The sequence below is a fragment of the Cryptomeria japonica genome, chromosome 6, assembly GCF_030272615.1.
Source record: "Cryptomeria japonica chromosome 6, Sugi_1.0, whole genome shotgun sequence".
NCBI classification, from domain to species: Eukaryota; Viridiplantae; Streptophyta; class Pinopsida; order Cupressales; family Cupressaceae; genus Cryptomeria; species Cryptomeria japonica.
Genome location: NC_081410.1, coordinates 37,827,256 through 37,971,434, shown reverse-complemented (window position 1 = coordinate 37,971,434; position 144,179 = coordinate 37,827,256). Strand labels below are relative to the sequence as shown.

The 144,179-nt window shown below is 35.3% G+C and overlaps 1 protein-coding gene across 1 annotated transcript; it reads right to left on the bottom strand.

Moving 5' to 3' along the window:
* Window positions 1-28,721: 28,721 nt before the first annotated feature.
* Window positions 28,722-139,550, bottom strand: LOC131027715 (uncharacterized). The gene is made up of 5 exons (XM_057957801.2): window positions 139,331-139,550; window positions 137,698-137,784; window positions 100,761-100,836; window positions 30,758-30,841; window positions 28,722-29,197 (listed from the first exon to the last, which is right to left on the bottom strand). Coding segments are annotated over exons 1-5 (468 nt in total). The 3' UTR covers window positions 28,722-29,196.
* Between the last annotated feature and the right edge of the window lie 4,629 nt (window positions 139,551-144,179).

Sequence of the window (144,179 nt, the reverse complement as noted above, 5' to 3'; positions counted from 1 at the left end):
TGTGACCAAAGGCTTTAGTCATAGGGTCTATCTCCAAAAGTCTTCCCAAAGAGTTATTAATAGCCTCATAGGCTTCATCAGACAAAAAATAAAAAAGAAGATAAGACAACCTTACCCGCACTACCCTAATATTAGTAGAATCATTCAAAGGGTTGAAAGAAGGAACCCATGGACGCATGAAGAGGGAATGAGAATCCCTTTTATGAATCCCTTCATTAAGTATAACTTGTCCATCATCCTTTGAACCAAAGAAAACCACAAAAAAACCTCTAGTAGAAGGGTATATCTCTATTTTACCCTCAACTGAAGGAGACCAAACCTCTTGAACCCAAAAATACAAATCTAGAAGAGAGCGCCATAAATAAAAAACCTACAGATTAGGCCATGCTTAGAAAAATATTCCTCACAATCTAGCATGCTTTTACCTAGAAGAATCATGGGGGTAGCAGCAACACAAGGTACTGGAAAATAATAGCCCTTCTTGCTAGTTGTGTAATAATAAGAAATGACATTTTGAAAATATTATTGGTTTTAAGAATACTAAATAATTGTTTAAATGATATATTTTTTGGGGGAAAGTATGAAAAAGGAATTAGAGATACCATTGAACCAAGTGTGAGGCTAAAGAATGATGACTTTGGATATTTTAGAATTGGATATAATATAAATGATATTATAGATAATATCAATAGTTGTCAAACAAGTCAATTTACGAAATTTAGTGTTTCCACAAAAAAAAATGTTGGAACAAAGAGTAGAAAAAACAACTAATGAAAGATTGCATGCAAATGAATTTTTGATAGATTAGAGTATATAATTTACAAAAGGTGACAAATATGTTCAAAATAAGGTGTAAACTTATATATTTACACATAAAACAAAATAGCAATCAAGGAAGGTTTGAATATGTTTAGCTGGGTGACTAATGATTTTTTTATGACTGGAAGGAAGTGTTTATCTTGTTATATATGTTATAAACAAGGAAAGTATATGGATATGAAGTATTCTTCATCAAAGAACTAATTAAAAAATGGAGAATCTACTTGGATTTTTTTATATCAAATATCAATTGGTAGACATTCACAAAGATATTAGCAAAGAAGAAATTTGAACATCTAATCTAAAAGTTGGAATGCTAAAGCAACTAGTTGTTGAAATGAAGGGAGGATTGAAATAAATTATATTAATTTCTCCCACCACCGATAAAATGATTGCCATTATAGTTAAATAAAGAGGGTCATATTGAGTTATTTGGACACTTGAACTTACTAGAGAGGATTGCATTTGATATTTGATATTTCTATAAAGTTGCAAGAATTTCAAAATACTATCTAGATTTTTTTCTACGGGGGAGTTTGTAATATGAAGTATTCATGATTGGCTTTATCTTAACCCGAAGGAGCTATGAAGATTGGCAAAATTAGTTTTATATATATATAGACAACATTGATCACTAACAACAATCTAAAAAATTGCAGCACTAATCACAAAGATAATTGTTAAATCTATGAAGTTTTTGATTGTACAAATTATTGCAAATGGTAAAATATTAACTAAATGTACTGACAAATCCCAAGATATTTTTTCGTATAAAATATATTATCATGTCTAATATAAGAAACACACCTATCCACATATGTTTTCTATTTAAAAATATTTAGATCCATACATTTCACAATCAAAAAATCTATTCAGAATTCTCTAATTTCATCCACAACTACCAAACTCCTATCTACATTTAGATAGAATACAATTCAAATCCATCTTTCATGCTCTACCTTAAATGGAAAAGCTACTATCTATGTATCATTACATAGTAAACTTTACCATGGACTTTTCTTCTACTACTTAGATCGACATTGTAATCACAACTTGAAATGTCTATTACATTTCATCTCAGATATATATTTGTAGAGTCCTAAAATTGCGACACTTGCAATTTCGACTGCATTTGGGTCTTCACGATGGCGATGCAACACGGAACCTGAATGGAGACCCCGAAACTTGTTCATGACATCAAAAACTGCATTTCTCAGCACCCTGGCCTGATCCTCCTTGCACCCCGTTGTCCCTGGAGGTGGGACCATGGTGCCCAGCGCCCTGGTCCTTCAGGACTAGGGCGCCCAACGCCCTGGTCCCCCAGGACCATGGCGCCCAGCGCCCTGGTCCCTGGCCCTATTTTTGGGCCCGGTCTCTTTTGGGTCTCGGGTCTTTATGTTTGCAAATTGGAAAATAACATTTCCTAGTCGGCCTAAGGTCGGGAAAATCAGTCTTTTAACCCTAATTGGCAAGTATATAAACTACATTTCCTCTCTCAAAAAGAGAGGAGGACATATGTGAGCAAGGCGCGAAAGCAATATTCAAGCATTCAAACATTCAAGCATTCAAGTATTCCTTCAAGCAATTGAGCATTCTAATTCTCCATTCAAGGCTAAGTGTTGCATTCAAGACAAGGATTCAAACATTGAAGAGGAGATCACTTACAACACATTACATACAACAACATTTACACCTTCGCATGTAAGAATACAAACATTCTTACAACAAGGTATCAGTACTTGTTTACAATACAAACATTTACATTTACAACATTCTCATTTCTTGGTTAATTCCAAAACCGGGGTTTGACCTAAAGGCAAACCCCTCATCCCTAACCCCCCAATCATCCTCTCCTTTCTGTGTGTAGGTTGCAGGTACGCGGCTGTAATTGAAGATCTGGAATCCTTGTGCAAAGACGAACAGATCCCCCTTCGTTTCGCGGATTTTTCGGAGGACCGTGTGCACGTCGGGCGCCATCGGCCCGTCAACTTTCGCTCAAATTTTCAAAACAGCACCGTCTCGACATTTTACTGCTAATTCCAGGTCCTCAGCTTCATATCATATCCCTATCTCTGTTTATAAGCGAATATTTCCCACTTTACATGCATTCCTAGTTCAATCTTTCTATCTACATTTCTTTACAAAAGAGGGTATCCTTGATGTCTTAACCCTTGAAACTCATATAGAATCCAATCTTGCATTGCGTGGGATTGGATCTTGTGGGTTTCAACCCCTCTTTTGAATGTAAAGTCTCCCCTAAGTGAAAACCATCAACCCTAGTGACTCTCCCTTCTCTCTCCTCGGAGTTGGGGGAGGGGAGAACGACTAGGGTTCGATTTTTCCGCTTTACATTTTGGTGAACCCGACGTGAACATCCTCATTCTGATTATTCATGGTTAGATCTGAAAATTTTGCTTCCCTAATTACATTTCCATGTTTGATCTTTTGCAAATTTTAGAGGCTAATTGCACAAAAACCCTAAAATTTTCTTTTTAGTAATTAAACTTGTGAAATGTTTAATTGTTAATGCTTGTTTCAGATCTACCCTTCTATTGCAAATTGTCAATTCATATTTGTGCTTTAATTCTGAAAATTAAGTGGTTAAGTGTCAAAACCCTAATTTTTAGAACCCTCTTGATTCAACCTTTGACTGATAATTTCACTAATCAAAACACCTCCAAATCGGCTGTAACTTTGGATTCCGCAATAAAATCACAATATCTTTCACCCCTGAAAATTTGGAAAAAAGTTGTGAGGACCGTGTGCACCCCGAGTGCCATCGTCCCCGACATTTTTTCCAAAATTTCGGGAGCTAGATCTTACTGTATTTTTCTGCTAAAATCCAGAATTTTGGCTAATTTTATCAATTTTAACACTTTCAAAATTAAAGTCAAAGTTGGTCTAGAGATTGCTCAGATAAAGGCTTATAATCATTTAAAAATTGTTGAAATTGAAATTCATATCAAAATTGTGTTCCTTACAGTCCTAAATCTGAAAAGTGTGTTAGCATTCATTCGAAATTTCAGTGCTTTATTCAAATTTTTGCAGTTTGTGACTTTTGAAATTAAGTGTTTAATTACAACAACTTTGATTTCCACTTTCAAATTCGAATTTTGCATGAAATCTAGTCAACTTTTAAATTTCAAAACTTGCATTGCTTTCAGCATTCCCTCTAAAACCATAAAATTCAAAATTTCAGTTTCCCTCTCCTTTTCAAAATTCAAATTTTATATTTTTCAACAATCTTGGTAGGGTTCAATTTTGAGATTGCAACTTTAATTTGGCCTATCTGAAGATCGTAAAATCACTCAATTTTTTCAGATTAGCTTTAAAATCATCATTACTTTCATCCCTGAAAATTTCGAAAAAAGTTGCAAGGACCGTGTGCACTCCGAGCGCCACGGTCCCAGACATTTTTTTCGAAATTTCGGGAGATTGTCCTGATTGCATTTAACAGCTTAAATCTAGGAGATTGGCTGATTTTATTGAAATTTGCTACCTCTAAAATTCAAAATCTTCTCTCTCTCTTTAGTGCATGAGGTTTACGACAATAAGCCCTACTTACACTATTCCCGTTAGACGAAGCCTTAGAATTAAGTCTTTCCAAGGTGTAATTACCGAGCAGATGGAACCTAATTTGAATGGCCTTTTTAACGAGGACATGGGTAATTCCTCTAATCCTCTTAATGATGAAGAAGCTCTCCATGAGGTTTCTGTAGAACAACTTTCGAAATTGGATAACCAATTTGATGATTTTCGACAATGGATGTCTCAAGAATACCCTGATAGTGAAGCTCTTTCCTTAATTGAGGGTCTAAAACGTATGGTTCAAAGTGATAAGAATGGAATTGATATTTTGCGTGGTATTGCACACATTGTGGATTCGAATGTGATGCCGATGAAGAGTTGTGCCGAAACCTTAGGTTATACACAACCTCCTACTCAAGTTAATCATTCTATTCCTTTGACGACTCCTATTGCTAGTATACGTACTTTTACATCAAACATAATGACTACTTTAACACAAGACATTCCTCCTATGATCACCAGTCATGGGGGCAATCCCTCTTCTTCAATCAACCCTCTTCCTTCATTCAATCTGACTTCTTCATTCATTCCTTCAGTGAGTGTCCCTATTATATCTCCACAAATGAACATGACACAAGGGGGCAATTCATTTAATCATTCCATTCCTCCTTGTAGTGTTCCTCCTGTCCAATCATCTCCTATGACTAACTACCATAGTGTCCCACCACCTTACTCTCTACCTTCTTTCAATAACATAACACCTCCATCACAATCTAACACGTCTAATATGAACTCTTCGACTGAAGCGACCATTAACAATCTTGCACAGACTGTCTCTTCTTTACAACAACAAATTGCCTCTATGAATCAATATAAGTTTAGTGTGCCCACATTTGATGTTGCGAGCCCACTCTCTTGACATTGTTCGAGCTATCCCCCCTAAACATGTTGAAATTCCACATTTGGAGCTTTATAATGGTAAGGGTGATCCTCTAACACATGTTAAGACCTTTCAAACGATATGTACCGATTTTTCTTATGACCAAAGGTTGCTTGCAAAACTGTTCACTAAAAAATTAAGAGATAAAGCCCTACAATGGTATTGCTCATTGCATTCCTATTCTATTACTTCTTTCGAACAACTTGCAAATGCTTTCATTCAACAATTTCAAAACAATATAAGTCCTAAAGTTACTTTGATTGATTTAATGCATTGTAAACAAGGTGTTAAAGAAAAAGTGACTGATTTCATTGGTAGATATAAGCATTTGTATGCTCAAATTTCTTTTCCAGTGCCTGACAATGATATTCAAAGAATCTTTATTTCTAATTTACAAAAAGACATTAGAGAGAAACTCCTATTTTCTGAGTTTACTTCTTTCCAACAGTTGTGCGGAACTCTTCACAATTATCAACTGACTGTGAGCCAAATGGAACAAGCAAATCCTATGGCTCTAAGTGATAAGGGTGATAGTAGTCAACAACCATTTGGGAAGTTTAAACCGAACAGAGAGTCAATTAAATTCAATGAAAACATCATCAACAACAATGTGAATGCAGCATCAGGTGTGCCTCCTATTTCTAAGTTTTTCAGGAAAGAAAGAAAGTTTACTCCTTTGAATGAACCATTGCATAGTATTATGAATAAGTTATTGGAACAAAATGTGCTTACTCTCCCTCCTATAAGGCAAATAGATCCTGCGAAGATTAATTCACCCTATTTTGATAACAAATCTTTTTGTCAATTTCATCGTCATCCTGGGCATGATACTGAAAAATGTTTTGCTTTGAAGGGTAAAATTCAAGATTTGATTGATAATAACACTATCTCTGTTTCTGGTGTGAATGATAAAGGCAACACATCTGTAGCTCCTCCTAACCAAAATCTTCAGATTATTACGGATCCATTGCCTTCTCATACCTCTAATGCGATTGATACTACTGATTCCTCTGTCTCACCTGATGATCTCGTGTCTATGACTCCGAATGTGATTAACTTTGTGGAGCAGCAGAAAATCCCTAAAGAACCTTCCATCACCTTTGATTCCAGTGAAACTATCAGGGCTCCTGATGGTCCTTTATATATAGTTGCAAAAGTCAAGAATACACCTTGTCGTGGAGTGCTTATTGATCCTTCTTGTATGGTTAATATCATTACTGAAGAATTTCTTTTTACTTTGCAATTGAATCAAGTGATCTATGATGAAACAAATGTGGTTGTGAAACTATTTGATGCATTTTCTTCTCTTGCAATTGGTTCTATTACATTACCTATTGAGGTCTATAACAAATCCCTTGATGTGGACTTTGCTATTATTACATCATCCGAACAATTTCGTGTGAAGCTAGGCTATCCTTGGCTATCTTCCATGAAAGCTATTGCTTCTCCTATTCACAAGTGCTTGAAATTTCCCCATAATGGTGAAATTGTTACTGTCAGTCATAGTCTCTTTAAACAAGCTGAAAGAACTTCTAGCATTCCTATTGATTACTTTTGGCCCAAACAATTCCAATCTCTTCCTCCGCGAAGTGATCATCTTTTCAAATCTTATCAAAAGTGGAAAAAAGATATGATCATATCTCTAAGTGAACCTAGAACACCCAAACTTGACATTCCTATCGTTCTTGAGAAGGAAGTTCTTCCTTTGAAAGATAAAACTAATGTCTTTCCTCAAGAAGATTCCCAATCCATTCCTATGAATGTGACTATGCCTATATCTAATAAACTTCCTAAAAGTAGACCTATACCTCCTCGTCATGAGGGGCTTGGTCTCCTTCCTAAACCAAATATTCCTCCCTTATATGGAGCAGTTCCTCCTCCTTCCTCTTATGGAGAGAAGAGACCTTCCTCTTCTCCTATTATTCAACCTAAGAGACCACAACCTAAACACCCAAGTGATAAGGATGAGAACATTCCTCCTCCTCAATCTTCTCAACTTCCTACTAAGACTAGACGGAATCATTCTGCACGTGAATGCCGACGAAAGCGTCGTCTTAGAGCTCAGGCAGCTGCTTCTCAAACTTTGCAATCCCCAAAAACACCTTCAACCAGTATTATTCCATTTTCTCCTCAGCCGACGATTGAGCCGAAATCTCCTAAACATAAGATGCATGATGGTCTTGATCCTGTGCGAGTTAAAAATCCTATTTTTATAAATCTTGATGATGATATAAATGAAAATGTTATTCATGATGAAAATGTTACTCCTGTTCATTCGGATAGTGAATATGAATATGTTGATGTTGATAACCATTTATCTAACGCATTTTCTAAAGCACTTATCCTAGCTCCTAGACAAGAACACCGCGGCTTGGGATATGAACATAGCCCTTGTTTGGATCTTGTATAGCTCCATCTGCTGTGTTGGATGTTCCTCCTCTAGCGTGTTTCCTACCTTCCCGAAATATTGATCAGCAAGATCGGGGGGTAGATGACGTGCTAGACTAGTTTCATTAGCATAGCAGATTCTCTCCCCCTCTCTTTCGTTACTTCTTCTATGTGTTATTCTCATTCTTCTATTTGTTGTCCTTAGTGTTGTCTACTTGAGGACGATGCAAAGCATTGAGATCTCTTTTGGTCTCTCTCATGTTGACTCAAAAGACACATGTGTTCCCTTCTTCTAGGTGACCTTCCTTGATTGGGGAATGAAGAACAATTATGCATACATACATATGATATACATGAATTATCATACAGTATACTGACCCCGAGGAAAGCGAAGTCACCTTGTGCTTTGTGTTTTGTGTCTATTATCCTTGGGCTCATCTCATACTTGGGGGCTAAATCCTTGTGATAACGTGCTCCTCTCCTTTCTCATTTCTTATATGTATCACTACCTTAAAGCAATCACCCCTGGTGAGGCATGTGCGATCACTTTAACGTAGGGGGGCATACATCCCGTTCATATCTTTTCAAGATACTTGAAAATTTCTTGACAAATTTAGCTTTGCCTTGAAAATTTTTGATATCTTTCTTGCATGACTCATAGTGAGGGAACCTTACTACTGACAGTCATGGTTCTCCCTCGTGATCTTCCCTTTTACTTTGTCAATTGAAGTCATAAGATCCTTAGTCCACTGGGGGCTTGGTGTATCTTGCCTCCTTGACGTGGTGAAAGTTTTTCAAAGTTGTTTCCTTGTACTTTACCGGAAGTATGAGCATACGCTTATACTCCAGCTAAAGTGGGGCGAAATGTAGCGTCCTAAAATTGTGACACTTGCAATTTTGACTGCATTTGGGTCTTCACGATGGCGATGCAACACGGAACCTGAATGGAGACCCCGAAACTTGTTCATGACATCAAAAACTGCATTTCTCAGCACCCTGGCCTGATCCTCCTTGCACCCCGCTGTCCCTAGAGGTGGGACCATGGCGCCCAGCGCCCTGGTCCTTCAGGACTAGGGCGCCCAGTGCCCTGGTCCCCCAGGACCATGGCGCCCAACGCCCTGGTCCCTGGCCCTATTTTTGGACCCGGTCTCTTTTGGGTCTCGGGTCTTTATGTTTGCAAATTGGAAAATAACATTTCCTGGTCGGCCTAAGGTCGGGAAAATCAGTCTTTTAACCCTAATTGGCAAGTATATAAACTACATTTCCTCTCTCAAAAAGAGAGGAGGACATATGTGAGCTAGGCGCGAAAGCAATATTCAAGCATTCAAACATTCAAGCATTCAAGTATTCCTTCAAGCAATTGAGCATTCTAAGTCTCCATTCAAGGCTAAGTGTTGCATTCAAGAAAAGGATTCAACCATTGAAGAGGAGATCACTTACAACACATTACATACAACAACATTTACACCTTCGCATGTAAGAATACAAACATTCTTACAACAAGGTATCAGTACTTGTTTACATTACAAACATTTACATTTATAGCATTCTCATTTCTTGGTTAATTCCAAAACCGGGGTTTGACCTAAAGGCAAACCCCTCATCCCTAACCCCCCAATCGTCCTCTCCTTTATGTGTGTAGGTTGCAGGTACGCGGCTGTAATTGAAGATCTGGAATCCTTGTGCAAAGACGAACAGATCCCCCTTCATTTTGCGGATTTTTCGGAGGACCGTGTGCATGCCGAGCGCCATCGTCCCATCAAATTTCGCTCAAATTTTCAAAACAGCACCGTCTCGACATTTTACTGCTAATTCCAGGTCCACAGCTTCATATCATATCGCTATCTCTGTTTATAAGTGAATATTTCCCACTTTACATGCATTCCTAGTTCAATCTTTCTATCTACATTTCTTTACAAAAGGGGGTATCCTTAGTGTCTTAACCCTTGAAACTCATATAGAATCCAATCTTGCATTGCGTGGGATTGGATCTTGTGGGTTTCAACCCCTCTTTTGAATGTAAAGTCTCCCCTAAGTGAAAACCATCAACCCTAGTGACTCTCCCTTCTCTCTCCTCGGAGTTGGGGGAGGGGAGAACGACTAGGGTTTGATTTTTCCGCTTTACAATATTAACCTGAGCTTCATCATACTTGCCACTGCTTCAAGACCACAAAGATGAGCGAGACACTGGAATTTCAACTTATTTACGTCTGTCAATTCATAAAATGTTGGCGGTTAACTTACAGAAAATTTGTTGTTAAGAGAATTTACAAAAGAAACAATAGATTGATCAAAATTAACTTGGAAAAGAAAACATAAGGGTGAGAAAAAGCAAACTGCGTAGAGAAAGAGAGAGGAAATCGTCAAATCTTTTAGAGCATCTGAACAACAAAATAACCATACAGATAACCATACTATAAAACTCACATTTAGAGCATCTGAACAACAAAATAAGAAACTCTGGTAGTTAATCAGTTTCTGTTTAAGATCTTTTTAAGGCCTGTGTCTCTGCTTATTATTTTGGTTAATAGGTTAATGGCTAGTCTTAGTGTAAGCCTTGGTTTGAGTAGATTAAGTTGGACTGTTTAGGTTAAATGTTTTTGATTATGTAAAAATGGTTTCTGTTTTTACTATTTTGTTGCTTCTTGATGAATTGCCGTGCTGTATTGTTGTTCTGTTATGGGATCAGGTAGAGGTCCCTGCTTATATAATCAAAAACAAAATAAGAATCTCTGCTAAATTTCTAAGGTTTACTTTCTAAGGTTTCCAAATTTTGTAGGGTTTAATAATAATTGTTTTCTGTGAAGACCTTTTTAAGGCTCACCTTTGAAGAAATCAGTAACAACAACATGCATAATATCCAATGTAAATTCATAATAATGCAGGAGGCCACTCTTCACTATAGCACAGAGTCTAAATCAAGAACAAATATTCCCACATTCAATGAATCATTCAAATATGAACATTGATGATAGATCAAATATAGATCAGAGCTCTGATTGAATCAGCACAAAGTCTCCTTCAAACATAATTCCTTTAAACTTTCATAAACTTGCAAAATTAATGCTAACTGAAAGTCAGATCCTTTAAGAGCCAAATCGGAACCACTGAAGCTGTAAGATGGGATTGGAGTTCATTTGTGACGTGGTTTTTTCATTCTAAAATGTCCATCCAAATGGCAACATCATCTGCATCAGAGTTTTCAATTATATGCTTTGTAATCAAGACATTTTGGGGCAACTTAATGACTTCTCTCATTTCTAGAAAGGTGGTGGATGTAACTCAACTCGATGCACAACTATCATCTCTTTAAGAGTATCATAGTTTCTCAAGTAATGCTCGATGAATGATAGCCCTTTTAAAATTACTTGACTGGCCCAACCATCAACTGCTTTAGCTATGGCTTCTGATCTTTTAACAAGATTTAACTTATCAGAATTGATAAATTTTGTGATGGACATTCTTGAAGATGAACTAGTTGCAAAATTTTTGATAGATGAAGCAGACCAAATAAAAGAAGTAAGAGTGTCTACATATTGTGTAAGCTCTTGGTTCTTCCTTTCTGCAACTTTAGTTCTCCTAGACAAAGCAGCAACAGAGTGTTTAGCATAATAGATATCACCTTAAGTCGTCGGGGGACCCATGTCAATTCTTCTTATGCTGAATTCCCCTTCTATGATTTCTTGTTCAATTTTGTTTACACTGGGATCAACAATTTCCAGCACATGATGCTCTGTTTGTGGGCCCACATTCATCTTAGCAATTCGCCTTGCTTTCTTAAGTTTTGGTGTTTCTCCTAACAAGCGCGTCATTGTATCAGCTCTAGTCTCAGTGACTGGTGAATATTGTTTCCTTTGTTTCTCAATTGCCTTCTTGAGCCAAGGAGGGGACGATTTACTTGTTCGAACCTTGACAGACAAGGTATTGATGGCAGTATCAAGTGTCAACATGGGAGCATTGGAGGTTGTTGTTTGAGGATATACGTCATCAGTTAAGGAAACTAGGGGGTTTTGTTCTCCCAACTGATGGAGAAACAGAGTATCCTCTTCACTGAAACTAATTTGCAGTGCTTTTTTTTTTTTTTTTGGGTAGTGTTATACCACCTACTTCACAAATAGATTCCAGTTTCATGTTCTTCTTGGGAGCATCATTATCCCCACCAGATTGTGAGTCTACCTAAGATGCACCAATCTCTAATGTTGATTTCCCTGCCACACTTTGAGAGGTCTGAACAACTATGTTGGTCTCCTTGGGTTTCCCCTTCTATGATGAAGTGTCATAATGAGTTTTAACCACATGATTCAACCAAGCGTGTGACCTATCTAGAGCTTGAGAAGTTCTGCCTATGACATTTGTTTCTTCTTCATCCTCAAAACATTGAGAAAGAGACAATATGACATTTTGATATGATTTGTCTATCACATTCAGGCCATCATCTATAACATTTTCAGGTATAGAAGAGATAACAATGAAATTCAACATTTGTCTTAGAGTTAGCTACATGAAACTTCTTCTGTAAAATTCATTCTCATCAACACAATCTTACCACAAATCTTCTAGCTTGGGTACGTGAACATAGTGAGCAGCTCCATAGAAATTTTGTTTAACGTAACCCTTACAAGCAAAATGGGTCCTCATGGGTAGGGAACGAAAATGAAGCTTAGCTACAAGTTTATCAAAAAACTATGCAAATTCATTATTTTTACACTAAAAGTGAGATAAGCACATAGGGAAAGAGTACCCTTTTTTCTCATTTGTACATATTTAATATTCACAAAGGTCATCTGACGACACATTTCCAAGAAGAGGAGATAATCAGAAGCATACCTAGGTAGTCTTAATTGAGCCTTTTCATAACCTCCAATTCTCAAATATGAGTAACTTCTGAATTGAATATAGAAGCTACCATAATTTTGAATTAGGGCCATAGCCTCCTTTGTTATTCTTAGATTTTCAAGTGTTCCTTCAATGTATTTTATGACTATCATGAAGAAAGCATCATGGACGCGAGAGAATCTCCTCATACCTTCTCTTATGTATTTGAGGGAAACAATTATAAATAGGGGCACCATCTGTGACATTGTCGACTTGTCTCAAACCCAGCCAAGAGATTCTACCGACAGATAATACATAGGAAAACATAGAGAAAAAATGAAGTTCTCTCCTATCATTAAACTTTAAAAGTTGTTCATGAAGGGAATCACATATTAATCATGCCTAGTCAATCTGATTTCTATCATCACAAATAGTGAGGATAAATTGACACATCCATTATTCAAAGAATTTTGTCCCAGGTCGACCAACCACATGGCACAACAAAAAAATGATATCAACAATATCATCTCTAAACAACTTCATTTTTATCCAAGAAAGTAACCTAGATTTACCAGGTCGATGGCATTTTAACCAACCTTGAGAAATAGTGTTTAGGCACCAATCTATCCACTTTTGAAAGAACTCACATCCTAACCGATAAGAAAAATTCACCTCATTGTCTCTTTTAGTGATGTGCAATGCAAGAGAAATATTAAATCTGTATCTATTTTGGCTATCTGAGCTTAATTCACACTTTGAGTTTCATGGGAGTCAGGATGATAATGTTGCACACAAGAGAGGACCAATTTTGGGCATTCTATGATGGAAGGATAACCTCCGACTTGAGATAGAGTAGATTCAATGACTTTTTGTGTAATGGGGGACTTCTCTGAACTATGCAGCCTCTTATGAATTTCATGCATTGTAAATGGTCTAACTTTTGTGTCTTTGATATTGTCTAATTTTCTTTCAATGGGCTGAGAGGGTTTAGATTCCATAAAAGTTGAAAGTAGAAGGGCTCTAGGGTTTCTAATAGAGGGTGTAATCTCAAATTGGGATAAAACAAAAAGGAGTTATGATAAGAATGAATTTTCATGAATGCCAAATTAACAAACTTCTACTATCTTATCAACAAGAAAAATGGAAATTTGAACAATTTTAAGCAAAGAGAGCTTCTATCCTCAAACCTGGTTTTGTTCTTTCGCTTGAATGCCCCTTCAAGTTTACTAGAAGTATCGAATATAAATGGCATGAGAAAAGGTGATAGACATATGAAAACCTAGAGCAATTAATTCTTTTGTTTCAGTGGTTGTCGTACTGCTTTGAGATTTGAAATGAAATATTTTATTAATGCTTCATTTATTTCCCATTACAAAAAGGTACTTTATTGGCGTCATTGCATGAGTTGTCGCTCTTGAGGTTGCTACTATCAGAATGTCGAGCAATCACATTCTTTAAGAACTGTAGAACAAGAGAAGTGTGTGTGCTGAAAAGTTCCTAATGTGCGACCAACTGATACTATCGGGGATTGGTGTATCGGGTGGCACAAGGCTCAATAATGATAAAGGCTAGTGAGTTAAACTTCCACTAGATGGTGATAAGGAGATAAAGCAAGGCGAGGCCCTTTTGGACATAACCAAGACTTGATTCTTAAAGGAAAGAGGTTGATCGATCGATCGGGGGTTTTGAGAACTAAATCATGTAAAATTACTCTTGCAATGTGGTAAAGTCCGCAACTTGAGGAACCGGCTATGGCTTGATGGGCAAAGTGGGTAACAGGTTGTACATACTTTTAAACCAATTTTTACTGTTTGTGATATATAAATAAACGTTCTCATGTTATAGAGGGCCTACATAACTTTCCTTTAAAATTACTAATGGTTATAATTAGATTTTCCTTGGACATCCAACTCAAAGGGTTGGAATTTTATGTCAACACACAATGATATTTTTTTGTAAAATAGAAAAAATAAAGAAATGGCATGCATTCTCTCCATCACACTTACACATTGTTTGATATTGATATAAAAAAATGCTAGAACAACATCAAGCTTTGATGGACTTAAAAAGCACTAAGACGGGCGGGATGGGGGGGGTTGAATCAGTGACACCAAAAACCAAACTACTTTAAACACTAATCGAAAGATGAACTTAACAAAGATTTTAAACACAATGCATGTAATCCAAAATGATATAACAACATCCACAAAAAGTAAAGCATCCACCATAACACAAGTGTTTATACGTGGAAAACCCAAATAGGTAAAAACCACGGTGAGATGGAACTCACAAGTTAACTATCTCCAATAATAGATAACTGACCGGTTAAGGTCTACAAAATGCTCTGCTAGGAGAAAATCTTGTTAGAGATCCCAAAGCTTGATTAGAAGCTTATACCCTCTTAGGAGTAACCTCGGTGGAGGATTTCAGAATCCAAACTAATGGATCACCTTGTTAGAGGATTTATACATTGAAGCTTGTTAGAGCTTACCCGGTTAAGGGATTTGATTCTACTGTAATGGTGAGAAAACAAGAAGAATGGTTTGATCTGTTCTGAGTAGCACAAAAATTGCTTAATCAGATCCTTCTAAGCACAATCAACACTTCTCTTCAACACACTCTTCATATTAACACTTATCACTCTTCAAGAGAAACTTTTCACTTCATGCATACCATCATCTTTAAAAGATTTACTGAGATGTCAATATATAGACATTCAGATTTCATGTCAGCCTAAAAAAATCATGATACAATTTCCTAGGTGCAGTGTATCTAGACAAGTGATCATAACTCATCACAAAAATGACCACCAAGTAGTCGGTGTTGGTAACTCATCACAGAAATAATCAAATACCGGTTGGAACAATCAATACCGGTTTGAATAAAATATATGAATCGTTGTCCTTGAATCTCCGCTTGATCTCCATCTTTATCTTCATCTTGATGCCGACTTAGTATAACCATAGGTTGTCTCTCGTGCACATACCAGTTGACACAAAGTACCGGTTAGGGATTAACCACAAGGTATGCTGGTTGGTAGTGTAAACAATTTAAGTAACACTGGTAGTCAATATAATCATGTGTGTGTGTGAGTGTTTTATCAATGACAACAAGTGATAAATACATTACAAACATCATCAAGCCAACAAGCTTTCTCTTACCTTTTTAACTATGCAGTTTTTTTATCTTTTGTTTTTCTAATATCATGATTTTTTGCTAAGAACCTATGTATAGTACTAGTAATGTTATTTTTTAATTCACTCATCCAAATTTAAAACAAATCTTATTTTTACATTTGAAGCTTTATTTTTATACACACTCAAAAAATACTTGATTTTCAATTAGTTTTCAAAAAACTTAGAAAGAAGCATTGCTCAAAATTTTATTTTTTTAGGATGTGCCCACCTTCCAAAATAGTTAAATTGTATATATTTGTTAAAAATTAGGAGTAAAAAAGTGTAAACTACATTATTTTATCTAATTTTCACTAAACCTATTTTTTAAGTACTCTGAAAATTCAACATTTTAAGGAGAGAATGTCTGATGCCATGTTATATTCTTTTAATAAAAATAAGAGCACTTTGTCCTCTCCTCCTATTTGAGCCCTTTATTTTCCACAATTTAACTAAAATTAATAGTTTAGAAACTCTACTTTGAGCACAATGAATCTTATTTTCTATCACATCAAAATTTGAGTGTGGCTACCTTTAGTTTCTCATTCAAGATAAAGTTTATTGATTTTATAAAAAAAGTGGCAACTTTTGACTCTCTATTGGTCTTCCATTTCTGTGCATATACCTGATGCTAGCACTTTTAAATATTTTAGATGTGTGATATAATATATACCAATATTTTTAGTACCTTTCACATACCTCAATATTGTATTGGATGTATTCATATGGATTTAGATGAATTTGTCATATACCTTGAATCAAATGAAATTGAATAAGAAATCTATTGTCCTCTATGAGTTAGAAATATCAAACACAAATAATACAGTTATAAATTATCTCCTTAACTATTTCAACACCATCTTCTCTACATAATACAACTCCATGAGTAATTAGAGTGGAGGTTACTTTATAATCAACCATACCAAATCTCTTAAATATATCTTCTGCATACTTTCTTTGAAAATGATTTTTTTAAAGTTTGGTGAACCTCTATTCATAGTAAGTATTGAATAAGACCTAAATATTTTATTTTAAATTCATTCATTCATATAAATTTTGAAATCATCCTTCATCTTGAACCTTCTAGCCATATAGAAAAAACCATCAACACATAGAATTACAATAAAGATATCATTAGCTTCTTTTTTGTAGAATGAATTTGGGTCACTCTTGCACACATTCAACTATTTTGTTAAAATTCATCAATCCTAGTGTACTATTTTCTTATTTCTTTCTTGAGCCATACAAAAAATTTCTTCAACTTGTTGAATAGATGTTCTTTACGTTTCACTTCAAAAATTTATGGTTGTTCAACAAATACTTCTTTTTTTGAGTACTCATTTATGAAGGAACTTTTCACATCTATGTGGTGTATTTTCTATTTTTTCTAAGCCACTAATGAGGCCATCATGTTATAATAGTGTCTTGTATTTCTACTAGTAGAGATGTCTCTTCATATTCTATCCCGTAACTTTGTCTAAAGACTTTTGCAACTAAATGTACCTTGTTTCTTTCAATACTATCATCACTATTATACTTAGTCTTATAGGTACACTTAATGCTAATATTTATCTTGTTATGTGGAATCTCTATAAGCTCTCAAGTATCCTTCCTAGGAATATAATCTCTCTTTGCATTAATTTCAATTAATTATTAGTACATGCATCTTAAAAATATGACGGTTCTAAATTAACCTATGAAAGTGATGCATCCAAACTTAAAATGTAAGACTAAACATTAATATTAAATAAAGAATCTAAAAGTTGGGCAGCTCTAGACATTTGCCAAGCATTGCACAATGAACACAATTCAAAAAAAAATTGAATGGGCTCCATGGTTGGTATCCTCATGGTGCTGCTACTAACCCCTATGGTACTAATAGGCAAGTTGCATGGTAGAGGCCATCAAGGTCAGGTAGTCAGCGCCACAAGGTAGGGCCGACTCGCAACCAAAGAAGCACATGGACCCCAACAACTTTTCCCAATTTTATATCAATCTGGGTGCCATGAAGGATTTCCTATTCTAATAGCATCCCTCTTGGTGGTGTAGGGTTTATTTATTCTCCTAATAACATTCCACTTGGTGGAGTCCCCTTCAATCCAAAACCTAATCAAATACACTACTCATTGCCTCTTCCCTCTAATGGCTCTCCTAAAAAGGGCTTACACAATAAACATAAAGATCCAGGTGGAAGAAGTGGGGATCAGGAAAAAAAGAGCCCTCAAAATTATGATAATCAAAGAACAATGATTAAGAAATGGGTTCACAAAAAAACACTAGTCTCACTCTCAATGGAAGAAATTGTAGCCCTTGAAAATGTGGGAAGAATGGATGGAGAAGTTGTTGTTGGGGTCACATTTCTAGATGATTCTCTAGCCTCCCACAATGCAAAAATAAAGAACTATGCTCTTATAGGTAAGCTATGGAATCTCACTCTTGATGTTGATTCTCTTGCATCCTAGATTCAATCCATTTGGTTTGGAGTTGTGCAAGTATTCTATATTGATAATGGGGGGGATTTTTTATTGGTATTTTCTTAAATAAGTTGGTTCAAGATTTTGTTGATAGGATTAAGTCCATCTTCTTCAAAGGGAACATGTGATCTCTTTACTTGACATTGGACCCTTAATTTTGATCCATCAAAGAGCCACTTCAGATTTGTACCTTTCTAGATTATATCTCCTTCGCTCCGTCTTGAATACAGAGACTTAGATATTATCCATATGTTGGCAAATCAGATTAGAATTTTCCTCAAGCATGATATTCAACCCTTTGAGCTCACACACATTCTTGTTTGAGTCTGTGTGTTGATATACCTATCCAAACCCTTCTCCAAGGCTCTCTATATTTAATCTAATGTTGGGAAGTGTTTTCAGTAGATCATCTAGGAGGACCCCCATTTGGTGGGGGGAAATATGCAATATTCGAAGCATTTCACATCTATGTGCACGCCCTTAAGGAGAACTTTGTGAAGGATTGTGAGGACTCGACCTCAAACCCTCTTACTTGTTCCATGGAAAACAAGTAGGATTGTTTACTCTTCCTAGATATTGGCCTTCTAGTATGCCCCTTGGGAAGGTGTCAATTAAATAGTTTCCAAAATTTCTCCTCTTTGACATTGGTTCATGTTTCCTCACCACTGTCTCAAAATTTTCAGATTTACTTCAGGGGTAGAGATTATTTCTCTTCCGTGGACCCCTTAATGTCAATTTAGGACTTTCTTTGGCTTTTTTTAGCTAATATTTTTCTTGCAATGTTAGCCTCCTTCTACCCTTTAACTACTTGTCACTTCCCACCTCCAGTATAGAAGCAAAAATGAACCCTTCTAGAGATGATATTTTCTCCTTATCTAGGATCCTTTCTAGTTTGGTTGCATGGAGAGACCTCACACTCTCACATTTGACATGAAATATGATAGATTTGACATCTATGCCAATGGTTTGGCTTCCTCTAGCCATAGGATTTTAGCTCAAGAACTTGAAGCATTCAGAAGGCCCCTTATTAATGGAAAATTTGATACGTTAATCCTTGAGATTATTTCTAAAGTATGTATGGAAGAAGCATCTACAATTGCAAATAAAGTAGATATTGAGGAGGATTCCATTGTGGAAGAGACAACACAAGGGCTTCACTTAGTGAACCTGGGTTATATCATGTGCATTCATGGCATAATAAAGAGTCCCCCTATTTTCAAAAAGTATTTCCCTAAACTCTTTTTTTGTCACCCCCTCCCAATACACAACCTAGATTTAAAACCCCCCTATTTTCACTAGATATTGTATGTTTTCATAGCCCAAATTAAAAATCCCCCTATTTTCACCAGATAGGCAATATATTGTTCTTGATTTTTGGGATATTAAACCCCCTAATATGAATGCATGTGATATAATATTGCTTAGGAAGTCAAGCCCGCATGAGAGATAGGTGATATTAAGGATGTAACTACTTTAGAGGTGGACTCCCTATCTGAAACTGCACTAGTGGAGGCTTCTGATCCAAAAGGACTCCAAACAGATAGGACTTTATTATAAAATGAGGATCCCCTTCCACTTGTTAACCCTTCTGAGATAGGATCATTTCTACAGAAAGAGATATTACTAGAGATTTGTTGTGATGTGCCTATGGATAATCCCCCTCTCAAGTCTACCATTTTCCAAACTCCATTAGTTATGCCAAAACCATCTTCTATGAAAAAATCCAAAGGTAAGAAAATTAGTTTAGGCTTCAATTGCATAAGACTAAGGATGAAATTTGAGATAGTATTCAATCAACTTTGGATGATAAATTGTGTGAGTGGAGAACATGGTGTTCTCTACACCACAAATGAGGATAAACTAATGAAATTTTAGGGGACTAAATGCCCCTAACAAACAATGTCTTATCAAGTTTGAACTTGAGTCTTGTGGTCTAGATCTGATTCTCTTACAATAAACCAAATTCTTTGAAGAAGAGAAATTGAAGGATTTTTTTCATGAAATAAATGGGGATATTTAGATTCCCCTTTATTTAGTGCTTCAGGCAGTTTAGCCATCCTCTAGAATCCTAAGAAAGTACACGTTCATAAAGTTCAAGCAAATGCAATTTTTATTCATGTTACTGTCACTTTCTATAAGCATTTTTTTCATTTGATTAATGTGTATGGACCAAACTATTTAGTAGGTAAACTAAAGCTTTGGGAATAAATTTCATTAGTCCTAGCTTCTTTCACAAGGGAGCCTTTTATTTTGGATGGTGAATTCATTGAAATCCTTTCTATCAACGATAAAACAGGGGGTAAAGTCCCTCCATTGGTAGCCATTGAGGACTTCAATGATTTTGTCCTCAATAATGCTCTAAAATATTGGACTCCTATTAAAGGATATGTGACCTAGACTAATATAAGGAATTTTTTTTGCATATAGTAGAGAGGTTAGATAGATTCTTCTCCAATCTGGTATGGCTATCCAGATTTTGCTCCTGCACATCTCATATTTTTCTTCTATCTGGTTCAGGCCACTTTGCCATCCAACTAGATTTAGCTTTTGATTCCAATTTCTCCAAACAAAAATCTTCCTTTAAATTCCAGCATATGTTGTTTTGAGACCCCTCCTTTCTCCCTTTTCTTCAATAGTGGTGGGAAAGTGCCCCTTTCATTCTTGGATCTAGAATGTTTCAACTAAGCAAATAGGTTCAATATGTCAAGGCAGCTATTAGCTTGTGAAATAACTCAATGTTTAAAAATATTTTCAAATCTAAAGTAGACATTGAAGAGAAGATCAAAGCAATAAATGAGAAAATTATCAATAATGGCATCAATGACTCTTACTATTCTCTTTAAAAGAACCTTCAATCCCAACTAGAGCAAATTCTTAAGAGGGAAGAAATTTTTGGAGATAAAAGTCTAGAGAGCTCTGTCTAAAAGAAGGGGATAGGAACACAAGGGTTTTCACTTCTCTATTAAAATGAGGAGGGCCACCAACTCCATATTCCAAATCATAAACTCTTTAGGTGATATTTTGACCGATATGGGCAAGATTTAATTGAAAGTGTGGTCTTGTTTTTCCCCAACCTATTTTCAACTCCACCTGCCAACTAGTTTGATCATTCATAGGAATTAATGAGATTCATTCCTAAGCTAATAAGTCATGACGATAACCTACTCCTTCTCAAACCATTCAATCTAGAGAAAATTTAAACATTTGTATTTTCTATGTCGTCAGATAAGGCTCCAGGGCCAGATAGTTTTTCTGCCATGTTGTTTTAGAAATGTTGGCACTTTGTGGGTCGAGATGTCTAGCTTGTAGTAGATGAATCCAAATGGAATGTTGATATCCTAAATAATTAAATACTACTCTTATTTCTCTCATTCCCAAGGTTCAATCCCTTGTCTGTTTTCTGGACTTCAAGCCCATCTTCCTATGTAATACTATCTATAAGATCTTTACAAAAGCTATTTCCTTGAGATTGGCTAAACTAATAGCTAAATTCATCACAAAGGAGAAAGGGGGTTTGTTCTTGGTAAAGAAATTTTTGAGGGGGCTCTTACTACACACAAAATCCTTCATTTAGTTCAACAAGTTAAATCAAAGGTAATGATTCTTAAACTAGATGTGATGAAAGCTTATGACAGAGTTTGCTGAATTTTTTTGGAACACGTGATGCTTGGATTTGGGTCCTCCAAACTCTAGATCAAATGGATTATATCTTGTAGCTCAGGGGATAAATTTTTAGTAAGTATCAATAGGAGTTCATGTGGCTTTTTCTTCTCCACGTAGGGAATAGGACAAAGGGATTCCCTATCTCCCTTCCTATTCATTATCTTAGTAGAAGCTTTAAGTAGATCAATATCTACCCATCACCTATAGGGACTATGGAAGGGAAACACCCTTCCCGATATGTAAATTGCATCCAACCATATATTATTTGTTGATGACACATTAAATTTTGGTGAGGCTTCGATAAAGTAAGCTAAGAGAATTAAGCAAGTTGTTGACACATATTGTACCATATTAGGGTAGAAGGTCAATGCCTCCAAATCTAATGTATTATTTTTAAACTACTCCTATTTTCTCTTGGCCAAGATTAACAAGTTTCCTGGGCTTCAAAACGGATACCTTTTCTTGTAAATATTTAGGCATCCCACTTTTTGTGGGGAGAAACAAGAGTAGTTTTTGGATTGACATCTCTTCCACCATGCGAAATAGAATCTCCTCATGAAAAAATTCTTGGCTTTCATTAGTTGGCCATATTCTCATGATCAAGTGCATTCAGGCCAAAAAAATTGGTGCTTGGTGCAAAGTTGGTTTGCAAATTGTTTTCTAACAATAATTCCAAATTGGCTTCCATCATTACTTTGAAGTATTTAGATTCCTCAGATTTGGAAAGGATTTTTATATCTTCAGAATGTTTTCAGACCTTCCTCAAGGTTCCCATATGTGTAATTTCTTAGTAAGTTGTAAAAAATTCCTCCTCCCTCACGTTTCATAGGAAATTCATGGTGGAAAAAAGGCTTTATTTTGGGTGGATTTCTAGAATGGATATCCCCCTCTTGATAATAAAGATAGTCTATCAGATATTAAGAGTCTTTTAAAAGCCTCTTGGGGAGTAAAAGCTGTTAATTAATTAATGATTTCAAATCATAAGGACATTTTGTTTTCAGAATGCAAAGACTTTTCCCAACTAGATGCCCCTCAAAACAAAAATACTATATTGGCTAAGATTCTTAGTTAGAGGTCTGTTCATATTAGCTCAAAATAGGATAAACTTATATGGACTCAATCCAAGTTAGGTCACTATTCAGTGAAGAAAGTTCACTTTGATTCTAGTAAGGAGTGTTTTTCATTTCTTTTGGATTGATGCATGTTTGCCGAAGGAAGGAGATTTTGATTGGCTTTCTCTTAAAGGGATAATCTTAACCAGTAAGAGACTCTATCACCTTGGTCTTTCTCTAGCTTTTAATTGTGTTTTATGTGACAATGAAATAGAATCTACGAACAATTTGCTTCTCAATTATGAATTTGCAAATGAATGTTGGATGTGAACTCTTAATAAGCTTAATCTATCTTGCCCCCTCAAATCTAATCTTTATCTGGTATTTGAAGCATGACCAAAAATGTATAAAGACTCCTTTTTTGTTGTTATTTGGGAAATGGCTCAAGCTATAATCATTTGGAACATCTGGTGGGAAAGGAACTAGAGGATATTTTGAAATGAGATCATCTCATATAAGCATGTTATAAACAATATTGAATATTCCATTTTAGAAGTAATGAATGTTTATACTATGAAAAATAAGAGGTTGGATTTATGCTTTACCTCCTGGGATGACATAGTCCTTACAAGAATGGCAAGGAATCACCCTCACTTTCAAGGGTAGTCTCTTTGATAATATGATTGGTAAGAGATTTAGAAAGGATGCCAAATGAGAACCTCTTGTTCATCATCACTGAAAGCTCAATTTTGATGGGGCGACTAAGAGGAACCCAGGTTGTTTTGGGGTTGGCTTTGTTATTTGAAACATTAGAGAATTAGTATTGGAGCTGGAGCAACAGGAATTCCAGATGGTTCAACTAATGTTGCAGAGACCTCTGCTATAATTTATGGTCTTCGCTTAGCACTCTAGATGGGCATTTTGAATATTTATCATAGAAGGCGATTCAATGAATAGCATATCCGTCATATTAAAATCTGAAATCCTAAGCGACAAAGTTAATTATGTTCTTCAAGAAGGTGGGTTCATTATACAAAAGTTTGATAAATTTGCCATCAAACAATACTTCAAAGAAGCGAATGCTCTAGCAGATGACTTAGCATGCAAATGATGTCTAATTGAGAAGGGGGAGATTCACTTAAATCAAACCTAGGTCCAAGTAGATGGGGTACTAACCCTTTTTGCTTCAATGGATGCCACTTGTTTATTTTCTAACATGTGTTGATTTCTTTTATCTATGATGGATCTCTTTAGCTGCATCCCACCTGATTTGGATTGTATTTAGCTTGGACATTTTGAAGTACACACCAATACTTAGAACTTCGTTAGTGGATGTCAGTTCTTTTATACTTGGCCCTCCATGCCTTCTTTATTCTTATCCTAGGATGATGACCATCCACAATAGATGTCATTTCTTCTCTAGGTGTTGTACTTGAGAAGGTACCTAACATAAATGTCGGTTGCCATCTATTCATCTTGCAAGTGGGAAACTAATGATTATATGTGTTCGATTTAGTAAAATGGGACAAAAGTAATATTTTCAATCCATCCCTGTGATCTCTGATTTTACATTTAACACTGCTCCTTTGTGTGCAATTAATTCAATCCCACTGTCGACACATGCGGAGGATAATGTGTATTGAATGCAGGGCATTTTTTAAGGAAAATGTGGGGCCATTTTTTGGGGTTGAAGCTATTCTGGTTCTAAAATAGACCTTTCATACATTGTGTTAGTGACAGGTTAGTCAATCACAGCCATTTATTGCAAAATTGACTGTGTAAAATGCATGACTAACACATGTTAGTCAATCCGTACTGTCGTTTTGCAGCCAAAATAGACGCATCCATTTTTTTGGGTCCACAATTTCAGTAATTCTTGTTGTTTCCCCCTTTCTGCTCTTCATGGAATACATACCCATCAATTGTAGGATTTTTCTTGAAACCTCTGGATGGGAATTTTTGACCTCCAAAGCATTCAACATAGGAGCACTTGAAGTGCATCTTTGATTGGGATTGTTTCAAAACATAGAAAGTGATCATCACCATTATAAGAGAAGAATTAGTGTATCCAAAGTCCCCAAGGAGCCTTTACCCCTCTCAGGTACTCTTTGCTTTTTTATCCAATGCCTTTGATATCTTGCAAAACTATGGGTTCTTGGTTCACTTGTGGTTGGAATATACTAAGAAAGACATTGTATCTTCTAAGAGTTTAGAGAAGGTTGTTAGAAAACATGACTTGTTTAATGAGAGAGGCTAGGTTGGGGGCATTTTCCCACAAATTGTTTTGGAAAAGAAACCTTTATATGTCAAACTATATAATGCAATGAAGATTAATTTGGATTCCAATAGTAGTAAGTTTTTATGACGGTGAGTTGGGGACCATCTCGGATCTCATCTCTCCATCTAAGGCGACTTCAAATTTTTAAACTATTATATGAACTTCACCACCTCATGCTTCATCAACCACACCAAAAAAGATTATAAAAGCCTCTTCTAAATGTCTTTCATAGGAAGTCTCCCAAGGAGAACTATGTTGGCACCAATTTTGGCAATATCCATCATCAGGAGGAAAATGTAGCCCAATTTATTTTTTTGTAGTTAGGCTCCATCTTCTACCATATTTTACTGTTTTTCCCCATTTTTTTCTTAAATTTGTTATCTGAGTCAAATGGGTTATTTGCAAAGAGGACTATATCCTCCGCATTTTGGTTTTTTGGTGGTAGGGTTTGCTAGTTTGTAATTATCTGATTAAACTTAGTTCTCTGGTTACTTTTGGTTCAATTTGGTTGTCAAACTTATGGTATCTAAATATTTAAAGTTATTTTTATTAATAAATATTATGCGCTTATGTGCTTTACTGCCCCTCCCCCCTCCCCCACTCCTCTTAAAAAAAGGTAAAAAAGAAGAAAAAAATATTTCTTTGATATTATTTTACTTCCATCCCACTTCTACAACTAGAAATAAACTCCTTATATCTAAAATTTGAAAATCCTTTTTTTGGTATATTTTTGCAGGATTATTAATTTTCTATTTTTGGGTGATTTTCATGCTTACTTGCATGGTTATGAAAGTTACTAATAATTGAAACCAAACTAGAGTGACACTATTTGTCAACTTCTTGTACTAATTACACACAATAATTAAAAGATATTCAAAATTAAAAATTGGGAAATTTTTTTTAAAAAATACTAAAAGTCCAATTTGAGGTCTCATATCAAGGAATTTGGCCACAAAATATTATTGAGATGTTGTCCAATCCAACAATTACAATTGGTATTTTATTCAACTCTTTGAGATGTTCCTCCACATAAAAGTTTATCCCAATCAAGCTCCACAGTCAATAGTTATGATCTCCAGAAGTCCCCACTTTTGAAAGTAAAGAAACATTAATCACATATCTTCATATATTTTATTCATGCTCTTGACTTGTAATTTGATAAATTTCACATAGAATGCATATCTCTCTTGGAGAACTTGGACTTGAATTTAAACTTGTAATAGAATAAGAAGAGAGGATACTTAGTGGAGTTTTAATACTTGGAACTAAATATTAGTTGGCTTTTCAATAAAAATATTATCAATATATCACTATTAAAAGAAGAATTTGAATTCTCAACATGACCTTTTTTTATGGCATTAAGCTCACCTTCGTCAAAAATCACATCTCATGACACACTAATATTATTAGTAAGAGGATTGCACATCCTAAAGCTTTACTTTGATCATTGTACCAAACAAAAACACATGATTCGCTTTTTGGATCTAATTTTCATCTTTTTTAATTAGCTACATGAGTGTAGTCTAAACAACAAGAAAAATAGAAATCATTAACATTAGGATTTTTTTTTTCATCCTAGCCTTCATAAGGTGTCATCTTATGAAGTGTAGTAATAGGATTTCAATTGGGAGTATACACTTTGTATAAATTAATTGCATCAACTAAATATAAGTTTCTCAATCATTTTGATTGTGGCATAAACTATGCTATTTAACCATTGTATAATTCTTCCTTGCAAATGCTCCATTTTTATGAGGTGTGTAATTAATGCCAAGCTTTTAAGATCATAATAATTGATAAAATATCTTGAAAAAAATTCACATTAGTGTTTGAGCCTTGAGCATTTTATTTTGCAACCACTTTTATTTTCCATGAGATATTTAGATATCTTAAATTTGTCGAAGGCTTCATCTTTTATGTTTAAAAATAAACCCAACACTTTTGTAAATAATATTTAATAAAAATAATAAAATATAATCACTTATCTACAAATTTTATTTGCATAGAATCACAAATGTTGGAATGAAGTAGCTAAAATGGATAATGGGCTCTTCGTGCAATTCCTTTTTGAAATTTTTCTCTTATATGTTTGTTTTCAGCACATCCTTCCCAAACCTCCTTTTTTTCATCAACCTTAGAAAAACCATAAATTAATTCATTTGATGTTAGTATCTTCAAACTATAAATTGTGAAGTGTCTATAACTACAACCAAATTTTGTCTTCATATGCCATATTGACAATACAATTGCTATGTTTAAAGTTTTCACCAGACAATTTCTACTTTTTGACATACCACAACCATAATAAATTATTCTTTTAATCTTATCCTATATTTTATATTTCCTATTTTTAAACACTACTTTATAATTCATTTCATACAATTGTTCACACTTGATAAATTATATAAACTCTAGAGAGTAATAACTATCATTAACACTTTTTGTACATTCTAAATTATGCATTTACATAGCTCCTTTTACCACAACCTCTAAGGATTTATCATCACCAATCTTGATTTTAGATTTGAAAATTTTATCAATTGTTGAAAAAATCATTATTCCTTAACATGTGATTAGAATAAATTGAATCTAAATACTAAACCCCTTTTGAACCTTTTTGAGCTTTTTCACAAGATAATAATAAATGGTTTGGAGAAGCCTCCTCATTCTAATGAGCATAATGAACACTTTTTTAGCTATTACCTGATTTTAGTATGTAGTCCCTTTAATAGTGATTATGCTTGTTACAATGATAAAATTGAATACTTTCTTATCCAATCTACTTTTACCACTTCTTGCACTATAATCTATTCTATGTCTATCTACCTTGAGTAATTCTAGTTCTTATATTTTCCTTGTATTTTGTATTTTGTTGCTTCTACTATTGATACCTTTGTTCTTTATGATCTAAAATTTTGCAAAAAATATATATCATCACTTCCTCCAAATACGTCTCTGAGTCTTTCTTCATGAGACATAAGAGAATCAACATAATTCCATCTTGATGTTAGAGAACAACACATTTTTATGTAAAACCTTTTTGTTCACAAAGTTCTTCCAAAGTACCCTTTTTTTATCCACATCCTTTACTCGCACGCAATTAACAACTTTGACTTTGATCATTTCTTTCGTAAACTTCTTATAAGGTCTTCTATGCATCTTTGTCTATATTTATGCCTACAATTCATGAAGATTAAGTTCTTATTTAGAAATTGTTTGAATATGAAATAATGTGATATAAATCTTTTTCTTAGCCTCCTTTCCATCTATTCTATCTTTAACTGTAATTATAATCCAACTGACTCTTCCCAATCTATTTCTATAATATCTTATAAATCATAGTTATATACATTAAATTAAAAAATAAACAAGAATTAGTTTTTGACATGTTCAATTGTTAGAAAGATATAAACTATGAAATCTATAAACCAAACCAATTACTTACTCTAATATAATATGAAGTGAAGGTTTTGAAACTCAGAAAACTAATTGCAATAATAAAATAAATTAGAAACGAAGGTTTTGAAACTGACCTTAAATCAATTTGAAACTGACCTTAAATCAATCAGAAAACTAATTGCAATAATAAAATAAAATAGAATCGATACATGTATTAGTTCAATAAAATAAATTGCCCATAGCTATGTCAAAAATTTCATACTGCTGCAATAAAATTTGTCAGTGAATGCAGTAAAAAGCTATAAACAGAATTACACAGACCTTTGAGGTATTTGAAGTTTCTGCAGAATAACATTCCATTGATTGTCGTAACGAGGTTGTCTGCAAAATAACCCTAAACTGAAAAACAAAAGTTAAAAGAAAGCTTACAACACAAGCATTGAAGTAAAGTAGTGCATTTGGAATGTGCCCTAACTCTTGCATTTAAAGAATAATTTGGCGAAATCGACGGCCCAGAGAAAGAGGATGCCATAATCTGACGATGTAGAAAGCACCCCGCCATTGAAGATTACGTGAATGATAAGTTATCAATTCCTACTTGTCTTCCTCTTCATCACATGCTAGACAATTACTACCAATCACATGCTTGCCAATTAATACCAAACACTCTGCACAGCCAAGTCCCTATCAGTAAAAATTGTTAAACTAGCAGTTGCACGCTTTGTGCCTGCAACAGGAAGCCGATAGGCGAAGTTTGTGTAAATGGAAGATGGGCACTTTTGAAAGTGTACCACTCATTATATTTGATCTTTTTTATTTATTAGGGAAGTAGAAGAGAAGGAGAGAAATGTATAAAAGGAGATTGTTAATCAAGCATTTCGAAATATTTTAATATAGAAAAGCAATTTTCTTGCAGTAAAATGGAACAGTGGGAAGTGGACATTGTATGACGAAGTCTAAACAAGTGAATAAAAATTCAAATATAAGAGTTGTTCTAAATCGTTGAAAATATAAGTTCGAACTGTGGAGTGTTGTGTGGATGCCATTTAAAAAAATGTGTAGCACAAAGTAGTATGTCCAAAATTAAATATCATTAAGATTGGCAATGATGCATTGTAGCAAAGTATGCATTTACAGAAATCAAACTTACAGAGAATGCTTCATTTATCTCATAATAGTCTATTTATTTCCCAGAAAGTGGTTTTCCAAATCCCCAGAGCAGTTTCAAAAAAGGAAGTTCCAGTGAAGATTATAAGTTACTGGAATAAAAAGTATATTCATTTAAAAGCGACTTTTATTAAATACAGTAACATTCTACTTGTATGCCTAGGCACATCTACATCATGACCAAAACCAGAAGCAATTTCCTGAAGTGAAGATAAGCACCCATTGTGTATTTGAAAAAGAGGTTATCTATGAACAAAATATAATTAAATACTCTCGGTGCTCACCATCTCAAGTAGTTTGTTAGACTCTAATGTGATAATAGAAACCATTTTTCCAAGCATACCGATTTATAAAATAATGAACTATTGAATTTATGAAACATATAATTCTAAGTGCCAACCAAGTTTTAATTGCTAGTCAATGATAGGATCTCTTGTTTATTTATATCTTAAGGATTCTATCTAACCATACAGTATGCTGTCCTAAAATCATCTCTAAAGTTGGAGGTATGTTCGTTACCATTTTAAATGAAAGATAGGTACATCACATTTGTAATGTGAATTTATATAGCCAGAGATGGAGCATTCTGAGAATATTTAAATAATAACAATGGAGATTGTTGAACAAATAATCCTTGAAACAAATAACATCTTATTAAAAAATTACAAGTAAAACTTATATGGGAGTTGGAATCCACTAAATGATGAACTCCACTAAACGAGAGAACACCAAAGTTAACACATGGGACTTAGGTTTGCACAGTACGATAATATCTTGACGTAAGCAAAACGTCGTAAAATAGAAAATTCGAATATAATAGAATCAAGAAGAGGCAAAGATTTGAAAACCGAGAAGAGTATGTGGTGGTGGTCGTTCACAAAAGAGAAAGGTTGAGAGTAATGTTATTTGTGAAACAAAATGACAATAATTAGTTATACTACTGATAAAGTGAGAAAGGAAGTAGTGAATTGAAATAGGGAACATCATTAGCAGAGCAGAATAGTTAAAAATGAGAAAGAAGAATGCAAAGAATCTTATTAATGCAAGGGAGAACGGCATACCAGTTGATTTTGGTCTCGGAGAGGGTGTTAAGCATCAATCTCGGGAATTTGTTGTATGAGATGAGCAGAACTTGTGACATTCGCCTACAATTGTCAAAATATTCATTAGAAATCATGTATAAAATGGAAATATAAACACGATTGAAAGGTTGTATTGTTTATTGAACAAATTTTTAGTGCAGTGAACTATGAATTCAAGGAATTTGCAATTAGGCCTCTTTTAATAGATCTAATTTGAAAAAAAAGTAGCAAGTTGTGAACAACTATTATCTTTGTATGTAAATTGGAAGATCAATTAAATAAGTTTTTTTGTTATTAATAAAGCACAAGCAGCAATGTAATCATACGAATGGGAGGAAGTGTAATATAGATAAAGAGATACCTCAAACAGTAAGGAGGAAATGGAAAATTAAATGGTGTTTCCCTGGTTGAAATAGAATCCCTGATGGGTTACCCACCTCATTTGAATAATATAGATGGTAAACAAAAAATCAATTCCATTGTGAAATGCTTACATAAAGGCAGCCTCATATAACTAAAGAATGTCTATTGACCACAACCCAAAAACTGCCTTTACCGTTATCTATAAAGTAACATCTCACTAATTATCCAAGCCTTGCAAGTCTTATAAAATATCATAATTCAACACACTTAAAAAAATGTGTTCTATTTCTCTAAGTATCCAACAACACATGTCTTAATGAAATTAATCAAAATAAAAGTATATTTAAATTTCACTTTGTCCATATAACAGCCTCTCACTAATTATCCTATACATATCAGCTTTACCTATAAAACAAATTCTCCATAATCCAAATAAAACTATGTTTGCCTCTGAATATAACCTTTTGGTAAGTGTCAAGCAAACCCCTGCCTTTCAAAAATCCGTCAAAACTACATTTAGACAAGCAAACCCCTGCCTTTCAAAAATCCATCACAACTACATTTAGACATTCCTTCACATTATAAAATAGCCTCTCATAATCATCCTGTAAATCTCTGCCATAAGAAAATCACTCAAATTAAACAGCATCAATGTATATAAATAACCTCACTCGTTATTGAGCAAACCACTATTTTTGCAATACTCATTTAGAATTAAACAATCATTATTCAGCCAAACCCTGCTTTGCAAAATCACTCAGTATAAAATGCACATTATCCAGCAAAACCCCTTTCTTTGCAAATCACAGAATAAAATGCTAATTATTCAGCTAACCTATACCTTTCCTAAATGATTCAAAATAAATTAAATATTATCCAGCAAACAGCTGCCCTTGCAAATTCAATCAGATTAATATGCTAATATGGTCATTTCACTAAATGCTACAATGCATTACATACTTCTCTACCAATATATAGGGCTCAAATATTTGGTGACGGGAAAAATTTGACAAGAGATTGACTCTGATTAGATGACAATTTGTTGTTTAGGAGAATTTTTGGAGCGATCATGGTGGAAAATATTCTAATGAAAAATTGGTTATTAATAGGAACTTAACATTGTGAATGCTGACTTAGGGAAATTGTAAGTGGGCAACCACGGCCATTCACATATGGAGGAATAGGCTTGTACCCACTATACAATAAATAGCAAGCAGCTTGTGTTTTCAATTGATACAGGGATCAATGCTATGGGAGGAGAAACTAAATTGAAATAAAATCAGAGAAGCAATCCCTTCTATTAACAGATAACACAGTAAAAAACGGTCTGGCCACATACAGATACCCAATAATAAAAAAACACCAAAACCATGGCAAGTGAATTGCCTTAAGATTCTGTAGAAATTGTGTATTGCTATCAAGTTATCAACCATGCCGATGAGGAAGAACGGGCAGGATTTGAAAAATACTATGTAATCCTACCAAATCCAAAATTTTATAATAATGAGATGAACCAAAACCAATCTCCCTACAGCTTCTGCTTCAATAAATTCACAGGCAACAAATAGCATATTCTAAAAAAGTGGGGTTTAATATCTTTCACTTGCTCAATAATCCACCACCCATTATAACAAATCCCAGTTTATTCGCATCCATTTATCAATCGAGTCCTCAAACACAACAAATAGCTTGCAAAAACATTTACACTATTCAGAATTACCTCCTACCTCCTGCTCTCACATTTCAATGCAAACACACCCTAGCCAATGAAAGGGGAACGAAAACAATCCTTGTACCATTACTAATCTAGATTCTAGACCATGAAACTCAAACCCATATGTGAAAAAACTCATTTATGATCATCAAGATATCTATCAAGCCCTCAGATTTAGCACCTATTTTTACAAATCCCTATTCCAAACAGACGAGCTCAAAAACAAATCCTTGCTTCAGTAACAATCTTACCAGCAAATTTGGCCAATGAAATGACATTGAATCCTACCCATTTCACATCAGAGAATCTAACAAGATCTCCAATGCAATAACCACTTTATCAAGCCTTGTACTTACTTCAAACATACCCTTGCTCTCACATTTCAAAAACAAAATTTATCGTTACCCAGATGAAAGAGGTTAAAAAAAAAAGATGTCTTGTTTAAGTCCCATACAAGTCAGAAAGTTTCCCATGAGAGTGATGAAACAACAACCTAGAATTGAAATGATTGGAAATTAAACATTACTCCAGAATTATTAACAACACAAAATTCAATACTCACAGAAATGGCGAACAATGGATCTATTGTCAAGTGGGGAATGAAAAATTAAAATAGAAGAATTGTTTTAGGATGAAATAAAACACAAGGAAAAAAATAATCCAGCCGTGTACAAATTCCAAAAGATTAAACTCACTGAAACAATGGCAAGTGACTTACCTCAAGATTCCATCAACAATGAGGAAAAATGGGCAGAGTTTGGATGAGAAATTTACGAAACCCTAACATGCCATAATTATTTTAAACTCAAACGAACAAAAACAAATCTCCCTAGAGTTATTGCTTCATTCTATTCAATCCCATTTGATTCAGAGATATGATGGTGAAATTTGTTTTCAAGCATGAGGCAAGGAAAGTTCCGTCTGCTCAGGAAAAAATACACAACAATATAGGTATCGTCGATTAATAATGAAATCCAGAAATATGTATTAGATTGTTAAATATAAATAAAAACCAAACCTAAAATAGCAATGGAGATGCTTCTTACCTCCTCCAGCAACCATCACTGGACTCTGCAACACTTAAATCACGTTGTGTTTGAATGAGTGTAAACTCTCGAATGTCAAAGATTTGCAGAACGAACAAGGAACAAAACCCTAAGCCTTTTTCCATCCGAATTTTAGAGTGAATTAAACCGATGTTTTTGGGTTTTCTTTAGGTTCGCTGCAATTTCACCCAGTGATACGACATGGGTTTTAACCATAGCAAGCAAATGGCATTGTGCGGTTATCTTCTCTTCTGTAAACTGCAATTTCCATTGCTTGAAAAAGATTTAGGAAGGCTAAGTGTTAATGGCAAAATAGGTCATTAATCACACAAAAAAAACCTTTCGAAAGAAGATATATAAGATGCTGAATATGTTGACAAATAGATATGTGTAAACCCAGAGCTTACCTTCGAATTTGCAACCTGTGAAATATCATTCCAACTTGCAATTATAAATGTGTGCCCGGTCAAATAAATGTCATTGCCAAGCAAGTGGCAACTTTCCGACAAGTGAACTATAAGCCGACTTTTTTTTCCGATGCATTTTTCGGATGGCTGACACTTTCCCCGTAAACAAAACCTCATACTAAAAGCCTATCGGCTTAATAAAAAAATTAAATTAAATTAGTTCTTCTACTAAAAGGAGGTGACTTTAAATTTATTAGTGATAATTATTAGTAAATTTTTATAATATAAATGAATTGATTTTTAAATATAAAAATCTAAATACAAATGAATGCAACTTAATTTTAAAATAAGAAATTATACAAATCATAATATATATTTCTTAATAACAAGGATGTTGATTAATTATATATCATATTAAATAATTAAAACATGTTATTATATAAAAGATAAATTATGTCATTAATAAAAATAAATAAATAATATATATTAAAATACTAAAATGTTAACCTTGTTTTGATCGATATCAATTTTTATTCATAATTTATTAAAGATATAAATTATTATTAAAAGAAAAATTATTTGACAATCTTGGTCATACATGCAAGTGTTTGCTGCAACATTTTTTCTTTAATCCCACTCTCTTCATTGTGATGAGTCATAAATTTATGAGAACCTTATAAACCTAGCATGACACATACCAATGAGGATTCAATTCTCAGTATATGGACAGACACTATTTATAAAAAAGTGGAAGGATATGCCATAGAAAGAGAAGCAAGTAAATTTGATTAAAACCAAACAACATAAAATGTCCCTATTCTACACGAAATCATGTGCATACTTTAGATGAAAAAGTGTATCTTGACTATAAATTGCCTACACATTTGTAGAAAAACAAAAATGATAAACTCCAAAAGTTAATTTACATTTATAAATGTCTATATGTTACATAGTAGCATAAATTTGTATGAGTATGTTCCTTGACAAAGAAAAATACAACCTAGTTGAATAGATATGAGTGGAAATTTTAAAGAATAAGAACATGCCCTAGGTATTGCTTTTTTTGGATAAAAAGAATGTTCTCTAGTAGTAGAAATTTGTATGTTTATTGAACCTCCAAATGCCCAAAACAAGTCATCATACAAAAACTGATGTATTTCTTAGAATGTCAAAAAAAAAAATGAACAATAAAATTGAAGCCCTAGTCGTTGGGTCGTTTAGAGTTTTAGAGATTTTAGTTATTAGAATGTAAAGTTTCTTTATTGAAACCTAGATCTTAATACAAACTATTGCAAGGAGTCAATGTTGTCCAAAAAAATTCGTGTTGTATCTTAAACACAAAAAACCTTAGTTTATGGAAGAACATTTTCCTGAGAGTATATGCCCATGTTTAAAAATCCACAGCTGCCACAATTAAAAATTGTTTAATTTACAATTCTTAAGTTCCATTAGTTTAAGAATTTGTAGATTGTGAAAGTAAAACTTTTAATGATAAATATTTGTCATGTCCAAAACTTTGTGGATTGTGCCAAATAGATGATAAAGGATTTTTGCAATCTAAAAGTCTGGTATTTTGTAGTCACTTATAAAGAAGGATAACAAATTTAGATGAAATTGGTATTATGATGTGCTTGCACAATGTTTTATAACATTATGCAACTTTGTAGAGTGCAAAAATTGAATGTTGCATAAAGCACAAACTCAGAACAATTTTTCTTTTGGTGGTTGTGAAGTCTTGACTGAATCCCTAAATGTTTAAGTAAAATGAATATGCTTTCACATCTTCAAGGTGGCACTATGAGAGGCAGTATGTGACTAATGGAAGAATTGGAAATTTGAAATAATTTTGAAAGGTGAAGGCGCAAATCAGCTATCAAGTCAAAAAAATGTGCATAAAGAAAAGTTAATATTATGATGAACATTTAAAACATGGAAAATTGAATGATTCAAAGTACTGTAACAAGTTCTTGATAAAAGTGGTGTCACAATGACTCCAATGGCGAAGTCTTTGCAATCTAATTTTTGGGTCAATATCTATAGTTGCTTCTTTGATCCACTCACCCGTCCTATAATAGGAATCCCAAGAAAAAATAATGGATGTGTAGAAATTTTATCTTTGGCAGGATATTTGTTTTTAAATTATGCCTAGTAAATTTTTTAACGTGATCGGTGATGTTGGCACAACATGCCCTTCGGCTCCACGTGAAACACTTTTGACTAGAGCTATGAACCAGTGAGGCCACAAACGAGGGACCTCATCCCCACACTTCACATGATCAAACCCACGAGCACAACAACCCAGTGAAAGCACAAGGCATGCGAGCACACTGGCCCAACATCTAGGAGTAGTTCCAATGCATAGGGTTACCAAATACCTTACAACTTAGTTTGATTGTTCTCTTCTCTATGCAGGAAGTTTTTGTTGTTCAAAGGATTCTATAAGTTGCAAAACATAGCCCTATAGTAATTAATGAAGCCAAAGCAATTACATGTGAGAAATATTTAGGACTATCCAACTCCAATGTTATACACAAGTGGGAATGTCATAAATGAAAACCTATAATGAAAACTAAAGTGGAATGTGTTCATATGTGTTTAACAACCTTGGAGTCCACTATGTTCTTTTCGTGGTAAGTCACATAGTCTTGTGCCCTTTTTATTTTCCCTCAAATAACAAAACTTCTTTAATGCAAAATTTAAAAATTAGAGAAAAGAGAATGAAGTTTAGGAAAGCACAATTTGTAGAAACAAAAAAAAAGGAAATTGCGAAAATCACAGATGAAGTAGCAAAACTTGAAATAGAAGGGGCAATTAAAGATAAATGAACATCACAATATTCTCTAATCGTAGGATCTTAACTTATTTGCATGGTCACAGAAGAAATTTTGAGCACCAACTCAAACATTTCAAAGAACAATGTTGTTTTATCTACATTTTATCTAAAAAAGACAATAGAAATCAACACATAAAAACAAACCCTAACACATTACACCAATATTTACAAAATGAAAAAATATAACTCCCTACAATTTACAAAAATATGAGAGATGGAATGTTCATGAAACACTATTGTTGAGCTCTACATTGATATTGTTATTGAATCACAAGTCAGTTCCTTGCATAAAACTATATCAAACTCTAAATGAATTGGGTATTCAACAACAAATATCAACATGTAATTATTTTACAATGAAAAAAAAGGCAACAAAAAACTATCAGACAAGATATCTAGATTCAACCAAATAAAATTCACTAAAACTATGGTAAGGACTTAGCCCAAGTTTTTTCCCTTAATATACAGCTGAAAGAAAATGGGTAGAGTTTCTAGCAAAAATATTACAAAAACTTAAAAAAGTAAATTTTTTATGAAAATGGGACAAAAATTACAACATAACCAATGCTTCAATCTTTTCATAATTGTTTGAATGATGATGATGATAAAATTTTCTTTGTGTTTTCAATTGATAAAAATAAACTTGATTGTAGGCAATGGAGTTGTGCTGATGAAGAAGTTAGTAAACATAGACTACCAACTCAAAAAATCGGCATAAAAATACGATTTGAATGGCACAAGAATTTAGGCTTTTGATTGGCATTCCCACGAAAAATAGCCTATTGACAAATTAAAAAAACTAATACATCTCACTTTATTTCATTATTTATCTCCATAAAATTGTTCTAATTAATAAAAGCAGGATAGGCTCGAACCTTTACATATCTGATAAACGACAAGAAGTAGGAACCAACCACCCGCCAAAGACATGAAGGAATGGTCTACTAGATAGAGGCATTACTCTCTTGCCAATCTTTATATAGACCTATGACTTTATCAGAAAATGAAATCTTTTTCTTTGAATCTTTTGCAGAGAACAGAATGCCAAACTCTGGGGTAGACTTGTTAAGTGAGCTACAAGTGTTGCATGCTTGGAGGGTTAGTCAGTGGTTGTATCCAACCATATCAGCTCCTTCTCCTTGACTACTTATGCAAAAATTTGTGCTCATGATTAAAAGCATTCATTTGAACTTGTTGTTTATTTTCTGGAAAATCATTTGATGATATCAGAGCCTTTGTGAGATAATTCAAGCCATTTGAGCATTCCCAGTTTAATATCCATTCAGGTGACTTCCCACACCCTCGACCCTGTGCTGTTCTTCAACCTCTTCCCAGCTCTCCCGACTCATTAACTCACTGATTGCGGTGGAATAGCAGTGAAAAATCAACATGCGTGGTTGCCAATACATTTTGTTTGGAGCGTGCAGGTGTAATACTTGCCGGTCGAGATGATTTCCATAGCGAGAAGCACTTGACCTGTTTTGTCGTGGCAAAGGGCGTGTGTCTTTGCCGTGGTAGAGGGCAGATCGCGCTAGGGAGTCCTTCCTGGGAGCGCCGAGGATGAGGCCTAGCAGCATGACCAGAGGTTGGACATCATTCGGTTTATGTGTTTTTAAAAATAAAACAGAGTCAAAGGAGTGCTTTTGTGTGTTGTATTATTCTTTCACACATCATCATCGTCTTCAGAGATTATTGTTCATGCATTGTTTATTTTAGCTTATATCGTGATTGATTCTACAGTTACTCATGAGTCTACATATCAGACTATGTCATCATCCAGTTTGACACCTTCTGCAGGAGTATTAGATGCACATCGGTTCAGCTTTCACTTACATGTATGGTCCCTTTTCTTGAATCTTAGTCACATGACAACGTTGGTTTGGAGATCATTGAGCATTCTTTGAAGACATCATTTCTCTTTTGGAGGGGAGTTTTATTTCCCACTGGGTTTTCTCCTTTTCTCCACTTATGGGTACCTAACATGGCCTAGTAGCTGAGACCCATTATCTTTTGTTTCACTTCTCCCTAAGTTGCACTTAAGGGGGGATGTTAGTATAAACAAGGTTATTATCAAAATAGTTAAGACTAGGTTTGACATTTTCACACTTAATTTTAGTTTACTTAGGCTAGTTGAGTTAGTTGTCTCACCTCATGTGGTATACACACGTGTCCTCTCTTGTGGAGACACCTTGTTCATGCACACTTGCCACTTCCTTATACACTTGTCAAATGAGCTACAAGTCTTGCATGCTTGGAGGGTGAGTCAGTGGTTGTGTCCAACCATCTCATATCCTTCTCCTTGCCTACTTATGCAAGGATTTGTCCTCATGATTATTGAGCAATCTTAATACACTAGATTGACTTCATTCATTTGAGCTTGTTGTTTATTTAATAGATTCTGGAAAATCATTTCAAATTCCCACTTTATCAAAATTTCAATCTCTTGATTTAATCTTCCTTCTTGATTTTAGATTCCTAAATTTGTATGCTCTACTCTTTTCTAAGTAACCAATAAAAATGCATCTTCACTTTTTTCTGAATATTTTTGTGGCATATCATATATCAACAAAACAAATCCCACACTAGGTCTTCTATCATACTATAATTCTTATTGTGTATACTTATTCATTACTATTGTAAGGAAATGATTAATAATATACATAGTTTTAACTATTGCTTATACCCTAAATTTATTTTCTATTTTGTCTGATTTTAAGATAAACATCTCCAATTTTACAAGTGACTAATGTCATTTTCAATTCAACAAAGGTATTTATTTGTAGAGATTATGTTGAGATAATAAAATGAAAATTTGAAAAAGGTGATAATATGTTTGACTCTAATGGTGTTAAAAGTCATTGACTTTTAATGAAAATAGTTTCAAAATTGATAATTATCACTACTATGCAAGTTGTTAATCAAAATAAAAGGATACGATTTTCACATATATTAACATCTAGAATGCAAATGAATTTTGAATTTGAGAGTAAATTGAAAGATTCATGCATTTTCATGAAAGAGTAGTTTTATACAATTTGAAGGAAGAAAAATGGATCAAATTCTATAAAAGAAAGGAATCTAGAGGTTTCTCAAATGATGAAGCCTTTTCTACATCAAATTTGTACTAGAGGAAAAGTGAATAAACTTTTATTTAAGACAATTTAAATATAGTAATGAAATGTTATTGTTCAAGATAACGTTGCTAAATATTTGTAAGAATTGGTTATGAAGGTAGCAACCCAAGATCTAGAGACCAAATGGAAAGCACATAAACACGAGAGAAAGAATGTGACAAGAATCAATTGTATTCCTATCAATGATGCAATAGAATAGAATACATGTACATAGGAGAGCTCTTGGTTATATAGTAGCCAAGGTGAGAACATAGGAGTGCATAAGATTATGACAAGTGTCTTAATCTTATGGCATGAGACAAAAAAAAATGACAACTTATCATCCCAACTAAAGTTGAAAAGTGATCACATGATAACATCACTAAAGCTGGATCACCCACCAAAGGTGAAAAACTGCAACCTTGAAAGGTGGATATTATAATGTGATAAATGCACTAAAGGTGGAAACAATAACATGACAATGTCACCTAAAGTGGAGATTCTCCAACAAAATCGTATGTGGTCCCTAAGTAAGCTTAAGTGATGTGTAAATAGGACCTAGGTAAAGAATAACCAAGGTAAACTACCTTAATGACACCAACAATACTATTGAATGAACTAGGAAAGCAATACACACATACATAGCTATAAAGCACACAAAATATGATGGAATATTTAAAGTCGATTTATAAAAAAATTAGAATTACATTGGAAATAAGGCCATCTCCATGCCCATTGCCCATGTTTTACATAGTTGTGTGTAGTGGTTACAACAGACATCCACTTGTGTTTGTAGGTGATGCACACTAGACAAAAAAACAAAAGTAAGGCTCCTGGTAATGACATCATAAAACCTGGTTATGAATCTATACCATCATTTCTAATAATAGAGAATTTGGTGGTGGGGGGCCTGTTTTTGTTTTCCTTCCTTCTCCAAGGTGAAAAGTGTGAATTAGGTAGCCAATGCAGCGGGCTTCCTTAAAAATTTCATTGGGTATCAAAGAATTTTTAACATTTTTTATTGAAGTGGTGAGAAGTATTTCAGAGTCTGTTAGAATTTTTTCTTTTTCGTTTAAAGTTGACAATATTTAAATAATAGCATACCTATATATATATATATATATATATATATATATATATATATATATATATATATATATATATATATATATATATATATATATATATATATAATGTAAATAAGATGAGAGTTATCATTTTAAAACCTTGTCTTATCAATAGATCTAATTGTATCTAATAAAGTTTTCTATATTTTATTCAATAGAATTTTTTTATTATGGAATGTAATCTGAAACATTCATGAAAAAAAATATAAAGTCAAATTCAGAATCATTTCAAATTATTGATTTATAATATTGAAAAGATATAAACACATCCTATATAAAACAAAAAAATATTTAGTAGAAACAAATATGATCCAAAAGAATCATAAAAATTCAGATAGCCAAATTTATAAATTTCCGATGGTTTCAACATTATTATAGATAAATGTCTAGTTTTCCATGCTTTTCCAAGGCCAAAGGTGGTCATGCTTGCATCTTTCCTCATTCTTACATGATTAGACCAAACAATGTAAATGAAAATGGAGAATAATAGAAAATGAACATTATTAGAATTTGTAGCCATAGACATATGATCATTGAACCTAAAGACACAAATGGAAATATAAGAAGGTGCCTCTTTTCTTAAAGGAGTATTTATTACTTCCTGCTAGCCATGGCATGAAACTTTTGCAGAGGCTTTCCCTATAAAGAGTGATTAAACCAAATGCTAACAACCAATCAAATTCTAGCATTTTCTAATTTTCCATTTACATTTGCTTTTTCCTTTAGTGAAGTGGCATGTTTTTTCAGACAGGTATTAATTTAAATTTTTTTGTCATACTATCATTGGTTGCATTTACGGTTGCAGGATGCTAGCAAAGGTCTATATGTTCCCAACGCAAGAGAACACAATTTCCTCAAGGAATTGCTCTGAAATGTGCAGGAGGGCATGAAAAAATAGGGTCTTGGGATGCTGGGTTTTGAAGATCACCATCTGCTTTGCATTTCATTTTGGTGCTTTGGCATCATAATAGCATTTAAACACATTTTGCTGGCTAATTTACATCATAATAGTATTTTTAATTTGGATAATCAACTGTATAGTCGAATGATTATTAGCCATCCAGCCAAACATTGTTGACGGAGCCCAGAGCAATAAGCCTCTTTGCCAACCGCTTCCCATCTGATAGAAACAACAAAGATTACATGGTCCTCCCAATAACACCTGGATGAAGCCACACCAATGATTTCTGCCATGGAATCCCCAATTGGAAATACTCAATTAAAATAAAAATAACATTTCAAGACACAGAAGATCCTACAGTCACAGGCAGTTTGACTAAAATCAGACAAAGCAACTATAAATGCACTAGGTGGGCATCACAAAGAGGCTGGAGGATGTAATGAATGATGACTAGCAAAGAATTGGAGATTGTGAGGCGGGAACACTTACAAAAGATCTGCATGACAAGTTTTACATGACAAGTAATGCGAAATCCAAGCAGTCGTGGTATAGTTTTATTGTTCCAATGGTGATATCTGAGCTATACAAGAATCCAAGTATTGCATAATGGTTCATCTATTACTGTAATCCTAGTAGCAATAGAGGTACTACTAGGACTATGGGCAATGAACCTATGTTGATGCTGACAAAATCAGGGACTATATTGTATTTATCCTAGAATGCTCTATTGATTGGTGTACAACCTACCCATATCAAAACCACAATAGGCTGAAGTATCATAAGGAGAAACTATATAGTTAGAATAATAAATCTGCAAATGTAGATGTCTTGCCACATACAATGGTACAATATATTGGATATTATAAATTTGCTCTCAGAAGTCGTGTTAACAAATGGAGCTCATCTACATCAATTTACGATCCCTATTCTGATTGAGAATCTTTGATGCATCTAGTGCTGAAGCATACACAATTAGGCCTCTGTTATTTGCTAATACCCTATATTTGCAAATGAGGACTTACAGAACAGGTGCTGAAGTTCAAGTATTATTAGGTGCTCAAATACTTATGTCATTTTTCAAATTTGAATGGATTTGTTAGACTGTGAATGGACAATATAAGGATCCCAACACTATACATATTCTAGTAGCGAGGATTATAAGATGTTTGTTGATCAGCATGAAAGGTATGTGCAAAGGGTATACATCTTAATTTTTTATAAGCACACACACTATTATATTGATGAAGCAATAAATCGAATGTATCCTCCTAAAGGCCAAGAAATTGCATAGTGGCATACAGATAGGTCTAACTACATAACTGTTTGAATTGGTAGTTGGCCCATACGCTCTGCCAACAGACACAGATAACTGGATTTTTGCATTGGAGTTCCTTTGCCAATTGTTTACTTTCAACCCACACTTGACTAGGTTGGCCTTTAAAAATAGAAAGTTTAGTAAAGGTCCCTTATGAATTCCTAAGCTTTAGGAACAAGAAACCAGTAACCCTGTTTTGTGATCATATCATGAGAAAAATAGCTCTTGAGGATTCAAAATGACAGCGCCCATTGAAGATGAAAAACCTCTAATTGATTTAGACTGTATTTGACCATAGAGGTTTGTTAAGAAGGATGAATCAGGGAGGAAGAAGTTTAACTGTTGCTATAAAATGACAATGAATTCCTGTCACTTATCTTTAAAGACTCATGCAAATTCCATTCAACCTTCTCTAGCACAGTTATCTAAAAGGTCTTTGGGTTCTATTCATATTAAGACTGTGGACAAGGATATTAAACTAGTAGTTAGGGTTGGGTTGCAGGACAATGACAGTGTGTTTGTCTAGGATATGACAAAGGTAGTTGACCTCACTGAGGATGTTGTAAATGAAGTATTAATAAACAAATGCTTTAAATAAGATTGGTGCAGACCCGATGAAGCCCAAACCAAAACAAAATGGACTGGGGAGATAGGAATAAATGCTCATTGTGTGTTAGAAATATTTGTCTTCAAGAGCCAGACTCAATTTTCTATCAACAGAGGTGTAACTTTTCTGGACATAATGTTTACAGCTTGATGCATGCCTTGTGATTTAATTGTAGCCTGGTCAATAATGAACATCATAAAATGTTGTTTTAATATTTGTCTACATTTTACTTCTACCAAATTGGATGCTTTAGACGAAACTATTACGCTATACACACTTGCCATTGGCATCCAAGCTAAAATATTAGTTTGAAAATTTTAAATATAATGCTTATTGTATCCTTGCAAATTTTTTGCAGAAGCTGTCGTTTGATGGTAGATATTATAGCAACATGATTATTTCATTTTGGTGTACTTGCTCCAGAATGTGCTACATCATATTTCAAGTATGGTTGTGCACTTCTTTACAAAGCTCAAGATGAACCTGGTGCCTTGAATGAGAGTGTTGCTCTAGCAAAGAAGGCACAGACAACTTCAAAGAATGCTGCAGATGGGGCTATAGTGAAAAATGAGGAGACTGAATCTTCGGAACTCACCTTTTGTTACTGATGCAAAGGAAAAAGCGCTGCCAGTGATAACAATGGGAAAAAACCAATCACAGATGAAAACAAGGATGGAGCTTTATTATCTTTACACTTTTACCTGCATTTTATAAGAGTCTGATTTGCTTTTGAAAAGTCTGATTTGTTTTTTTCTCTGTGGTCTTAAACCACTGAATTTTGATATTGTGAAGGAGGATATAGAAATTCTAGCAAGACAAGAAAGTATTTGAATTTGTTCATTTCCTCTCAAAAGATTTTACATTGATGTATTAAAGTTTTCAAATGTCTTTGTGTATGATTATTACTGGTTGTTTCTCTATTCAGTGGATGCCACTATAGGAGTTCACATCACAGCCATTATACCAAAAACTAAAAACTTGTGAAATGAACAAGTGAGAATGAGGCTTTTAATAGTAGTATAACTATCGAGTAAAATGATTGTACCAGAGAAAACCATATTTGTTAATTTTTATAAAGCAGTTTACCTAGTTTAAATAATATTTGTTAATTAAGAAGGCAATACCTAGCTGGGCATGTTATAAAATGAATTAAACAAATCGAAAGAAAGTTTAAAAATCAATCTGAGACACACGAAATGAAGAAGGTATCTAAAAGCAAAATCCATCTACAGGAGTAAAGCAAGACAAAAGTCCTCTCCTTCCATTTTGAAGCTAGTAAAGCTTAAGGTTCAACTGTCCACACTAGTTAGGATGCTGAATTGAAAGCTTGACAAAATCTTCAATCAGACAAAACAGACAAACAACAAAACCGTTCTTCCACCCTGCCAGAAACTTCGCAGCTCTGCAACACTTGTTTGTATATCTGACATTATTCCCATAATGTATGTTTAAAACTTCATTTGTTTGAAAAAAGCATTCCCACTAAATTATGCTTAAGATAAGTTTTGAATTACAGTATTTAGATTTCGACATTGAATCCAATAAAGGTTGAAGTGAGGCGAAGGTTAGAAAGGACTTGCCCGTAACAGAAGATTGAAGCACAAAATGTTGCCAAATATATGGTTGAGAGAATACAAGATAATCATGCACATGCAATCAGGCTCATTGCTTGTCCTTACGATGGACATGTAGGTTCAGTTGTATTAGGAAAAGAGCAAGTTCTGCTCACAACAAACTTCAGTTGGTAAAAAAAAATCAAGATAAAAATATTGTGTAGTCTTAGTCATAACATACTACCATATACCAAATTTCTTCAATGGACGAGATTGTTCTTGTGGTGCGATGCACATTCTCTCTGTCATTGCTCTTAAAAGTGGATTTTCGATCGCTTCTAGAGAGTCTATAATGACACATAAGAATTGCAAGCACTGAAGAAACTGAAGCAATCCATAACTTCATTAAAAAACACCGTCCAATAGATCAATGTTATAATAAACGTAAATATCGGCATTCGGATAGATCATCTTTCAGTATTCTTCAAACTAAGAATCACGACAAAAGTTCAACGCAGTTAACATACACCCTAAAATATTTCCTTTCTCATTCATTTAACTTTAGCTAGCTCCCAAATCTGTAGATTTGAGTAATTGATAACATAATACGCCATGGCAAATTGAATTTGGTTATCTGGAGGATACATAGGCTGATTTATTTACCCATTTCTACCACAGTAAGCCTTTATTAACGACCCGAAACATCAAGAAAAACTGCCACAATTAGAAGATGTGCAGGAACCCGAAGCAAGTACTCTTTACCTATCGCTAGTTACCAATCGTGAACTGTAGCTCCTGCGGCCAGTAGCAGTCAGTTCAGACGTCAATTTGAAATTGAAAGGAACAACTTGACACAGGCTTTTGATGCCATTGTAGACGCCTCTTGGTGTAATTATTATTTAATAATAAATAATAATTTCAAGAAATTTATGATATGAAGATATTTTATGTCACTGTAGAATATCTTGATATAATTAATATTATATTATATTTTATGATCGCTTGTTTATGGATTATATTGCAAGTGGATATTCTATTAGAATAGAGGTAGCTTATTGCTTATTGCTTATGTTTTGTCTATGTACTCTTCTTTCAATTTGTTAGTGGCCATTTACATATGACTATTATAAAAAAATGAAAAAGGATATATGACTTGGGAATAGAAAAGTTTAAGAAAAGAGAAAAAATGTTAGAAGCTAAATGATTTCATTTATTTATTCATTGTTTCTCACACATTGTCATATCTATGACACATATTTCTGAATATAAAAAAGTATTTCAAATTTTTCTTTTTAAAATCAGCGTTCAATTATATTTAGGAAAATTTATGCATTATTATTACATAATCAAAATTGATTTATTAATTAATACAATATTTGTACATGTTACAATTTTAGATGCTACTAGCATATTTATCTTCAATAAATCTATATAAAAGCTATGGGAGATATCTTTTTATATGAATTAATTATGGTTATAGAATCAAGTAGTGATTGTAGTCCATGAGACAACATTTTTGTGGGTCATTTCTTTAAAAACCATTTTAAATTCATCAAAGAACCTGCTTTGGACATATCCCATAATCATGGCTTTCCGTGAAACCACATTTTCTTCATGTATTTTGCCAAACAATCCACATGCCTTCTCTAGTCTTTCACATTTTGCTTACATGCTTATTAGGGTTGTCATAGCAATGTTGTAGAACTCAAATTCACATCTAATAATTTATCCATAGTTATGCAATCTGTGTTTTAGAGATGCCAAGTTAATGCATAACAAGGTAATAGTGGAGAAAGTGAACTCATTCAACTAGATAGTTGTTCATTGCATTTGATAAAACATTGTGATGGTCGCGCCTTAAGTAATTTCCAATTATCATATTTCATGAATAGACACTTGGTTGAGAGTTGTCATAAAAGACATTGGAAGCATCCACCAAAATTGCACACCTATAATTTCATAGATGTGAATAAGTATATTGGGTAGGGGAGTGCCTTTGCTAGATATAAATCCATGGAATTGATGTGAGAGTGGATTTTCTTACCCTCTGAGAGGACTTTTTTGGCTATGCAAGCACATAAAAGATGGATATATGCTAAAGAGTGTAGAAGAGGATTGTGGATATGGAGAAGAATATGTATTCTAATTGAGATGGATAAGTAATGACATTGAATGAACATGTTTCCCTCCATTATAGAAAAATAAACAATAATACCTTGCATATGTCTTGCTTCAACATGCAATGAACATCTCCGCAAGGCTAGTGCAATCTCCTAAGGATAGCTTTATGATTTTCAAATCATCACCACAAGCATAGACACCATCAAGTTGATGCATATCAATGAAGAAGCGATAATTGAAGTTAAGCTTGGCTAAATAGACTAGTTGACTACGCAAGGTACTTTATCATCGGCAAGGTGTTAGTAGTATGAATATAAGAATTTCACTATTGATCATACACAAAGTCTTCCATTCATCTAGAAAAAATGAAAATAAAATTGAGAAGTAGAAACCATGCAAATTGTTGAATCAACATATCAATTTGACTATATCTTCAATGAAGTTTACATGTCTTTTGCAACATTGTCTTGGCAACAATCTTTGCCTTCTCTTTCTAATCTACTCTATTTACTATCTATTTTCTACTCTACTACTTTCTTGAACCCTATCGATTATTGAACTACTACTATTAACCTTTACAAATGAAGAAGTGGATCCTTTTATAGTTCTCTCATTACAATTTAGTGGATTAGATTGATTTGCAATCAATGGCCAAGATCGAAAGGTAGAAACCCTAAATAAGGTTTGTTATACCCATTACAAAACCTTTAATGCTTGACCAATGATAAATTTATAATTGATGGGACACATGTACTTCTTTTCAAATTCAACCAATGGATGGTGATAGTAGGTACATCGAACTTTGTGCTCACATAAGGTAGTTATCTCTTTGTAGATGAGTTAAGTACATTGAATCTGGATGCCTTATCTTGGTTCAATGTGATTGGATAAATGATGGTTGAGCCCCACCCTAGCTTTGATCTTTATAACTCATCACAAGTGTGTGAATGAATGAGCATATCTCTTGGTACTCAACATTATCAAGCTCTTGATGTGATGATGACTTTGCTCAAATTGATCTTCTAACTTTAAATAACTCTTGTCTTGATCAATTGTATTCTTGAGCTTTCATCTTGCTATACTGGCAATAATTCTTGGATTTCTGAAATTCAAGATCGTGAAAATTTCCACTTGAGTTCTTGATGTTGATGCTATTCTGTTATCTTGATTGCTTGCGACTTGACGATACCATCTGTTGTCTTGTATGTGAAAATTCTATTGCAGTTACTGATTATTAACCTTTTATCTTTAATAGATTATTTGATCAACAAATATTGGAAAATAACATAACTACAACTTCACAAAAAAAAATAGGCAGAAAGAAATATGTAACACAATGACACGATATTTCCAGACAATTGTCCCTAGAAAAACCCTGAAGGGAAAACCAGTACTGCAGATGCGAAATATATTAACTTCAACAAATTAAGAGATACAAAATTCCTTGCCTCTCACTGGCAGAATTCCGACAATCTCGCAATTTCTCCTGCTAATATTCTTGCACTTCTATCCCCAACGCTATCACTGCGCCCCTTGCTAACACTGCAAGACTATTTGCTAGCTCTGCAAAATAATTCACAAACTTCATATTTTCCAAATGAACCATGACCCCTTTTTATACTACTCTGTTGGAAAACCAACGTCCGAGATTAATTCAAACCAATGGCTAAGATTAAGACAACTCAATAACCAATAACTAATTTTGGCTATGAGGTGTCACCTAAAAAGAGCCACTATTAAATAACAATTGTTTTTATCCTAACAATAGGATCTGACAAAAATAACCATTTTCTAATTTCTGGGTCAGGATGAATAGCTGTCCAAACTACCCATACCTAATGCTTCTATTTCTGGGTCAGGACGAACAGCTGTCCAAGCTACCCATAATTAACACTCCCTCTTAGCGAGGAAGCTGTTCTGCATGACACCCAACTTATCTCTGAAGAAGATGAATTTTTCCTTCCCCAGTGCCTTTGTCAGAATGTTTGCTACCTGCTCCTCTGTAGGTATGTACTGTAGCTGAACAATCGCCCTCTGTACACAATCCCTAATGAAGTGATACCTGATGTCTATATGTTTCGATATATCATGAAACACTGGATTCTCAGTCAATTTGATGCAACTCTAATTGTCACAGTGTATCACCGTAGTCTCAACCTTCTGACCAAACAAGGCTACTAGCAACTTCCGAAGCCATATAGCTTCACATGTTGCCATGCTAGCTACTATGTATTCTGACTCTGCTAAACTCAGAGCCACAGACTTCTGCTTCCTGCTGAACCAAGAGACAATTCCTGATCCCAAACTAAAACAACACCCTGAAGTGCTTCTCTTGTCTATTGTACTGCCTGCCCAATCTGCATCAGTATAGCCCATCAACCTAATTCCTTCACCTCGAGCATATCTAATCCCATACTCGATTGTACCTCGCAAATAACGCAGCACATGCTTTGCCGCTATCCAATGCACTCCCTTTGGCTCAACCATGAACTGACTAAGAGAGTTAACTAGAAATGCTATATCTAGCCTGGTATTGACCAAATACATGAGAGAACCAATCAACTGCCTGTATAAGGTGGGATCTACATCCTTCTTTCTAGATGTGTCTACCTTCCTCCAATTTGTGATCATAGGTGTAGACATGGCTTTGCAATCTTCCATCTTTAACCTCTTCAAGATTTCGATGCAATATTTCCCTTGCCCAAGGAAAATATCTCCATCTGTCTGCCATACCTCCATGCCTAGAAAGTAGTGCATAAGTCCCAAATCTTTCATCTCGAACTCCGCTGCAAGGTCCCTCTTGCACTCCTCTATGAGCCCTAGTGAACTAGTTAGAAACAAGTTATCCACATACAAGACAAGAATGAGAATCTCACCTCCAACCACCAAGTAGTAGAGGTTAGCATCCACCTCACTCTTCACAAAGCCTATTTCCCGCAAGTAACTATCAATGTGCTCATACCACGCTCTGGGAGCCTGCTTGAGTTCGTACAAAGATTTCTTTAATCTACACACATGGGTCTCTTTACTGTGTGATACAAAGTCCTCTGGTTGTTCTATGTATACCTCCTCTTTCAACTCGCCATTTAGGAACATTGTCTTGACATCCATTTGATGGATCTACCATCCCATCTGCGCTGAAATTGATATTACAACTCGTATAGAAGTATACCTGGCCACTGGAGAAAATGTCTCCTCATAGTCTATTCCCTCCTTCTAAGAGAACCCCTTTGCCACAAACTTTGCCTTGTATTTCTCGATGCTACCATCTGCACCATGCTTGATCTTATAGATCCAACGTGATCCAACCACAACCCTATCTGTTTGTCTAGGAACTACTTCCCACACATCGTTCTGCATTATTGAGGTATACTCCTCAACCATTGCATCTTGCCACACCTGATGTTGTGCAACCTCTTGATAGCTAGAAGGTTCACTATCTACCAATTGACTAACTAAAGCTACATAGTCATCATACCTGGCTGGTTGTTTCCATTGTCTACTACTCCTAGGAGTACCCACTAACTCCTGAGTATTCTTTTGTGTCGGCTGAACCTCATGATTCCTACTGCCAACTGTAGAGGATGAAACATCAACCTCCATGTCTTCTTGATGCATCTCTTGCTGCACTAGTTGCTCCATACTCTACGAACTCTCAGTACCTGAGCCTATGCTTGTACTAGTAACTGTACTTGAGCTTTGCTGCCCTTGACTCGATTGAGCTATCCTTGGAGCTTCTGTCGGTTGCTCACTCTGATCATCTGCTGGCAAATGTCTGGACCTTCTAAATGCCTTGTTGTCCTCCATGAACTTGACATCATGTCTGACTATAATCCTCCTAGTCCCTGGAATAAATATCCGATATGCCTTTAAGGTTTCACTGTACCCCACAAAGTACCCCTTTTCTGTAGTCTGATCTAACTTGGTACGTGTATCCTTAGGAATGTTGCAATATGCCAAACTCCCAAAGATCCTGAAGTGACTGACATCTGGCTTCTTCCTAGTGAATGCTTCCTCTGGTGTCATCTTCTCCAATACCTTATGTGGAACTCTATTTTGTATGTATACTGTTGTACTTCATGCCTCTGCCCATAGATAACGAGGCATATCCTGGTCATGCAACATAGCTCTTGCTGCCTCCAATATAGACCGATTCTTCCTCTCAGCAACTCCATTCTGTTGCGGATTGTTTGATTCCTTCCTTGGTGCAGAAATCCTGGAACTCCTTTCCCCTTTGTAATCGTCTCCATTGTCTGATCAAAGAACCTTTATCTTCTTTCCTGTCGAATTCTCCACAAGAGCTTTGAACTCTTGGAAGTGACTGAAAACCTCATCCTTGGTCTTCAAGAAGTATATCCAGGTCTTCCTGGAGAAATCATCAATAAAAGTAACAAAGTACTCATACCCTTTGAGAGACTTCATTGACATAGGTCCACATACATCTGAATGTACTAGATCAAGAACACCCTTAGATCTTGTGTCACTTCTTGGAAAAGATGCTTTCGCAAACTTCCCCAACACACATCCCTTACATATATCATCATGCTCTGTGCTCACCTCTGGAACACCTGTCACAGTCTCATGAAGCAATTTAAGTGCTTCATGATGTATATGGCCCATTCTCCTATGCCACAGCTCTCCAAGATCTCTAAGATTACTATTGCTCAGAAGTGCCTTAGGAGTATCAAACTGCAACCTATAAAGTCGACCACTCCTAACTCCAATTGCTATGGGTGATTTCCAATCCTTATGCTTGATCAACACATGAGCCCCTCTAAAGAGTACATTGTAACCTTTATCCTGAAGGACAGATATGGAAATCAGATTCATACCTAAGCCTGGAACATGTAATACATCATGAATGGAAATCATCTTGCCATTCTCCCTCTGAAACTGAATAGTCCCTTTCCCAACTGGGTTGAGTTTGGACAAGTTTCCCATAGAGATCTGGATTCTGGTGTTCTCCTCCTTGTAGCTGGAGAAGTACTCTCTAACTCCTGTCATATGAAATGATGCCCCACTGTCTATATACCCGACACTCTGTGAGGTTAAGCTAATCATACAAGCTATGAGTGCAAACTCATCCTCCAATCTACTAGAGAGCTCCTCTGTACTTGCTGAAGCTACCACTTGGTTCTTGCCCTTCTTATCTTTCTTCCTTTGTGGGCAATTGCTGACATAGTGGCCTAACTCGTGACATCCAAAGCATTTGATCTTAGACAAATCCTTCTTCTTCTTCTCACCTTGTGGATTTGATCCTTTACTAGATCCCTTCTTTGTTTTCCCTTTACCCGCTAGGGCAACGTTTTCCTGTTCCACCTCACTTTTCTGACTCTTATTGTTGGCTCCATTGACAAGGATTAGTCTAAGCTCCTCCTGAGTGAAATCACTCCAAAGTCGATCCCAACTTGGTAAGGTGTCTCGTCCATTAATAACTTGAACAAAGACATCCCACTGCTTAGAAAACCCATTTAGGGCTATTCTTACTAGCTCGTCATCATCTGGTTTATCTCCAACAGCTGCTAACTCATCCTTGACGAGTCTAAGCCTGGTGAGGTAACATGTAACATCTTCTCCCTTGTTCATCCAGGTATTCCTCAACTTTTCTCTAAGAATCAGCTTTCGGTTGGTGGTTACATTCTGGTACAGATTGAGGACGGCGTCCCACATTGCTTTCCCTTTATCCAAATCTGAGATATGAGGAACTATGTGATCCTTAACACCTTCAAGGATTAACCTCCTCACTTTGGCATCATCCTTCTTATATGCTGCAAGAAGTGTTGCATCTGTAGGTACAGTCACAACAGTGGTAACATATTCCTTGATACCATTCTCTTCTAGCAATAAAGAAATTCTAGCTTTCCAGACACCAAAATTTGAGGCTCCATCTAATCTGTTCTGATCTCTTAAATCTGCTGAGGCCATCTCAAGGGATAAAAGAAATAATAATTCTAAAGAAGTCAATCTAGATTTTATAACCCTTCAATTTCTTTCCTTGCCTAGGGTAAACCTTTTCTACCCTCAACTTAGCTCTGATACCATGTGAAAATTCTATTGCAGTTACTGATTATTAACCTCCTATCTTTAATAGATTATTTGATCAACAAATATTGGAAAATAACACAACTACAACTTCACCAAAAAACATAGGTGGAAAGAAATATGTAACACAATGACATGATATTTCCGGACAATTGTCCCTAGAAAAACCCCGAAGGAAAAACTAGTACTGCAGATGAGAAATATATTAGCTTCAGCAAATTAAGAGATACAAAATTCCCTGCCTCTCACTGGCAGAACTCCGACAATCTCCCAATTTCTTCCGCTGATATTCCTGCACTGCTATCCCCAATGCTATCATTGCGCCCCTTGCTAACACCGCAAGACTATTTGCTAACTCTGCAAAATAATTCACAAACTTCATATTTTCCAAATGACCCATGACCCCTTTATATACTACTCTGTTGGAAAACCAACGGCCGACATTAATTCAAACCAACAGCTGAGATTAAGACAACTCAATAACCAATAACTAATTTTGGCTATGAGGTGTCACCTAAAAAGAGCCACTATTAAATAAAAATTGTTTTTATCCTAACAATAAGATTGAACAAAAACAACCATTTTCTAATTTCTGGGTCAGGACGAACAGCTGTCCAAACTAACCATACCTAATGCTGCTATTTCTGGGTCAGGACGAACAGCTATCCAAGCTACCCATAATTAACATCGTAGAGACTTGAAATGCAATGTCCTCCTTGATGAGAGCTCGCCTTGCTCGGGCCATCTTGCGCCTCCAATTTGCTTCAAACAAACCAATAGGTTAATTCGATTACTTCTTGATAAGGTGATTCGCCCGATAAAATATGAGCAGATTCGATGATAAAAATCAGGTTCGCTGCCTCGATGGTGACCTCCAAGCAATGCCAAATGTGAATCGCTGTATGTCAAGATCATAATCGTACAAACTCATCATTGAATATCGCCCAAATCTTCTTGTTAATTTCACTGTTTGAATGGTAATGGTACCTGTTAAAAAATCAGAATCGCTGCCTTTGTGATCGCTCCATTGAAAAAATGAGAATTACTAATTTTCATCAAACTCAGATCGCTCTCTTAATAAGCAATTTGCTGATAAAAGGGGTTGTTGATAACCTGACAGAGAGGTAAGTCGTACTTATGAAGGCAATATTAATTTGAATTTGATCAAATGAAATGATCAATTTCGAGCTTATAGTTGTCTAGAGGGGCGATAATTCATAATAAACGTGGGCTACCTTCATTTAATGTTCTTTGCAATTAAAACCATAAATCGAAAACCCCAAATTATAAAATAGAAGTCCTTTTGTGGATCGCCACCCTTGATCAAATGCATTGGGATGAGTATAAGGCGCCACACATTAAATGTTAACAATTTAAGTTCATAGAGAACTTCGAGTTTCGCAATTGTGGTCATTAAATAAAAATCGCTTTGCTCCATTGAACTTAATAAAGTTGCATTGATAAAACCTATTCATCACCATCATATTAAATGCATCTTTCTAGCTTAGCAATTTCTCATCAAATGCAATCTCAATACAACTAATAATGCACTTCGAGTTTTGCTGACTAAGTCATTGAATGCAATACCTTTGCATTTTGCATGCATCATTGCTCTTCTTCATCACATTCATTGAATGACTTGCATTGTTTGGAGTTCAAGACGTGCTTGCCTTTACTTTCATCTTAATCGAACTTGACTTGATAAAAGATTTTTCACCTTGTAAATCATCGTAGTAGAAGACAGGGTGTTCTAGGCAATGACAAGGGGCGTCAAAAGAAATGACAGCCTAGATCATTTTTATGCCTTAGGCAAATGTTTTGATTTTTTAATTTTGATTAGAGCGAACAAAGATGTGAATCATTCACTCCCTAAACCTTGACAACTGACTAACCTTACGAGAGAGACTTGATTTGATTGGCTCTTGACTAACTACACTTCTTCAAATGAAAGGCAAATAGCTTAAAGACTCGACAACTATCCTAGAAAGCAAAAAAAGTGGGGGTCCCCATTTGCAATGGGGCAATGTGTGAAAATGTTACAACAATATCTTAACAAGGGTAGTTACCAAAGCTTAGTTTTTGATATCAAACTTAATAAAGGAAGTTCAAAAGTTTAGTTTTTGAAACCCTAAGATAATTTGTTGACTCTAGTTAACATTAAGATAATATGGAGTATGTTGATAAAAATGTTTTGATTAATAAAAGGGGGATAGATTTGTATTATTACATATCCACAAAGCGATACCTAGGGCACATGAGAGATGCATAACCAACCAAAACACCCCCCACTAATCCATTACAGAAACCCATCAGGGATACTTGAGAACCAACAAAGAAACTAAAAGACCAACAAGAACAAAACCGGAAAAAACAAAACAACCAGAAAGCAAAAAACTAGTAAAACCACCCATGAAAGGTACGAAGAGATGGCCAACTACATGGGGGAATTTTTATCCTACCAATCTTGGCATAGAATTAAGAATTTGTCAGAAAATGACACCTTTTTGGAAGACCCAGACCTAGAGCTAGAGGACACAAGTGCAGAATTCGAGGTTGCTTTAACTAGGGATTCTGTGGGGTGTGAACCTGCAATCATAACCGCAGTCCCCTTATGCTTCTTCTCTAATTTCTTGTTAAGTTCAGCTTGTATGGTTTGGATAGCCTATAGAGAAGTATTATGCATGTTGGCTGCATTCTTACATTGTCAAATTGGCCTCCTCAATTTTTATTTTAAGGTCTCCCTTGGATCGCCTATTTTCTTCCACCCCCAATTTTATCCCAATCATCTTAAGCTTAGCTTCTAGATCATGGATCCTCCTATTCACCTTGTCCCAATTCTTCGTTAGGCCAATAAAATCATTAGCATTCCTCCAAACTCTATTGTTGTCCACAACATCAATCTGGGTATTTGCCCTTGCTTTGGCCTCAATGACTGCCTCCAACCTATTTATTTTCTTTATCGCCGCATTCATCTGCACACAAATCCATTTGAGCCAATTGTCTCGCCTTTTCACATCATTGTGAATGTTGATAAAAAATATTTCTCATACAATTACAATTCATATATTTTAAAGGTGGTATATTAAGATTTATTTAAATTGATCCATGAAATTCTTTAATGTAGTTTTATAATGTCTTATTTAAATGCATTGAAACATCAATTACAAATTATATTTGGAAAAGGATTAATTTTTTTTTAAAAGAAATTCAAACAATTTATTGGGATGATTGTAACTCTATATATGATATCTACTCTATTATTTTTTGAATTAGAAAAACTTTAAAACAAAACATTAATGTCTTTGTAATGTTGTCTATAACTTTTTATTGTGTTCGTTGCTAAACTTTATCACAGCTGTATGATATTTTTTATATAGTCACATGTAATTTAGTCTATTGAATAGAAATATCTTACAAGTTTTTTCTCAATTGAACAAATATACATTACAATTAAATTTTTTCTGCTACTGCAATTCTTTTCTGATCGGTTTAAGGACGAAGGCTAGTTTCAAAATGTTTTAATGGCTTCTCCCAAGAATGGTGAATGAATGAATGAAGGAATTTTAATAACATACATGAGATCTAGCGTTCTAAGGGACTAAGAAAAACTAAATTATTTTTTTCTTGAGTTCAATTCTAAATTGTTTCTCCTATTATGCATCTTGAGTAAGGAACTTGTTGTTTTGTGAAGCCTTGTCTCTTCAAAAAGCTCATTCAAATTGTCCACCTTTAAGTTGCTATCAAATTAACTGCAAATATCTTCATATTTTGCACACTCTTTGATGAAATGCCATTCTATTTCCACCACCCCCTTGCTCCAAAAAATTTTCGTCCTTTCTTCCCAGTCTTCTTTGAGCACCTTCCATTTACCAGTGATTCCCAGTTGGATGTCAATGAGGATGTGCTAGGACATTAGCTAGATTCCTAGAGCCTACGCTTGATTTTGAACTTTTCATTTAGGAGTGAAACCATTTTACCATAGCAATAAATAGATGCCTTGGCGAGTGGCTTGAAAGCTAGTGAGCAATCCATTGTGTGGGGTATCAAGTTTTCCCTAAGCTTCAAAATCATGATTTTAGATTACACTTGCAAATATCTTCATTTAAAATTTTGAATCTGGTTATGGGGCTAATAGAATTCACTGACCCTATAGTGTATTTATAAACTAAGACTTATAAATACACTATGAGACCAGTATATTCTATCATCCCAATAGACATCACTGGGATTCCTCTAACATACCAAATGTGGCAGTTAAAGATTGAAATCACAAACTAGTTCTTTTATTGTGTCATTTGATCTTGTCATCTCCTTATTCCCTAGATCTGCAAAAAAATCTACAACATTAAACACTAACAATCTCAGCAGATCTTTCTGAAATTCGAATGTATATCATCCTATCTATCCACTATCACATTGTAGTCTCACACACTTTATGTGTAGTAGGATAAGAAAACATTATTTTATGCTCGATCTCTGTCCTTCGTAAACAAAATATTTTCTATATATTGAGTCAATCTTTGTTTAGCATTCACTCTCTCAATAGAGTCCTAAAAAGTTGAGATTTTGTAAGAATGTTGAATTATAGAAGAATGTAATCATTTTTCTAGTTTATTGCCTCTGCAGAGCTGTAAACAGTTTGTAAGAATCTTCAATTATAGAAGAATTTAATCATGTCTTTAGTTTATTAGAGCAACAACTCAGGTAGTCAATGTGATGTTTCATGATGTTTAATATGATTTCTAAGATTGTTTTCTCCCCCCCCTTAATCCTTCAAATTGTATCAGATCCAATATATCATATTAAAACTAGCTATACATATTATTTTACAATACTACTATTGACAGAGAGTAAGTACACTATCTAATATTGAGTAGAACGGGCTAAGTAAGCTAGAGAGACAACTAATGGAGCACTGATATAGGTCAAAGGCTTAGATTATTCATAATCATTTCTATCATCAAGAAAGTGATCATTGGCATCTAACTACCACAATTGCTCCAACTAAAAGGTTTGGATTGGGGGCATTACTATACATGAATTGGAAGCCTACATTGCTTCCAATGGGTTGTGGGTGTTGGGAAACTGAAGGCATAGATGAACCTCCATAGTGAATTTATTATGGGTACTTGGAACACTGAGGTATTTAGCATAGGTTAAAAGTATTAAAAATGTAGATGTAACATACTGCAGATTAGCATCGGTCAATGTGTAGAGAAGTTCTCCTTGTGTGTATTTAGGCCCAGAGGTTGATGTTCCAGGTAGGATAGAGAAAATATAGTACTCAATGTGTCCTTTGTAGTCTTGAACGGACTCAACTTTTCTCTCATGTGTAGGTTTATAGTTTTCTATATGTTGTATGAGTCTTATTTTGGTGAGCACTCTCAAGAGTCTAGCTCTGTAGAGTTGTAAATTGAAGGTGAATCAAAATGAATGTAAGAATTTGTTAGTGTCAAAGGGCTGCAACTCAAATGATGGTAGATGTAATAGTTTTTATTGGAAATATAAATTTTAATGTTTAATATAATTTGTACTTGTACTTTTATTTATGTTCCCTCTCATTCCAACAAACATAAGGGATTTTTAATGAGACAATAAGAGTAGAATTGTATGCTTGAAGCTTAACTCTTGGAGTTTCCTTTATAATGTCCCTAATGTAAGGAGATTAGTTTTTTAATTATGTAATATTTTTGTTTGAGCTTGAGCTACGGATTTGTGAGGAACGCGATTTGTTGCAACGAAGGCAAGGAGATAAGAAAATTCATAGAGAATCCTTAAGAGATGGCCAAAATTGATGTGGAAGATGGGGGATCTTCAAAATCTAAGATACAAAAGTTTGCAAACAATATTTACATGCTTCAACCTAGGAGATAAGAAGGCAACTAAATGATTGCATTGTAAATTAAATTTCGCATATATTGAAAATATAGATTTATATCAAATTCTATCAGTTATCTTTTTGTTTTCATTGATTGAATGCAAATTGTTTTTAAAATAAAAGTGGAAGTGGAAGTCTAAGTGATACTCATACAATAAATATGGATATGATAAATGAAACTTCCTACTAAACTTCCAGCTATGTAGGATGTTGTTTTTTGCTCATTAAAAGGCCTAGGCTAGAAATAGGGGATTCACCCCAAAACAAAAAATCACAAAAAACAGACCTAAGCAGGACACAACAACATAAAAAGCTAAGAAAGAGCTTTCATAAGCTCAACATATTCTGGATTGCTTTATTATTAATCTCCTGGAGTTTCTCCATAATGAACCTTGAACTACCAGTTACCTGATGTTTGCTCCTAGTCTTGGTACACGGTCCCATGGACGCCTGCACCTCTTGGTTCATCTTAGTCTAGTTGATATCTGAGGATCTCTCTGCTATGGTCATTTGCTCCTTTTGCATGGAAATTTCCTCATTGAATCTCTTGAGACCCTTGACACCGTTGTGCATGGATTCCTTGCTGACCTCTACCAAACCCTTTAGTTTACTCTTCAGTTTCTATATCTCTTTCTCCAGCTTGTTGATTTTTGCCTCATGTTCAGTCTTCATGATCTTGATAGCTTTCACAATTTGCTAGGATAACTTGAGGAGTTCATCTGTCTTATCAGGCATAGGAATCTCAGTGAAAGTGGCAATGAGATCTTTAATCCCCTATTTAAGAATATTAATTTTCCCAAAAAACCATCGAAAACACTTTTCTTAATACATCAACGACTTCCTCAGGAGCTTATCATAGATTATTAGTTGCATTTTCTTTTTATATATCATTTTTTTTAGCTTGGAGTTAGTTGTAGTTTAGGGATAGTTTAGGAATTTAATTAAGTGGTATGATTAAAGTTATTTAGTTGCAAATAAAAATAAATAAAAAATTATTTTGGTTTTTATATTTATTTTAGTCATGTTAATCAAAATTTTACTTAATATTCAATTAAATTAATTTAAAACAAGTGTTACAAAAATGAGAAATTAACCCTTCACTAAATGGTTATTCTTTATCTATTCATACCATCGTTTCACCCTTTGGCATAATATATAAAAATACATTTGTAATTTATCTCTTTTATTGAATAAGTGGCTTATATTTTTTTTTGTATTGCACAAAGCAATTAAAAATTACAATAGAAAGCTATCAAAAGTAGCTAGAAAGTGCTCATATTTACTTGTATTAAAAAAATTCAAAAAATAGATGGGTGAGAGTTTGACTCCAAAGTTTAAATGGAGTGAACCTTGAACCAACAAACAAAGTCACTAAATATTGAAAATTGTACCTCCTTAAGCATTTTGATTACATTTGTAGGGAAGGAAGGGTTAGTGGAATTGGTTTCCTAGGCTAACCTTGAGAGAAGTGCACAATTTTTTTAAATCTAATCTAAATTATTAATAAATAAACAATAAATATAAGAGTATAAACAAAATAATATATTACCACAATATTTACACAAGAAAAAAACTCTTAAAAGAAAACCCCACTCGAAAACTTGCTCAATGTATTATCCAAATTAACAAGAATATTACACAGACTTGCATACAAAGCTTTCAAAGGAGTAGCACTTGCATTCAATCTAGAATAAATTTTGTTGCATTTTAGAATCTATAATTCATGCATACATATTACAAATTCATCTCCCAACATAACCAATGAACAACATGGAGGCTAACAATGCTTTAATAGAATAATGTGTATAACTCCACATGGTGGTGTGGTTCCTGTTGGCAAGAGACACTACATTGATGTTCAGATGTTTTCATTGATGGCAACTTGAGTCCGATATCCAATCCACAGTTCATAATTCATTCATACTGGAAGAGAGATTAAGGTCTCGTAAGCTCCGATGAGAAGAACATGACATCCGACAAAGTGTACAGTGTTTTTGATTATGTGAAAAATAGGTTTTGAAGGGGCCCCGAAACCCTTTACAACAAATTAGAAAAGAGATAAAACAAGAAAGGCCCAGCTAGATATAACATAACAACAAACATAAACAGTTGGCAGAAACAAAAACCTAGCAAGAGAACCAAAAGTAACAAAAGGACAACACAATGACACCAAAGGGATAGCCAAGATCACAGGACAACAGAAATTAGAGAAATTATTAAGAAGCTCCACAACCTCTTTCTCCAACTAAACCATAGAGGCATCAGTACTCTTGAGATCATCCAGTTCCTTAGCTTGTCAAGCCATCTTCCTTGTATTCGCCCGGGTTCTTTTACTAGGTCCAGCAGCCACACCTTCAAGGGTCAAGTCCTCGTCCTAAAAGATATCCATCATATTCTTTTCCAGCTGGATTTGTTCCAGTTTACTAATCAACACTCTAAAATTATCTACTGAAGCTTTCAAAATTTTGTGGCTTTGTTCTCTGATCTTCTTCAGGGTTTCCTTGTGACTCTAAACTCTCTTTTCCAGCTCATTGAACCTAGCCTCCACAGCCTTGAATTTGAAACCATAAGCTTCAGTAATAGCCTCCACATCACTGATGGATTTTGTTAATTCTGTTAGATTATCAAGCAAAGAACTAAGAGTACGCATCCCGACAACTTCCAGAATGTCTATTTTCTTAGAAGAGGCCTCCTGTGTAGAGTTCAAACTTTCAATCTCCGATTAGACCCATTTTATAACCATATAAATCCTCATCACCCCATTCTTCACAGTCTGAAGTATAACTATGGGAGAATCATTGTTATCCTTATTGAAGTCTAAAATATCAACATTGTCCTTCAGGGTTTCCACATCAACAATTGTGACTTTGCCTTTAGGAGGCAGAGTCTCCCCTTCCGCCACATTCTTTCCCTCTTTCTCCACGCCATAAATCTATCTATTAGGAGCCAAAGGAGGAGAAGGGGCCTTTGAGGTATCAACCTCCTTCTCCAGGCTGATATCAGTGATAGTTGGAATACGCTTACTTTTCTTCTTAGGTGGTGGGGTGGCATTTTCAATTTCTGTCTCCATACCATCATCATCCTTGTCATCTTCTTCAAACCATTTGTCCTCCTCATGCACATTTTCCCTATTTCCATTAATCCCTTTGCCAGAAATCTCTCTGCCAGACCCATAAGCCATATCTTTATCCTTCTCCTTTTTGGTTCCCTTAGCAGAGGTATCCATGTCAAGATCACCTTCCAACTCTGTATTAGACCCGTCATCTTCATTATCATCTGAGTTCTCCGATTCCTCTTCCGACGTAGAAAACTCAGTGATAGAGTGCTGAACAGAGGTGGACTTAACATGAATATATAAAAGCAACACTAACCCTTCATGCATGGGTGGATTGCTATCCAGGTTAGCCCTAAAATACTTTATACTAGTGTTCAAGGAACAATACAGGTAGAAAGGGATTGACACCATATCTTTGTGGTGGAAGTGATTCAAGAGCACAAAATGGTAGCCATAAAAAGGAGAGTATCTAGCATCAAGAGTGACATATTGCATCACAACAAACAAAACTCATCTCCATACCTATTTAATCACCTTCGGCGAGTAATAGGTCTTGCTAGATTTCACCAATTTGGCTTTCTTAGAATCTTCCTTCGGGAACCGCTTAATAGTCGCTTTTGTGAGATTTCTATCCCTATAGAATTTTTTGCCCTCCATTGGCATCCTAGTAACTTCAGCAATCATTCCTTCATCAATTTCCACCTTCCTTACACCTATGGCGATTCTTCCCTCCTTCCAATTCTTCTTGAATAACTTGATAACAATGGGGTTTTTGCCAAGAATTCGTTCCATATACCTCATCATTTTAGCAGCTTCCAAAATAGCCCACTCTTTCGGCTTCTTCTTCCATTCATCATAGGTAAGTGGTTCAATCCTCTTCCTGTTTCCTCCCATTGCAGCCACCATAGAGTTTCTCACACCCTTCACAATGCAGAACAATACAAAAATAAGAGCCAAATGTAGAGAATAGGAACCCTCTAAAACAAAATGGACATCTAGAAAGCATGGAAGGTCTTGTCCGTATTAAACGCCAGCTCGTCCTTCAAGCGCCACCCTTTATGATTCATTATAGAAACTTTCATTGATAAGTATATTGTTATCATCACTTATTGCTCCTTCTTTTCCATGCAATCTATCGTAACTGAGGATGGCATGGGAATCATTAGGAAGATCTAGCTCACTTCTCCAACAAATCATTTGATTGGCTCGAACAACCATGTTTGCAACTCAATCAGCCATGACATCGATCTCTCTATAACTACGTGAAATAACACACCACTCAAAGGAGTTATTCATCTCCTTGGTTAATGATATAATATTTTTGATAGTCCATGATGGGGGGGAAAGACCCTTAAGACATCTTATTATGTTATTTGAATCTCCCTTGAGCCAAAAATTTTTATAATCCAAAGTTTTAGCAAGGGTAAGAGCTTGGTAAGCTGCCATGGCTTCGGCTAAATGGTTGGTCTAAGATCCCATGGGAGCACCACCACCATAATACAATAGCTAGCTTCATTTCTTATCACTCCCCCACAGATAGCCAGCCCTGGGTTCCCCTTGGCCACCCCATCAAAATTAAATTTGATCCAACTAGTCGGAGGAAAAGACCATTTGTTGCTATCCCTATTATCCTTCTTGTCATTCTTTTCTAAAGAGGCAGAATCATTCCAATTATTGAAAAGATCCAACTCGTCCATGTTCTTGAAAAGAAGAGATTTACCATCAGCTTTCAGATTTTCCAAAATGGCCCGCTTGATTTTAGTAAAAACCACTTCCAGAGAGGAGTAGGAGTCTTTGAAGATTCTGTTGTTCCTCAATTTCCAAATTCCCCATACCACATGAGGAGGAATAAATCCCATTACAGCTTGATAGAATTGTTCAAGGAGAGGTATTTCCAACCAATGAAGCACTCTTGAATAGATGTAGGAAAGACCTACTTCAGATTCCACAATTGCAAGACCTGCGACCAAATAGAAGAGGAGAAGGAACAGTGGAGAGAAATATGATTAACATTTTATTCCTTATTTAGGCAAAGGTAAAATCTATTAGGGAGATGAAAACCTCTTTTGTAGAGACTACCGGTGGTGAGGATTTTGTTCTGCAAAAGGATCCAAAAGAAAATATTGATCTTTGGGATAAGGCCATGAACCCAGGCTTTAGACCAGTAGGGGGAAGCTCTTGAGAATGGGACAACAAAAGGACAACGAAAGCGACCAAGAAATTGCCAAAAGAGGTACCAACCCAAATAATCCTATCCTCGAGAATTGGGTCTAACAAGAAAGAATTAAGAAACAACATCAAAGGGTTGAGGGTTGGGTCTATGGAATTCAGATTCACCCACTGGTTATCCTTCCAATAGTCAACCACCTTAGTTCCAAATCTGGCCTTGCAAGCATGAATAAAAGGAGAAAAACTATCCTTACTAGAAAGAGGGGTCTCCAACAGCCAAATATCCTCCCAAAAATTGACTTTTCTACAATTACCAATAGCCCATCTTTTATCAATCCCAGTAGAACATTTAGATTGAGCAATATTATTCCAAATCGTGGAACTTGAAGGGGCTTCAAAGGAAGTAAGAAAATCAGCATGAGATGGCTGAGAATGCAGGTATTTGGCTTTTTAGATTAAATTACATTGACCAATTTCCCCAAATGTCCTCCAGATTTTCTTGGTGAGGAGAGCTCTATTAAGGGTCTTAATATTTCTTAGACCAAGGCCACCCATTTTTTTAGGTGCGCAGACTTTATCCCAGGCAATCAAAGAAATCCTTTTCGTCTCCTCAACCCCTAACCAGAGAAAAGACTTTTGAATCTTTTCAATGACATCAATAAACTTGATCGAGATTCTAAAAAAGCTCAAGGCATACACAAATAAACTTTGTAGGGAGGATTTTAAAAATTGGATCTTCCCTACTTGGCTAAGAAGGGCTCCTTTCCAACCAATTAGATTTTTGTGGAACCTGTCCACCAGACTGTTCCAAAACGAGTCAGGAGGTTTTCTGCACAGAGGGAGACCCAAGTAGATAGAAGAGAACAAATTGATCTGACATCCCACGATTCTGGCTATTCTCCTTTGCCTATCTTCAGGAGTATTGAGGAAGAAGAGGGAGGTTTTCATCCAGTTTATCAGCTGACCCAAAGCTTGGCTATAGTAATTCAGAGCTGATTTTAGAGCTCTAGCTTCCTTGATAGTCGATGATCCCAACATAACCGTGTCATCAACTAATTGTTGATGAGAGAAGACCCTATCAATCGATGCCAGTCTGACTCCTTTTAGATGACCTTTAGAAATAAGCTTGCTGATGTATCTACCCAGACTTTCAGCCAAAAGAACAAACAAAATAGGGGATATAGGATCCACTTGTTTGAGGCCCCTTGAAGACTTGAAGAAGGGGGTAGGAGAACCATTAACAATAACAAAGAGCGAGGGGGTAGAGATTAGTTGGAAAATCAGTTGAAGAACTCTCTCACCAAATCCAAAAGCTTTAAGAACTCTAAGAATAAAATTCAAGTACACCCGATCATAAGACTTCGATAGATCTAGTTTCATTAGGAATCCCTGATTTTTTTATTCTTCCAAAGAGTGAATATTCTCATGGACTCTAATGATGGATTCACAAATTTTTCTTCCAGGAATAAATCCATTTTGCTGAGGAGAAATAATATCAGGAAGAAAGGAAAGCAGTCTAAAGGTGAGAACCTTAGAAATGATCTTATAAAAGGAGTTGCAAAGGCTAATCGGTCTGAAAAGATCCATAGCATTTCGCACCTGGGACCTAAGGGATGAGAACAAGAAAAGTGGCATTGATCTCTTTTAGAATCTGCTTAGAACCAAAAAATTCTTTTACTCCCATGACAATATCCTTGCTAATAATATGCCAAAAAGTCTGAAAGAAGAACAATGGGAAACCATCTAGTCCAGGGGCTTTATTTCCTTCAAAGGAGAAGACCGCCTTCTTAATATGAGCTTCAAAGGGGATAGAAGAGAGGAATTTATTTTGGTTTTGTCCAATCATGTTTGGGATTGCATCAAGGAGTAAATATTGAGCACCTTTATCCAGATTGCAGTCAGCCGATAAAGAGAAGAGAAATAAGATCTCACTTCCTTCCTTATTTCATCTTCCTCAAAGGACAAGGCCCCCCTATAGATATTTTTGAAATTCTATTTGCCACTTTGTGTTTCATGGCAGTCATATGGAAGAATATTGTATTTTATCTCTCTCCTTAAAGTCTAAAGAGAATGGGAGAATTGCTTCTAGAATTCCTCCTCTTTTCTTATAATGTCATGATATTTAGATAGGATCTCATTCTCAAAGGTGATAGAGACCTCGTCATACCCATTAGATTGGATTTTAGCCTGAATGTCCTTGAGCTCTAGCTAGATTGTAGATTTGGAGGCAAAAATATCACCAAAGACTTCCTTATTCCATTTCTTAACCTTGTCCTTAACATGCCTCAACTTTTTTGCCACCCGGAACATGGCAGAACCATCCATTGAGATATTCCACCAATCCATAATTGCCTCATCAAGCTTGGGGTGGGCAATCCACATTTTTTCAAATCTGAAACGAAAAATTTTCCTCCTAGAGATAGGCTCCGCCACAAAAGAAACCAGATAGTGATTAGAACCTATACGGGAAAGAGCATTCAAGAAGCAATTGTAATGGTTGAACCAGTCATTGGAGATAAGTGCCCTGTCAAGTCTCATTTGTATAAGATCAGAGCTAGTCCTTCTGTTAGTTCAAGTGTAATTAGCACCATAAAGATCCACATCATGTAGCGCCTAACTATCAATGATGTTCATCAGATACATTCTACTCTACTCTAGCTGAGAAGGAATCCCCCCAAATTTCTCACTCTCTTTGAGAGGCATGTTGAAGTCTCCCATGACCAAGAATCCTTCAGTATTGAATTGAGCTCTGATAGAATCTATCTTTTTCCAGAATTTGCTTCTCCCTTGTCTAGTATTTGGGGCATAGATATTAGATAAAAGCCAAGTTCTACCATCTTTAATGTGGTAAAATCTAACAAACACCATATTATTTTTGAACCAAACAAGATTCCCCTGTATATGCTGGAGGTTCCAAAAGAGAACTATGCCACCAGAGGCACCATTCGAGCTACCCCAAAGAACCACAATTCTTAAACACTTTGATTTTTTCCACTTTATCCTTAGACATTTTAGTTTCTTGAATCAAAGCAATATCAGGTTTATGATCCCTAACGAGGTTCCTGTGAACCTCTTGTTTTTGCAGACCTTTAAATTCACGTAGGTTCCATGAAATAATCTTCATATTACTTTCAGAGAGCATACCCCAGGGATGGTCAGCTGGGTACCATCTGCAATATTCTTATTGGCTTCCAGTTCCCTCATTTGGGTCATTAATTTCCTTCGTGGCATTGATTGGATTGAGCCCACATCAGCTTTGGCTCTTCCCTTGGTTTTCATAGGAGTAATTTGGGGAGTATATTTAGAGCACTTTTTCTCCCCCTTCTTTCTCTCCATGGTGTCATTATGTTGGATTTCATCATCTAGAGGAGCATGGGAAACAAATTTATGCATAGAAGCAATTTTTGCTTCTTCATCCGCCCATTTAGTGCTTATGTTGAGAAGAGAAGTTGTTGGTGATGTCAGAAAGGTAGACTTTACATACTCTACCACCTTCTAAGACTCAAAGGAAGAAACCCCTCCAATAATATTGCATTGATGGGCATCTTAAAAGCTGGGAAGAGATTCCTCACTATTCAAGTCCTTTATGACTAAGATCGAATCCTCCTCCTCATCATTCGCTTGCAGAACCACGTGGATTTCCCCTTCCTCCAGTTCTTCTTCCTTTTATTCTTCACTGTTGGGGCTTGGCTTTTCTCCTTCGTCTGTTCTATTCTGGGCTCCTTCTTTATCTTCTTTCTTTGATTCCTTTGTACCTTCCTTATTTGCAATTTCCTTTTGCTAAAAGGTATCAAGAATGATAACATTTTTCATTTCTTCTTCTGCCTTCTTACAGGGAATTTTAGCCTTCCATCGCATCTTTCTCTCTTTTTTGGCTTTCTCCTTTTCAACCTGCAATGGACATTTCTTAGCAATATGTCCAGCCATTTTATAGTGGAAGCACGCAAAAGGGACACTCTCATATTCTAGTTATTGGATCCATTTCCCAAGCCTAGAGTTAATCTCTATTGAGAGAGGCATATCCATTCCTTGTAAGACACCCACACATATTATTGCAAAGGTGAGTCTACTTCTAGCAGTTGTTGTTGGGTCAATGCATAGGAGTTCACCAAAAGAGCTTGCCAATCCATTAAAGACATCTTCAACCCAAAATTATAGGGGAAGAGCTAGGAGTCTTACCCACATAGGGGCCTGAGCAACGAAGGATTTATTAAGATCCATCAACAACGACCACTTCTGAAGTGCCATAATAATTTTTCCTATCACCCAAGGGCTGCCACAAAGAATCTTAGTCATGTATTCCTCACAGGAAAAAAAGTGAGGGAAAGAGCTACTTTTGGCATAGTAGTAATTTCAATCTTTCCCTTAAGAGCCCACTTTTTTCTAGCATACGCCCTAACAATATCAATATTAGGTCTAGCACCCAGGAATTTACCGACCAGAGTCAATGCCATCAAAGCAATATTGTGATCAATCACAAGATCGGGAATTTCTATCACAAATCTCCCCTGCACAAGATTGGAAATATTACATACTTCAAGGAAAGAGGATTTCCCGCTTAGTTTGACACCAAACAAAGAGGAATAGGGGCAAGAAATATCCACCTGTTTGGGTTCTTGTCTTGGGATACCACCAGTACATGTTGTTCCCCCTCTACCCGAATCCAAGGGTTTGTCGCCCCCTTGTGGGTCCCCAATGAATGGATCATTGCCATCTCCCTGAGGATCTGCAGTCTCAGGTGCATCCCATGATCCTTCCTTACCTTCGACGTCTTCGATCGCAAGGCCAACAAGAATTCTCACCTAAACCAGAATTCAAAATTCCTCTCTGCTCCATCGTCTCTGCTCCAACTGCCAAGAAGAATATTATTTTCCATGACAAAGTGTAGAGTGTTATGGTTAGTGAATCTTTTGCATTCAGTATTTTGTGTTGCAGATCTTGGAGAAGCATTATGGATGTGTAAATTACCTTATTCTAGGTTTGTGGCCTCTAATGATGAGTCTTGTGTAAATTGAAATATCTGGTAGACGGGTTTTGAGGTAGAACAATGTTCATCAGGGGTAACGTATGGATATTCATTGTGCGGATCGTGCGGGGTACTTTTAGCGATTGATTGTGTGTTTGAGTTTTTTCAGCCGACATGTGGGAAGCATGTGGACAATTTGTTTTGGTGTAGCATCCTAAAATTGCGACACTTGCAATTTCGACTGCATTTGGGTCTTCACGATGGCGACGCAACACTAAACCTGAATGGAGGCCCCGAAACTTGCTCACGACACCAAAAACTGCATTTTTCCAGTACCCTGGCCTGATCCTCCTTGCACCCCGTTGTCCCGGGAGGTGGGACCAGAGCGCCCAGCGCCCTGGTCCTTCAAGACCAGGGCACCCAGCGCCCTAGTCCCCCAGGACCATGGCGCCCAGTGCCCTGGTCCCTGGCCCTATTTTTGGGCCCGGTCTCCTATGGGACTTCGGGCCTTTTTGTTTGCAAACTGGAAAATAACATTTCCTGGTCGGCCTAAGGTCGGGAAAATCAACTGACTGTGAGTCAAATGGAACAATCACATCCTATGGCTCCGAGTGATAAGGGTGATAGTAGTCAACAACCATTTGGGAAGTTTAAACCGAACAGAGAGTCCATTAAATTTAATGAACACATCATCAACAACAATGTGAATGCAGCATCAGGTGTGTCTCCTATTTCTAAGTTTTTCAAGAGAGAAAGAAAGTTTACTCCTTTGAATGAATCATTGCATAGTATTATGAATAAGTTATTGGAACAAAATGTGCTTACTCTTCCTCCTATAAGGCAAATTGATCCTGCAAAGATTAATTCACCCTATTTTGATAACAAATCTTTTTGTCAATTTTATCGTCAACCTGGGCATGATACTGAAAAATGTTTTGCTTTAAAGGGTAAAATTCAAGATTTGATTGATAATAATACTATCTTTGTTTCTAGTGTGAATGATAAAGGCAACAAATCTGTAGCTCTTCCTAACCAAAATCTTCAGATTTTTACTGATCCATTGCCTTCTCATACCTCTAATGTGATTGATACTACTGATTCCTCTGTCTCACCTGATGATCTTATGTCTATGACTCCGAATGTGATTAACTTTGTGGAGCAACAGAAAATCCCTAAAGAACCTTCCATCACATTTGATTCCAGTGAAACTATCAGGGCACCTGATGGTCCTTTATATATAGTTGCAAAAGTCAAGAATACACCTTGCCGTGGAGTGCTTATTGATCCTTCTTGTATGGTTAATGTCATTACTGAAGAATTTCTTTTTACTTTGCAATTGAATCAAGTGATCTATGACAAAATAGATGTGGTTGTGAAACTATTTGATGCGTTTTCTTCTCCTGCAATTGGTTCTATTACATTACCTATTGAGGTCCATAACAAATCCCTTGATGTAGACTTTGCTATTATTCCATCATCTGAACAATTTCGTGTGAAGCTAGGCTATCCTTGGCTATCTTCCATGAAATCTATTGCTTCTCCTATTCACAAGTGCTTGAAATTTCCCCATAATAGTGAAGTTGTTACTGTCAATCATAGTGTCTTTAAACCAGCTGAAAGAACTTCTAGCATTCCTATTGATTATTTTTGGCCTAAACAATTCCAATCTCTTCCTCCGCGAAGTGATCATCTTTTCAAATCTTATCAAAAGTGGAAAAAAGATATGATCCTATCTCTAAGTGAACCTAGAACACCCAAACTTGATATTCCTATCATTCTTGAGAAGGAGGTTCTTCCTTTGAAAGATAAAACTAATGTCTTTCCTCAAGAAGATTCCCAACCCATTCCTATGGATGTGACTATGCCTATATCTAATAAACTTCCTGAGAGTAGACCTATACCTCCTCGTCATGATGGACTTGGTCTCCTTCCTAAACCAAAAACTCCTCCTTTATATGGAGTAGTTCCTCCTCCTTCCTTTTATAGAGAGAAGAGACCTTCCTCTTCTCCTATTGTTCAACCTAAGAGACCACAACCTAAACACCCAAGTGATAAGGATGAGAACATTCCTCCTCCTCAATCTTCTCAACTTCCTACTAAGACTAGACGAAATCGTTCTGCACGTGAACGCCGGTGAAAGCGTCGTCTTAGAGCTCAAACTTTGCAATCTCCAAAAACACCTTCAACTAATATTATTCCATTTTCTCCTCAACCGACGATTGAGCCGAAATCTCCTAAACATAAGATGCATGATGGTCTTGATCTTGTGTGAGTTAAAGATCCTATTTTTATAAATCTTGATGATGATATAGATGAAAATGTTATTCATGATGAAAATGCTACTTCTCCTGTTCATTCTGATAGTGAATATGAACTTGTTGATATTGATAACCATTTATCTAATGAATTTTCTAAAGCACTTATCCTAGCTCCTAGACAAGAACAACGTGGCTCGGAACATGAACATAGCCCTTGTTTGGATCTGGTGATAGCTCCATCTGCTGTGTTGGATGTTCCTCCTCTAGTGTGTTCCCTACCTTCCCGAAACATTGATCAGCAAGATCGGGGGGTAGATGACGTGCTAGACTAGTTTCATTAGCATAGCAGATTCTCTCCTCCTCTCTTTTGTTACTTCTTCTATGTGTTATTCTCATTCTTCTATTTGTTGTCCTTAGTGTTGTCTACTTGAGGACGATGCAAAGCATTGAGATCTCTTGATCTCTCTCATGTTGACTCAAAAGACACATGTGTTCCCTTCTTCTAAGTGACCTTCCTTGATTGGGGAATGAAGAACAATTATGCATACATACATATGATATACATGAATTATCATACAGCATACTGACCTCGAGGAAAGCGAAGTCACCTTGTGCTTTGTGTTTTGTGTCTATTATCCTTGGGCTTATCTCACACTTGGGGGCTAAATCCTTGTGATAACGTGCTCCTTTCCTTTCTCATTCTTATATGTATCACTACCTTAAAGCAATCACCCCTGGTGAGGCATGTGTGATCGCTTTAATGTAGGGGGGCATACATCCCGTTCATATCTTTTCAAGATACTTGAAAATTTCTTGACAAATTTACCCTTGCCTTGAAATTTTTTGATATCTTTCTTCCATGACTCATAGTGAGGGAACCTTACTACTGACAGTCATGGTTCTCCCTCGTGATCTTCCCTTTTACTTTGTCAATCGAAGTCATAAGATCCTTAGTCCACTGGGGGCTTGGTGTATCTTGCCTCCTTGACACGGTGAAAGTTTTTCAATGTTGTTTCCTTGTACTTTACAAGAAGTATGAGCGTACGCTTATACTCCCGCTAAAGTGGGCGCTAAATGTAGCATCCTAAAATTGTGACACTTGCAATTTCGACTGCATTTGGGTCTTCACGATGGCGATGCAACACTAAACCTGAATGGAGGCCTCGAAACCTGCTCACGACACCAAAAACTGCATTTTTCCAGTACCCTGGCCTGATCCTCCTTGCACCCCGTTGTCCCAGGAGGTGGGACCAGAGCACCCAGGGCCCTGGTCCCTGGCCCTATTTTTGGGCCCGATCTCCTATGGGACTTCGGGCCTTTTTGTTTGCAAATTGGAAAATAACATTTCCTGGTCGGCCTAAGGTCGGGAAAATCAGTCTTTTAACCCTAATTGGCAAGTATATAAACTACTTTTCCTCTCCCATTTTGGGGGTCGAAAGGAGGAAGGACATATGTGTACAAGACGTGGAAACGACATTCAAGCATTCAAGCATTCAAGCATTCCTTCAAGCAATTGATCATTCTAAGTCTCCATTCAAGGCTAAGTGTTGCATTCAAGACAAGGATTCAACCATTGAAGAGGAGATCACTTATTACATGCTACAACATACAACATACAACAAACAACAACATCTATACCTTCGCATATAAGGATACAAACATCCTTACAACAAGGTATTAGTACTTGTTTTACATTACATTTACAGCATTTCTCATTTCTTGGTTAATTCCAAAACCGGGGTTTGACCAAAAGGCAAACCCCTCATCCCTAACCCCCAATCGTCTTCGCTTTTCTGTGTGTAGGTTGCAGGTACGCGGCTGAAATTGAAGATCTGGAATCCTTGTGCAGAGACGAACAGATCCCCCTTCGTTTCGCGGATTTTTCGAAGGACCATGTGCACGCCGGGCGCCATCATCCCGTGAACTTTTGCTCAAATTTGCAGGACAGTGCCATCTCGACATTTTACTACTAATTCCAGGTCCGCAGCTTCATATCATATCCCTAACTTAGTTTATAAGCGAATCTTTCTCACTTTCTATGCATTCCTAGCTTAATCACTCTATCTACATTCTTTACAAAAGAGGGTATCCTTGCTATCACAACCCTTGAAACTCATATAGAATCCAATCTTGCATTGCGTGGGATTGGATCTTGTGGGTTTCAACCCCTCTTTTGAATGTAAAGTCTCCCCTAAGTGAAAACCATCAACCCTAGTGACTCTCCCTTCTCTCTCCTCGGAGTTGGGGAGGGGAGAACGACTAGGGTTTGATTTTTCTGCTTTACATTTGGTTCTCTTGATTGTTCTGGATCGAATTGAGACGACTTGGGTAATACATTTCACTTGCATGTTATGTATTTTTGGGCCGACATGAAATGGACCTAAATTGATGTTGCGAATATATATGAGTGATTGATTTGATCATTTTGGAGATCGACGGTTGTGTATAAAGTGTCTATGAGTGATTGTGCACAGTTTCACATGTGCAAGGGAAGGATTTTTTCTCCAGTATAATGTAGAACAATAGAACAGAGAAGTGTAGCAGAGCAGAGTAAGATAAAGTATTTTGTGCTTAACCAGAACTATTTTTGGCATTAGCAGATGTTGTTTATCAATTCAGACATTCTAATTATTGTCTCTAATCATTTGTAAGGTAGTGAGCCTTTTGGGTTTGTAGCCCTTATTACAATTTGAGTAGTGAGCTCTATGCAGTGTGCCTGAATGCATGAGCATTCCCCTCATGTAATATTATTATACTTCTAACAAGGTATATTAATATTGTGGGTCTCAATCCCACCATGGTTTTTCCCTTAACCGGGTTTCCACATAAAAATCCTGGTGTTATGGTGTTGAAGTTATTTGCTTTGTGTTTCTACACTCTACTTTTATTCATTTTCATTAAGTGGTTTAAAGGGTAGATTAAAAATGTTAAATATTGCAGAACATTGATTCACTCGCCCCCTGTTAGTTTTCCTTGATTCCAACAATTGATATTAGAGCATAGTTCCTCAACAGAAGCCTAACATCTCGATGAGGATCCGGGAAAGTGAATCAATGGATTCTGGTAGTCTTAAACAAAAGCTTGTTGTAGCACTTGAGGATCTTGATCAAGCCCAAGCTGAAGTTCGACAAGTGAAAGTAAATATTAAGGATGCTGAGAAATTCATTGAATCATTGAAAGATCAGTTGAACAAGTCAAGGGAAAAGAGAAAGGAACTTGTTGATAAGATGAAGGAGAAAGGAAGTCAAAGCATTGATGAAGAAGCCCTTAAGGAAAAGACAGAAGAGTGTGAGAGACTTGCTAGAGCTAATACTATCCAGAAGAATGAGATGGAAGCCATTGTGATGAGATAGAAAAAGGAGACTAAAGAAAGGAGGAAGAATAAGAAGAATCTTGCTTAGTCCCTGAAAGACAAATCTGAAGAATTTGCAAACTTTAGAATGAGAATGGACAACTGAAGCTTGACTTGTTGGACTCTAGACAACATGAAGAAGATCTTGAAAGGCACATCATTCTTCTTAGATATGATCTTGATGTTGTAAATGAATACAAGGAGAAGTTATAGGTCAGCTCAACCAAGCTTGATAAGATGCTTGCAAGCCAGAAGAATCCTAATGATACTCAAGGCCTTGGATTTGAGAAGGGTGAAAGCTCCAAGTCAGCTCAACAAAAGAAAAATTCAAGAAAGTCTTTGATAAGGTAGCGTAATGCTCATAAGTTCAATAGTAACTATTTTGTTTGTAATAAATTTTGTCATATGGCTAGTCAATGCAAAAATATGATTATCAATAATGGTCCATCTTTTATGGGCCAATGTTTCAAATGCAATAAGTATGGTCATAAAGCAAATGAATGTAGAAGTGTGATAAATAACTTTCAAAATAGGAGAAATGTCAGATGTTATGCATGTGGTATATTTTGACATGTTTCTAATCAATTTAGATCAAGAAGAAATCAGATGGATTTCAGGCCTATGCAAGTTAATGTTATTTGTTATGCTTGCAACAAAGCCAAACACATTGCTAAGTATTGCAGAAGAAAAAATGTGAATAGGAGAGGTCCGAAAGTTATGAACAAGAATGTGAAAGCAGATGGGAATGGTAAAGAAAAATTTGAAGAGATCAGAGATCAGATGAAGAAGACATGGGTTAATAAGAGTGATAATAATGCAGTGAATGGGTTGGTACCTGATTCTGGTGCTGGAACCTCATTTGGTAACTAAACTAAGGCATCCGGCCATCGGGGAAGTTATCATGAAAATCTTACAAAGCCCCTGTTTGAGATCTATGCGTGTTTCTGATAGGTTGCAGAGGTATATGTGATGAGCATAGATGTTTATGATGAATATCTATAAGAGTTCAAGCCGATATGAAGATTCACAGATGATTTTTGTGAAATATAGAGTATCCAGAAGTATTAGGCCAAAGTGCATTTATTACAATGAAAAGGTAGGTTTGCAAAAAATAAAAGGTGATTTTACCACTTTATTTCTCACTTTGAATTTGAAGAGAAGAAGTTTGGAGAATTATGTGAGAAGGTTGACAAGCGAAATCAAGTGCTAAATTGATTTCCAAAGAAAAAATAAAACCTGATGGTAAAGGTATTTAATAGTGAAACCTCTTTCAATTCAAGTTTGAAATTTTAAATTGGTAAGATGGGTGAATTTGGTATTGTGACTCCTTTGGTTGTTGAAATCATTGAGCGTGCACGACCAAACTTCAAGAATCATCTATTCGTTTCAATGGAAGATGATCCTAAAAGTGCATTTTCAACAGTGCCCTACAGAGTATTGCATATTGAAGACATTAGGGTATACACACATTGTCCCATTGAGGAATTGGGAAGCTCACAAATGTTGAATTTGTACAATAATCAGCTATCTAATAAGAGTTCGATATTGAAACCGGAATTTCAAGGATTGGAAGACAAGGGTTTCACATAGTTCGTTAGGTTCCTGATGTTCTGTGAACAAGAATGGATCTGGTTCATATTGAGCTAAGTACACGATGAATTCATGTGGTTGTACAAGCCCCACAAGATCACCAAGATAATTATTCAAGCTATGACAAGATTGTGTGCATCCAAAGAGCTGCCATCTTTGAAGGCTGCAAAGAATGACATTGTGACTAATGCAACTGGATCAAAATTTGATAAACAAGTGATGACAATTAATGACATCCTGGAGCATGACATCAAGTTTTAATCAATGGTCATTGGCTATAAGATCTATTATTTCAACAAAGAGAATTTCATTTCCGCTACTGCTATATATGCTACCTGTGAGATGATGAGAGAAATCAAGAAATGTGATATTTGTGAGTTGCTCTAGAGTGAGCTTATTAAGAATTTGAAGAAGATAAAATAAAATAAGAAGAATCCATTCAAATACAAAACCTTGATTTTTGCATATTCTTCTACTTCATGAGTGAGATTCCAAGAGTTGGAGAAGTGTAGTGGGAATTTGATAGATCAGTAGGTGTGCAAATCTGGGAATACCTATACAACTTCGGTGACTCAAAGGTCTGGAATAAGAATTTATGGGGTTTTTTAAAAAATTTCTAGTAGGAGATGCATGAGAGGGAAAGAATCCCTAAGACCATTATAGAGAAATATCAAAACACCATCTGTTTTATGGTGGATACCGATCAGTGTTTGATGGAAGCAGTAGAGCCTCAAACAATATGGATTATGTGTATGGTCTATGAGGTTGAAGAATAGATTTTGGAACTGTATGCACAACACCTATTGAGTAAACTGGTGGTTCCCTTTGAGGAGAGGTTCGAAACTTACAAAGAGAAGAGCTTAAAACTGAATCAGCAGTTCCAAAAACCAGTGATCCAAAAGAAGGTGAGGAAGGACGTAGAGGCTCTTGCAGAGAGCATGGGGATAACAAAGGAAGCGGTCTGAAAAGCTAGCAAGGAGAATATTCTCTCTGAGGAGCAGATTGTGAAGAAGGAGACCAGACCGAAAGCATCTAATCCTAAGCCAATGCAAACTAGAAGCACGACTCCCTCCTCTGATCTTGCAAAGATAGCAAGAAAGCCTAAATATTCAGTCAAGCCAGTTGGTGGTGGTGAGAAGAAGAGGAAGATAGTCAGATTTGTGGCTGTAGATGATGAGGAAATGAAATCAGATGAAGTTGTCAAGGAGGTGAAGGCTAAAGCTGCAAATGGCACCAAGATCTCAAAAGCGAAATCATCCAGTAAGAAATTTAAGCCATCTGAACTTGAAGAGGCATTAAAGAAAGGAAAAATTGAAGTTAGGCCTCCTATGTCTTTGAATGAGATTGTGAATGAGGTTGTGAAGAATGGTAACCTGAAGCCATTATTAGAATGGTATGAAAATTTTGATGAATCCCATAAAAGAACTTTAGAAGAAGCAACTATAGAATACAATAATGTATATAGTAAAGCTCTAATTAAACTAGTGTTAGTCATACCCAAGAGCTTGAATGAAATTTTGGATACTAGGAGACAAACGACAAGTAAAGAAGATGAGAACTTGAAAGAATATATATTAGTTAATTTATGTTCAGCAATTTCTAAGGAAGAGATAGAAAAATTACTTAAATTAGCAAAGAATGAGTTCAAAAGTAAGTACATAGTAGATAAATTCATGTTTGAAAAAATTGACAAAGTTGCGAAAGCAATAGAATTTTTTTTGAGAAAAATATTACTTGAGAATCAATATGAAGTTAATCTGAAAGTGCAGACACAAGATAATACTTCTATTCAGGAAGTACAGGTTGATGATCTAGGTGATGCAAGTGTTTCAGAAAATGTTAGGGTTGAAGATGTTGCATGAGTTAAGGATAAAATAGGTGCAGAGGATGCATACAAAGAAGAAGATAAGGGAAAGGATGATAATCCTCGAGTCACTAAAGTACCTATGAAGGAAGCCGAAGTAGAGAAGGTTACAGAAAATGTACAGGTAGAGGTCAAGTAGGAAACAATTCCGGAGGAAAGATACACTACAAAGCCAGTAAAGGGAAAGCAGATAGTGGATGATCTAGAATTCATGCAAGGACCAGTTAATCTTGACTCTCTGTCGCTAATTCAAAAGCTTCACTAAGCATCATTTGCCCAAGCTAAGGCCAGTGAAGATCTCTTGACGTCTCACACATAAGACAAAATGTTGCTAACCCTGGCATCTAGTATTTTGGAAAAGTTGATGCCCTCATTTCGAAAGGATACTTCAGACTCTCCATCTAGGAAGTTAAAGATTTTAATCAATTTTGTAGATACACATTTTGAGTCCTTTGAAAAATCTGTTGAGGAAAAGGTTCAAAATGAGTTTAATGCTAAAAGGCTTTGGACATTGCAGAAGTTGATTGCAAAAGACAGAGTCACTTTAGAAGCTTGTATAAAGAGTATGCAGGAGGCTTTGTTCAAAGGTGGAAACTTATACAAATCATGCTTATCATAGTTCGAGTTCACTGCAAGCATTGAGAAGAAGTATAAGGTGCATGAGGATGAGCTAGAACACATATTTTAGTCGGTTGATCCTTTGTCAATTAATATCATTACTTGAGAAAATGAAAATCTTGAATCATGACTAGGAAAGAATAATTGGTAGAGTGGGAGAATTTAGGAGTCTCATTGCTCCTAAGTTGGATATAATTTTGAGTGCTCTCAAATATTCTCAAGATGCTCTGGCTAATAGTGATGCAAAAGATGTACAAACAATAGAGCCCCAAGCTTACCTATTTAGTGGATTCATAATAGTGCTAGAGAATCTAGAAAAGGGTTGGGATAACCACTTGGAAACATTGATCAATTTGTATGCAGACATCTTCAAATTTTTGCGAGTATGTAAGGACTATGTATATAGTACTTTTGGCTTGAATTTTTGGTTTCTAGAACCCTACCTTTGCCATTGATGTCAAAAGGGGAGAGTAGTGAAGTGAAAAATGTTGTTCTTAGGGGGAGTTATTGATTTTTGGAGTCGGGTAGTTAGATTTTTTATTGCAGTGTATATATTTTGTTTTGGTCTGACACTTCGTCATTTTTCACTAGGTGTTGCCATCAATCCCAAAGGGGGAGATTGTTGGAAAAAGAGACTACATTGATGTTCAGATGTTGTCATTGATGGCAACTTGAGTCTGATATCCAATCCGTAGTTCATAATTCATTCATACTCGAAGAGAGATTTAGGTCTAGTAAGGTCTGGTGAGAAGAACAGGACATCCGATAGAGTGTACACTGTTATGGTTGGAGAATATTTTGTATTGTGAATCTCAGAGAAGCATTGTGGATGTGTAAATTACCTTATTCCAAGTTTAGGGCCTCCGGTGATGAGTCTTGTGTAAGTTGGAAGATTCAGTAGACAAGTTTTCAAGTAGAACAACATGGGGAAACGAAAGATTGCTACCATGCCTTTGAACCCGATATTAGTCGATGAACCATTTTCATAGTGGGGTTTATATTTAATTGGAATGATTAATCTAGTTTCAAGTGTTAGGCATAAGTGGATACTCACAGTGACTAATTATTTACCAAATAGACTAAAGTGATCCCACTAAAGAATGCAATGAAAATGGAGATAGTTAGTTTCCTAGAAGAGATAATAACAAGGTTTGATCCATCAAAAACCATCATCTCAGATAATGAAAGAGCCTTCTTAGGTTTTTACATATGCCAATTTTCACTAGAACACAAATTTTTTCTCAAGACTTATTTAATTTATTATCCAGGAGAAAATGGTCTTGCAAAATAAATAAATAAAAATCTTATTAGAATCATCAAAAGGATAGCATCAAAAAACAAAAGGGAGTGGCACATGCACTTGAAAGTAGCGATTTGGGTAGATAGAATTACACCAAAGAAAGTGTTTAAGACTTCACCATACATGTTAGTCTATGGTAAGGAATCTTTACTGACGATTTCAATAGATATTCCCACATTACAATTCCTTAAGTCTCTGGAAGTTGAAGAAAATGGAGCGATGGAAGTCAGGTTAGAAGAACTACTCGAGGTGCAAGAGTTAAGGGCAAAAAGTGTATAGTGCAATGAGAAATCATTGAAAAACCATTAAAAGATGGTTTGAAAAAAAGAGCTTTGACCCTAGTTTCAAACAAGGAGTTTTAGTTTTGAAATACAATGAGTGTTCTTCTAAACTTGGCCAACACTCTAAATTTGATACCGTTTGGGAGGGTCCCTTCCGTATTTCAAATTGTAAGGAACACAACACATTTGAACTAGAAAATTTAGAAGGTGAAGCTTTAGGGATTCTTGTTAATGGAATCCATCTTAAGAATTATAATTTATGACACATTAGCTGCTTAAGTTATGTAAATAATGTATATATATAAATTTTTTATAAACTAGGAACAATTTTGTAAAAGTCTGAGCCATAAAATGCCAAATGCAAAGAGATCATACAATGCAACATTAGAAGATCCATATAGTACAAATAGAAGGATTATATATTCATTATAAGTTTAAAATATTTGTACAATATATATACTTGTCAAAATGACTCTTAGGCCTATGAATGAGAGTAGCAAACATAGCTAAAAGGGTGCTTTATCATCATCTTCTTATTTGTCTAAAACTAGAGGAGCCGAGAGTGCAGTAGGAGTAGGAGCAGGAGCAGGTGGGATAAATAGTTCCATTGGAGTAGGAGCAGGAGTAGGTGGAACAGGTAGGAGCAGGAGCAGGTAGGAGCAGGAGCAGGATACATGGTTCCATTGGTCCACCCTTTCCTAGAGCTTGTGGATGCATGCGCCATAAATTTCGAAGTGGACACAGGAATGATTTCATAGATATTATTACAAAAGGAATAATCCAACATCTGAAGAGTTATGATAAGGAATATAAGTTTAGGTATTCTTATTTTTTGGCTTACATGTTTTTACATCAAAATGTAGACTTATTCAGTTAATATATGCTCTTGTTTGTAATTGACAAGAAGAACTGTAGAAAACCTGTGTCTACTTGGACTAATATTCTCTGTGATTCATGAATATTATGCTTTCTCCAACCAATTTTTAACCTCTATCTTAGAAGACCGGGGTAGAGGAAGTCATGAGCATCATACCAAAAATTTTGCAGACCGAATCAAATGGATGATAAATAGCCAACCCCAATGTGACTAGTATTTTGGGGAAGAGTTCACACTCATCAGAGTGCATGGCTTGTCTGAGGAGCCTTTCTTACTCCCTACCTGCCTAAAAAATAGGGTCCTTGCAATAGAAATTTTAGGAAACTTTAAATTTTAGATAAGATGTATGGAGCAGGAAGACATAAAATTAGTATCTATAAGTATCTCCTATGTTGGGATACATCATCCTTGAACAAAGGGGTGTGGAGTATTTGTTGACAGTTAAATTGACTCATCTGGGGCTAGTTAATATATATGACAATTAGAATTATGACCCAGATGGTTGCCTATCCTCCTTCAAGATTAAAATGACCCACATTCCCCGACCCTATTGGGAATTCCAACGAAATCTAATAGAGGAAGATCCAAGAATATCTGTGGATCCAACTCTCATGTCAGCATCCTCAATAGAGAGACCATCTTGGATATCTTTTTACATGGTCCTAACATGAGTGGATCCTGTTCAAAAAATAGGTGGAGCACTAAGACGCAAGTTTCTCAAAGAAGGTTGGAGTGAAGAGAAAGTCACCACTTTTTGGATCTTTTGACAGGAGGTTCGGGATTTAAATTCTAATTTTTCAGGATGATACTTTGGATGATAAATTTGATGACATATGGAATAGAGAGTATGATGATACTAAAGATGAAGAAGAAGAGGATTAGACCCAGGAGTATAAGTGAAACTTGGGCAAAAAAAATGAAATAGAACTTGGTGTAGGGCCATTAGTAGTCAAAGCATACAGCCATTCGATGGCCGCGTACCCCCAAATTCTAAATTCTAGAAAGAGGCCTCAATCTATACAATAGCCTCAAATATGGGTAGAGGTTAACAACCACTACCACATAAGAAATAAAAGACAAGAAACACTCAAAAGAAGGCTGCGGAGTAAGGGGTGGCTTTAGTTCCAACTTCAATTGCCCTAGCAGTTTAGCCATGTTTTTATCCCCCTCTTTTCACTTATAAATCTTTGGTTAGTCCGGTTGCACCTTTGCCTCTTGTTTCTTCACTTGGCACTAGTGCTCCAATTTTAGTTCCTTTTCCCATGGAGAGTTAAGTTCAACTTCCTATGCCACCCCTCACCTCTAGCTTAAATTTTACCCCCCTGCGAGTGATTCTATCATTTGTTATAGGATATGTTGCATCCACTATCACAATAACCACTCCCTCAACATTATCCACCCGTGTCACAAAATGTGGCATCTATTTTGGTCCCATCATCATTTGTGTCCAGTTTGAGTACTACGCCTCTACCTGTATTCATGGGGGCTTTGCAGAGTATCCCTCCATTCTCCGCTTTAGTGCTCAATTTCCAAAGACTATCATAGGTTGAGTCCTCCATAGTCTCGATCCCATTTGGTCTTCATACCAGAGTTCCTATTGTCGGCCAATATATTCAGTCCCTATCTAACTTCATAAACCAAGTCAGTGCAATGAAGATGGCACAAGCAAGCAGAGAACATAAAATAAAATAAAATGATGCAATTAATCCCCCTATGCCACACATAGAAATTTTGTTAAATGAAACACACCAATCCATAATGTTTGCATCTAAAATTCCCAATGTAATAAAGCCCAATGGACAAATGCAGCTAGAGGACTACACAGTTCATGTGGTACGAATCAATTTGAGCCAAGCTTGGCCACAATATAAGGTGGAACTTATGGAGGAAACACAAAAGGTAGTAACCACCAGTTTCCTTACATTAAGTCACCGATTCGAGAAAAGAAAAAATGAATTGAAAAATGTGAAAGATACTGTTGATCTTTTGAAGGCAAAGGAAAAAGAAAAAGATGCAGAGATTATTGACAATAATTTTGTTAATCTCCAGCTTGGCTCTACTCATGAGGATATCATAGTTCAAGAAGAGATCGTTAATATCTCTTTCAAAGATCTCCCTCCTAAGGATGAATCCTTGAAGCGTAATGTTGATCCTTCTCCTAGAGAGTACCTCTCCCATGTAGATCCTTTGGTGATAGAGGATGATACGATGCCTATCTTTCCTACTAACACTACACCTTCTTTTAATACTCTTCCTTCTTGGAATGAAACATTAATGACTAGTGGTAATCCCTCTCCTAGCATTGATCCTATTCATGATAAAAATTTTGTGCAAGAAGAGACTATCAACACTTCTTTTAATAATATTTATCATACCAATGATGTGATCCTTCTCCTAAAATTCATACCCCTTGTAAGGATACTTTCAAACAAGAGAATGTTAATAGGTTACAATGGTTCAGTGTTATTAACAATCCCTTCTATGAGGATGTCCCTTTTATTCAATCTAAAGAAAATCATATTCATGAAGAAATGTTTAAGGTTAATAATCCTCTTTACAAAACACTTGATTATTTCAACTCTACTAAACCTTCCTCACATGTTCCCAAATCATCTTTGATCAATAAGATAACTGTGAATGGTTATGAAACACCTAATAAACCCCTTTTCACAGTTCAAGGTGCTAGTCCTCCTCAAAATTCTCAAACTCTTAACAAGCCTCTCTTTTTTGTTCAAGGTGGCTATAGTAATGATGCCTTTTGCACTCCTAACAAATTAGTTATTATTGTGCAAGGAGGTTATCCTACTAAGAGCCCTTATGAGTATGCTAAACAAATCACCCGAGAGAGTTACAATTCGGTTGTAATGTTGGTAGGTCTTCATTAGGTATTATAAAGTTACCTATAAAGGTACGTCCAGTTATTTTACCGACACCTATTCATGTGATGTCCAATAATTTGATCTACAATATTTTGTTAGGACAACCATGGATTCATAGTATGCAAGTTGTCCCTTCTACTTTGCATAGGAAACTTAAGTTCATCTATAATAATAAGATGTATACTTTGTTCACTAATACTAATTACAAGCTCTATTACAAACCTCATCTTCTTGTTCAACTACTTCTAATTCTTCTGAAAATACTCCTACAGTTTCAAGTATGCCTATTTCCTTGAGTACTCCTCATTCTTCTTCCACTCACACTGAATCACCATCTCCTCCTAAAGATACATTTTCACTAGAAAAAGTTCTCTTGAGGATGATTGGGGGTCCTTAGATTTTACACCTACCTTTGTAGGAGAATACAAAATCCATCCAAGAGAACCTAATATTAAAAAGGAGAAAGATATGGATGAACCTAAAAAGTAACCAACTTTGTCTAAACAACTAAGTAACAATTTTGTGGTTGCTTCTAATTCAAACAATTATTCACAATCTTCTTCCTATTAATCTAATTATGGCATTGAGACCTATGAGGCCCCACTATCTCTTTCCGATTTTGCATCCCTTTATGGTCCTGGTTTTCACATTTTGGTTAAGAGTGAATATAATAGAAATGGTTGTGGTGTAAAAGATCAAGGGATTAACGTTTCTTTAGAAAATAACATACATGTAACTTCATTTGGACTTGGATATAATCCTTAAAAACCCACAAAATAATCTAGAAGACCATCTCTCAATGTGAATGTTGTATTTAGTAGTGATGATGACATCACCTCGATTAGATCATCCTCTACATCTCTCAACACGCATCCCACTCATAAGGAAATCATGGTGATCAACAAGTCTCTTTATGAATCTCCCTAAGAGATTGCCAATCCCATTTACGAGGCTTTATCTTCTATTAGTTATAATATCATCTCTTCTAGACATAAGGCCCTAATCAGTGATACTTGTCCCTCTCCTAAGTTTTTCGCTATGCATGAAAAAATTTGTGCGCAAGAGGAACGTGACTTAGTGGCATATTCTCTTACTAGAGACTACTTTCTTGATCAAGACATTTCAATACTAATCATTTTATACATTTTTTTTCTCTCATTGATTATAGAGAATTTAACATCTCATATTCAAATCCTTCATCCAATCTATCATATATTTAAATAACATTAGTGGCTATTAGGTTGCTTATCATTATGTGACATTGGTAGCTCACCTATTAGGGGCTCATTTTAATTCATGATAGTACAGTTCCATGTGCAATCATACTTTGGAAAGAAACATAATAGCCTATGTTTGTCCCATCCATTGTCTCTAGGGGGCAAGAATTATTCCAAACATCTCTCCTTCTTTAGATTAAAAATTTCCCCTTAGAGAAGTAGTGTCTTCCATAAGGATCTCTTATTGATTGTAGAGGTGCACATCCTTATTGGTAATTCCCTCTCTCATATTGGAACATGCATCAGTGATGAGGATCTTCAGTACACATCCTTAATTGGGACCTCTTCGTTGATGTCAAAGTCTATAATTTTTCATCAAATTCTTTTCTTCATTGAGTGGTATCTTTTATAATGAACCCTTCTATGTTGTAGATGTGCTTATCCCTAATGAGGTTATCTTTCCTTCTTTTAGACTTGAGTGTTTTTATAAATGATCCCTCTTTGATTTCCTTGCCTCTGTGCCTAGGGGACAAGGGTGATATTTTTATCTTCTATCTCTTTTTCCAATGATTCACCTTTCCTTTGTTGAGTTGCATTTTTTATTTAATATTATTTTTTGTGTAGAATATGTATGTTCCTTATTAGGAACTATTCTTTGTTTGAAATAATACATCTTTCATGAATAATCTCTCCATAGTGAAAGTGTGTAGTCCTTCACTAAGAATCCACTTTTTCCTAAATATTGGAGAAAGTGTGTATTCTTCTTTTCCTTCTCCTCTTACTTATCTTTATCAAAGATTCCTTCTATTATCAAAGGCGGACATCTTTGAATAATAAGGTCTTCCTCCTTCACAATTTAAAAGGTTATTCTTTTCCAAAACCTAATTCTACATTTTTTGATTAATCTTTCATCTTGTGTTAGAGAGCTCCAATTCTCACACTCTTGGCTGTGTTGGAATTGTAGCTTAGTTATCTTTCTTACCAAATGATTCTCCATTGGTTTTGATATTGTATCAAACCTTGTTGTGAGTGTCTATCATCAATTTTCCTTCATTATTCAATGTGGTAAACATGATATCCTATTTCAATGCACTACTTAGCAAGTCAAAACAGGGGGGGCAAATAGCTACCCGCAAATTTATCTAATCTATTGTTTTGAGAATTCTTGCTTAACCTATTTAACTTTTTCTTTTCCTTTCAAGCTAGAACTTTTGTTGTCTGCCGGTGATCCTTTACTTCTACAGAATTTTGCAATATGCCCAATCTTGTTACATGCATAACAAGTCACATTATTCTTCTAAATAGCTTTCCCATAACCTATGCTGGTTTGTGTTCTACATTGATTAGATAGGTGTCCAAATCTTCCACAAACATAACATCTCAAATTCATTCTACAATTTTCAGAGTTGTGATCAACTTTGTTGCATTTTGAACATTGACACGTGGGTGTGTTGATATTCTGATAATTTCTAGATCTACATTCATTTTCTCTATGACCATACTTATTACAGTTAAAGCATTTTCCATTGAATTTATAAGTATTAGGTTGCCTTACCGGTTTGCTATGATCTTGTGTATTTGCAGTACTGGAGCTTTCACCAACTTCAAAGCCAATTCCAGAAGTGACACCTTTAGGTTTCTGATTCTTCAACAAGTTACCAAGTTCCTTTGAGCTTTTCTTGAATTTTCTTTATGTTGATTTGCAGTATCTAGTTCTCTTTCTAAGACTTCTTTCTGCCTCATCAGTTCATTGGAGTCATTCTGAGTGTGCATCAGATCTATCTTCAATAAATCATTTTCATAGCTAAGTCTTGTGTTTTCATTTGCAGCATCAGTTAATCTTCTGGTCAAATCTTCTTCATTCTTCTTTCTATCTTCAATTTCTTTACAAAATTTCATAGTCATATCCTGCATCTCATTCTTTGTTGTCATGTTCTCTTGTTTCAACTTGTTTATCATATCATTAAGAGTTTCTTTTTCATCATTCTCATTTTGCATCTTTTCACAAAGTTCTCTTCTCTTGTTTCTTGAAATGGTAAGATTTTCTTGAAGTGCCTGAATGATATCCTGGGCTGCCTTTAGATCATCTTCTAGTTTGATATTTTTCAATTTCTCTGTATCATAGTTTGAAAGAGCTGCTTCTAGTCGCTTCATCAGATTTTCCATATCTACCGATGTCAGGATCTTCCTCAAACTGTTAGGCTTCTGTAAATAGAGGACCAAGCTCTGATACCAATTGTTAGGATTCCCACAGATACTGAGAGGGGGGGGGGGGGCTGAATCAGTATCTAACCGGTGAATTGAATTTCTTAACTTAAAACATGCAGAACATATTATAACAGTGTACCAGTATGCAAGAAATAATGCAATAAACAGAATTAAAAGCAACCACATGAAAAACACACCATAACACAATGATTTTACGAGGAAACTCGGTGTGGGAAAAACCTCGGTGGGATTTTTGACCCACAATATTCACTTACTGGCCAATAAGAGAATATTACTACTACAAGAGGGGCCTGCACATGTAGGAAGGCCAACTACCTAGAGCTCACTGCTCAATGGGAAGTCTCACTGACTTACAATGATGGATTATACAAATCCAGTATCTTGTAATGCTTCAGAATAGCATCTATAATGCTAGATCCAGTACCGGTTTCTGCTCTGCTTCTTACATAAACCCTTAGCCTATAATTCGCATAATAGGTCTGCCTTATTTCACCTAAATATGATCTTCTTACTTACTTCCTTACTTAGAAATGTTCTACAATGATCTCTCTTATATAAGAGTCATTTTACAATGATGCAAGTTGTCTTACAATAATAAACAAAATACAATATAACAAAAATCTTGTCGGCCTCTGTGTCGGTATGCTTCCTTTCTCTGCCGGTGTCAGTGGTCTTAGTGTCGATGTAGAATCTGATCTTGCTAGTGCCAGTGTAATGCCTTGCCGGTGCCATAGGATTTTAAGGTTTCTATCACTGACAAATCCTTCAATCACCTACAATGTCTCATTGGAGTGTGCATATGCCAACAATCTCCCCCTTTGGCATTGATGGCAACACTCATGAGAAAATTCAAAAGTGTATCCAAAACTATAATCCAAAAATGTTTCCAAAAATATGTTACCAAAAATATATGAGCTCCCTCTGAGCAGATAAGTCTTTTGCCAGTTATTTTCTCATACTACTACTCCCCCTTTGGCATCAATGACAAAGGTTGCCAAGATGTTAGTAGAGTTGTAGTCTCACTCAACCTTGTAACTAGGTAGTTACAATTTTAAAAAGATCTGCCAAAACCAAGTTTATACTTTCCATAAACTTCTTTCTATCCTTTATTGTTGTCTCTGTTCTTTTAACTGTACCGGTGAGGTGCTGCATATGCTCTACCGGTGTTCTATGTCCTTGTACTAGTGCCTCAGATATTTCCTTCCGTAATGATGCTAGATAGTCCAATCTTGGACTCAGTCTTAGTCTCAAATGCTTTGCCTTATTTACTATTCTCTCCTTTTCTCTTTCTAACTTAAGTAATTTTTCCTCAAAACTTGTTATCCTTTGCTCAAAAACTGATACTATATCAGGTGAGTTAACAAAATTGTCTGCAAGTTTATTGATTTCATCCTATACCTTGCTCATTTTCTTATCTATGTCTACTATCAAAAAGTTTGTCTTGCAAGTATCTTTATACAGAGTTTTAAATTCCTTTAATAAGTTGCATAGTTCTGATAGAAGTGTGTCAAATTCCCTAGTACACTTATTTATCTAATCTTCAAAGAATTTTTGCTTTTCAATTTCTACCTTATTCTTCAATGTCTCTTCCTTTATTTTCTCAATAGTCACTGTGTTCTTAGTGATGTATTTACACAAAGTATCAAGTTGTTTTAAAGAATCCTTATTTTCTATGTTACAGTTAGGAGCTATTACCTTGAAAATTGGGATTGTGTCACCTATAGCTTTATAAGCCTGTGAACTACAATCTGTTATCCTTTTTATAGAGTCCAAAAGTACTTCAGTTACATTTGTTAATTTGTAGCCTGCTGAGGAGGAACTGACATTCTGAATTCTGCCGGTGGAGGAAGTAACCAAGCTTGCAGTGACCTCTGGTAGGTCAGTCTGTGTTTCCATTTCTTTAAGCAATGGTTTTTGATCTTCTCTTATTGCCGGTGGCACTATTTCCATGTGAACCTGTTCTTGTTTCGGAGCCTGTTCCTCTGCTTGTCTCTCTATTTGTTGCTCCGTTTTAGTCTTAGTCTGAGTCTCTACCTGTTGCTCTGTGTTATCAAATTCAACTTTCCTTTTAGTATTGTCAATGTTGTCAGTTGTCAGTGGCTCACTAGCCATATCTGTCTTGCCGGTTGTTTCTTTGTCTATCACAATGTTGACCTTTTGTGTATCAACATCAACTGTGTATAGTACCTCAGGATTAGGATTTGTATCCTCTATGTCCATACTCTCATCTACTGATTGATCTTCAGTAGTTTTTACCGATGATGCAATTTGAGGCAGTGGGGATAAGTTATCTTTAACTTTGATGCTCAGAGGTCCACCAACCTTTCCTTTTCCTTTGTCTCTCTCCTTCTGGTATACCTTTACTGGTTTGGGTTTCCTGTATTCTTCCTGTTTTTCTTTCTCAACAAGAAATATGTCCCATGCATTTTCTGTTTCCTCTGTTACTTCATTCACTCTTCCAACCATTAATGCAATATGCCGGTGTGCAGTAGAGAATACTGACCGGTCGGCTTCAGCAATTAAGCCATCTATCTCCTTAGGTGAGTTTACTAGATAAACAACAACTAACTTTTCAATTTTGATTTTCTTATCAAGCTCTACAACACCTTGTCTTCTTGCTTCCAGTCTTTTGAACAATTCATCTGGTAGATCATCTATTACTTCCATTAAGAACTTCTTATAGATATCTATGTGTAAAATAACACTGTTTTCAACTTGTTCCTTGTCATCTGCTGACACTGTATCATAGACTTTTAGTATGTTTTTATTTTCCCTTCCTCTATGATTTCATATAGTAATTTGTCAAGAGGGGCCAAGTTTTGTTTAGATTTCTTCTTCTTTGGTGTCAACTTTTTCTTTGGTGTTGTCTTTTTGACCGGAGACCTCACTGTTTGTTGTTTTTGTCTAGTCCTTCTAGGCGAAGGTGTGGATGCCGGTGAAGGATCCCTTTTCCTTACAACTCTTTTGAAAGCTGCAAGCATGTCACTCTCCGAAGAAGTAGCTACCGGTGATAGATGAGTCTCATGTTGTAGAGTTCCTAACTCATCCTTAGAGATATCGGTTTTGTTTCAATACATCTTCTTTAATAGCCTTAGCTTGTCTAGAACCTCTTCTTACAACTGCTTCAACCTTTTTCACTCTCTTTTTAGATTGAATTTTTTTTTCTATAGTTTCAGCACTACCAAATACTTCTTCCTTTGGTTCATTTGGTGCTTCCAGAAGTGCTTTAGCATAAGTTTCAATTATATGATCACCAGTCTCATAACCTATCTCTATTATCCAGATTGTTCTTGGGATGACTGCTTCCATCCAGATCTCATCCCTTTTGATTACAAAACATATATCATCCTTGTATTTGTTGACAATTTTCTATGATAGCCTGATTCTTTTGTTCATCCTAACCTTTAGTGCTTGAAAATAGTCATGAATGTTCTTTTCTTTGTTTTCACCCATGTTGTTGAATAAGTCTGTCAACTGTTTTCCTACTGGTATATCAAATCCAAGATTCTTATGGCCAATACCGGGAACCTGTTTAGTTATATGTAGAATCAAGTATACAAGTAGATTTCCAAATCTTAATGTTCCTTTCTTATCCTTCTTGATTTTGCCTAAGTTATCTATCAACTCATCTTTTAACCATTCACATACATCAAATTTCACATTGTCTTTAACCATGTCATAAGCACTTTTAATGCATAAACTATAAACTGAGTTAAGTCTGTTTGCATGAGTTGCTTTGTACCCTAAAATCATGCTAACAAATCTCACATTTATATCAGTCACATCATTAACTCTCAGAGACCTTTTGTCTGATGTTGCACCAGTTAAGTTCATTACTAGGTCATTGGAGACCTTCTTGGTTTTGTCTAGTCTATTACCGGTGGAAGGTAATCCTGTTACTGCTTTCACAACCTCCTTTGTTATTTTGTGTATTGAATCAAGCCAAAAGAATGAACCATGTACCCTGCTTAAAACTATCCTAATCACCTCCTTGGGAAATTCAGGAATGCAAAGGATTTCAGTGAATCCTAGGGTTTCAACAATTTTATGTTCTGGTTTTACATTACCAGAATTGTCACATATAACAGTCTTATACATTATTTTAATTTCTTCATCTCCTAATTCCTCTATGTTGCAATGAATATATATTCGGGGATCTTCTGCAAAAACAACTCCCTTTGGAATTTGGGAAAAAGCACCTATATTGTCATCTTTCTTAGCTACCTTAGCAACTAGTTGAAATACGGGCCTAGGGCATTTTATAACCTTGACTACTGTAGGGTTTGCTATGAATTTAGGTGCAGAGGAGGATGCCATGATAAATACCTTTTTCTACCTTTGGATGGATTGATTTCTGAAGTGCTTTGCCTCTTTGCTCGAAATCCCTTAGCTTTGCAAATTTCGCGCTTTTCGAATGTTTGAAGTCTTGGTGAAGTGAAATGGAGCCAAAACCACAAATTTATAATGTTTATTTGCCATCTACCACATTTAATGCATGTTGGTTAAGTAGCCACTTAACATTGTCTGCCGGTATAGAAGTAATTTCTAAATTGTCACCATTAACCGAGGGAATTATAGCATATGTCTCATTGATTGCCAAACCCTCAAGAAAATTTTCTTCAATTTGATGAAGAGCTTCGTGCTGGTGGAGCATCACTCTGTCCTGTCGGTGAAGCATCACTCTATCCTGTCGGTGAAGCATTGATTGGTTCTACCAGTGGAGGAGTAATCCCAACAATATTTAGGTCTGACTTTCTAATCCATTGTTTTGAGAATTCTTGCTTAACCTCTTCAACTTTTTCTTTTCCTTTCAAGCTAAAACTTTTGTGTCTGCCGGTGATCCTTTACTTCTATAGAATTTTGCAATATTTCCAATCTTGTTACATGCATAACAAGTCACATTATTCTTCTAAATAGCTTTCCCATAACCTATGTCAGTTTGTGTTTTACATTGATTAGATAGGTGTCCAAATCTTCCACAAACATAACATCTAACATTCATTCAGAAAATTTTCAAAGTTGTGACCAATTTTGTTGCATTTTGAACATTGACCGGTGGGTGTGTTGATATTCTAATAATTTCTAGATCTACATTCATTTGTTCTATGACCATACTTATTACAGTTAAAGCATTTTCCATTGAATTTATAAGTATTAGGTTGCCTTACCGGTTTGCTATGATCTTGTGGATTTGCGATACTGAAGCTTTCACCAACTTCAAAGCCAATTCCAGAAGTGTCACCTTTAGGTTTTTGATTCTTCAGCAAGTTACCAAGTTCCTCTAAGCTTTTCTTGAATTTTTCTTTATGTTGATTTGCAATATTAGTTCTCTTTCTAAGACTTCTTTCTACCTCATCAGTTCATTGGAGTCATTTAGAGTGTGCATCAGATCTATTTTCAATAAATCATTTTCATAGCTAAGTCTTGTGTTTTCATTTGCAGCATCACTTAGTCTTCTAGTCAAATCTTCTTCATTCTTCTTTCTATCTTCAATTTCTATAAAAAATCACATAGTCATATCCTGCATCTCATTCTTTGTTGTCATGTTCTCTTGTTTCAACTTGTTTATCATATCATTAAGAGTTTCTTTTTCATCATTCTCATTTTGCATCTTTTCACAAAGTTCTCTTCTCTTGTTTCTTAAAATGGTAAGATTTTATTGAAGTGCCTAAATGATATCTTGGGCTACCTTTAGATCATCTTCTAGTTTGATATTTTTCAATTTCTCTGTATCATAGTCTGAAAGAGATGCTTCTAGTTGCTTCATCAGATTTTCCATATCTACTGGTGTTAGGCTTCTATAAATAGAGGACCAAGCTCTGATACCAATTGTTAGGGTTCCCATAGATACTGAAAGGTGGTGGGGTGACTCAGTATCTAACCGGTGAATTGAATTTCTTAACTTAAAACATGTAGAACATATTATAACAGTGTACCGATATGCAAGAAATAATGCAATAAACAGAATTAAAAGCAACCACATGAAAAACACACCATAACACAATGATTTAACGAGGAAACCCAGTGTGGGAAAAACCTCGGTGGGATTTGTGACCCACAATATTCACTTACTGGCCAATTAGAGAATATTACTACTACAAGAGGGGCCTGCACATGCAGGAAGGCCAACTGCCTAGAGCTCACTGCTCAATGGGAAGTCTCACTGACTTACAATGATGGATTATACAAATCCAGTCTCTTGTATTGCTTCAAAATAACATCTATAATGCCAGATCCAGTACCGGTTTCTGCTCTGCTTCTTACATAAACCCTTAACCTATAATTTGCTTAATAGGTCTGCCTTATTTCGCCTAAATATGATCTTCTTACTTACTTCCTTACTTACAAATGTTCTACAATGATCTCTCTTATATAAGAGTCATTTTATAATGATGCCAAGTCGGCTTACAATAGTAAACAAAATACAATATAACAAAAATCTTGTCGGCCTCTGTGCCGGTATGCTTCCTTTCTCTGCCGGTGTCGGTGGTCTGAGTGCCAGTGTAGAGTGTGATCTTGCTAGTGTGGGTGTAATGCCTTGTCGGTGCCATAGGATTGTAAGGTTGCCATCAATGAAAAATGCTTCAATCACCTACAATGTCTCATTGGAGTGTGCATATGCCAACACACGTAGTGTCATATGACTCTAAAGTGGGGGCTAAATATAGCATTGTAAATTGTACACCCTTAATTGGGTGGTACAATTCCATGCTTAGATTAGCACCTATCTTAGTGTGTTGGATCGTGCATTTTAATTTACCTTTAAGCATTTAATTATTTAATTTAATTAAATCTAAAGTCGTCTACCATCTCTCTACATATCATAAAATTAGTCCCTTAGTCCTAAGTGTGCCCCTTTTTAATTTTATTCTTTGAATTATTTAATTCATCAAAATGCCTAATTATGTCCTATTTTGACCTTCAAGGCCCGATTTCAGATTTCTAAACAACTTGAATCATCGCACCAACCTAGGAATCACCTTATAATAACGATACCTCGCATCCCTAAAAATTTGGAAAAAAGTTGATCAAACCATGGTGATTCACCATGGTCCCAACTTTTTCTCCCTGAATTTCAGGATTATGTTTTGGGAGTGTTATAATGTTTTTTATTAAGGGAAAATAGTTATTGAGGGGACCTAAAACTCTGTACATCAGGTTTTAAAGGGACCCGAAACCCTCAGATTTTATAGGATCTGGAGCCTACAAAAAAACTTTTGCCATAAAGATAGGCAAATAAGAGCAACAGACTAAAACAACAGATTTGGCTAGAACCAGCCAAAAGCTAGCACAGCCAAAAATAGAAAAAAATCAGCACCAAACCAGTTGCCAGCATAACCTAAAGCATTAGATGAAGTCGATAGACTCCCACATTCAAACATCAAGTATTTTCTGGGATCCCCTACCCATATTCAGAAAAATCAGGCAACAAAAAGGGTAGCCCTTCCCTCAGCCAAAAACAACTACAATTTGTGTTGGGCCCTTGAAAACTATTAGCATCCATACATAAATGATTACATAAAAGAAGCATTAAAACTAAATCAAAACATAGGGGTTTTGAAAGGCTCCCCTTACCTTCAAGAGATTGGGTTTTGCATGGCTCCCACAACCAGAGGGTATATCAATGGCCCTGCAAACCACAATGGGTTTTGAGAAAGCTCCCAAAACCAGCAGCAAATTGAGTTTTGAGAAAGGTCCCAAAACCCACAAATGAAAGCCAATAGAGAAAAACAAATCGAAAATAATCTCCCCTCCGTCAGAGAACTTTTCCATCTCTATAGGAAAAGGACCCACCTCCATAGGATTTAAAGAGATACAGATCACCAGCTGAGCGTTCCAAGCACCATTCAACACCATAAGGTCCAGGGGCAAATAATAGCCACATCCACACAAAGAAGATCTGAGATTAAAAATGGCTCCCGAAGCCTTCACAAAAAGAAGAAGCCCATAGTAAATAAGAACCAAACGAGCTGGCACAACCAGATAATCCACCTCCATAGGATTAGAGTGGTCAGGAATAGTCATTTTGGTAAAGAAAGTAGAATAGTTTCCAGCCTTTAAAACCAGGGCAATAGACCCCCTTAAAAAAATCCATCTTGAAAAGATTGACTAGACACTCCTTCCCCCCACTAGGATGCTATTCACCTCTATAGAATAAGCAAGGAGGGGAAAAGGAGGAACAACTGTCCCTTGCAAAGAAAAATGCCTCTCCAAAGGCAACAAACATCCCGAGGGGGGAGAAGAGCCCAAGAACCCTAACAAAGGCCAAGCCCCGATAGATCCAACTGGGTCCCAAACAACACCTGCACACCCCACCAGGACTAGGGTAGTGACACATCCAGAGGTCATGGCCAGACCAAGAGGGAGGGCAGCAATAAGGAACCCACAACTGCAAAGGGGCTGCAGAGGGCGAGCCACAAAAGGCCAAATCTCCCACCGCCAAGCCTTCTCCTTGACCAGGCCCGCACAGAGGAACAACAACCACTGCAACGAGTCACCATCGAACTAGAATCCAATCCTGCAACCGCTTCCAAAGCTGCTATCATGGCTACCCAGTAAACAACAAGAAGTGGAAGAGTGGACCAAAATGAAACAAGGCACAACCGTGTCATTGTTGTCACCATCTTCCGAGTCTTCAATGACCTCCTTTGAAACCCTAGTCCCGCTCCTGTGTCCCTTCGCACTCCCGCTCGTCATGATTTTTAAATGGTTAAATGGTCAAATGGTTACCATTTTATCAATATTAAATTGTCACAAAACTACTGACATTAAAACTCAAACCAGAGGGAGTATTATAATGTTTAAATCCAACTTGGTGCGAAATTATATCATTTCTAGGTCGGCCTATGATAAAAAAACAAAGTTAGGGTTTCATGCATATAGCCTTTCCTTTCCTCATTTAAAGTATCCAACAACTCTAGTAAGTGAAGGAGTCTCTTATGAAGTGAAAGTGCAGGTTTATGTGAAGTCTTCAATCAGCGAATCAAGCATCTATCAAGTCTATATCAACTATTTTCATCATCAATTGAAGATTTGAAGATATTGAAGAATAATAGGAGATCATTGACTGTTGATTGGTATGTACCTCTCCCTTAGGATTTGGTATGATTTCATGTTATTTTCATTTCTTTGTATGAGCTTCATAACACTTATTTTTAGATTTACATTCATGCTTTAGATCCATTATTGTATTTGTGATTTCAAGTATTCGCATTTACATTTACACTCATTTAGGGTTTACTCTCCAAGCATGCAGTAGAACTCTATATTTACTTTCTTGTTCATTTAGGATCTTGCATACACACAAGGTTCTTTCACACACATTTTTAGTACATTATCGGCTATTTGTGGAGGTAGAAATCACCAAAAAAAGGGGTTTAACTAAGGAAAAACCCTATATAGCTGCCCAAATACCATTTTTCAAGTTGTAGGTGTAGGTACATAAATCCGACAGATGCACAATCTTTGGAACCGATAGTACACATAGGTGTAGAGTCAAGGCCAGAGGCAAGTGTCAGTTTTCTTGGACCAGGGCGTGGTGCCTTGGTCCTCTAGGGTTTTCTACTTCTTTTGGCAGTTTTGTAGTGCAAGGTCTCAGATCCCATAATCCAAAAGCTTAGCTTTGTATAGTATTAGGGATCAAGGCGCCCTAGTCCTCCTCAGTCAAGCCCAAATTTTGGTGACAAGTACACATATGAATTCAATTTCTTTCTCTATACTCTATGTCTCAATTTCAAATCTATATTTTTCTATATTTCAATTTATATCTACACTTTTTCTTATCTCCCTAGCCTAATTGATCATTTCATTACATTTGCATATCCCCTCTTCATAGCAACAAAGCAATAGGAACCCTAAAAGTATTCCTTGACTCTCTTTCACAAGAAGTAGTCAAAGTGAATCACTTCCTTAGGCTCTTTTGTATTCCAATGTGTGGAGGGAAGTGGGGTTAGGTCCTAAATTGGCCAATCCCATTTTTCACCATCACACAAATATTAAATGCAATGCTCTCTAGTAAGTTCAAGTGTCCAAATAACTCAATATGGCCCTCTTTATTTAACTATAATGGAAATCATTCTAGTTAAAAAATGGTGAATCTACTTGGATTTTTGTATATCAAATATCAAGTGGCAGACATTCACAAAGATATTAGAAAACAAGAAATTTGAACATCTAATATAAAAAATTGGAATGCTAAGAAACTAGTTGTAAAAATGAAGGGAGGATTGAAATAAATTATCAATTGTTCCCACCACTGATCAAATGATTGCCATTATAGTTAAATAAATAAGGCCATATTGAGTTATTTGGATACTTGAACTTACTAGAGAGGATTGCATTTGATATTTGATATTTATATAAAGTTGCAAGAATTCCGAAATGCTATCTAGATTTTTTTGTATGAGGGAGATTGTAATATGAAGCATTCATGATTGGCCTGAACTTAACCTCAAGGAGCTATTAATATTAGCAAAATAATTTTCAACAATAAGAAACAATTACCTACTACACACACACACACATAACAACATTGATCACTAACAACAATCTAAAAATTTGCAACACTAATCACAAAGATAATTGCTGAATCTATGAAGTTTTTGATTGTACAGATTATTGCAAATGGTAAAATATATATTGAGTATTATGTTGATAAAGATTCAAGTGGTGGTGAAAACTTTGAAGAGTGGCATCATTAGATGGAAAACATTTTGTCTTTTCAAACTTCAGTTCTTTTATTGTCAATGACCTTTGGGATTTTGAGTCTCTTGATTGGACCATTTGGCAATATGCTAAGAACTCTTTTAATCTAAATAATAAGTCGAAGGGGTTTATGATTTTTGTTAAGTCGTTGGTTCCTATGGAGCTTATGATGATACTATGTACTCCTTTACGATGTAGTGTCTTCAAAGACTGGCTTTGGGTCGAAAAGTATCAATTTTCTTGCTTCCCTTGAAAAGAGATTTATCTGCATACCTGCCAACAATAAGCTTAAATTCAGGGCGTAATAATAAATGGAAGGAAGCCATGTTTGGTATTGGTTTTCGTGAAATTGTGATCACAGATTCTATGAGATAACGCATTTTACTACACATATGGAAAAGTAGATGTCAAGCAATGTTTTCTAACCATATTTTGCATCAAAAAATAGGTCTTTTAATGTTTTACTCGGAAATCATGTTCCAACTCATTTTTTTTATGTTCACAGCTAAAGATCGGTCAAAGAAATGGTAATAAGCTCAATAGACAGCTAGATGAGATCAAATATTAGTTGTTGCAGCTTCATGATGGAGACATTGCATGCACTAGGTAGCTACACAAGTTCCTTAAGTTTCAAGTTTGATTCGGTCCCTTGATGGTTCAAGTGTCTTATGTTCATCAAGTTTCTAGCTGTCATGTTTAGTGTTGATTGATTCAGCAAGGTAGATTTGTTCATGTTACTGCTTCTTTGTCGTCCATAGCTTTCATGTATTGATGTTCATGTTTGTCATGTTTGGTTCAATAGACTTGTTTATATTTTTGTATGGTGAGTTGGTGGATACGACCATTGTAATCATTCCTTTTCTCTTCTTTGTAGTTGCCTCTTGGACTACTATTTAATTTTTTATTATTGTATTCCGTCTTGCCTTGTTCAAAATAAAAAAAGACATCTAGTTATAGATAATGATGAATAGAGGAAAGGAAATATTTGCTAATATTGTACTTGTTTTGGTTATTTTGTGAAACAATGCTTCAGAAGGAAATAATGTATGAACAAAGCTAATCAAAGGTGTTCTAAACAAGGTCTAAATTCTTATGGCTAAATTGATAGGCAGAAAGAAAAGATTCATAGTTACAAGTTGTAAGCATAGTCAAAGTGTTTACCAATTACGTGTTTCATGCTTACATTAAGCCTGTTGAAGTCCATCACCTAGTTAAATTGTGTAATAAAAGAAAGGTTATGGAAGACTTAAAAATATAAACTATATGTAATGACAAATCCCAAGATATTTTTCGTATAGAATATAAAATTATGTCTATTATAAAAAACACACCTATCCACATATATTTTTATTTAAAATTATTTAGATTCATACATTTCACAATTAAAAAATCTATTCAAACTCCACAACTACCAAACTCCTATCTACGTTTAGATAGGATACAATTCAAATCCATCTTTCATGCTCTACCTTAAATGGAAAAGCTACTATCTATGTATCATTACATAGTAAACTTTACCATGGACTTTTCTTCTACTGCTTAGATCGACATTGTAATTACAACTTGAAATGTCTACTAAATTTCATCTCATATATATATTAACCTGAGCTTCATCGTACTTGCCATTGCTTCAAGACCACAAAGATGAGCGAGACACTGGAATTTCAACCTATTTACGTCTGTCAATTCATAAAATGTTGGCGGTTAACTCACAGAAAATTTGTGGTTAAGCTAATTTTATAAAAGAAACAATAGATTGATCATATTTAATTTGCAAAAGAAAACATAAGGGTGAGAAAAAGCAAACTGCGCAGAGAAAGAGAGAGGAAATCGTCAAATCTTTTGATTTATTGACACGGTGCAAAGAACATCTGATCAAATACAGATAACCATACTATAAAACTCACATTTAGAGCATCTGAACAACAAAATAAGAAACTCTGCTAGTTAATCAGTTTATGTTTAAGAATTCTGTTATGAGAAACTGTTTTCTGTTTAAGACCTTTTTTAAGGCCCGCCTCTCTGCTTATTATTTTGGTTAATAGGTTAATGGCTAGTCTTAGTTTAAGCCTTGGTTTGAGTAGTTTAAGTTAAATGTTTTTGATTATGTAAGAATGGTTTCTAGTTTTTCTGTTTTGTTGCTTCTTGATGAATTGCCGTGCTGTATTGCTGTTTGGTTAAGAGGTCACTGCTTATATAATCAAAAACAAAATAAGAAACTCTTTCCAAATTTTGTAAGGTTTAATAATAACTAATTTCAAAAAGTCACTAGAAAATCAAAATTCTAAATAAAATGCCTATAAAACTTTTCAATTCTCATGGAGGTTTGCCTACCTCTTAATCTTCGTTTTTGGCAGCATTTTTACATCCAATTCCTTTTCCTGTAGATTTCTCTTTTTGCGGTGCATGTGAACACACCCTGAGCCCAACTCCAGGTAGGATGAAACATTGAGAGGAAAGTTTAGCCTAGCATTTGCGCCTCTCATTCCGAAAGCGGCAGAGTCATATGCGAGAGCAGCCGCCTCTGCAGTGTCAAACGTACCGAGCCAAACGCGAGCCCCCTGCTTGCTGGAATCCCTGATCTCTGCAGCAAATTTTCCCCAAGGGCGGCGCCGCACTCCTATGTAATGTTTGTTATTTGCAGTTTGTATGTTGCGGCCTTTTTCCAAATTGTCAGGAATCTGTTCTCCGCCATCTGCTGAGATTAAAGTTTCTTTAAGATCTGGGTTAATGTCAGCAGAGGGTGTAGTGGGTGGGGAGGAATCTCCCAGCAAATATAATGAGATCTGTTGCAGAGCTGCATTAAATTCCTCACTGTTCATCCCTAAAACTGGTTTTGATTACTCGAGGCGGCTTTTGGTATCGTTGGGCATGAAATGAAAATGGTGGCTCTTTGAATGGGAGTAGGGACAAGGAGACTTTCAAGGGAGGGCCCAAGTTTCTTATTCGTACAATGACAGGCTTTCCAATTAGAGATAAAGAGGAAGATATTTGAGACTTCAAATCTTTTGTTTTAATAATTTAGAAATTAATCAAGATTCTTTTGGTTCTCTTCAATGATGGATCATAGTGTGATCCAAAATGTTGATGCAAAAATTTTGAACACAATTGAATCTAGAAATTGAATTGTGGAAATCTCTCATCATTTATAGAAATTAATTGATTAATCTTTAGTTATAAAAATGACTAGGGGAAAGGACCTAGTTGTTGTCCACCCTAGCTTCGCGCTTCCCAAATTCCTACATGAAAATTTCAAATCACTCCCAATTTTTTACAGCAGCTTATTTGGCAAGTCCCATGCTTGTAACTAAGGTATCAGGGCCACGTCATCAAGTATGGTACCACATTAGCATGCTTTTTGCCAAGGTATCCAAAACAGCAAAAAAAAAAAGTGAGACCAATAGGCATGCAAAAGAGGCCCCTATATAGATGCAGTTGATGTGGCATCACATGAATGGTTTCTTTTTATAACCAATGGTATATTTCATAGCAATAAGAAATTTAAAGTCACAACTATTGGCACAATGTATTGTAATTATTAATATATAATCACACAAAAATTGATATTTTATGTTTCAAACAATAATTTTTATTTATTTTATTTTTGGAGCAAAAAGTATCAACAACCCTCACAACAATTCATAAATGCTCAACTACTGGTGCTCTTCCCTACATGATTCAAATCATTTCATGAAAATCATGACATAAAATGAAGATAAATAATTAAGAGTATTTTTTAGTTGATGATGGAACTATTTGTTGAAGTAAGAGGTGGATTCATAGTTGTACTGGCAATTTTGTAATTGAACATGCAATTTTAGAATTTCCCTAAGATATTTTGTAAAGATTATTCTTAAATTTGAAATAGCTTAACAATCAACGGAAAATTATAGTCCTTAAAAAAGTTAAAATTACCTACCACATTTTTATTTTTTTTGATGTAGGTCCAGACCAGCGAGCACGACAGCCCAGCAAGGGCATGAAGCTCGTGAGCTGTCAGCCCAATGAGGGCCTTCACAAAGTAATTTTTGCCACCTGATACTTGGGCACGAGACAATAGGCTGAACCTCTTCGGGTAAGAGCAAAGGACTGAGGGGTATCCAAAAAATTCATCAACCCTAGTATACGATTTTCTTAGTTCTTTCTTAAGGCTATACAAAAAATTTCTTCGACTTGTTGAATTGATGTTCTTTACCTTTCACTTCAAACATTTGTGGTTGTTGAACACATACTTCTTCTTTCAAGTACTCATTTATGAACAAACTTTTCACATCCATGTGATGTATTTTATATTTCTTCTAAGGCACTAATGAATCCATCATGTTCTAATAATCTTTCACATTTCTACTAGTAGAAACGTCTCTTCATATTATATGACATACCTTTGTCTAAAGTCTTTTGCAACTAAATGTACCTTGTTTCTTTCAATACTGTCACCACTATTATAATTAGTCTTATAGGTCCACTCAATGATAATATTTATCTTGTTATGTGGAAGCTCTATAAGCTCCCAAGTATCCTTCCTAGGAATGTAATCTATCTCTTTGCATTAAGTTCACTTAAAACATTCGTACATGCATCTTAAAAATATGATGGTTCCAAAGTAACCTATGAAAGTGATGCATCCAAACTTAAAAAGTAAGATTAACCATTAATATTAAAGAAAGCAATCTTAAAAATGGTCACCTTTGCATCTAGCAGGCATTGGGTAATGAAAACAATTAAAAAAAAAAATTGAATGGGCACCATGGCTGGTATCCTCGTGGTGTTGCTACGAACCCCTACGGTACTACTAGGAAAGTTGCATGGTAGAGGCCATCAAGGTTAGATAGTCAGAATCCAATGCACCACAAGGTAGGGCCCACTTGCAGCTAGACAAGCACATGTACCCTAGCAACTTTTACCTATTCTATATCAATTTGGGCACCATGGAAGCTTTTCTATCCTAACAACATCCATCTTGGCAGTGTAGGGGTTATGTCTTCTCCTAATAACATTCTTCTTGGCGGAGTCCCCTTCAATAACAAACCTAATCACAGACACCACTCATTTCCTCTTCCCTCTAATGTCTCTCCTAAAAAGGGCTCATGCAACAAACACAAAAGATCCAGGCATAAGAAGGAAGGATCAAGAAAAAGGAGCCCTCAAAATTGTGATAATCAAATGATAATTATTAAGAAATTGGTTCACAAAAACACCCCAGCCTTGCTCTCAATGGAAGAAATTCTATCCCTTCAAAATGTGGGAAGAATGGATGTAGAAGTTGCTGTTAGGGTCACATTTATAAATGGTTCTCTAGCTACCCAAATTGCATAACTCAAGAACCGTGCTCTCATAGGTAAGCTATGGAATCTCACTCTTGATATTGATGCTCTTACATCTTGGATTCAGCCCATTTGATTTGGAGTTTTGCAAGTATTCTATATTGATAATGGGGGGGGTGGGTTTCATTCTTATTTTCTCGAATAAGTTAGCTTGAGATTCTTCTCATAGGATTAAGTCCACCTTCTTCAAAGGGATTGGTCTCTTTACTTGATATTAGACCCCTAATTTTGATCCATTAGAGTGCCACTTTAGATTTACACCTTTTTGGATTATATTTCCTTCATTCCCTTTTGAATATAGAGACTTGGATATTATCCATATCTTTGCAAGTCAAATTGGTATTTTCGTCAAGCATGATCTTTAGCCCTTTTAGTTCACACACCTTCCTGTTCGAGTTTGTGTGCAGATAGACCTATCCATACAGGCCTCTCCAAGACTCTCCATATTTATTCTAAGTTTGGGAAGTGTTTTCAGTAGATCATCCAGGAGGACCCCCATTTGGTGGAGGCAAATATGCAATATTCGAGGCATTTCACATCTATGTGTGTGACTTATGAGGAGGACTTTGTTAGGGTTTGTGAGGACCCAACCTCAAACCCTTTTACTTGTTCCATGACAAAGAAGCATGATTGTGTACTATTCCTAGAAATTGGCCCTTCAACATGCCCCTTGGGAGAGTGCTGATAAAATATATGCCAAAATTCCTCCTCTCTCACATTGGTTCTTGTTTCCTCACCACTATGTCCAAATTTTCAAATTTACTTTACGAGTAAAGATTCTTTCTCTTCTCTGGCCGCATAATCGTCACTTCGACACTTTCTTTGGATTTTCCTAGCCAAGATTTTTTCCTGCAATGTTAGCCTACCTCCACTATGGAACCCATCAAAATGAACCCTTTTGCAAATGATATTTTCTCTTTATCTAGGACCCTTTCTAGTTTGGTTAAGGAGAGACCATACAATCGTAGATTTGACACGAAATATGATAGATTTGACATCTTTTCCAATGGTTTGGCTTCCTCCAGCCATAGCATTTTAGCTCAGGAACTTCAAGCATTCAAAGGGCCCCTTCTTAATGCAAAATTTGATACATTAATATTTGAGATGCTCTTTAAAGTATGTATGGTAGAAGCATCTACAATTGCAGATGATGTAGCTCTTGAGGAGGATTCCATTATGGAAGAGACACATGATATTGAGGATGTAATTTCTTTAGAGGTGGAATCCCTATTTGAAACTGCACTAGTGGAGGCTTATGATCTAGAAGGACTCCAAACTAATAGGACTATATTACAAAATGGGGATTCCCTTCCACTCGTCAATCCTTCCAACATAGGATCTTTTCTATAGAAATAGATCTTACTATATATTTGTCTCAATGTGCCTATGGATAGTTCCCCTCTCAAGTTTTCCATTTTCTAAACTCCATTAGTGCTGCCAAAGCCACCTTCTATGAAAAAATCCAAAGGTAAGAAAAGTATCAGGGTTCAATTGCATAAGACTAAGGATTAAATTTGAGCTGGTATTCAATCAAGTTTGGATGATAAAATGTACCATTGGAGAACATGTTGTTATCCACACCACAAATTAGGATAACCTCTTGGAATGATAGGGGAATAAGTGCCCCTAAAAAACACTATCTTATCAAGTCTTAGCTTGAGTCTTGTGGGGCGGATTTGATTCTCTTAGAGGAAACCAAATTATTTGAAGAAGATAAATTGCAAATAAAAAATTTCATGGAAGCAATAACGATTTGTGGCTTTCCCTTCTTTAGGTTCTATAGGTGGTTTAGCCATCCTTTTGGAATCATAAACAAGTACAGGTTCATAAAGTTCAAGAAAAGGCAAATTTAATTAATGTTATTGTCACCTTCTATAAGAATTCTTTTCATTTGATCAATGCGTATGGACCAAACTCTTTAGTAGGTAAATTAAAGCTTTGGGAATCAATTTCATTTGTCCTAACTTCTTTCACAAAGGATCCTTTTATTTTGGGTTGTGACTTCAATGTAATCCTTTCTATCAATGATTAAATAGTGGGTATAGTTCCTCCTTTGGCATCCATGCAAGACTTCAATGATTTTGTCCTCAATAATGCTCTAAAAGATTGGATTCCTATTAATAGAAATGTAACCTAGACTAATAGAAGGAAAACAAATTCCATATAGAAGAGAGGTTGGATAGGTTCTTCTCCAATCTAGTATGGCTATCTAAATTCGGCTGATACACATCTCATATTTTGCTTCTATCCAATTCAGACCACTTTCCCATCCACTTGGATTTATCTTTTGACTCCAACCATCCCAAGCACAAATACTCCTTTAAATTATAGCATATGTGGTTTCAAGACCTCTCCTTTCTCCCTTTACTTCAATGGTGGTGGGAAAGTGCCCCTTTTGTTCTTGGATCTAGAATGTTTCAACTAAGAAAAAAGATTCAACAAGTAGCTATTAGGTTGTGGAATAACTCAGTGTTTAAAAAAAATTCCAAATCTAAAGTAGACATTGAAGAGCAACTCAAGTTAGCAAATGATGAAATTATCAATAATGGCGTCAATGACTCCTACTACTCTCTTCAAAAGAACCTTTAATCCCAACAAGAGGAAATTCTTAAGAGGGAAGAAATTTTTTGGAGACAGAAATCTAGAGAGCTCTAGCTCTCAAAGAAGGGGATAGGAACATGAGGTTTTTTCACTCCTTAGTTCAAATGAGGAGGGCCATCTACTCCATCTTCCAAATAAAAAATATTTAGGTGATATTTTTACTGATATGGACAAGATTCAATCAAAAGTGTGGTCCTTTTTTTCTCCAACCTATTTTTAGGTCCACCTACTTACTAGCTTGATCATTTATAGGAATTATTGAGATTCATTCCTAAGATAATTTCACTCGCAAGGATAATATAATCCTTCTCAAACCATTCAATATAGAGGAAATCAAAAGAGTTTCATTTTCTATGTCCCCAGATAAGGCTCTAGGGATAGATAGTTTTTCTGCCATGTTTTTCAGAAAATATTGGCACTTTGTGGGTCGGGATGTTTGGCTTGCAATAGATGAATCTAGAGGGAATTTCAATATCCAAAAGAAATTCAATACTACTCATATTTCTCCCATTCCCAAGGTTCAATCCCTTGTCTCATTTTCGGACTTCGGGCCCATCTCCATATGTAATACTATCTATACTGATCTTTACAAAATCTATTTCTTTGAGATTGGTTAAAATGATAGCTAAACTCATCTCAAAGGAGAAAGGGGGATTTATTCCTTGTAAAGAAACTTCTGAGGGGGCCCTTATTGTACACAAAATCCTTCATTTAGTTCAACAAGTTAAATCAAAGGCAATGATTCTTAAACTATGTATATGATGAAAGCTTATGACAAAGTTTGCTGGATGTTTTTGGAACATGTGATGCTTGGATTTGGGTCCTCCAAACTCTGGAACAAATGGAGTATATCTTGTAGCTTAGGGTCTATATTTCTAGTAAGTATCAATGGGATTTCATGTGCCTTTTTCTACTCCGCCTAGGGAATAAGATAGGGGGGTCCCCTATGTCCCTTCCTATACATTATCTTGGTAGAAGCTTTAAGAAGATCAATATTCACTCATCACTTGGACTATGGAAGGGAATCACCCTTCCCAATATGTAGAATGCATCCACTCATATATTATTTGTTAATGACACATTACGTTTTGGGGAGGCTTCATTGAAAGAAGCTAAGATAATCAAGGAATTTGTTGACACATGTTGTGCCATATCAGTATAGAAGGTCAATGCCTCCAAATCTAAGGTATTCTTTTTAAACTTATCCTCTTTCCTCTTGGACAAGATTACCAGCTTACTGGGCTTCAAAATGGATACCTTTCCTTGTAAATATTTAGGCATCCCACTTTTTGTGGGGAGAAATAAGAGCAATTTGTGAGCTGACATCTTGCCAACCATTAAAATAGAATCTCCTCATGGAAAAACTTCTAGCTTTCATTAGTTGTTCATATTCTCATGATCGTAAACTAGATAATGTCAATATTGCCTATGCCAAATGGTGTTTTAAACTCAATTGAGTCTTCCATGAAGTACTTTCTCTTCAAAGGTCCTAGGGAAAAGAAAGATAAGATGCATATGATCACATGGGATAAATGTTGCATTCCTAAAAAGGCTAGTGGGGTTCATATCCACACTAGTACATTTGGGCCTAATTTCTGACGGTTAATTGTCTGATTTGCGACGACCAAACGTCAGTCTTCTGACAAACTTTACCATCGAAAACTCATCATCAAGATTTTCGACGATGCCATTTCCATCGGATTTTCGACGGATGTTATGATTTCTCCTCGACGACTATCTGACATGGCAGTGACGTCGGATATAAACCATCCTCGTTGGACGTTCCATTAGTTGTCATTGGAATTTCGATGGCGACAGATGATGTGGGTCAAACGGCTTTGCCGTCGGTGAATGAAAGCATTGAACAAGTTCTATTTTTAAAAATTGCATTAAACATTTTAATTTATTTGATTCAGTGTTATTTGCAAAAAATGATTATCAATGATGTTTCCTTTCTCCAAGAATTGTCTAGGATCTTTCCGTCAAATAATATGTAACATCGAATGACTAAATTTTTTCTTTACAAATGCTTATTTAATTTAATTATTATCTGAGCATGAATTAAAATTTATATCTGTACGGAAGCAGAACATACAAGCTTTAGAGTCATGTGCATGAAAATTTCCTAAAAGAAAGCAAGTAGGCATTATCTTGAATGACATAGAAACAAGCTCATCAGCTGCCTAGAAGAGAGAAATTGGAGAAAAGAAGAGGAAAGTGTTAAAGGGTGATAAATAGATAGAGAGAATGCAATACAAAAAAAGAATGTCTGGAGTGTCTGATGTGACGTCTCTAATTTATATCCAGAGGAACTAACTGGTTTTGGAGATCCTATGAAACCTATTGGGCCATGCTTTGGAGGAAATCAATGTGTTCATGCAAGGAGCACCTTTTTTCTATTATGAGAATGATGGTTTTGCACCGAAGGATATTTGGAAGTCAATATCCAAAAATTTCTATAGTGTGGAACAAGAGTTGGTGGACTCGAAGTATAATTGTCAGCATTCAGAAGACCAAGAGGTTAAGTACACAATCTCCCAATAGAAGAGAAATTTCAAGAATTACTTCTCCCCCCCATGACTATTTAGGAAGCACTTCCTCAAACAAAGGACTATTGGCCTCCATTGGATCAAAGAAAAAATTTAAAGCATAGACTCTAGACGATGTGGTGGTGTCCTTCGTGAAGAACTCTACACTATAATTGAAAATTCACGAGGGAAACTGCAAGATAGTGAAGAGAAATACATGTTAGGCCCAATATGGAAAGCTAATGTACTGAGAGGGGAGGGGTGAATCAGTACCTCAAAACCTTTCTTAAATAATAACCTTCCTGTTATGCATAAACAGAATAGTGCAGTAACATAAAATAAAGTTAAAACAAACAGATAACAATCATACATGATTCACTCCATAACACATATATTTTGGTTATGCAGAAACTATTGGTTAGAGAGAAAAATTGCGGTGGGGATGGCACCCACAACTTCACTACTGCAATAATAAAGAATGCTCGGTTAGAGCTACATTTAGCTATTTCTGATAGCTTACCCTGTTAGGAGTAACAAGATTTGTTAGATCTACCTTGCTAAAGGATTTTACAACATTTATTCTGAATGCTGCACTTGGTTAGAGGCTTTACAATTTATAGATTTGGTTAGAGTCTTTTACCCTGTTAAAGGTTTCTCTTTCAACTTCATAATATTACAATAAAATCATTACAAACATTTGCAACTTTACATCTGAAATGTTATAGCAGATTCTATGTGCTCAGGATAAGATTACCTTGCTTATAGCATACCTCGGTAACTCATATAGTAACTCGGTAAACCCTTCTATTTACTCTGTTCTTCGACTATTCTCTGAAAACCTTCTTGGTGACCTCTGTGTCTCTGTAACAATCTTACTTCATACATATATGCACTACAATAATGCTGTATATATATATCTCTTAAAACGGTGGTCTAATTCATTGCTTCGATCTTACAAACAAGATTCCTTGAATGAATAACTAAACAAAATATTTCATTGGTTGGATTGACCTCACAATCATACACAATCTTCTAGTGCAATTTCCAATGTAGTAACGGTTAGACGTGCCTCGATCTTGTAACATGTTTTCATATGCATGTCCAGGTTCAATGTATCTGGTAACACGTTTTACTCGGTGAATATCAACTCGGTGTGTTAACTTTACTGCTCGGTAGCCATAAAAAGATACTCGGTAGACAACTCGGTGTATACTGTGTTCTGTGACTTCTTTCTTTTGTAACCGACTAGACTGTGCACACCGACTTCTCTGTTTATACCAACTGCATGATTCGGTAGTGCTAACCAATGAGAATATATAGTATGACTTTGAATATAAAAACTAATGGCAACTTGATAAGTAGTAACAATCTCCCCTTTTGACATTAGTTGAGATGTTTGACAAAAACTACTTTCAAAGTCATAACTCAAAAATCTATATACTTTGCAAAATGACTACACTTGACAATATATACAATAGTCAATGAAATAGTATATGCAGATATACTCCCCTTATCATTATTCTGTACATAACTCGGATTTTGCATGCTCGGTTCTATTATGTGCTTGTGTGCTCTGCTTGGTATACTCCCCTATATACAATACTCAAAACAGTATTACCAAAATTGTATCACTCTCCAAATATAGTATATTATTCCCCTTATGTAGTATTACTCCCCTTTTTTGACAAACATCAAAAACTTAATTTCCATCCGGGGGCGGTAACTGATCAAAAATAGATTTATACTTGTTCCGGGCATCGGTGAGTGCAACTGAGAGTGCATCCTTTACACTTTCCATTAAAGAATTTTGTGCTTGAATATCAGCCAATAGTGATATTAAGCCATCAAGAGTGCTTCCCTCTTGTGTAGTAGATAGGCATGTAGCTCGGTTAATCTTCTCTTGAACTGATGAGAGATGAGGAAGGAATAATGTCTGGAAGGTCATTATATCCATCCTGATCTTATGCTCTTCATTTCTGAGTTCTAACTATTGAGCCATGAGCTGTTGCAGCTTGGTATAAAAATTCTGAATTGAATTAGGCTTGGTGGTCAACTTAGTTGAGAGATCGGTGATCTCTTTCTCAATTGCATCAGTTTTATTCTTGATATCTTTAATGAATAAGGAAAATGTAAAAAGTTTCTGAAATAAATAAAGAATATGCTTGAGTTGAGGGGACAACTCAGCAATGAATTTGACAAGCTTTACTTTTCCTATAGCGAGAGATTTTTGTACCTCTTCTATCATCTTTGCAGTAAGCTCTTTATCTTTTAGCTTGCTCAAGTACTCAGATGCATCAACTCCAGATGTTTCTATTCGAGTAAGGAGTTCATCCAGTTGAATGTGGATGGTTGCATCGGTTGACACTGTTGCTGAAGGTAGCATATCTGTTAGTAGTGTCTTTACCTTCTATAGTACTTTATTCTTCTTTTGAATGGCCAATTGTTTTTCTTGTTCGGCCTTTGCTTTGCATAGTTCACCGAAATCAATAAGTGCTTGCCCTTTTAATTTTGAGATATCCACATTGGGAAACACTATCGGTTTAGTTAAATCAACTTTGAAACTATGCTTTCTCACCTTCTTCTCTTTACCTTTGATCGGTTGTACTAAGACAAGTGCTTGTGAGGCTTGTTGTCCCTCGGTAGGTTGCTCAGTAGATGCAACACTTCAGTCGGTTCCTGTAGCCGTTGTGGTGTCCTTGGGTGTCTCGGTACTAGGGGTCTCAATTGTAATATTTTCAGTGCTCGACGGTGCTTGAGACGTCTGATCTTTAGTTGTATCTTCTGCTGCTTCAGACTTGTGACCTTCAGTGCCTTATTCTATATCCTTAGGAGCTTCGGTTGAGACAGGTGGCTTGACCGGCGGATAAGGCTGAACTTGTTCTAAGATAGATTCACTAGATACAAGTTTTGCATAGGTAGTGCCTTCAATCATTTCCTGCTCCGATGCTTCTACATCCATGACATCTTCATCAATTTGAATAGTGTTAGCCGGGTCTTGCTTGGTAGCATTAGGACCTTGCTTGGTGACATCAGGATCTTGCTCGGTGACATCAGGATCTTGCTCGGTGACATCAACAATTTCAACTTGAGATTGTTCACCGACATCCTTGATTTTGAAGATTTCCTGTCACTTGGCTTTCGTCTCATTTTCTACATCAATGCATAGCCCATTCATCAATTTTAAGGCTCTTTGTTTGACAAGAAATTTAGAATTGTATGTTGTCAAATGTTCTTTAATTTTTGCTACAGACATATCAGGGAATAGATGGACTAGACTTCTTTCTCTTATTTTTTTCTCTGAGTCCATTGCATATTTCCATCTGTTATCAATATGTAAGTATAATTCACTCGGAAGTGACTTTACTAGTTCTAATGGAGCTAGCCGAAACTTTAGAAGTGTGCAGATGACAACTTCTTCAATTTGTCACTTCTCATCATTATTCCTAGTCTCATACTTGACATATCTAAATCCTGCAAATCCACCATATTCTTTAAGATTGGCACAAAAGTTTTCAACACTATGAATATTTACCTTCTTGCTTTTTACAATCTGAAATTTGTTTGCATCATCGGATTCTATATCACTAGACTCTTTTGCCAAAATGAGTCTCTGAGTAGATTTATTGTAGGTCTTGGTTACCTTGGGTGCAATAACACTCTTTTGTTTCTTACTCAGTGATGCAGTTGATGCTCTAGTGTTAGGTCTCTTTGTTGGTGGAGTCGGTAGGGCCTTTGAAATGTCCTGTTTCTTTCTTTTCAAAACTTTATCCTTAGGCAACTCGGTACTTAATGTTATTGCTGCCTCTTGAGCTTTTGATTCCTCTTTGGTAATGGCAAGAGTGCCTTTGACAGGTGTAGAGGAGGATTCTTCTCCGAATTTCTCAGATAAAACCTTTATCATCTTTGTAGCTTTTCTTGTAGCCTTGGGTACTACAATGCTCATTTTTACTTTTTCTTTCACCTCTTCATAACTTCCATATCTTAGTTCGGTAGCATGCCTTGGCAATGAAAGATAGGCATCAATTTGTTGTTGTGTGATATCATAGTCAATCTCATAACCCATTGGTGGCAAAGATTGAGTCCTTGGTTCAACAGAATTCATATAACAGTAATTGGTGTCTACCTCAAAACATATATCATCCTTATATTTCTCTACTAGCTCTGGCGGAATCCGGTACCTGTTGTGCATCTTCTCTTGAAATTTGCTGAAATAGTCATCCATGATATCATTAAAATTATCTCCCAGTTTCTTGATAAAATCATTGATTTGATGGGTGATAGGTCGGTGTAGCTCCCAAACTACTTTACCGACTGAGGGAAAGAACTTCTCAAAGTAGAAAAACATGCATACAAGAAGTGAACCAAACTTCAGTGTGTTTGCCGAGTTGTTCTTCTTCGGCTTCCTTATTGTGTTCAGGTTCTCAAACAAGTTCTTCAGTAGCACTTCACATAAATCTACTTTCATTCCCTTTTTCACTATTTTATAAGCTAAGTCAACTGCGGCACATGGTACACTGTTTTCCCTTGCTGGTTGGAAGAAATAGTAACCAATTACTCTAATTGCAAACTTAAGTTCTACATCAGTGACATTGTTCAATTTCAGTCCTTGGTAATCAAATTCTACTCCAGTTAGACTGATTAGCTTCTGTGATATCATTTTCTGTGCTCGTGCATGATCATAGATAGGATACCCGGTGATCACATGAATGATTTCCTTGGTGATTTTGAATGGTTGCTCCTCTAGCCACATAAAATCATCATGAACTCTTCTTAAAACAAACTTAACCCACTGGGGTTTGAACACATGGGGATAGGCTAGGGCTTTAGTTAATCCCTTGATTTTGATATGCTCGTACTTGCTATCCATTTTGCCATCAGTACAAATTTCATCATATGTGTCACTAATCTCAACATGACCGAGTTCTTCAACATGGCATTTGGTGAAGAATCTAACATCTTCGACTAACAAGACTCGATCAGGGATGAGTGAAAATGCAGTTTTGTCATTCGATTCAGAGGCGACTTTAGGAGTTAAAGAGTACTTCAGCGAGGGCTTCTCCACATTCTTGACAACTACGGGATCTAGGATCTTGGGCGCCATTGTAGATTTCAGGTAAAACTTAGCAAACTATCCTTAGGGTTTGATAGTTTACAAACGAATGATGCTTCACACTCGGTAGATAATAGCAATTTGACAAGATTGGAAACCAGCTTAACAGTGTGATGAGATTTGATGTAAATACATTGAAATTCCCTCTGAATGAAGTTTGATCACCTTGATTCGCTCTGTTTTTCTCTCTTGAAAACTTGGTGAATGAAAATGACCACGAAAATACCTTTAAGTACACAAAATACCTTATCGGGCTCTGTGCGAGTTAGGTCAAAACATTAAATGCGCTCGGTTCACCTTTAACCAATTTACTCCTTTTTTTTCGTTTTAACCGAGTAACCAAATTTCCTTCATTTACCGACTTGACAGGCTTCCTGTATACACCGACTTGACAGGTTTCCTGTAAAGTACTTTTGATAGAATTTCAAACTTATTAATTGCATCTTAACTATGCAGATTTTGAATTTTGTACATAATAGAATGGGAACTGTTATGATTTAACCTTTAGAGAATGCAGTCCCTTCATACCTTTTCTGATTAATTTGGAATAGGTGCACCTAACTCGGTAGGTAAGGTGCTTTCTTCATCTGACATGATTTCCTTCTTTTTCCAAATCATCCTAAATTTTTCTTTTATCTCTTCAGTGTCTCTTCTAGGTTGATCTCTGCAATCTCCAGCTAAATGTCCAATTTTGTGACAATGAAAACATGCCATACCGAGATTTCTCCATGATCTTCGGTTGTTCATTCCAAACCTTATAAAACAGTTGGCACTAATATGTCCATATCTCCCACAACATTTGCACCATATCCTTGTATTGTAATCCCATGGTACTGCTGCATATTGTCGGTAAGGATCTGTGTGTGTTCGGTAACCTCTAGTGTCTGCTCGGTGTGGACACTGCATGTAGGTCTTTTGCTTAGACCAGCACTTCTAGGTACTATGTCCATATCTATTGCAGTTTCTACAAAACCCTTTGAATTTTTCCTTCTGATAGTTGTTAAAAGACTTTGTCCTATAATGTTTAGATGTGTGACCATATTTATTACAATTGTAACAATATCCATTGGACTTAGTGATATTCGGTTGCTTACCTTTTCTAAGCTAGCATATGTTGGCAGTATGAGCTTGATTTCCATAGTAGTAGCAAATAGGCTTCTTCCTTTTGATGTTATGCCCGTTTCCAGCTTGCTTTGATGATTCTCCTCTCTCGGTAGTATGAATTCCTTTCTCGGTTGATTCTTTTCCTTTGTAATCGAGTCCTGCATCTTTGTTGGGTCTTCTTGTATTCAGTTGCTCATCCAACATATTTGATGCATCATAACTCTTCTTCAATGTTTCTTTGGATTTCTTCTCTGTTTTAAGTTCATCAGTCAACCTTGATACTTCAAGTTTTAATGCTTGATTTTCATCATTCTTTAGAATTGCTTCATGATATGCATAACCTAGTTGATCTGTCATATTTTGTTGAATCCCAGTTAACCTTATGATTTCATCATTCTTATCATATACTAAGACTTCAAGTTGTTGTTTCTCTCTTTGTAGATCTATTGCTTTATCCTTTGCTGTCCTTAATGCATCTAGATTTTCAGTCATCTGTGTACTGAAATGTTCATGTTCTCTTTTCATTTCTTTTAGTTGATCAGCCAATGCTTTGTTCTTTTCTTTCAATACTCCAATCATTTCTTCAGTCTCTTCAGATATACTATTCTCAGATGATGTCTCAATTTGTTCCACTAACTCTTGAGAATCCTGCAAGTCATAAGATAATCTTCTTCTTACTTTCGGAGATTTTTGCATTTGCCTTTGCATGTCTGCAATCACTTGATTTGCATGATCCAGCTCTTCTTGCAGCTACACAATCCTCTGAGATTGTTTATAGCCTTCCATTGATAAGATCTTTCTCTTTAGGTAGTTAAACTCTTTTCCAAGATATAAGCTCTGATACCAATTGTTAGGCCCAATATGGAAAGCTAATGTACTGAGAGGGGAGGGGTGAATCAGTACTTCAAAACCTTTCTTAAATAATAAACTTACTATTATGCATAAACAGAATAGTGCAGTAACATAAAATAAAGTTAAAACAAACAGATAACAATCATACATGATTCACTCCATAACACATATATTTTGGTTACGCGGAAACTCTTGGTTTGAGAGAAAAACTGCGGTGGGGATGGCACCCACAACTTCACTACTGCAATAATAAAGAATGCTCGGTTAGAGCTACATTTAGCTATTTCTGATAGCTTACCCTGTTAGGAGTAACAAGATATGTTAGATCTACCTTGCTAAAGGATTTTGCAACATTTATTCTGAATGCTGCACCTGGTTAGAGGCTTTACAATTTATAGACTTGGTTAGAGTCTTTTACCCTATCAAAGGTTTCTCTTTCAACTTCACAATATTACAATAAAATCATTACAAACATCTGCAACTTTACATCTGAAATGTTATAGCAGATTCTATGTGCTCAGGATAAGATTACCTTGCTTATAGCATACCTCGGTAACTCATATAGTAACTGGATAAACCCTTCTGTTTACTCTGTTGTTTGACTGTTCTCTGAAAACCTTCTCAGTGACCTTTGTGTCTCTATAACAGTCTTCCTTCATACATATATGCACTACAATAATGTTGTATATATATATCTCTTAAAACGGTGATCTAATTCATTGCTTCGATCTTACAAACAAGATTCCTCGAATGAATAACTAAACAAAATATTTCATTGGTTGGATTAACCTTGCAATCATACACAATCTTCTAGTGCAATTTCCAATGTAATAACGGTTAGACGTGCCTCAATCTTGTACCACATTTTCATATGCATGTCCAGGTTCAATGTATCTGGTAACACGTTTCACTCGGTGAATATCAACTCGGTGTGTTAACTGTATTGCTTGGTAGCCATAAAAAGATACTCGGTAGACAACTCGGTGTATACTATGTTCAATGACTGCATTCTTCTGTAACCGACTAGACTGTGCATATCAACTTCTTTGTTTATACCGACTGCATGATTCAGTAGTGCTAACCGACTAGAATATATAGTATGCCTTTGAATATAAAAATTAATGGCAACTTGATAAGTAGTAACAATACAATCTTGAAAAGTGGGAAGAATGGATCTTGGTTTGCGTGGGGCCAAGTTAGGTGGCTCCTCTAGAGGTTGACGAGATAGAAATCATATTAGGATTTGAAAAAGATCACACTCGTGGAACTTCATGTACGAGTGATCGATTGCGGTGTTTGGGTAATGCATTCCAAATAGATAGAGTTGCATGCCATCAGGATAAAAGTCTTTAATCAATACATTACCCATTTGGAATGCAACTATATCTATTTGGAATGCATTACCCAAACACCACAATCGATCACTCGCACACGAAGTTCCACGAGTGTGATCTTTTTCAAATTCTAATATGATTTCTATCTCGTCAACCTCTAGAGGAGCCCCCTGACTTGGCCCCACCCAAACCAATATCCATTCTTCCCACTTTTCAAGATTGTATTTCTCTTCACTATCTTGTAGTTTCCCTCGTGAATTTTCAATTATAGTGCAGAGTTCTTCACGAAGGACACCACCACATCGTCTAGAGTCTATGCTTCAATTTTTTTCTTTGATCCCATGGAGGCCAATAGTCCTTTTTCTGAGGAAGTGCTTCCTGAATAGTCATGGGGGGGAGAGGTAATGCTTGAAATTGCCCTTCTATTGGGAGATTGTGTACATAACCTCTTGGTCTTCTGAAAGCTGAAAATTACTTCAAGTCTGCCAACTCTGGTTCCACACTATAGAAATTTTTGGATATTGACTTCCAAATATCCCTCAGTGCAAAAGTATCATTCGCATAATAGAAAAAGGTGCTCCTTGCATGAACACATTGATTTCCTCCAAGCGTGGCCCAATAGGTTTCGCAAGAACTCCAAAAGCAGTTAGTCCCTCCGGACATAAATTAGAGACGTCACATCAGACACTCTAGACATTGTTTGTTCGTATTGCATACTATCTATCTATTTATCACCCTTAAACACTTTCCTCTTCCATTCTCCAATTGCTCTCTTCTAGGCAGCTGATGAGCTTGTTTCCATGTCATTCAAGATAATGCCTGCTTGCTTTCTTTTAGGAAATTTGCTTGCACATGACTCTTCAACTTGTATGTTCTGCTTCCATATAGATATAAATTTTAATTCGTGCTCAGATAATAATTAAATAAAATAAGCATTTGTAATGAAAAGATTTAGTCATTCGATGTTACGTATTATCTGATGGAAAGATCCTAGACAATTCTTGGAGAAAGGAAACATCATTGATAATATTTTTTGGCAAATAACACTGAATCAAATAAATTAAAAATGTTTCATGTAATTTTTAAAAGTAGAACTTGTTCAATGCTTTCATGCACCGAGGGCATAGTCGTCTGACCCACACCATTATGCATAATAGAACAAATCAATATAATAGGCTATTATAAAGAATATTTACAAAAATATGAAAGAGCATTAAATTACCATTACAAACCCATAAACCATTAAATAGTGAAAATAGATATAAATTTGTAAATGTCTCCCTATAAACACCACAACCATAACCAAAACAAAAAAAATTCTTACCCGCAAAAACTTAGCTAGTGAGTTGCAAGTCTACAACATCTCTCAGATGATCAAACCGTTTCTTAATTTTGTTCTTCTGGTTAGTCAATGGATTTAGTTGCATGTTCAATTTTTCTATTTGAAGCCTTCTGTTTCCCTATATTTGAGACATAATAAAATTCTTGTGAGTAGGAAATTGATTCAGGAGTTACGTGTGAAGAATTTGGCAAAGTAAATGATGACAATCAAACTCAAATTTTATCTGTCTTGATTAAAGAATTTTATCCTGATGGCATTAAATTAAAGTTCTTTCTCTATTTTTTGGTGATCTCTGGAGCAGAGGTTGCTTTGCATCGACCTAGGATACATTTAACTTGTGTTGTATCTACAGAAATATGTATCCTAGGATGATGCAATGCAACCTCTGCTCCACCAATACCAGATAGAAGAGAAAGTACTTTAATTTAAAGCCATCACGATAAAATGCTTTCAAGACATATATTAGGTATAAAAGGAAGCCTACCCTGTCATTTGAAGGGGTTTACCTACAATTCAAGTGATCTCTTAATTATAAATTCAATTCAATTCCAAGTGAACATGCAATTAAGCATTCATCAAGAATTGAAGGAGAAATCAAGTTAATAAAGATATTTAATAAAGATATCATCTTTTAAATTAAGAAATGGGTAGGAGATTAAGAATACAAACCTTCCATATTGCACACTTCAAGGTATATTAAAATCAGTTTAAAGTGTATTCATTTAGGGACCTTTCATAAAATATTCTCAACTTACATATCGTAAAAGGATCTTAAAATATTCATTGTTTATAATGATCAAAATTTGGTTGTTCCATACACCTTCCTTTACTATTTTAAAAATATCATCGACCAAAATATTGTGCAGTAGTAGTATGGAGTGCATTTCATCTATTTTATGTCTAAATATTTCATCATACCACTTTCTTTTCAAAGGTGACTGATCGATTGCGATGTCTGGGTAATGCATTCCAAATAGATCTAGTTGCATACCATTTATCTGTCTTGATTAAAGACTTTTATCCTGATGGCATTAAATTAAAGTTCTTTCTCTATTATTTGGTGATCTCTGGAGCAGAGGTTGCTTTGCATCGACCTGGGATACATTTAATTTGTGTTGTATCTGCAGAAATATGTATCCTAGGACGATGCAATGCAACCTCTGCTCCACCAATACCAGATAGAAGAGAAAGTACTTTAATTTAAAGCCATCAGGATAAAATGCTTTCAAGACATATATAAGGTATAAAAGGAAGCCTACCCTGTCATTTGAAGGGGTCTACCTACAATTCAGGTGATCTCTTAGTTATAAAATCAAGTGAATAGGCAATCAAGCATTGAAGGAGAATTCAAGTTGGTGCAGGTGCATTTGGAAGACAAAAGGATTCAATGAAGCCATTAAAGACTTTTGAAGGTCTTAGGAGTGAAGAGCCAATCAATTATGATGTCTTAAGGGGGCAGCCTTAAACAACACACACTAAGCTTTGACTGCTTAGGTGTGTTGTGGGCCCATTCCTTTCCTTGACGTCCCTTCTCATCTATTTCCGTTAAAAAGACAATCACCGTTAGCATTTGAATTCAAATAGTGTTCTCGCATTTGACTGCATAGAATAAAGCAAAGGGCATAAGAAACTCTCATCTACCTCACAGCTGTCATAGAATACCTCCCCGAGGACATATTCTCATGTCCTTTCCTGCTTTATGTTGTCGATGAAATACATAAGCATCCTCACAATGTAGTCAATGCAACAAATAGATTTCCATTTCGATCAGTTTTATTTGCCAACGTACTCTCTACTTGTGCCAAAATGGGAGCTTTGGAACAGAGTATGGGCTTCCATCAAAGCAGAAGGTAAGGGCAATTAATATCCGATGCTTATGGTTGGAAATGCTCTATTTGACATGTTTGGAAAATGTGGAAGTATAGACATGAAAGTGCATGAACTGTTTAGTGAGATGCATCAAAGAAACGCGATCTAAGGGAATGCTATGATTGCAGGATATGCACAAGATGTGTTTGAAATGGATTTAGAATTTTCCAACCAAATGTGATTAGTGAGTATAGATGTTGTAGTGCAACTGCCCAGGTACACATGCATGCAAAATATGTAAGCTTAGATAAGGCACATGAACTATTTGACATAATGCCTCAAAGATCACCCAATATCCAATGACGGTTGGGAGAAAGAAAACATCAATTTTTTGATAATCTTAAATATTTCTTTATTCATCACTATAAATCTATTATGAGTTTAGTCTCAATATTGCAGAAATTTATTCTATTATGAATGCAATATTTAGGGATGTAATCTTTATATATATTTTTTTAATTAGGAAAAGGTCCTAATAGAATCCCGAACTAATTAATCTAGAGAAAGATACCACTAAAGAAAGAAATTCAATCCTCACCACTATGGTCTTGAAGGCTTTTAAGACACTTGGATTCCTATTTTGGCCCGCTTTTCCTTGACCCTATGTTAAGATAGTAAACTAGTTTGAGAGAATCTATTGGGTGGGAAATTGTGTATGGTTGCAATTATTTTCATGCATGGAAAGTGATTTAAAGTTTGGACCAATAGAGGATAAGTATTTCTTGAACCTTCAAGGACATGTGTAGAGCACCGCATGGATGTTTCTCCATTATTGAACTCTTTGAATATGTAAGTAAATTATTTTTGGTTGATGACACAATAAGTGTGGTATTTGTCTTTTCGATATGTTGTGGATAATATTAATCAAATATGGAATTTTTTTGATGCTATATACACTATGTTTTGGATTGAATTTAGGTAAGTGAAGAGGTAATGGAAGAATAAAAGAGGTACACAAAGGAAGAAGAGTGAAATAGGTGGTTTGGGATGGAGGTTACAAGTATATATGATAATTCGTATGGATAATTTGTTGTCCATAAAAAGGCAAATAAGCTATCACAACTTCAACATGAATGAATGCCTCATCTATAGAAGCAAAAGGTACCTCTAATGGTTTCAAAATTTGTCAAAATAGTTATGATATACCAAATAATCAAGTGGAATATCCTTTAGGTAACTAATATTATCTTCAAACTATTTATTTTGATTTTTCATCATATCCTTCCCATGTGCATTTCCCTTGGTTTTAGTCCCATTTTTTCTTTATTTTATTCAAAACAAAATTTATAGATGCCTCTACTTGTCTCACCACTCATTAATTGTTTGGGATTTTCATTCCATTCACCAAGGTTGGCATCTATTCTAAGACTTTGTGTCATGGCCAAGCTAAATGATTTGCCTCTAGTTTCTCTCCAATCTAGTCACCTAGTAGCATGTGAAATCTATCTCTTCCTAATTATTATTATCTCCATCTTGTTAATGACCATTTCATTAATGAATCCTTCCTCATAATTTTGGATAAGTGAGACAATGTTAGCTCAAGGAATCTTTTCAATCCTCTTTCAAGATTCTTTTCCAAGTAATAATCTTGCATATTGGAAAATAAATTATGCTTCTATTTTTCCAAGCTACTCTTCCTTATAATGTTTAGATTTATTCTAAAGTGCTCATTGTGACTCATGTTTACTACTCTTCCTATTAGTCTCATTCCAATATCTCCTACAAAAATATGGAATGATTACATTTATATTTTATTTGTGTCTCCTAAATATCCACAAAATTTGGAACAATAATACAATTTTTTAATAATATTTAATTGTAAAAGAAAGGATTAAAATGGAACTAAACACTCTAAATAAATTAATCAGGGTTAAAGTGATAAACTAGGATCAATTCATGAAGGCAAGATCTATTATCTCAAAATTAATAGATTCATACAAGAAAAGAAATATTAAATCTAGAGATAAAATTCTTGAAAAATTTAGCTAGCTAAAAGCGAAAGAATGTTGTCAAGCTCTCATTTTCACACAGACTGGCAAAGGTTGTAGAGGAGAAATCACTATTGAACTTACCCCTGTCTCATATAACCCTATGTTGGCTAGGCCCCACAATAATTAGAAGATCCTAATTACTACTGTCCTAAACCTTGCATTGACCTTCACAATTTCACAGTGAATTGAGTTAATTAGTCCATTAGCGAGATTGGGAAAGAGTTTGGTATTGAGTTAGGTGTTGGTGGAAGGTTTAAGTAGGTACACTATCATCATAATTAATGTTAGAGAGTGTTGTGTGAAGAAGAATGGCCACGAAAGGAGTGACTGTCCTAAGTGCTTGAGACTGTCAAAAAAAGTGAGTGTTCCAGTAGTGAATCTTCCTTTGACCTTTGTGTGTTTGGGAGGGTAAAGACCCATGGTGGTATATGTTGAGTGTTTGGGAGGGTAAAGACCCACATATCAACTATCTACTTTGACATCCTAGCATGGTGTCCACCTACTCTAAAACCTTGTGGGCACTCTCTGTCTAATACTAACATATACATAACATGTGCCTCTCATATAACCCTATGTTGGCTAGGCCCCACCATAATTAGAAGATCCTAATTACTAAAAACACTAGATTCTCCCCTAAAAGGTTGTTGAGTCATAGAAGGCCTAGCTTGATAGCCCTATAGTCTCTCATACCTAAAATATCCTTGTGTCTATGATGGTCAAATGTGACTTCCCTATGGCCCCTACTATGCTCTAGTAGACCTATGTCCCTAATATTGATACTATTGGGTTTTTCTTTGTAAATCATATAGTAAGTCTAAATTATCCTTTGAAGGCTAGGGAGGCCTATGGACACTTTAGTCACTTAATCAAGGTTACAAACTTCTCTCACGCATCTTGTGTCCTCCCATGTACCTCCTTTTCCATAAGAGACTTTACCATAGCAACCCTAAAGTCATTTGGATTGGCCATGTGTAGGAAAATTAAAATTTTGGGCTTTCCACCCCTAATGAAATAATTGACAAGTAACTTGTCTTGAATGTAATCTACAAACTACAAGAACTCCAAAAACTAACTCTCATGTTGAGCCACTATGAAACCTTATCATGAAAATTATGAAACTCATCTATGCATCTCTGTCAAAAATATTTTGAAATAGAACACACTTTGAAGCACTCCAAAATGGTATCTGGAGAGGGTTTCCAATGTGAGTTGGTGCATTTTATCCTCCCAATACCACAACGTGGAAGCAAGTCCTCTCAAAAATTGCATTGAAAATTATGCCTTTAGGTTGCTCACATATAGATGCAACCCAAAGCATAAGTCTAAGCTAATTAGTAAACAAGACTTATCCTCAACCCCATTTGTGGATCTTAAAAATGTAGAGGATAGGAGATGAAGCAACTCTCGAATATGATCCTTTGGCTCATGATATGTTTTTTCTATAGTCTATACCTCTTGTATTTATGCATGATGAGGCTAGGTAATGTGTATTGATCAATATTCTATCTCCTCTATATGTATTTCCCAAATTCAAGGCAAACTCCTAATAAGCTCCCAAGATGCAAGTATATGCTCCTCTACTACAAGTGGATCCTCATGGCTTGTAAGATTTGAGGTCCATACTTGGGCTACTCATCTTGGTGAAAACTCTCAAAGTGATATGACCCTTCCTTCCATTTCATACACCCTATTTTCTAATCCACACCACTCTCAAAGTGATATGACCCTTCCTTCCATTTCCTAAACCCTATTTTCTAACCCACACCTCATAACCTTTATCTCACTTCCTATCATTATTACCTTCCATCTACCTTTCATATCCCTTATCTTAATCTCCTCCACTTTCCTACATCATATCCTACACCTTAACCTCATACACACTTACTTTTACTTCACCTACCTAACCCCATTCCATCATTCACATCCTTTTATCTCCCCCCATTCACTTTCCTACCTTCCAAACCCCTAACATATCCTAACTTACTCTTTTACCATTACATCCTTCATCACTTACCTCCCTATTTTATCCTAACCCACACCTCATAACCTTATACCTCTCAGCTTCCATTTTATGCCACCTTCCTAATGGTACACTTATGCTCCCCTCCAAAACACCAAGAAAAAATAGCACTCGATCACTACACATTGCTCTCACGGTTCTGTAGTAGGGATTTTCTATCACTACCATATATACCAGCATCCATAATTAGGATATATTTTACATAATGGCACTCGATCACGTAGATTTAGGTCATCCATCCCCTTAATTAGGATATATTTTAAATATGGAAAGTAGTGTTAATATGTTTCAGGCTAACTATATTGTTCATTATTTAAAATGCAATGTTTAAATAATACATGATTGTAGGATTGCTCAAAGGTTTAGGTCTTGTAAGAAATTCTTCTTTTAAATCGATCATATCATATTACAGAAACCTCTCACCATCTCTGCTATTGCCAATTAATCTGATAAATATATAATAAAATTTGAATCTAAATATTTGAATATGTATAACAATGAATTTGTTGATTATACCCTACCTTTTTCCTACAGCGATTAAACCATTCCTACATCCTACAGCGATTAAACCCATAGGGAACTATGTCCACCTCCCTCCTTCATGTTCATCGAGGGACGGCCCCTACCTGCATGTTCCCTATTGTGATCCCCATTGTTATCCCCTAATATGCCCCGAGACAACGCGAACTAAGATACCTTGGGAGGGCCTTTAGGTAGGCACTCGTTCGCTCAACCGGGAAGGGACGCTTACGTGAATAGTTGTGGTTGAAGCCAGCAAAGATGGATAGAGATTCGATAGTGTGGTATATATGTTTGCAAAATGTGGAAGCATCCACAAAGCGGGTGAGCTGTTTCACAGAATGCCTCAAAGAGATGTCATTTCGTGGAACACAATGATGGGAATGGTGAATACTCAATGCTAAAGGAAAAGAACCATAAAATTCATTTATCTACTTGATATTGGAGCACAAGTCTTAGGATAAAAACCTATCAAGAGCCTAGAATTGAGGGTTAATCATTTTGCCAAATCACTTGGAGTTGTGATCCAAGCTTCCTCTATTTTGAACTGTTTTGATATTAGGGCCTTGCTCTTAGCCTCATCAAAATACTTGATCCCAAATAGACTCATTCACCTCTAAACCAAAAACCCAATAACACTTCCAACATCATTAAATATTTAATAAACTTTTCAAAAGATCTTTTTGTTATTTATGGGAATTTTTTAACAATTACATAATTCTCATATAGACTGGAATAGAACAATAAACATATGTAAAAGATTTGTCCACAACAACATCTACTACTGAAAGTTTGCACCATTACATGCACCTGCAAATTCATATTTTAACATAAACACGATATAGGACAATAATAATTTGAAATAAATGTCCACCACGCATCCGATCTCCTTCAAGATAAGAATTAAAATATGAAGTACACAACCTATCTTCCCTACAATGAGGAAAATACAAATTATCTAACACCAAAAGATGCAATCAACTTCACTCCAATGGCTTCCTAAAAACAAAAGTAGGATCTATCTAGCCATAGTTGGAAATTTTTCATACCATTTAAAATAATGTCTCCCATTACCAGCGACTAATTGATCAATGTCAGCTAGTGTCCACCTCCACTTCCACCGAATCATACTCCATCGCCACTTCTAGCTTGAGCTACAGAATCGGTTGGTTTCACACCAATGATCTTCCCCACCATGATTAAACCCATAGGTTAGCTACAGAGGCGGGACGAATGAGAGGCGGGATTTTGTAAAGAGGCAGGATGTATGAAATGACTTGGTCTTTTTTTTTTTTTTGTTTAAGTAATGCACGCGGTCATCAGAATTTCAACGAGCACGGGCACTTTTTCTAAAAAAACCCAAATGTCATTGCCAATTCCTTCTCCGTCGAAACCAAATGTTGCATTATCGTCAGAATTCCGACGAAATCGGGCATTTTTTCAAAAAAAATCAAGTTTGATCACAATATACCTTCTCCATCGGAAACCTCCATCGGAATTTTAGGCTAAATGTATTAGTGCCATAATCTCCTCCTAAGAAACTTTGCCCTTAGTGCAAAGCTGGTCTGGAAATTATTTTCTAATAACAAGTCCAAATGGGCTTCTATCATTACTTTAAATTGTTTAGATTCCTCATATCTAGAAAGGATTTTTATAGCTTCAGACTATGTTTAGACCTTCCTCAAGGTTCCTAGATGTTGAATTTCTTGGCAACTTATAGAAAAATCCTCCTCCCTCACCTTTCATGAGAAATTCATGATGGAAAGAAGGCTTTATTTTGGGAGGATTCTTGGAATAGATATCCCCCTCTTGATAATCAAGGTAGTCTATCAGATATTAAGAGCCTTCTAAAGGCCACTTGGAGGGTAAAAGTAGATGATTACTTAATGGTTTCAAATCATAAGGACATTTTGATTTTAGAATGGAAAGACTTCCCAACTTGATGCCCCTCAAAACCCAAAAACTATAGTGGCTAATATTCTTAGCCAAAGGTCTATTCATATTAGCTCGAAACAGGATAAACTCATATGGACTCAATCCAAGTAAGATCACTATTTAGTGAAGGAAGGATATGAAGCTCTTTGTAAGAAGGTTCACTCTCATTCTAGTAAGTAGTGTTTTTCAATTTGTTGGATTGATGCAATTTTTTTGAAAGAAGGAGCTTTCGCTGGGGTTGCTCTTAAAGGGAGAATCTTAACCAGCGAGAGACTCCATCACATTGGTCTTTCTTTGATTTTTAATTGTGTTTTATGTGACAAGAAAATAGAATCTATGAATAATTTGCTTCTCAATTGTGAATTTGGAAATGAATGTTGGATTTGAACTCTTAATAAGATTAATTGGTTTTGCCTCCTCCAATCTATTCTTTATTTGGTATTTGAAGCATGGCCAAAATTGTATAAAGATGCCTTTTTTGCTGTTATTTGGGGAATAGCTCCAGCTATAACCATTTGGAACATCTAGTGGGAAAGGAACAAGAGGATATTTCAAAATGTGATAATCTCATATAAGCATTTTATAAATAATATTGAAAGCTCCATTTCGCAAGTAATGAATTCTTATACTATGAAAAATAAGTGGTTGAATTTGTGCTTTACCTCTTGGGATGACACAATCCTTAAACGATGACAAGGAATCACCCTTCCTTTCAAGGGTAGTCTCCTTAATAATATTATTTATAAGAGATTGAGAAAGGATGTCAAATGGGAACCTCTAGATCATTATCATTGGAATCTCAATTTTGATGGGGTGGCTAAGGGGAACCTAGGTTGTTTTGGGGTTGGCATTGTTATTCGATACTTTAGAGGATCAGTATTGGAGGTTAGAGTGACAAGAATTAATGATGGTTCAAATAATGTTTCGGAGGCCTTTGCTATAGTATATTGTCTTAACTTAGCACTCCAGATGGGCATTTGAAAATTAATTATAGAAAGGGATTCAATGAATATCATATCCATGATTGTAAAATATGAAACCCTAAGACGAAAAGTTAATTATGTCCTTCAAGAATCTTGGTTCATTGTCTAGTATTTTGATAATTTTTCCATCAAACACCATTATAGAGAAGCGAATGGGATAGCAGATGCCTTAGAAAACAAAGGATGTCTAATTGAAAAGGAGGAGATTCACTTCAATCAAGCCCAGGTCCAAGTGGATGTGGTACTAGACCTTATTGCTTCAACGGATGCCACCTATTTATTTTCTACAATGTGTTGATTTCTTGTAGGTTACTTATCCATGATGGGGCTCTTTAGTTGCATCCCACCTAACTTGGATTACATATATCTTGGAGATTTCGAAGTACACACCAAGGCTTAGAACTTCATCAGTGGTTGTCAGTTCTTTTATACATGGCCTTCCTTGCCTACTTTATTTCTTTCTTGCGATGGTGGCCATGCACAATAGATGCCACTTCTTCTCTAGGTGTCATGCTTGAGAGGGTAGCTATCATTGTTGTTGGTTGCCATCTAGTCATTCTGCACATGGGAAACTAATGATTATATGTGTTCGATTTAGCGAAATGGGACAATAGTAATATTTTCAATCCCTCCCAACAATATTTGATTTTAAACTTCACACTCCTCCTTTGTGTGCAATTAATTTGATTCTACCATAGACACATGTCGAGAATCACGTGTATTGAATGCAGAGCATTTTCTAAGGAAAACTTAGGGTCATTTTTGGGGCACTGGCAATGCAAAATGCACTGCTTAGCCTAGCATATGCATATGTCCCTTCCTCTGCAAACAGGTACCACTGTGTCGTAGACCATGCAAAAATTGTTTTGGGAAAAATGTCGTCCGCTCCGCCGTCCTTGCTCCAGCGATTTTACGGCTACTATGAATACGCCTCCCCGCCCTTGCCACCGTCCATCCTCCCCACAGCCCCACGGTAATTTAAGGTGGGCCCACTGTGAAACTAGCGGGGCTACCGGGAGAATTTTTCTAATAATTTTTTAAAATTATTTTTTTCACTCCATTTCATATTTTTATATAATTTATTTAATATTTTATTTAATAATCTTGGATTATATTTTTAGTATAATTTTTAATATATTTTATTTTGAAATTTTTTTGAAATTTTTAAAATATATTTTATTTATATTATTATTATTATTATTATTTTTAAATTTAAAACTTGATTTTATTACATTAATCTAAAAGAATATTTAAGGTCTTAAATCATTCAGACATTGCCATACAAGAAGAAGTGGCTACTATTTGAGAACAACATAGTGAGTACATCTATTCTAATTTATTTTACTATTTTTCATTGTAATATAATTTTTCCTCTTATTTCATATGTAAGAAATATGTGATTGTAGTTTTGGACAATCAAGAGAATAGTCAACGACGTCGATTACCTTTCTCTATTGATCTGAACCAGTCAACAATAGATGAAATGCAAATTATAGATGGTGATCCTCTAACTTTTAACTCTATTGATTTATTAATCTAATATTGCTAAGTATTTATTTCTAACCTCTTTTTTACGCTTAATGAAAGAATTAGTAGGTACAATATGTGGAACTAAACCATCATCAACTATCAATGTTATCCCCAACCAAACATTTCAACAAACCATTCTAGGTAATTGAATTTTAATATTATTTACATTAACTACATATTGTACTCTTAAAATTAACGATTTATTTATGCCTAGCTTCAAATTGAAATTGAAGGATTTTTCCAATTAAGAGCTTCTCTAGAAAGAGATTTGTGTTTACTCCCAATTTTGGAAGTAATCCTCTTTTTCACTCGTTAGCCTAGTTGTTTAGCTTTGTTTTGCTTAGCTTGGTAATGATTTCGCAAATCTCTGGCCTTAGAATTATAAGGGTTTCGTTTTCCCAGGTCTAAGAGTAAGTCGAGGAATGAAATTGTAAAAGGAAGTCCTATGTAAATATGGGAGACAAGGATGAAAGTTGTTTAAAAACTTGCAGTGAATTTTAAAATTCATTTGGTGTGGAAAACTCCACCACAAATTGCAAAGCTACATCCAAATTCCAATAAAAAATGTTGAATAACCTAGAATCCCTGCAATGATCATCTTCATGTTCAAACAGTTTCAACTCAATTCACACTCCTACACTTCCCATCATATGAAGGTCATTTTCGAACATCAAAGACTTTGCAGCACTTAAAAAGATATTTCCATGGGCCTCCAATAATAAAACATGTGCAAGATTTTATCTAAGGATGTTTCCTGTGCAGTCAATTGAAAACTTATAATACAAAGCTTGGTTGTACTAGCTACTTTTAGTTCCCTCGGAGCCTCAAGAATAAATATCCATGGAGTTTATTAGTGAATAATTAACTATGCTTAGAAAGCAAATATTGTTATCAACCAGTTTTCTAAAATGCCCACATTCACTCCATGCAACATAACTATAGCTGCTTCCAAAGTTGCGAAGTTGTTTTTCTAGCATCTATGGTGTCACTTTTCCTACCACAAACTATTTTTTTTCATCTATCGGCTAATTAAGAAGAGAAAAAATGTAAGCCTGATATCATCACCTACAATAACACTTCTCAGAGGGCTGTAACATAAGAAAATGTAAGCCAGCTAGTCACCTGCAATACAATACTTGATTAACTCTGTTAATATGGAAGAGTTAAAGATGCAAAATATCTGTGTAAGAAAATGGAGAAGATAAAGCCTCATCTTCGCTCCAATTGAGACAGGTGTGAATTTAGAAAATGCTATGAGGGGACTTCCGCTAAAATGACAGTGCTTGAACTCGTTGTCAATTATACATCTTCTAGCATTCTGATAAGGCGTCTCAACTCTTCCATGACAAAATAAAACAATGTTTTCTTCATGAAATATTTTTCCCATTCTTATATAAGGCAAACTGCAGGCTATGGAGAGTAGCTAATGTGACCGCATTGTTAGGATCTAGAACTGATCCTTAGGACAGACATACTAGAGCAAACGAGTGACTAAAATAAAAAAAAGAATAATTTATATTTTACCAAGAGCCAAAAAAATTGCAACGGTCATATGGTATGACTAAATCTTCACTTCCATTAAAAACAAAAACTCGGATTCTAAAGCCATACCTTAAGGCGGGTCTCCTTCAGCTCACAGTAATGGGGGGGGGAGTTCAACATGTCACGGGTTCCAAACTCTGGCAGAATCTGTAAATACGTAGAACTTAAAAAATTAAAACTTAAACAAGTGTAAAATACTTATAAATCCTAAACCGAAACCCTATCACCAAGTGAAAATCTCGTAACCTCGAGCGATAAGCACCCTCTAATTTCAATGGCATCCAAAACCTCATCAAATGGCTTCCCCCCATAAAACGTTTATTCTCAAGTAATGATTACATATTGGGTAGAGCCATCAACAAATTCTTAAATATTTACAGTAAAACAAAGCTTTAAATCCTCTCATTATTAAAATTATAGATGTAAATAGATCACTAGGACATCTGTGAAACACAACCCTAACATGTTTTTCATCCTGAAATTTTTTATTTTTTATTTTAAAACCAAAATTTAGGAAAAAGATATACATGGCCTTGGACACCAGGCCAACAATAACGAGTAAATATCACGAAAACAAACCAAAGCTGAAAATATATTTTTCTTGGCAATTATCGTTGTCATCTACTTTCTAGTTAATTTTAAGAAAATCTGACAAATGGAGTAAGCAAACATTCGCCAAATAGGCAAAACGTACAGTAAAACCTGCAACTTTGGAAAAACTACCACCTACATTTTATTAGTCTCCACGCAACAGATGATGTTTAACTTCGTCGAAAAAGCTCAGTTCTTTGAAGCAGATTTTTGAAAAGCTAAATTCCGATTTCAGGACGCATTTATGCCTTCGACTCTCCACAGTATGGAATAGATGTTATTCTTTATTTTTCATTTTTTTTTAAATTATAAGAATTTAAACTTTCAAAATAGTAAACAAGGTATATCATTTGTTATTTGTTCGACTTTGTATTTTTGGGGTGTAGGATAAGTAGTAATCAGACATACTTTATGTCTGCGTCAGTAAAAATTTGAATAAAAAAGTTGTAATGTAATAGTAAATGTATAAGTAGCATGAATATTGTGAAGAGTTGGTATATAATTTGATTTATATTATCTCAAAATTACTATAAATTAGGATAAAGATAGAGTCCAATTCTACATGTCAATGTCAACAACAATGAAAATTGGAGTAGGAGGAAAATCCGTTGGTTTTATAGATCATGAGGGTTCGAGTCCCTCTATCCCCATCAAAGAAGTCTGTTTTTTTTTTCTATTTTTAATTTATTAGGTGTGTTACTAAGAACATAAGAAGTTTTAATTGTATGATCAATTTGTGTCTGCTTCTGTGTATATATATATATATACATATATATATATATATATATATATATACATATATATATATACATATATATACATGGTAAGTTTTTATTTGCATCGTTGATTCTACTCTTTCAAATGTTGTCTTTTACCTTTTTTGTTTTTAGTTGACAGGAGTTTGGTTACTGTGCTAGTATGATGCACAGGGGAACAGTCGGGATAGCTTAGTTGTTAGAGTAGAGGACTAAAAATCCTTGTGTCGCCAGTTCAAATCTAGTTCCTGCCATGTATACTTTTATAAGTATGAAAAAGGATTAGTAGACCTTATTATAATAATATATATATATATATATATATATATATATATATATATATATATATATATATATATATATATATATATATATATATATATATATAGATTTAGAATAATCAACAATGATTCTATGTTATTGAATCAATAGGGAGTTTGTCCAAGTTATTTCAAAGGGAATAAAAACTACTTGAAATAACTCGAACTAAAGAGCAGTTTTCTCTATTTCATTCTTATTTATATCCCGTAAAGAAAAGGGCATAACTAGGCCTATTAGATAGTTTCCAATCCATTTGGAAGGTAAAAAAAATGATTATTTCTTCATAGAAAGATTGAGAGAAAATAGCTTCTACCTTAGCATTATATAAAAATAGAACTAGATCGGGGTAAAGACCAATAACTATGATTGGTAGAAAGAGACAGATCAAAATAAAAAGTTCGCGTGGTCGGGACATTCAAAACCTTATATCCATAGAACATTCGACGTAACATAGATAACAAATAAATGGGAGTTAATATCATTCCAATTGTCACTATTGCAGTAATAATGATCTGAAAGGTCGAAGAATATTTATGATTAGTAATTACGCCCAAAAATATCATAAATTCTGCTACAAAACCAGACACCAAGGACAATGGATGCAATGCAAATTGAAGATGGTAAAAAATTATGAAATTATTTTCTAACAGTTTTTAAAATTACATTTATAAATTAATTTTATAACTAATACATATGTAATGCATTACAAACAAAAAATATAGTTTCCTATACTTTCAGAATTTTGATAGTTTGAAAAATATTTTATGCTACGCTAATGTTTGGGGAAGGAAACGATTCTGTCAATGTGTATGTTTAATTACCTTCCATTTTGACAATGAGAGCTTGGAGGGAGTAGCTTGAAGATTCAAGGTAGAGACATCATTGATGTATTATACTTTTGACTTATTATATATGTACAAATTGGCCCATTAACCTGATTCTTTCAATGTGTTTATTAATTATTTATTGACTCATTGTTTATACTATTTTATTTATTATTGAGATAACTTCATTAATAGAATTTTCTTCATTTTTGCTTTTATATTATTACAACGGAGCAAAAATTGGTAGTCTTTCAGGTGTTCTAGGCAAAGATAACTTAACTTTTCTAATTAGTTTTTATGTTTTTGACTTTTTCCTTTTATGACAAAAAATGTAAGGTGATACATTTTAATCAATCTCTGTAGTTATGACAAATTCAACAAATATAGATGTTCTTGATTTCAACTTGTTTGAAGAGAGCCTATAGCTCAATCATTATGGTACTTTAGGAATTGAAAGTGTAATGTTATTGTCATCCTCTTTGATATTTTACTATAGGTTTTGTTTGGCACTTTATTTAAATAATTTATTTATAACTTCGTCTATTGAACCACATACTTGAGAATCCCTATTTTCTTGAAGCGAAAGAAAAACTAAAAAATAAAACTAGTCCATGTTTTGTTTGTGTAATCTTTTGTGTATATAGTAAAAATAAAAATAAAAATAAAAACAACATCAATAAAAATTAAATATAATATTATAAAAAAATATAATATAATATTAAAAATTATATTTAAAATATAATTAAAGTATACTAAATAAATTATATAAAAAATATGAAATAAAGTTTAATAAATATTAAAAAAACTGTTTTATAAATTCATAAAACATATCATAAATTTATAAAAAAAATTATTTAAAATATAAAAAATATCATATAAAAATATAAAGTTTAAAAAATATAAAAAAGTTTAAGTTTTATAAATTTTTAAAACATATCATAAATTTATGGAAAACTTAAATTTATTTAAAATTTAAAAAATATCTTGTTGTTTTATGTTTAAATATTCTTTTAAATTAATGTAAAAAATCAAGTTTTAATTTTTATTTTTATTTTAAATTATAATATAAATAAAATATATTTAAAAAAATATATATATATAATATAAATAAAATATATTAAAAATTATACTAAAAATATAATCCAGGATTATTAAATAAAATGTTAAATAAATTATATAAAAATATGAAATGGAGTGAAAAAAATAATTTAAAAAAATAATTAGAAAAATTCTCCCGGCAGCCCCGCGGGTTTCACAGTTGGTGCACCTTAAATTACCGAGAGGCTGTGGGGAGGATGGACGGCGGCAACGGCGGGGAGGCGTATTCACGGTAGCCGTAAAATCGCTGGAGCAAGGTACGACGGAGCGGACGGCGGAGTGTCCCAAAACAATTTTTGCACTTTCTACGGCACAGTGGTACCTCTTTTGCAGAGGAAGGGACATAGGCATAGGCTAGGCTAAGCAGTGTGTTTTTCATTGCTGCTTAGCCGGTGCCCATTTTTGGCTCCACAATTTCAGTCATTCTTGCTATTTCCCTCTTGCCACTATTCATGGAATACGTACCCATCAATCGCAGGATTTGTATGGATAGATTAGCTTGGATTCTAATAACTGTGATTTTTTTGAGGGTGAGTTGGGAACCATCTTGGAGCTCATCTCTCCATTTGAGGCGACATCGTTTTTTGAACTGTTTTCTGCACTTCACTGCCTCATGTTTCATCAACCTCACCATCAGAGATTGGAAAATCCGCTTTTGAATGTCTTCCGTAGGAAGTCTCCCAAGGAGGACTTCTGGAGGAAAATGTAGTAGCGGAAGGTGTACACGGGGATATCCAATCTCCAAGGATAGTTTGCCAACTTCTATGCTCTGTTTAGTTCATAGTTCTCATTTATTATATAGCTCTATTCATTTTTTGTAGTTGGCCTCCATCTTCTACCATATTTTGATCTCTCTTTCCCATCTCTATTTTGAAATTTGTTATCTAACTCAAATGGGTTAGTTGCAACGTGGACTGCATCCTCTGCATTTTGGTTTTTTGGTGGTAGGGTTTTCTAGTTTCTGGTTATCTAATTAAATTCAGCTCTATGGTTAGTTTTGGTTTAGTTTTGTTGTCAAATTTATAGTTTGTAAATATTTTAAGTTGTCTTTATTAATATATATTATGTGTTTTTGTGTTTCACCCTCTTAAGAAAAAGAAAGAAATATCAATACAGGATATCAAAAATTGGATGAATATTTCTTTGATATTATTTTACTTCCATCTCTCTTCTACAACTAAAAATAAACTCCCTATATCTACAATTTGAAAATCTTTTGTTTGGTATATTTTTGCAAGATTATTAATTTTCTATTTTTAGTAAATTTCATGCTTATTTGCATGGTTAGAAAGTTACTAATAATTGAAACCAAACTCCAGTGACACTATTTGTCAACTTATACTAATTACATGCAAGAATTAAAAGATATTCAAAATTGCAAATTGCGAAAATTTATAAAAAAACACAAAAAGTCCAATTTGCCACATGTCCTCATATATTTTATTTATATTCTTGATTTGTAATCTAATAAATTTTACATGGAATTCTTATCTTTCTTGGACAACTTGGACTTGAATTTATACTTGTAATAGAATTAGAAGTTAGGCTACTTAGTGGACTTTTAATACTTGGAATTAAATATTAGTGGGATTTTCAATAAAAATATTATCAATATATCACTATTAAAAGTGAATTTAAATTCTCAACATGACCTTTTATTATGACATTAAACTCACCTTCATAAAAAACCACATCTCATGACACACTAATATTATTAGTAAGAGGATTGCACATCCTAAAGCTTTATTTTGTTCATTGTCCCAAACAAAAACACATGATTCACTTTTTGGATATAACTTTTATCTTTTTTAATTAGCTACATGTGTGTATTCTAAACAACAAGAAAAATATAAATGATTAACACTAGGAAATTTTTTTCCTACTAGGCTTGATAACGTGTCATCTTATGAAGTATAGTAATGGGATTTCAATTGGGAATATACACTTTGTAGAAATCGCATCAACTAAAATAAATTTTCTCAATCATTTTGATTGTGGCATAAACTATACTATTTTAACCATTGTACAATTCTTCCTTGCAAATACTCTTTTTTTATGAGGTGTGTAACTAATGACAAGTTTTTAAGATCATAAAAATTGATAAAATATCTTGAACAAAATTCACATTAGTGTTTAGTCCTTAGGCACTTTATTTTGCAACCACTTTCATTTTCCATGAGATATTTAGATCTCTTAAATGTATCAAAGGCTTCATCTTTTATGTTTAAAAATAAACCCAACACTTTTGTGAATAATATTGAAAAATAATAATAAAATATAATCACCTATCCAAACTTTTTATTAGCATAGAATCACAAATGTTGTAATGAAGTAGCTAAAATGGATAATGGTCTCTTGGTGTAGTACCTTTTAGAAATTTGTCTCTCATATGTTTGTTTTTAGCACATCCTCCCCAAACCTCCTTTGGTTCTTCAACCTTAGAAAAAACGTAAACTAATTCATTTGATGTTAGTATCTTCAAAAAGTATAAATATTGAAGTAACCATAACTACAAACAAATTTTTTCTTCCTATGCCATATTAACAATATTACTACTATGTTTAAAATTTTCACCAGGAAATTTCTACTTTTTGACATAGGTACAACCATAATAAATCTATTCTTTTAATCTTATCCTATATTTTATATTGGCTATTTTTAAACACTACTTTATAATTATTTCACACAATTGTTCACACTTGATAAAATATAAATAAACTATAGAGTGTAATTACTATCTCTAACACTTTTTGTACATTCTATATTATGAATTTACATAGCTCCTTTTACCACAACCTCTAAGGATTTATCATCACCAATCTTGATTTTGGATTTGAAAATTTTATCTATTGTTGAAAAAAAACATTATTACTTAACATGTGATTAGAACAAATTGAATCTAAATACTAAACCTCTTTTGTTCCTTTTTGAGCTTTGTCACAAGATAATAATAAATGGTTTGGAGAAGCCTCACGATTCTCATGAACATAATGAACACTTTTTTAGCTATTACCTAATTTTAGTTTGTAGTCCCTTTCAAAGTGATCATGTGTTTTATAATGATAACATTGAATACTTTTCTTATCAAATCAACTTTTACCACTTCTTACATTCCAATCTCTTCTATGTCTGTCTAGTCTTGAGTAATTCTAGTTCCTATATTTTCCTTGTAAATTGTATTTTGTATTTTGTTGTTTCTACTATTTTTACGTTTGTTCTTTGTGATCTAAAATTTTGCAAAAAATATATCTCATCACTTCCTCCAAATATGTCTCTAAGTTTATCTTCATGAGACATGAGAGAATCACCCATGAGACCAAACTTGAGAGTATCAAAATGTTTATTTTTCTCAGAGCTTATTGCAACATAATTCCATCTTGGTGTTAGAGAACTGAACACATTTCTGGATAAAACTTTTTGTTCACAAGTTCTTCCAAAGTAGCCTTTTTTCTAACCACATCCTTTACTCACACACGATAATCACTCACACTCTTGACTTCTTACATCTTCAATGTTTATAACTTAACAACTTTGACTTGATCATTTCCTTCATAAACTTTTTATAGAGTCTTCTATACATCTTTGTCTATATTTATGCCTACAATCCATAAAAATTAAGTTCTTATTTAAAATTGTTTGAACATGAAGTAATGGTATATAAATATTCTTCTTAGCCTCCTTCCTATCTATTCTATCTTTAACTGTAATTATAGTCCAATTAACTGACTCTTCCCAATCTATTTCTATAATATCTTTAACTGTAATTATAGTCCAATTGACTGACTCTTCCCAATCTATAAACCAAACCAGTTACTTACTCTAATATGAAGTGAAGGTTTTGAAACTCAGAAAACTAATTGCAATAATACAATAAAATAGAAACGAAACATATATTAGCTCAATAAAATAAATTTCCCATAGCTATGTAAAAAAATTCATACAGCTGCACTAAAATTTGTCAGTGAATGCAGTAAAAAGCTATAAACAGAACTACACAGACCTTTGAGGTTTTTGAAGTTTCTTCTCATTCTATAAACAACGCAGTTGGTGTCGTAACGAGGTTGTCTGCAAAATAACATTCCATGAATCTGAAAAACAGAAGTTAAAAGAAAGCTTGCAACACAAGCATAGAAGTAAAGTAGTGGATTACGAATGTGCCCAACTCTTGCATTTAAAGAATAATTTGGCGAAATCGACGGCCCAGCGAAAAAGGATGCCATGATCTGACGGTGTAGAAAGCACGCCGCCTTTGAAGACGACGTGAATGATAAGTTATCAATTCCTACTTGTCTTCCTCCTCCATCACATGCTTGCCAATTAATACCACACCCTCCGCGCTTCCTCCTCCATCACATGCTTGCCAATTATCAATTCCTACTTGTCTTCCTCCTCCATCACATGCTTGCCAATTAATACCACACTCTCCGCGCAGCCATTATCAATTCCTACTTGTCTTCCTCCTCCATCACATGCTTGCCAATTAATACCACACTCTCCGCGCAGCCAGACCAAATCAGTAAAAATATTATATAAAAAAATAAATTTAAATTAGTTCTTTTACTAACGAGGGGCAATGGTTTAGCAAGGGGTTAGTTCTTTTATTAACTGGCAATGGTTTGCCAATTAATACCACACTCTCCGCGCAGTTAGTTCTTTTATTTCTATCCAACCTATTTTCCTTTGAAAGAGGAACTTAAAGTTGTTTGAGAATTTTGAGAAACAAGAGGTTTGGAAGCATTTAAGAATTAGGTTTGAAATAATATCTTTGGTTATTTCTATTATTTTAGCATTCTTGCATTTGTGTTCATGAATACCCATTTTTGCTATGTTCCTGCCACACTGCCTTTCAATTTAACTTCTTCTGATTTTTGAAGCCCTATTTTGTTAGACTAAAGGTTTTATTTACTTAATTAATTTAATCATATTGATTAATTAATTAAGTCACCTTTTTCTTTTTTCACTTGAGTTAAATTTAGGAAGGTTTTTTAGGCATTTAATAATCATTTAATATGCATGCATCCCTTAGGTATTTAATAATTAATTCATTATTAATTCTTAATTATTTTTTAGGGTTTCTATCTTTAGAATTAGATTTCTCTATAAGGATGACATATCCTTCATTGTAAATTAAGCAATATTCAATCAAGCATTCAGTTCTTGTTATTGTCTTCAATATTCTCGTTTGTTGTGCAATTTCTCCTTTGTATATAACAGGTATTCTTGCAAATGATTATTTGGGCTTGTGGGAATTCAACAATCATGAATTCTAACATATTTTTCTTCCTTTTTGGCCATATTGGTCAAATGAAACCTAAAGTGTTACACCCTATAAAGAGTTGCTTGGACAATATAAGAGACCCAAATGCTGGAGATTTTTCCTTTCATGATATCATTAGGAGGTTACAAAATCAAAATAGGTCTCCCATTGCATAGAAAATTATAGATAGCGGGATCTTGTGAGCTGGAGGATACTCACCAATTGTTGCATGTCCTGAATTAGTCTTTACATGTGCCCAAAATTATCATCCTGACTCTCATGAGATTTGAAGCTTGAATTAGTCTACAGTAGCAAGAATTGATACTAATTCCTTAGCTCGCACATTACAAATACCTAAAAGAGAGCAATATGTGGGTGTTTTCTTATAGACAGGTTGAGAGTTTTTCCCAAATCGGGTAGATTGGTGTCTCTCCCATATTGCTCAGTGTTGGTTGAAAGTGGCGTGAAAGTCATATCTAAGCTACCTTCTTATATAAAGATTGAGTTGTTCAAGGATGATATCACCGACATGATTGTATTTGTATCACAACATTGGGAAACCAAATGTAGAGTATTTTGAAGAATAGATGTGCCAATTTATTTTAACTATTTGTGATGATAAGCATTATGTTGACTGGGTGACTTTGATAAGTGAAAGCTTGCATGAATAGTTGGTGAATTTCGGTAAGAAGCCAAAATTTTATCTATGCTCTATGTTAGCCATTAGACATAATAAGTCTAGATAGGCTTAAGGAAAGAAAGATCTATCATAAAAGATATCCCTATCCTATATATAATTGTTATCCTTAGCTACAAAAGAAAGAAGGCATTAAAGAATCCTATCATGTCCATGACACCTTCTTCATGTCTCCTATGAGAAGAATTAAGGGAGTCTTGGAGAGAAGATTTTCAACATAATCCACCTCCTTGACAATGTGGTTTGGTAGCTATTATATTTAGTTGAACACTTTCTTCTATTTGAGAATTGGGGGTTATGAAAAAGCCACGCTGAAATTGCCAAGGTATGCTTATGATTATCTTTTGTTCTTAGAAATTTTTCGGCAAATGACTTTTGTTGATATTAAGTATGTCGCCATGAGAAAACAAGGGATTTACCTTTCCCTTAAGTCTATCCCATTTTTATTATTAAAGTAATCAACTGCCAAGTTTTCTGACAAATTACTAGCTGGGTTTAGTTTGTTTGAATCCAAGAACACTGAGAGGGGGGTGTGAATCAATGTTCTGCCAGAATGTTCAATTTTAACTTTTTTATAACATGCATTCACCAACTGGTAAACCGATACATATATAATTAAAAGAAGTAAAGAAATAAATGAACGAATCACACAAATTAACACCATAACACAGAGAATTTGTACATGGAAAACCTCAAAGAGGAAAAACCACAGTGGGATTTGTGACCCACAATATCAATCCACTGGCCATATCAAAAAATATTACATAATATGGGGGCCTACACATGCAGGAAGGCTTACAGCCTAGAGAACATTGCTCAACACAAAGGAGTCTCATTGACTATAGTCACTTTGAATAATAAAACATAAAAAAGAACTCATTTAATGCATTTTCTATGCCTGATTCAGTTTCAGTCCAAGCTCTAACTGTTTCGGTTCTTAAAACCCTAAACCCTTACCAGAATAACCTCTTACATAAATGTCCTTGTATAAATGATCTTCGCATTACTAACAACATCAACATTCCTCATTACAATAATTTCCATCATATCCTCACATATCCTAACATATTCTGTCATATCACAAAATGATCTAATCAACTGACCTATATACCCTTACAATCTTTCATGACTCATGTCAGCTTACATAGATATTTACAAAATGATTATACATGTTGGCTCATTACATATATACATAAATATCAAAATGAATTGTCAGTTGTCAGATCTCCCAATGATGTCAGCCTCCTATACCGGTACCCATAGAATCCCTCCTACTCGTGAAGATATCTGCCAGTGTCGATGAAGTGTCTGTCGATGAAGAACCAAACCAAATAATGAAGCCAAAACATGTTTCCATCAATGATAACATATGAAACCAGTTGAATGAGTGTCAATTGCCAAAAATCTCCCCCTTTGGAATTGATGGCAACACTCATGTAAAAATTTGTAATGGTTTCCATTTGTTGGTTTCACCCTAAGACTGCTCCCCCTGAGCTGAATATCCATCTGTGATCATGATATGTTCAGATACTACATATCTCCTGATGTCAAGAATATATTTTTCACCTACACCTCTCCCTTTGACATCAATGCCAAGAAAATATTACCAAAAACCGGGATGAAGAATGAAATTTTGTACAAAGAATGTGTCGCAAAACACCTTACCAGAGCTGAATATACTTGAAAATTTCTAGATAGGATTTCTCCAAAAGTTCTAGATAAGTGTCCCAACCAAATTTGAATATTCTAGAAATAGATACAAGTCCATTAAGCATGTGAGCATAGGACTCTTTCTCTTTAAGATCTACCGGTGTGGACTTACCAACCATATCAATGCATTCCTTCTTATGTACACTCAAGGAGTCCAACCAGGGACTCGCCAATCCTCTAAGCCATTTAGCTCTCCTTATGAATTTGTCTTTTTCCCTTTCAAGAGATGAAACTTGAGCTTCTAATACCAAAATCTATCCACCAATAGATGAAGTCAAAGAATTGGAGCCATCAAAAGAATTGACTGTACCTACAATTTTGTTCTGAGAATCCTTAATCCCTTCATCTATATCTGCAGTAAGTAATCCAGTATTACAGCATACTCTTTATATATTAGTACATTGCCTTAAATAATTATCAATTAACTTCAGTTTGTTAGAAATCTCTTTCTTATCCGATTCAATCATCTGATCAAAAGTAGCTCTCTTAGCTTGTGTGAATCTCTCCAATGGCTGTCAGTTTGATATCTGCTACAGTGATTGAAAATCCTTAGAAATGTGCTCAGTAATTATTTTGAGCTTGTCGGATGGGCTTTCTCCTTTGTCAAAATGGCACTCTGGGACAAGTCTGTGCAAAATTGGAATTGATTGATCAATTATTCCTTTGTCCACTGAGCCTTCCTTCATCATCTTTTAAGAAGCCATGATCATGAGCTCAGTAGAACTCATCTTTGTTATGCTTTTCTTCTCTTCCAGTAAGGTGTCAATTGACAATAATGATGTGCTCGCTACCGGTTCCCTTCTAGATTCCTCTCCCTTCTCCTCTGATGGCTGATTAACTTTAATAATTTCCTCTTTTTCACTAGTGGCGTTGCCACTTGGTGCAGTATCTGTTACTGTCAATTCCAGATGAACTGTATCCTCAACTTGTACATCCTGATCTAGAGGACTATTGTCCTCAACATTTGTAACCTGTACACTATGTAAATCTGTCGGTATATCTAATTTTGCTAGTATCTCCTTTGTGTCTTGTACATTATATTCTATCAGGGGCTCTACATCCAATGCTTTAGAATCTTTCAAAATTGTAGGTGGGCTACCTACTATAGATTTTCCTTTCCCTTCAACTGGGATGTCAGTAGTGTCAGTTTTAGCTTTCAGTGAAGTGTAGAAACCAGGGTTTTCA

Bases quoted from the DNA above. Each gene is read 5' to 3' on its own strand.
- LOC131027715 (XM_057957801.2), bottom strand. From the start codon at position 139,550: ATGGCATCCTTTTTCGCTGGGCCGTCGATTTCGCCAAATTATTCTTTA. The intron at 137,785-139,330 runs GTCTGTGTAGTT...CAAATGAATTAG, and splicing joins AAACTTCAAAAACCTCAAAG to TTTACGTTTTTTCTAAGGTT. The intron at 30,842-100,760 runs GTTAATATATAT...TGACAATTGTAG, and splicing joins GCAAGTACGATGAAGCTCAG to GCGAATGTCACAAGTTCTGC.